The sequence below is a fragment of the Pituophis catenifer genome, unplaced genomic scaffold (genome assembly GCF_029215685.1).
Source record: "Pituophis catenifer annectens isolate HBS135680 unplaced genomic scaffold, rPitCat1.0.hap2 SCAF_11, whole genome shotgun sequence".
Classification (NCBI taxonomy): domain Eukaryota; kingdom Metazoa; phylum Chordata; class Lepidosauria; order Squamata; family Colubridae; genus Pituophis; species Pituophis catenifer.
In genome coordinates this window covers 9,547,353-9,657,561 of record NW_027256891.1, presented here as the reverse complement: position 1 = coordinate 9,657,561, position 110,209 = coordinate 9,547,353, and the positions used below count along the sequence as shown (strand labels likewise).

Below are 110,209 nucleotides of genomic sequence, written 5' to 3'. Positions count from 1 at the left end.
CCTCCCAATCAGCTGGGACTTGGGAGGCAGAGAATAGATGAGGGCCAGTCAGAATTTTTACTACCGGTTCTCTGAACTACTCAAAATTTCTGCTACTGGTTCTCCAGAACTGGTCAGAACTGCTGAAACCCACCTCTCACCAGAAGTAATAAGCAAGTTGTATTTGTATTTGCTAATGCAATAAGAGGAGGAAATAACAATAACAATAAGCAGGAAATTATACCAGGGGTGTCAAACTCGATTTCATTGAGGGCTGCATCAGGGTTGTTTGACCTCGGGTGGCTGGGTGGGCATGGCCAAGGTGGGCATGGCCAGCTCAACCTCATTCATGTGGGGGCGCCAGTGGTGGGTTCCTCCCGGTTTGGCCCGGTTCTCCCGAGCCGGTAGCGGTGATGACATGACGTCACCGAACCGATTCTGCCCCCCCGGCTCCCCGTCCCTGCGCCCCCCACCCCCTGCATTATTCTTATCTTTTATTTGGCCCCACCCCCAATCTATTGCTGCCTCCTGAGTCCCAGCTGATGGCTAGAGGGAAAAAAACTGTTTAAACTCTTGCTGCTGGGCTTCAAAGGGCCACCCTACAGCTGATCAGTGTTAAAAGAAAACAAATGAGTAGACCAGTGTCTGCAAAAATAAATGGGTAGATCGGTACAGTTCTGCAAGCAGTTAAAAGCCTGTTAGACCAGTACCTCTGCTGAATCCTAAAAAATTGTCACATGACCATCAAGCCATGCCAACAAAATAAGCCACGCCCACAGAACCGGTAGTAAAAAAATTTAGAACCCACCCCTGGGGGGCATGGCCAGCTCGACATCACTTGTGGTGGCCCAAGTGCTCTGCCAGCGAAATTGGGCTCCTGAGCTCTTTTTCGGCTGCAACAGCCTCCTGCAACCCTCTGCCAGCTAAAAAAGAGCTTTGGAATGGGGGGTGAGCTCCATTTTCACTGGCAGAGACACTACGGGTCAATCCTTCGCTGTTTCCAGGGCAGCCCTGTGGGCCAGATCTAAGCACCCCGTGGCCCACATCCAGCCCACGGGCCTTGAGTTTGACACCCCTGCACATTACAATTCTGGACAAATGGCTGTCCAGAAGTTGTGAAGCACCCACAACTTCTGGAGGCACGTTTCACTGGTTAATTGTTCTCACTCTGAGGAAATTCCTCCTTAGTCCTAGGTTGGTTTTCTCCTTGATTGCTAAATAAATAACAACAAGTTATGGTTTGGCATTATTGTGAAACCTGTCATTCTTTTATAAACCATGGTTTATATCTGAGTTTGTAGTGTGACTCCTACTAATTTTTGCACAACAGTCCCTGTTTTAATTACAGTTTAGTTCAATATGTGCACTAGGTTATATCTGGTTTCGGGGATTTCATGTATTTGTTTTTGGGATTTATCTATTGCTTCAGGCTTGGCTGTTCAAACTAAGCAATAATGTGGTTTCTTTGGTTTCATTTAGTGACTCTATGAGCCTAGCCACTGCGGATGGGATGGGTAAGTCCAGCCAGTTTTGCTTATTCAATAAACCACATAGCCATAAAGGGTGCTTCCTGATTGGACTTGGCCATGGCTCTTCCTAATCATTGTGAAACAACCCAACCACAACTTCACAATCAGATCAAAGGAAGTGTACAGAGAAAGCATGAAGGCAACGCCTTCCCTACCCGTTCTCTCCAGCATCGGCTTCAGAGAAAGCTCTTAATCCCTGTGATAAACACAATGTTCACATTGCCAACATTTTTTACATTTCAGAGTACCCATTTCTGGACATTTTTTTTTATTTTATTTTATTTCGAATTTATATACCGCACCTTCTCTCGAGAGACTCAGGGCGGTGTACAGCCAGATAAAAACATACAATGCAAACATTAAAAAAACAATTAAAAGGATATATATTAATTTGGCCCCAATTTAAGATAACAAACCAATAAAAAAATTAAAAATATGTTAAAAAATATGTTAAGCCAGCCCGGCTTGCTGAAAAAAGAAAGTTTTAAGGGCACATTAGTTATAAACTGGGCAAAGATTTTTTTTTTTTTTTGCCTTGTGTAACAGAATAACAGAGTTGAAAGGGACTTGGAGGTCTTCTAGTCTTCTAGTCCAACTCCCTGCTCGAGCAGGAGACCCTATACCATTCCAGTCAAGTGGCTCTCCAGTCTCTTCTTAAAAACCTTCAGTGATGGAGCATTCACAACTTCTGGAGACAAGCTGTTCCGCTGATCAATTCTTTTCTGTCAAGAAATGTCTCCTAGATCTAGGTTAGATCTCTCCTTAATAATTTTCCATCTGTTACTTCTTGTCCTGTCTCAGGTGCTTTGGAGAATAGGTGCCAATGTTCCAATGGACATCAAAGCAGGCACAGTTGAGACGAACCAATCTCTTAATGCAAAGCTTTATTGAGTACATCGTTTCAGCACTGATGAAGTCAAAACCAGATCTAGCTAATTCCCGCACAAACCCACATAATCAAAGTATAGGATTCTTCCTACCCCTCCCATTAGTGCAGAACACATTGTCCAATTAAGTCTCATTGTATTGTTATGAGAAAAGTGCTGAAGCGTCCTTGGTTCTCACGTCTGTCTTCTTGATGTCTGGAGCCTACATTCCATCTCCCCCTTCCCTCCCCCCTAGTTTGTTGGCAAGCTGAGAAGCAATAACGATTGCAACAACAAAAGTGTACTTCAAAACTTGTCAGTGGCCTGCTTGCTTAGCATCGTTGTTGACTCTCTGTCCGTCTGTGTAACAACCCTTCAAATATTGGAAGACTGCTTTCATGTCACCTCTAGTCCTACTTTTCATTAGATTGGACAAACCCACTTCCTGTAACCATTCATCATGTTCCCTAATAATCTTCATTAGTCTCCAGTTCCCTAATAATCTTTCTCACTTTTCTCTGCAAAAATGATTAAGGGGCTGGAGGCTAAAACATAAAACATCTAGGAGTGGCTAACCAAGAGGAAGTCACAATTTGATTCAGTGGTCAGTTAAGGTTACAACAAATGATTAGCACTTGACTTAGTACTCATATTTGTGCTTCATTATTTATAATACTTTGGTATTAGAATACTACATCCAGCTTTTGTCACCACAATGTAAAAAAAAAAATATTAGGTATGTCTAGCTTAATGAAAAGAGGACTAGGGGTGACATGATAGCAGTGTTCCAATATCTCTGGGGCTGCCACAAAGAAGAGGGAGTCAACCTATTCTCCAAAGCACCTGAAGTAGGACAAGAAGCAATGAATGGAAACTAATCAAGGAGAGAACCAACCTAAATTTAAGGAGAATTTTTTGACAGAACAATTAATCAGTTGAACAACTTGCCTTCAGAAGTTGTGAATGCTCCAACACTGAAAGTTTTTAAGAAGAGATTGGACAACCATTTATCTGAAATGATATAGGACTTCCTGCCTGAGCACGGGGTTAGACTAGACCTCGAGGGCCTTCCAACTTTGTTATTCTGTCTGAACTAACTTGAAGGATCAATGATGAACTAATAAAACAGTCAACATCTGTCAGACAACAACCGTTGTAGATAACAATCAGTAGCTATTTCGTACAATCTGAAGTAGCTGTAATGGGAGATAATTCAGAATATAATCTCAATTATCTAAAAAAAGATAGAAAAATCTATCTCGATGACAGATTTTGGAATCCTGAGAGATGGCATGGCGCGAGGAAGGGCTTGTGGGTTTTTTTTAGGAAAGTGTTTTAATAAGATTTTAAAGGGTTCGGGGAGGGGGTCTTTTAACATTTTTTAAGGGGAACTGGGAGGACGACCAAAGGGGATGGGGGGGGGAAATCCACTAAGGTCAGAGCCGAGCCTGGCACGGGGCAACAGTTTGGAGGGTGCAGGACGAGGGATTGGGGAGGGGATGGAGGGCTATACCAATGAGGGGTGTACCATCAGCACGGTGGATGGGAGGGGCAGATATGGCGGGAGCAGGAGACTATATCACATGTCGGGGGTGCGCACTCGCTGTTTGAGAGCTATTGCGCGCCCCGGTCTCCAAGGCTCCCCTCGGATACTAGGTGGCTCAGATACTCAGGACCTGGGCCTTCGGCTGATGCTGTGCAATGCCAGGTCCATGGTAAATAAGGCCCCCATCATTCACGATCTTATACAGGAGGGGGGAGCGGACCTGGCGGGTATTATGGAGACCTGGTTGGGCCAGGTGGGAGGAGTCCCTCTGGTTGAGATGTGCCCACCAGGCTTCAGAGCATTCCATCAGCTGAGGGCCCAGGGGAGGGGCGGGGGGTGGCGGTTATTATTAACGAAGGTCTTAGTCCGAGGGAGACCACTGTGCCACAGATTGCCGGATATGAATCCCTCTTTGTGAGATGGGGTCATGGGATTCAGATGGGCTTGTTGCTTGCGTACCTGGCTTCCTGCCACGCGGCAATGGCCCTGCCCGAGCTCCTCGACGTGATAGCCATGGTGGCAGTTGATACACCCAGGCTTATGGTCATGGGTGATTTCAACTTGCCGTCCATTGGTGAAACATCTGAGACGGCTTGGGAGTTCATGGCTTCCATGACAGCCATGGACCTGACCCAACTAGTTCATGGCCCCACCCACAGGGGGGGGGACACACTCTGGACTTGATTTTTGTCTCTGGCCAGTGGTTGAGTGATCTTATTATAGGGGATATAGACATGGAACCCTTGTCATGGTCAGATCACTCGCTCCTTCACCTGGACCTTCGAACCGCTACACCCCGCCGCAGGGAGGTGGAGCCAATAAGATGGGTCCACCCCAGGCGCCTGATGGATCCTGATAGGTTCCAGATGGAGCTTGGGCCATTTCCTGAGGATCTAGCACATGACTCGGCTGAGGACCTGGTAGCCGCCTGGGATCGGGCGGCTGGTGGGGCCTTGGACCGAGTCGTGCCTTTGCGGCCTCTGACCCGGTGCCGATCCTGCACAGCTCCTTGGTTTACTGAGGAGCTGAGGGAGATGAAGCGCCGGAAAAGACGCCTGGAGAGCGATTGGAGGGCCAATCTCGCTGAATCTGATCGAACACTGGTAAGGTCGCATATTAAGGCCTACCTAGTGGCGATAAAGACGGCAAAGTTTAATTACTTTTCCGCCTCTATTGCGTCATCAGGGAATCGTCCGGCCGCCCTGTTTAGGGTGACCCGCTCCCTGCTCCATCCGGGAGTGCGGGAGGATCCCCTGGAAGGCAGGGCGGAGGATTTTGGACAATACCTGTATGACAAAATCGCTCAGATCCGGGGGGATTTGGACTCTGACTGGGTAGATCAGGGCAGGGTGACGAGGAATAGTCTTGAGAATGTTATCTGGGAGGAGTTTGATGCTGTGACTCCCGATGATGTGGACAGGATTTTGGGGAGACTTAATACGGCCACATGTTTACTGGACCCATGTCCCTCCTGGTTGGTACTGGCTTCCCAGGAGGTTACACGAGGCTGGCTCCAGGGTGTTATCAACGCTTCGTTGAGTGAGGGTTACTTCCCCGCTGCCTTGAAAGAGGCGGTGGTGAGGCCTCTCCTCAAGAAGCCATCCCTGGATCCGGCAATATTGGCCAACTATCATCCTGTCTCCAACCTTCGCTTTATGGCGAAGGTTGTTGAGAGTGTGGTCGCGCGACAGTTTCCACAATTCCTGGAGGAAGCATCTTATCTAGATCCGTTCCAGTCGGGTTTCAGGTCTGGGCACAGCACGGAAACAGCATTGGTCGCGTTGGTTCATGATCTCTGGAGGGCTCGGGACAGGGGTTGCTCCTCTGTTCTGGTCCTGTTAGACCTCTCAGCGGCTTTTGATACCATCGACCATGGTATCATGCTGCACCGGCTGGAAGAGTTGGGGGTGGGAGGCACCGTATTGCGGTGGTTCTCCTCCTTTCTCTCTGACCGGTCGCAGTTTGTGTTGGCAGGGGGGCAGAGGTCGACCTCGAGGCCTCTCGTCTGTGGAGTGCCGCAGGGATCGGTCCTCTCGCCCCTTCTGTTCAATATTTATGTGAAGCCGCTGGGCGAGATCATCCGTGTCTTCGGGGTGAGATACCATCAGTACGCTGATGACACCCAGCTGTACATCTCCACCCCAGGCCACCCCAACAATGCCCTTGAAGTGATGTCTCAGTGCCTGGAGGCTGTGCGGATCTGGATGGGGAGGAACAGGCTCAAGCTCAACCCTTCCAAGACTGAGTGGCTGTGGCTCCCGGCATCCCGATATAGTCAGTTGACTCCATCACTGACTATTGGGGGTGAGTCCTTGGCCCCCACAGAAAGGGCTTGCAATCTGGGAGTCCTCCTGGATATGCAGCTGTCCTTGGAGGAACATCTGACGGCTGTAACCAGGGGAACCTTTTATCAGGTTCACCTGATTCGCCAGTTGTGGCCCTTTCTTGATCGGGATTCCCTGTGCACAGTCACTCATGCCCTCGTCACCTCTCGCCTTGACTACTGCAATGCTCTCTACATGGGGCTCCCCTTGAGGGGCACCCGGAGGCTCCAGCTGGTCCAGAACGCAGCAGCGCAGGTAGTGATGGGAGCAGCATGGCGCTCCCATGTAACACTGCTGCTGCGCGAGCTGCACTGGCTCCCGGTGGTCTTCCGGGTGCGCTTCAAGGTGTTGGTTATCACCTTTAAAGTGCTCCATGGCATAGGGCCTAGCTATCTGCAAGACCGCCTTCTGCCACCGACGACCTCCCATCGACCCGTGCGCTCCCACAGAGAGGGCCTCCTCAGGGTGCCATCAGCCAAACAATGTAGGCTGGTGACCCCCAGGGGGAGGGCCTTCTCTGTGGGGGCTCCTACCCTCTGGAATCAGCTGCCCCCAGAGATAAGGAGAATCCAAGACCTCAGTGCCTTCCGCCGTGCCCTTAAAACCCACTTTTTCCAGCAAGCCGGGCTGGCTTTGGAAGAAATTTTTTAAAATTTTTAAATGTTTAATTGGTTTGTGGTTTTTTAAATTTTGGGCCAAATTTATATAGATTTTAATTGTTTTTAATATTTGTATTTCATGTTTTTAATTCTGGCTGTGCACCGCCCTGAGTCCTCAGGGAGAAGGGCGGTATATAAATTGAAAATAAATAAAAAATAAAATAAAATAAATAATTAATAACCGAAAGGGGATGATACCAGAAATTCAGGTAGCCCAATGGGACCAGCAGGGTCAACCTGGAAGGCCTTTAGGTCCCTGTTAAGAACAACAAAGGCAAGAAAGTAATTTCAGTGATCATTGTATCCTGCTTAAATTTTCTCCCAAATGGGACGACTCTCTTCACATATTGCCTACTACCAGAGTTGTTCTCTTTACAAAATGTGCAGCCAGATCATTTCTCTTGTCCTCTTCCTTCCTCATTCCATATTATGCCAACGGTTCTACTTTCCTGATATACAAAGCAAAATGTACATCAGAAAAAAGAAAAAAAGAAAACTTGCTTGACTGGTTAAAATAAATACCCTGAGCCCATGCAGCTTTGTTCTCCTTTTTATGGCATGAATGTTAAAGGAAACATTAACACACACACACACAAAGCATATCATTGAAAGTTTTGCTAGCAGCCTCCGATTACTGAATAAAGCCAAATGTTTCACTGTTCTTTATTCTTGAGCTTTCAGAGATAGATTGAGATACGAGAACTCTCAAACTGCACCTGAAAATTTAAATACAGCACAGGTAGTCCTCGACTTACAACCACAATTGAGGCCAACATTTCTAAGCAAATGAGCCATGCTACATTTTAGGATCTTTTTGCCCCAGTTGTTAAGTGAATCACTGCAGTTATTATTATTTTTTTTTAATTTGATTTATATGCCGCCCTTCTCCGGAGACTCAGGGCGGCTTACAATGTGTTAAGCATATTAAGTGAGTCTAGGGGTTATGAATCCCACTCCAATATTTCTTTGCTTTGTTACATGTCCACCATAAGTGATAAAAGTTCCCCTCTTTACTTTTGCATTTCCAACATTCTTCTGAAATACTTTTATACATTCTTGACATCATCTTACAGAAATTTTCTTTTTAAATTGTAATTTAGTGTAAATTTTAAACCTTTCATCCTCATATTCTCCCATTGTTCAAGCACTTCATTATGCCCACCTATTCCGTGCCCACTGAGCCATGCGGTGCTTCATATAGTCACTCTAAATTCAAACTCAATAACAATTTATAGACCTCGGCAATAATAGGTTCATCACTACCACACGGTAGGATTCCCAATTCATTTTTCACAAAATCAAACCCGTAACTCTTTTTGATCTAAATAATTCTTTCAACTGCAAATATGTAAACCAATGGCAGACACGTCCTTCTGATTCTAACTCCTCTTTAGAACTTAAGGATGAGCCGCAAATGGTGATGCTGCAACCATGCCAGTTGTCAAGCACCTGTATTTTGATCATGTGACCATGGAGTTGCTGCAATGGTCCTAAGTATGAGAACCAGTCATTTACCTTTTTCTCAGATAGGCACAGATCCTTCTCTAGGATTGATTTTATTTTATTATCATCTGATTTACTTGCAAAAACAAAAAAAAAAACCAAAGATTTTCCCAAGGACTCTAACTGACCATAGCCCGGTATGGATAGAAAGGGAAAGATTGAGAGAAGATCATGGAGAGTAAATGAAAATTTGTTTAGATACGAAAAAAATGTAAATGAACTTAAAAAGCAAATGAAAGAATTTTTTGAAATGAATTTGAATAAGGGTACCCCTATTGAAATCGTGTGGGATGCGAGTAAGGCATATATGAGGGGGGTACTTATTCATATGAATTCTAAACATAGATTAAACCGACAAAAGAGAAGACTGGAAATGGAAGCAGAGATAAAGAAGAAAGAGCAGCTACTTATAAAGAACCCAACAGATGAAAGAACACGTGGAGCTATCAAACTTTTAAAAGATCAATTTCATATGCTTATGGCGGAGCAAACAGCAACTAATTTACAATTTGTGAAACATAATACATTTTGTAACGCTAATAAACCGGGCAGATGGCTGGCCTACACATTGAGGAAGCGTCAGAGTACACGGGTTATTGGCAGTATTGACATTGGAGGGAAGGAAATTTTTCAACAAAAACTGATTAAAGAAGCTTTTTTAGATTATTATACTAAATTATATGCTAAAGATGAAATAAAGACTGGATTTATAGATAAATACTTAGAAGAAAAAAGAGTTATACACCTCGCCTCTTAATGAATTTCTAACAATGGTTTGTGCAGTGCATTTCGATTGATGTCTTCAACTTATGACCATTATTGGGATCAGAATTATTGTTACTAAGCAAGGCAGTTTTTAGGTGAGCCGCACCAAATTTTACAACCTTTGTTGCCATGGTTGTTAAGCGAATCACTGCAGCTGTTAAATGACTTGGGTGGCTGTTTAGTGAATCCGGCTTCCCCCATTAACTTTGCTTGTGGGAAATCAGACGGGAAGGTTGCAAATGGCAAGGACTTTATTCTGATATGCTGCAACCATCATGTCTATAGAGATCCTCAGTTATCCAGGTCAAGGTTGCCCCACAGGTGCTTTTTCAAGAGGCAACTAGATTTTCTTGAAGGCAACTAGATTTTCTTCCATTTGCACCATTCAGGACTGCACCTATATCCTGAGGACATAGACAACTTCCTAGTGGCCTCAATGACTCCCTAAAAGAATGCAAATGACCAGCTGTCTGCAGGGAGTATAAATCCTTCCATTCCCCACCATCCAGTCTGTTGTGGCCTGTACGCGGCCTGTACGCGGCCTGTGCGGCTGATTCGGATAGCAAGGAGGCTGGTGTGGTGCTGAGCCAGCAGCCTGTGCAGCTGGCACTCAAGTCGGACAGTGAGGAGGCTGGAGAAGATGTGGTGCCAGAGGCGGGGATTCAGTCAGGGCCTTCAGAACCTCCAGAAGTTCCCTTAAGTGAAGAGGATGAAGAGGAGGAGCCTCTTCTCGATGCATGGGCACACAGAGCTGCCAAAAGGCAGGAGTGGCTCCTCAGGAGGAGGTCTCCTCGAGAGTAAGGCTTGGGGCTAATTGGCCACTCCCTTAGCCTATTTAAGGAAGTACAACGACTGAGTCAATTTGCAGGGAACAACTTCATTCACTCTCCTTCGTGCCTTGATCTTAGTTCTCTGCAAATTGCTTCTGGGCTTTCTGCCAACCATAGTAAGATTAAGATTATTTATTCTTTGGATTCTTGCAGGTTGTTAAGAAAGTTAATTAACAGCCTTTGTTTGAAAAAAAAACAACCTGATTTTATTTTAGTAAACTAAGGTTTGTACAGACTTCGTGTGTGCTGCGTTCTTTGGGGTCCGTAGCTGGGGCAGAACACAGTCAGAGCTGAAACCTTCCTGGCGAAGGTTGTTGAGAGTGTGGTTGCGCGACAGCTCCCGCAGTACCTGGATGAAACCGTCTATCTAGATCCGTTCCAGTCCGGCTTCAGGCCCGGGTACAGCACGGAAACGGCATTGGTCGCGTTGGTTGATGATCTCTGGAGGGCTCGGGACAGAGGTTGCTCCTCTGTTCTGGTCCTATTAGACCTCTCAGCGGCTTTTGATACCATCGACCATGGTATCATGCTGCGCCGGTTGGAGGGGTTGGGAGTGGGAGGCACTGTTTTACGGTGGTTCTCCTCCTATCTCTCCGACAGGTCGCAGTCTGTGTTGGCTGGAGGGCAGAGGTCGACCTCAAGGCACTTGGTTTGTGGGGTGCCACAACAGTGAAGGGACACAGGGCAGAAAACATCCTGCAGAAAGCACAACTCCACAACAGTCCTTTCAGCAGTTTCAAGAAGGCTCCACACCCATTTGCACCACTCAGGTGACTCTGAGGACACAGATAAATCTCCAAGTGGCCTCAAAGACTTTCTAATAGGATGCAAATGACCAGCTGTCTGCAAGGAGTATAAATCTTTCCATTCCCCACCATCCAGTCAGGGCTGAAGAAGCTTCTTGGATGAAAAGCGAAACATCTTCAAAGAAAAACAAGAAAGTCCAATTGCCTCTTGAAAAAGCAACTTTGGGACTACAACCATCATAAATACATGACAGTTGCCAAGCACCCAAATTTTGATCATGTGACTGAGGGATGCTGGGATGGTTGTAAGCATGAGGACCAATTGTGAGTCCTTTTTTTCAGTGCCATTGTTCCTTTAACAGTTGCTATATGATTGGTTGTGGTTCAAGGACTTGCCCCAATGTCTGACCAGCTAGTCCTCCATACCACATTGTTTCTGAAGTTGGAAGTTCAGACGTACATAGTAGTAAGAAGAGTGTGTTCTATTGGATGACACCAAGATCCATGTAAACCAGTGGTGAAATCCAAACTTTTTACTACCGGTTCTGTGGGCGTGGTGTAGCTTGGTAGGCATGGCTTGGTAGGTGTGGCAGGGGAAGGATACTGCAAAATCTCCATTCCCACCCCATTCCAGGTGAAGGATGCTGCAAAATCCCCATTCCCTCCCCACTCCTGGGGGAAGAATATTGCAAAATCTCCATTCCCACCCCACTCTGGGGCCAGCCAGAGGTAGTATTTGCCGGTTCTCTGAACTCTTCAAAATTTCCACTACCGGTTCTCTGGAACCTGTCAGAACCTGCTGGATTTCATCCCTGATGTAAACCATCCTATGTGGGGTGAACTCACCTTAGCACTTACCTCTTGAGGGCACAGAATAGATGTCAGTAGATCTAGTCTAGAACTAGGCAGACAGGTATCCCTAGTAGAACAATGCTTCCAAGAGTCTTCCCTTGGTGTCCACCAGCCTCCTTGTCACATTTTGGGAATAACCTGTTTTCCTGCAGCTTCTATTTTATGTCAGCCCTTTAAGGTCAGGAAGTGGGCTCCACAAATTCATTCAGAACTAACCTTCATTGATGTAGGCTATTGTAATGGGATCTTGTTTTGACTTAAGTTTTCCCTGCCCTTATATCTCAAAGAATTAGAGGGGAGGCAATCTCACACATTTGATTTCCTAAGCTTAATGCACACTTTTGTTTTCATAACTATTTCTGCATATTTTCTCTGAGGGTATCTTTGTGATATTCTGTAGGTTATATCACTAGCCATTATGGATTCAATAAATTCCAAATAATGACACTGAGTCCATTTTAATCTTGTGTATCTTAATCTAGTCCATTCATTCTGTAGCTCAATAAATAGGTTTTGCTTAATACCTGAAAAGAATCAATTGACTGAATTCTCATATTAAATGACTTAATTGGCAATGGCCATCTTTTCCACTCAAGTCCTTCCCCAGATGTGCCAGGTCTTGTCTGCCATTTCTGAAAATTGAAATCTAGCACATCTGGAGGGTGCCAGATTAAAGAGGCAGCAACACATGTCAATATGAATAATTTTTATGTATGTAATGATAAGACCAGCAGAAAAGGACAGCTTTCTCCTGAAGGAAGATGCAGATATTAGCAACATTTTCACTGTTTCATTTTCAGCCTGCAACACAACCATTGCAAGCAAAGGGAGAAAGAGAAGCCAAGAGAAAACAAGAAGTAGCAACCCAAATTTAGACTGTTGCATTAATAACTGCACATTGAAAAGTAAAAGTGACTGTTGAACCAGAACTCTGATTACACGAGAGAGGGGAAGGGAGAGGAGAGAAATTCAGCAAACTAGCTATTCCCAACAAAATATCAAAGAATTCATATTTTTGTTTATTTGATTAGGGGAACACTAAATCGGAAGCAAATATTTTAATGCTAAATGTTTCAGTCAGGTTCATTCCAAGAATTCTTAGCATTAGTGACACTCAACAAAGGAACAAAATCTCAAGTACTGATCCAGGAATATCTGCTGGGGGGGCCAAAAAAAAAAAATCAAGAGGGAGGTCGCAATGCACATTAAAAAGGGACAAGACTTTCTATACACAATCATAGCCCTCATCGTGCTTTTTTTGACCAAAGACTTCCCTGCAGAAATCCAGTAGGATTGCCAACTGGAATCCATAAACTGGCTGGCATTTTCTTCCCTGTAGCACAGACACAGCCTTTTGGTGGTCTCCAAACATGGTGGAGTTAGAAAAATAGCTTAACAGTTTCCCAAAGTTTCTCTTGAATGCAGCTTATGTTCAATTTAAGGCAATTCTGCCCTAGTGAGGAGACAATAGCAATAGTGCTTAGGCTTATATACCGCTTCATAGTGCTTTTTCACTGTCTTTAAGCGGTTTACAGAGTCAGCCTATTGCCCCCAACAATCTGGGTCCTCATTTTACCGACCTTGGACGGATGGAAGGCTGAGTCAACCTTGAGCCGGTCGGGACTGAACTCCACATAGCTGGCCGAGTTTGCCTGCAAAACTGCATTCCTAACCACTGCGCCACCAGGGCTCTTACAAACAAAGAGACAAACAAAGGGATGGATTTTACTCTCCGAAGATGAGTTCCACTGGCAAAAAGAATATATATTTACACTCTTGGATTTAGTCAAGAAAATGGCAAACATTTTATATCAAAAAACCTAAACCTTCCCCTCCCACCAAAGTTACTTTTCCTAACTTCTAATATTTAGCCCTTATTTTCCTAGCATCGATCAGTACCAGCTGCTATAATAGATCTAGCTTCTGTTAAGTAGCCAGGACGTTAAAAAAAAAAACAGTCACAAGTAACTACAGTGTTTTTATGTTGACACTGTGAGGCTTTTGTTCCTGTTAATGTCCAAAGAAGCCAAGTTCAGGTCTTAAAATGGGTACCATTCAGATCCTCACTGGCAGAAGCAATGAAGGAAATGACTAAAGGATGCCATTCCGATCAACCGCACCCCAGTCTTTTTATGGATAATCCACTTCTTCCATGACTCCATCCTCACAGCACGAGGAAAGCAGCTATCAGATGTCTTCTTCTGCTCTGCAGCAATTTCAGTCTCTGCTCCATCGTTCAAATGACCTGATTTCGGTGTGCAAAAATAAAAATGAAAAACCAAGCTAACCAAAGAACCAATCCATGCCTTCTCCTCTTCACACTTTGGATTGCCTCTCATCTGTCCATTCCTGTTTCGTATTTTGCAGAGCTTGAGTTCTTTGCTCGTCTACCTGAACGTAGTCCACACGTTGTTCTTCAGAGAGGAAAGGTTTCTGCAGAATGAAGGTAATAAAACATAAATACAAGGATCTAGGAAAATGCTAGGGTTACATCACTTATCCTCTTATCAGGCAGGAAAGCCTAGGTTCACATATGAAGGTCCAATTAAACTGATTTATTATTACTCATGCCTAAGTATAGTATAGGAATCTTCTCAACTAACAGTTAGCACCTGCTTGGAATTAGTTACCGGTCTAAGGTTTAAGTGAAGTTGGACTTGCGGCTACACAGGGATTCTAGGCTGATTCCTCTTTTAACTCCACCCCCAGGTTCTGCCATTCATTTTCCTACATCTCTCCTCTTTCACATCCTTAGTGGCTTCCCCCCACCCAGCTTGAAGATGAGGAGGACATCAATTGGAAAGAGGAACAATCACATTTCAACTTGTCCCGATTTGTCATCTTGTCCTTCAGTCCAGAACAAATCAAGGGAATCTGTGAACTGGAGATTCATGGAAAACATTTGGCTTTAGATGAAAGAAAATGTAATCCCCCACATATGTGCTTTGATGGGTCAAGGTCAGAACAAATTTCTACTCCAGAGAGTTTCATCTAAGATATGCTCCTTTCTGGGTGCATAAACCAAATAGAAAGATAGCTACTTCCTCCTGTGGAAATTGCTATTAGGATGGAGAAATTTATTCCTGCTTTCTATAATTTTTGCATTTTTTTTACAGACAACTTTATTTTTTTATCATTTCCCAACCCATTTTGAATTATTTCTGCTTAGAAGTCTGCATTTACATTTTCATATACTGTATGCATACATACACACACACAAAAATCATGCATATTTTGCATGCAATCTGTCCCAACATACATTCATGGATTTGGGAAGCACTTTGACCCAATATGTATTTTCTTTCTTTCACAAAATGCATTTAGGATAATTCTACTGCAACCTAACCAGTTCAAGAATTAGAGGAGGACCAGACAAAAGTTTTCCTTACTCCCTCCTGATGTCCTACCTTCTGTACAGGAGACGGAGAAGCAGAATTAAAATCCAGTGCTAAGTAGTCAAGGTTAAACTTCTTTGGCGATTGGAAATCTCCATTATATGGAGATGTTGCTTGCTGGTGCTCCTAATAATAACAACAATGACAACAACATCAAAAAAATTAAATTTATCTAAAAGAAGCAAAGATCATATAATGGATCTGACTAGATGGCTCAGTGGCTAAGACATTGAGCTTGTTGAGCAGAAACGTTGGCAGTTCAGCAATTCAAATCCCTAGAACAGGTCTTCTGCGTGAACAGGGGGTTGGACTAGATGACCTCCAAGGTCCCTTCCAACTCTGTTACTGTTATTTATAGAAACAGCAGTAAAGAATAAGAGTAGATAAGCAGGACCTCCTTTGTTGTCACAGTTCAGTCCATTCTTCAGAACTACATTACCTGAAGGAACATCTTCTCGGTATGTATCTAGCTAGCTTAAGATCTTTTAAAGAGCCCTCCTTCAGTTCTACACACCAAAGTTGAGTTGGGTCCTAGTAAGGGAAAGTGTCCCCCCCCCCTCACTCTGGTAACACCCCTTTATGGAATGCCTCTCCAAACTTACCTCTGCATCATTTTGGCACAGATGAAAACCTTGCCATTTTTCCAGGCATTTCAATTTCAATTTTTAATTGCATTTTAATTTTGGCTTCCAAATGTCCATCTTGCTACTTCCTGCCTAGTATGGGGTCCTTATCTTGCATTTCACTTGAAGGATATTTTTAGTGGGTTTCATTGTAAACTGCCCAGAGAACTTCAGGTGAGACCCTTTCTCAGCCCCCATCCCTTCTTCAGACTTCAGACTGCATTTCTCTGACTTTGGTTGCAGCTCTTCCTCCTGTCTTCCAAGGTCATTTTCACAGACTATGACAGAAACTGGGTTCTGTTGGGTGCAAGAACTCAGGAACCCGGGTTGTTCAAATGAGTACACTACTACTAACTACTAGAGAGCTAGCATGGAATAAACTACTAACAGGTTTATTCCATGCTAGCTCGCTACAAGAATACGAACTACTAACAAGAGTAGTTGGTAGAGCCTTGGTAGTACAGTGGTTTAATGCACCCTGTTATTAACACAGCTGCCTGCAATTACTGCAGGTTCGAATCTCACCAGGCTCAAGGTTGACTCAGCCTTCCATCCTTTCTAAGGTAGGTGAAATGAGGACCCAGTTTGTAGGGGCAATAAGCTGACTTTGTATAAATATACAAAAGTATGAAGGCTATTGCTTAACGCATTGTAAGCCGCCCTGAGTCTCCGGAGAAGGGCGGCATATAAATCAAATTAAAACAAAAAACAAAAACAAGCAAGGCAAATTGGGACCAGATAAGAGTCCACGGAATTCAAGGTAGGTTGGATTTAGATCTCTTTTGGGCATGGAGGGACTCAAGACTGATGATATGCTTGACCCCTCCCTCAGGCTCAGTCTGGTCATCGCCTACAGTTTCTTTGGAATATAAAAAGGCAGTCCTCAATTTACAACCATTTGTTTACTGACAATTCAAAGTTTCAACGGCACTGAAAAAAGTGACTTCTGACTGTTTTTCACACAATCGTAACATCCCCATAGCGACATGATAAAAATCCAGGCACTTGGCAACTGACTCATATTTATGATGGTTGCAGCATCCCGGGATCATAAGATCACTCTTTGTGACCTTCTGATGAGTAGAGTCAACGGGGGAGCCAGTTCGTTTAACGGTTGTTAACCTTGAACAACAACAGTAGAACACTGTACTACCAGAGCCTTGGTAGTACAGTGGTTTAAAGCACCCTGTTATTAAGACCAGCTGCCTGCAATTACTGCAGGTTCGAATCTCTCCAAGGCTCAAGGTTGACTCAGCCTTCCATCCTTTCTAAGGTAGGTTAAATGAGGACCCAGTGGTGGGGGCAATAAGCTGACTTTGTATAAATATACAAAAGAATGAAGGCTATTGCTTAACACATTGTAAGCCGCCCTGAGTCTCCGGAGAAGGGCAGCATATAAATCAAATTTAAAAAAAACAAACAAAAAACCGTGTGACTAATTTAACAATTGTAGTGATTCACTCATATAAAACTGAGGCAAGAAGAGTTATAAAATGGGGCAAAACTCACTTAACACCTGTCTGGCTTAGCAACTGAAAGGATGGGCTCAACTGTGGTTGTACGTTGAAGATTACCTGAGCACAAAGTTCACTCTCAATGTGTTGCTTCTTGGAGAGACAGACAGCAGATTAATAAATACATAAATAATATAGTGGGGCTCCCCTTGAGGAGCACCGGGAGGCTCCAGCTGGTCCAGAATGCAGCCGCACGGGTGGTTATGGGAGCGACGTGGCGCTCCCATGTGACTCCCCTCCTGAGTGAGCTGCACTGGCTCCTGGTGGTCTTCCGGGTGCGCTTCAAGGTTTTGGTCACCACCTTTAGAGCGCTCCATGGCTTAGGACCAGGATACTTACGAGACCGCCTTCTGCCACCAGTAGCCTCTCACCGACCAGTACGCTCCCATAGAGAGGGGCTCCTCAGGGTGCCGTTGGCCAAACAGTGTCGACTGGTGGCCCCCAGGGGGAGAGCCTTCTCTGTGGGGGCACCCGCCATCTGGAATGAGCTCCCCCCGGAGATACGGAGGATCCCAGATTTACGCACTTTCCGCCGCACCCTCAAAACGTTTTTATTCCAGCAGGTTGGGCTGGCTTGACTCTCCCTTTTAATTTGCTTTTAGTTTTATACAAATTGGGTGTTTTTAAATTCGTTTTTTGGGCCAAAATTATTTAATGTATTTTTAATTGGTTTTTTAATTTTTGTATGATGTATTTTTATCTTGTGCCTGTTCACCACCCTGAGTCCTTTGGGAATAGGGCGGTATATAAATTGAATAAAATAAAAAATAAAATAAAATAGTGTCCCGTGCTTCATTTTATGGCTGTTCATTTTGTGCCGGAAGGCCCCTGATCTGAAGCCTATCTCCACAAAGGCTGATGCTCTATGCAACAATTTTCTTAAGTTTTCACGTTGGATTTGAAGGGATAGATCTGATCTAAAAAAGAGTGCAGGATCTATCTTTGCACTCCTCAAATGCCCGGGTGCATCTCTGCCTGATCTTTGTGATCATTTGGATCAGGGCCAGCTACGCCTGTGTGCACAACAGAGGTCTGTAAAACAGGAAAAAGCTTCCCTTATCGCTGTGTCAATTAAGCCTTGTGTTTTTCCAGGGAATTTCTTCAGTAGGGTGAAGGGGCACCCTCACCACACATCCCTCTCTGAGCGGTTCCGTTCATGTCATTTGTCAAAAGGCGAGCAGAGAAGAGCTGCATGAAAATAATTACCATTTGAATGTAACTTCCTTCCTCTTCTCCGGAAACCGAAGCACCAAATACCCTGGCTGAATTAATGCAGTCTCTTTCTGGAGAGATAAAGCTTGTTCGATTGCTAGAAGGGGGGAAAAAGGGACATCACCGAAAAGCAAACAAAGAAAGACAAGAGGTCAGGGATGACTTTCCCCAGATGCCTTGAAATCCAGCCAAATCCTGACACTGTCCTGGCAGGGAATAAGCCGTCCAGAGCCCAGGAATTTGCATGAGCTACAAAAAGGGAACCATCTCATTAAGATGATCTCTATATATTATTTGTTCCTGCTATTCAATTTGACAATATGTAAAAATTGCCCAGCAGTATAGGAAACCATAATACAAGCATAGACTTGTCCACTAATGTCCAAGGGATAGTAGACATCTTGTTCACGGGCATCTGCAGGTGATGCTTGCCTTGCCTTGTAGAGCTAGTAATATTTTTGGGATGGAGATGAAGGCGAATATACGTGACCCAGGATAATGTTGCAGGATTCAATCTAGCTCAATCACTGGGACCAGAGATTTCGGACTCATGCTGGAGCCCATCTTCAGGGAGCTTCTGTCCAGCAGAGTGAAAATGGGCTCCAACACGAGTTCAAAAGCTCGGAAGATAAAACCTCTAGTCCTAGTGACCGACTCAGATTGAATCCTGCATAATTTAATTAGGTACAAGTAATCCTCAACTTACAACAGTTCACTTAGTGACCGTTCAAAGTTACAACAGCACTGAAAACCAGTGACTTATGACTGGTTTTCAAACTTACAACCGTCACAACGTCCCCATGATCACGTGATCAAAATTCAAATGCTTGGCAACTGGCTCATATTTATGACAGCTGCAGTGTCCAGGGGTCACGGGATCACCTTTTGTGACTTTCTGATAAGCAAAGTCAATGGGGAAGCCAGATTCACTTAGCGACTGTGTTACTAATTGAACAACTGCAGTGATTCATTTAACAACTATGGAAAGGAAGGTCGTAAAATGGGGCAAAACTCACTCAACACATGTCTCACTTAGATTCACATAAATTTTGGACTCAGGAGGGGTCCTTGCTGCTCTCTGAGCTTGTTCGTTTTCTTCCAGACGTTTCATTACCCAAACTGCGTAACATCACCAGTGCTAGTAAGGAGTGCTGTTTGCTGTCAGTTTATATGCTGGTGTCTTGCCTGTCAGTGTTGGTGGGGAGTGGTCTTAAGAGATTCTTTGGTTCTTTGAGACCCTAGTTTCAATTGGGATAATGTGATCATCCTAGACCCATGATGGCAAACCTATGGCACGTGTGCCACAGGTGGCACACAGAGCCATATCTGTGGGCACACGAGCATTGCCCTAGCTCAGCTCCAGCACGCATGCTGTGCTGGCCAGCTGATTTTCGGGCCTTCCGGGCCCACCAGAAGTTGGGAAACAGCCATTTCTGGCCTCTGGGAGGGTGGGGGAAGATATTTTCACCCTCCCCAGGCCCCAAGAAAGCCTCTGGACCCTGGGGAGGGCAAAAACTCCCAAAGTCCCTTGAGAGTTGTGCGGCATAGAAATGCAACAAAATAAATGAATGAATAAATAAATAAAAACGGGCCTACTGGGCCCACTGGTAACTTTTTTCCCGTTGCGTGCCAAAAGCGTGGGGAGCGTGGGGGGTGGGGTGTTGCACGTGCATGCGTGGGGGGCATTGAATTATGGGTATGGGAACGCACGAGCACAACACACACACCCCGCACTCCCCCCGCTTTTGGCATGCAACAGCAAAAAGGTTCACCATCACTGTCCTAGACCAAGCCAAGTCCAAAGATGCCAGGGCCTGGCATGCTAGAAACCTGGCTCTTTGACAAATCCACCATCAATAGACACATAGATATTAACAACTTCTATAGACTATGCAAAAGAGACTATCACCCAGCCCAAAAGAGAGCAAAAAGACTCCAGCACCTTTCCACCAGCAATCAGCACCCAGATCAGCATAGATGAACTCCAAGGTTAACATCAGATCAACAATCAAATAAACTGTATCCCAATCAAGAAACTGACCAAGAGCCATCAGGAAACAGCCCAACCAAAGAATCTCTAAGACCACCCCCACCAACAGTGGAAGGCAAGCCACGAGAATATAGAGACCGACAGCAAATGATGTTTGCGCTTTGAAGCAGCAATGCAGCAATTCATTCACAGTAATTCAAAATTAGGTTTTGTTCTTGCCCTGCTCACTTAATTAATCCAATTAATCATAATTAAACTTAAGTAAGAGTGAAAAACAGGACTGAAGCAAATCTCAAAACAGCATTCCCTGGACCTAGTAATCATGTTTTTTTGTTTAATCAAAAATCAATACCAATTTAAGAAATGAAACAGAAAATGGGTTTCTGTCTGCTCTTCTCATGCTCTTCAACCTGTTGACATTTTAGGTAAGGAAACTGAAATCTCATAAGAGTTCAGATTTTTTAAAGGCATTTTTAAAAATATCATTTGGGGGATTCTAGGCACCCTTCAAGATCCATTAACTGCGATGGTGGCTGACAACTTTGGGAGTTGCAGTCCTAGATACTGACAGGGCAAGCCGCTAGGATATAAAAATAAGAGCAAACTCCACTCCCTTGTAGTACTGATGATGTTACCTACTTTGGTAATGAAAAGTCTGCAAGAAAAGCACCAAGCTCAGACAAGGACTCCAAAGTTGTTGTCCTCTTCTTTCTCTTCTCCTTCCCCTTCTTTTCCTCCTCCTCTTCTACTCTGCAGACCCCACTCCCTTCTAGCACTGATGTCACTACCTAGTTGGGTAATGAAATGTCCACAAGAAAAGCACCAAGCTCAGAGAACACCAAGGACTCCACAGTGTTTCAGTCTGGAGTCATCTCCAACCAGATAACCCCCAGCAGGGTTTAGAATGTCCAAAATTGTCAGTCATATCCATTTCTTTAGCATATGGCTCCTTTTCCTTCCCAATATATACAGTAATAGCCCTGGTACTGTTTTATACATGGTGACAGTAGTTATTATCTTTTCTGCCTTTCTGGATGGTGTCTGGCCCAGCAGAAAAGCTGGAACTATAAGATAGTCGCATATCTGGCTTTCCAAGAAACTTCCCCACCCATCCAATCTTCCAAGATGTCAGAATGAAAAAGAGCATCAGGATCTCTGTCCAAGATACCAGAGGTGTCACCCTAATTTTTATATTACTTTGGGAAGGAGAGGCCCAACTTTTTAAAAGAAAACCACTTACAAAATAGCCTTTTAGTTATCATGCGCTTCTCAGGCATAGAAAATTCAAGATATATATTGTTTTGAATTGCTGATGTTTGGAAGCCAATTTGTTCCTGGAATGTTGGAATGTAGCAAATGCTTTCCTGTCTCTTATTTTTATGGCAGGGAGGAGTTCCCTAAAAGTGTAAGAATGTTTTTTGGGAGATATAATTTACCATACTCATAGCAAAAGAGTATGAAATACATTTCTCTTAGGAGTCCTAAACTTTAAACAGGCTGCCGTGATAACTCAAAACCTTTGGAATGAAAAAGGTGGGTGCATTTTGGAGGGCAGAAGGAGTTCATGGTTAAAACTGGATCTACTGTAGTTCAAACATTGTTAACATGGATGGAGGGGAGACCAACCTCTCTGTTTTTCACCCAGATTTGGTCACCACAATATAAAAAAGAGGTTGGGACGCTGCAAAGAGTACAGAGAAGAGCCACAAGGATGATTAGGGGGCTGAAGGTGAAAACATATGAAGAACAGATGCAGGAATTGGGTATGGCTTGTCTAGAGAAAAGAAGGACTAGGGGTGACCTGATAGCAGTGTTCCAGTATTTGAGGGGCTGCCAGAAAGATAAGGGGGGCAAACTATTTCCTAAAGCACCTGAAGGAAGGACAAGAAACAAATGATGGAACTAATCAAGGAGAGAAGCAGCCTAGAACTAAGGAGAAATTTCCTAACGGTGAGATCAACAATCAACCAGTGGAATGGCTTCCCTTCAGAAGTTGTGGAGGCTTTCAAGAAGAGACTGGATAGCCATTTGTCTGAAATGGTATAGATCAGTGATGGCTAACCTTTTTGCCATCGCGTGCCAGGAAGGGGGGGGGCAGGGGAGGTTCGCGCACGCATGTGCCCACACCCATAATTCTGTGAGTCCTACTCTGCGGATGTGAGCATGACCCCCCTCCCTCCTGCTCCTGGCATGCGATGGCCCAGTAGGCCCGTTTTTCTTTCTCACCTGGCTCCAGATCCTCTCTATGCATCTGGGGAGGGCGAAAACAGCCTTCCCCACCCCCTTGGAGGCCCTCCGGAGGCCCAAAATGGCCCATTTCCCAACATCCGGTTGGACAGGAAGTGACTTTTTTGCTGTCCCCAGCCTCCAGAGATTCCTTGTGCTGGAGCTGAGCTGGCGTGCCAGGAGACATGGCTCCGTGTGCCACCTGTGGCACGCGTGCCATAGGTTCGCCATCACGGGTATAGACTCTCCTGCTTGAGCAGGGAGTTGGACTAGATGACATCCAAGGTCCCTTCCAACTCTGTTATTCTATGTCTTTTGGATATTTGCAAGATGCCATCTAGTGCCATCGTCCTTGTCTCATTTTTGGAATGGAGGGATTTTAAAAATGTTGTCATGGCAGTGGGATCAAGGAAGTTTTCATCCTTGAGTTTCCTTCCTCTTGAAAATCCTGATGTTACTCTTTGAAAAAGCTGATTTGGGGATTTTTGAGTATGAGCCATTAAACCTCTAGGAAGAAGACTACTAAATATACTCATGGCACAGAGTACCAGAGTTGTGATTGGCACTGCAAAAATTGGTAATGGAAAAACAGCAGCTTTTATTTAGCCCATGTAAATCCATATCTTGGATCAGAAGGAGCCGATCCAGGTGATGGCCCCATGCTGTGATTGGCACTAGAGAATCATGCCAACTGATAGGCAAGATTGCATCTTCATTGAAAAAATATGGAAAAGTAAGAATTTCAGAATTTTTCTTAAAATCATGCTATATATATTGCATCTTTCTCTGACCTGGTTAAGATGGGGTGCAAATTCAATCAACAAGTGTGAATGCAACCCTTTGTGAGTTACTCAAACCAGAACCAAACAAACAGCAACTTGGCTTGATGTATCAACCCAATCTGTGACTTCAATGGGTGAAGCCACCTTACCAGAGGCCTCTGCATTGAGATTAACCATCTGCCCTTGCCATGAGTAAATTCTACGAAGTCCAACAGGTTCCAATTCCAACTTACTAAGGCACAGTCCATGTCCTGGTTAAGGCAGAATGTTCTCTGATGGTGGAAAGGTTTCGCAGGTCCAGCGGAGGCGGTCGGACTAAGGGTGAAAGAGAAAACATCTGATTCACCAGAAAACAGGAAGAACTTCAATATGAATAATTGGCTGTAGGTAGTCCTTGACTTACAACTGTTCAACAACCGTTTGAAGTTACGAAGGCCTTGGAAAAAGTGCCTTATGACTTGTATGACTTTTATAACCATTAAGTACCCTGTGGTCATATGAATTTTAGTATTTAATGACTATGGGCCTCACAATTTAAGGATTGACATTATAGTGTATAGTTAGGCCATGTAGATTGGATGCCAAATTGTGATTTTAATATAGATTTTATCTGTTATTTATTACCTTATTTTAGAATTTTTAACTGGATATTCCTTGAGTGTTTTTATTTGTTCTGGTTTTGATTTTGATTTGATTTAAATCTGGGCACTTGGCAACTCGCTCATATTTATGATCAGTTGAAGCATCCTGAAGTCATGTGCCCATTGGGGAAGCTGGATTTGCTTAACCACCACATATTTTGCTTATGGACTCCAGTGACTTGCTTTACGACCATCATAAAAATGGTAGTAAAATGGGCAGTTTCAGCCATGTGGTTGCTCAACTTATAACTGCACTGACTTATGACCAAAATTCTTGACTCAGTTGTGGTGGTAAATTGAGGACTACCTATTTTTACAAGAAAGAAGCAGTATTTGACCCTGTGGAACTTCAACCTGAAGCTAAACCAAAGGTTCAGACTATAACTTCCATGGGGAGTTGAAATGCAAACCATCTGAAGGACATCCAGCTGCCTACATCTTGCTTCTCTCTACACCAAGGCAAGTCAATGAGTAAACCAGCTTGGTTTTTCCTGAGTTGCAGCACCACCTTCATAAAGGCCAGAGAAGGTACTACAGTCCATCATTTGGGCAAGTCAAGTGACTCAAGGCACCAACATGGCCCAAAATGATCAAGTTGCTCCAGAGTTTTGTACTTACTCTGGAGAAGATGGTCTATGTGAGATGCTCATGTAGAAATTCTCAGTTAAGTGTTGCAAATTTGAAACATATTTCTAACAAGGTGAGTATATACCTTTAACGGGGGCTATGAATTGGGATGGGGGGGGAAGTGAGATCTTTGGCTTTCAGACTTGGAGACTCTGAAACACACATTTGAGCTCTATCATCAATATTGTTCGCTCTGTGTTGATGATTCAAAGAAAAGGGATGCAGTTATTTTAATGATCCTGCCTTTAAAGTCAGTAGGAGCTTTCATGTGCCAGACTACTTCTCAATTATGACTGTTGGGATGGCCAAGCTGTGAGCCCAAACTTAACCAAGAGGTTAACCTAAGTTGTTGGGCAAGCTGTTAGTTTGGAGATGGATTAGGGGTGTCCAAATGAAACAATTGCAAGATTACCTGACATTTTCTCTAAGAGCTGATGGTTTACCATATGGAAGCAATGGGATGCAGATGCTCCTTGACTTAGGGATAGTTGCTTAGCAACCATTCAAAATTATGATGGACCACCACAGGGATTCTTTAGGACCCAATTATGAAGTACCAATGGCTGCTCCCTCCAGTCACATGACTTGGCAACCAGCCCATATTTATAGCTGTTTGCAGCGTCCCACAATCACGTGACCACATTTTATGACATTTTTTCCCCCAAAGTGGCATTTGCTTCTGGTTTTCGGTAAAACTGGCCCAATTGGTTTGTGTAACAACCATGTCTTTCACTTAATGACTGCCACAAAAAAATGTCACAAAATTGGATTGATCATACAGCTGACCTGCTTTATAGCCATCACAACATATGGTAGTAGTGGAGCCTGCCCTAAGTTGAAGACTATCTGCATCAGAATGACACGAGGAATCAAGTAAGGTTTCTGAACACAGAATTACAGATTTTTTTAAATAAATCACTTCCGTTGATTCCCAGACCACGTAGTTCTTAAGGAGAATGAATAACTAGAACGTGCAGCTAAAGTGGCTCTGTCTGTAACAATAAGATGTGGATACTGCCCAGAGTTATCTTGTAGGGAAGACGGGCAGCATAAAAATTTAATAAATAAATTATTTATAAGATAAAAATATATAAATAAATACAAACAGTCCTCAATTTAAGGTCACAATTGAGGCTAAAATTTCTGTTTGCAAAATGAGACAGTTGTTAAGTTAAGATTTGCACCATTTTATGAGCTTTCTTGCCCCAGTTGTTAAGTTAGTAACACGGTTGTTAAGTGAATCTGGCTTCCCCATTGACTTTACGGTTGCAAAAGGGGACCCCGGGACATTGCAATCGTTATAAATATAAGTCAGTTGCCAAGTATCTGAATTTTGATCATGTTGACTGTAGGGATACAGCAATGGCTGTAAGTGTGAAAAATAATCACTTTTTTTCAGTACCGTTGTAACTTTGAACAGTAACTAAATGAACTGTTGTAAATCAAGGACTATTTATTTATTTTATTTATTTATTTATTTAGTTTGTCAAACATGTACAAGATAATAGGTACAAATAAATGGGGACAGTAGGACAGGGATGGTAGGCACGCTAGTGCGCTTATGCACGACCCCTTACAGACCTCTTAGGAATGGGGTGAGGTCCATGGTAGACAGGTTAAAGTTTTGGGGGTTTGAGGATGTAACAACAGTCAGGTAGTGCATTCACGGCATTGACCACTCTGTTGTTGAAGTCGTATTTTCTGCACTCGAGTTTGGAGCGGTTTACCTTGAGTTTGTAGCTATTGAAAAGAGCCATGGCGGCGCAATGGTTAGAGTGCAGTACTGCAGGCTTCTTCTGCTGATCACCGGCTGCCAGCAGTTTGGCAGATCAAATCTCACCAGGCTCAAGGTTGACTCAGCCTTCCATCCTTCTGAGGTCGTTAAATGAGAACCCAGATTGTTGGGGGCAATAGGCTGACTTTGTAAACCGCTTAGAGAGGGCTGTAAAGCACTATGAAGCAGTATATAAATCTAAGTGCTATTGCTATTGCTATTGTTTGCCTGTGTATTATTGTAGTTGAAGCTGAAGTAGTCACTGACAGATAGGACATTGTAGCAGACAATTTTGTGCACTACGCTTAGGTCAGACCGTAGGCGACTGTTGTTCTAGTGCTAGGTTGTCCAAGCCCAAAATTTCAAGCCTGGTGGCATAAGGTATTCTATTGTGAGCAGAGGAGTGGAGGACTCTTCTCGTGAAATACCTCTGGACTCGCTCAATTGAACTATCTGTATCCTATTGCCTCTATCTCTTTTGGAGATCAAATGGAAGCTTAAATAAGAGATTAGAAATGAATGCCGCAGACAGTGGAAACTAGGGCATATTAGAAGGAGAGTTTATTTTTTTCTACCCTGATTTGATTTTCCAGGATTTTAACCATCACGTGAAACAAGTTAGGAAAACAAGGAGCTTGTCCAGAGTCCTGCTGGGATTAATATGCATTACGAATCTCTTCACAACTAGAAGAGAATTAACAAAATGATGTGATGTTTGTGGAATAAGAGAAACAGCTTATCAGGAACGTTAGGAGGATAATTTCAGAGAAATACTGTTGCAAAGATTCTTTGTCTTGAATCTTCTCCAAATTGGTTGCCAGACAAGAGTTTCAACAGTTAGTTATGTCAACAACCAAGCTCAAACTTTCCCATTATCAAGGAAGAGATCCCACCTCTTTGCCAATTCAACAAAAGGCTGTTAGAAAAAGAATGTATCTTCCTTAAAGACACAGGGATAATTGGTTCTCAAGCACAAAGAATTCAGATGCTAGAATTCTTATAATCCTAATTCTTTCATCTCAACAAATCTTGTTAAAGGCAACTCTGTGAGAATTGTGATCAGGGGAAAAAAGAACTTCTAAGCTTTAGGCAACTCCAAAGAACTTGAAAAGTTTCTTTTTGAAGAATGAGGTTTAGTGACAAACCGATCTTAAAACCTGTTTGGCAGGTCTGGTGGAGATTTTTGCAGGACTCTGGGATTTTTACATTTGTGATTAACTGAAGGGCAGAGTTTCTTTCAATAGATGGCAATAACAGGGTTTTAAATCAGTCTGTTTGTCACTCTCCCAAGAAAAAAGATTTTTACTCTGATTGTCTATGGAGGTTTTCTGTCATCCAGGTCATGGTTGCCCCAAGGTGCTTTTTCAAGAGGCAACTGGACTTTGTTTTTCCTTGAAGACATTTCACTTCTCATCCTGGAACCTTCTTCAGAAGAAGTTTCTTGGATGAGAAGAAGGATGAGAAGCAAAAGTCCAGTTGCCCCTTGAAAAAGCACTTTTGAAAGTGCTTTTTGAAAAAGCATCTGATTTAATTGTGCAACTTTAATTGCACAAAGTTGTAGTGTGAATTTCTCTCTTTCACTATGGAATCTAGCCACCAACTAATCTGTGGCCATGACTCCTATCCTTGCCTGTGTGATCTGGACAAGCCTCAGATGTGCTACTGTCCATGTCATCTGTCTTTGGGACTTCATTGTACTTATCCTGAAATCAGTCCTCTGATTTCCTGAAAGTTTCCTTGCCTTCTTTCTGTTTTTCTGCCTTTTCCCAAGCATTTAGCCTTTCTTCTGAGGTTCTCTTCTAACAACTTCTCTTGGTGTTTACAAGTAGTCGTCACTTAACAAACTGTTGTTTAGCCACAGTTCAAAGTTACAAAGGACCTCCTAAGAGTTACCTATGGCCCGTTTTTGAAGTTCCACTGGCTGGAGGCACAGTGCCACATGATACCCACTGCCACATGATTGCATTTCACCAGTTCATGTTTATGGTTGTTTGCAGCATCCTACTGTTGGTGACCACAATTTTTGGCATTTTTTTGCCAGTTTCTAGCATTTATTTCCGGTTTCTGGCAAAAAATATTCCCCTTTAGGGAAAACAGGTTTGTTTAATGCTCATGGTGTTCATTTAATGAATGTGGCATTTACTTAACGATCACAAAAAAAAAAAGTTATAAAATTGGGCACAGGTGCATGGTGACCTGTTTAAGGACATATGACCATAATTCTGATCTCAATTGAAGTCGTAAGTCGAGGATTACCTATAATTGAAGAATGGGGAAAGCAGGAAAGCTGCTAGAAAGATGATTTCTCAATGGAAGATGAGAACCTCACACCCTGCTCCCTTACGGGCACGTTAGGAAATTAAAGTAAGGGTTCATCAGTGCTAATCCCGGATCTGGTCCCTTATCCTAGAACTGACATCTCTCTCAGCTCTTTTTGCTTAGTCTTTCCAATCTCTACTTCCTCTCCAGACCTGCTAGGAAGATCATTCGGGGGAAGATCAGTGGGAAGGAGTGCTTACATTTGGTCCGAGGCTTAAGATCCCGGTTCACTGGAGGCGGTTCCAAGTCAGAGGGGAGTTCAGGCAAGGGGCTGGTGAGCTTTTCTGTGCTAACTTCAGCAAGAGCAAAAGTAGCCGATCCTGGGTTCATGGGAATGTAGCCATCAGGGGTGCAATCAGTTCCTGCGGTAGGTGGGGAGGCGCTTGGATGCATGGGGACGTAACTGTCTTCAGAGTTGTTTGACGCGCAGGAGTAGAGAGGGCTCACTCGGCAAGGCTTCACAAAATGAGAAAGAAGAGGCACAGTGAGCATGATCAGCAAGACATCTCCAGATCAGAAGTTAATAACAGAATAACACAGTTGGAAGGGACCTTCTAGTCCAAACCCCTGCTCAGGCAGAAAAACCCTCTACTATTGGACAAATAGTTGTCCAATCTCTTCTTAAAAGCCTCCAGTAATGGAGATCTACATCTTCTGGAGGTAGGCCTTTCCACTGATGAATTGTTCTCACTGTCAGGAAATTTCTCCTTAGTTCTAGGTTGGTTCTCTCCTTGATTAATTTCCATCCATTGCTTCTTGTCCTGCCTTCTGATGCTTTGGCGAATAAGTTGTCTCCCTCTTCTTTCTGGCAGCCCCTCGGATATTGGAAATTGAACACTATTCAACAATGACAGGCATTCAGCAAACCCTGATTTTTTTTATTCTTTTTATATGGATTTTCTTATTGCCTATAAGCCCCCACAGTCATTGAGAATGAGTGGGCAGCCATATAAATCCTCTAAATAATAAACAAACAAACAAACAAACAAACAAACCTGTCCATCTTCTCTCACTTCGACTATGGGTTTTGCAGACCCCAGCTTCTTTCCTGGCTCAGAGCACAATGGAAAGATGACATCTGAGGTAGGCTCTTCAAACAGGCTAGATGTTTCTCTGGGCCAGGGGTCTCCAACCTTGGTAACTTTAAGACTTGTGGACTTCAACTCCCAGAGATCCTCAGCCAGCAAAGCAAAGCTGGCTGAGGATCTCTGGGAGTTGAAGTCCACAAGTCTTAAAGTTGCCAAGGTTGGAGACCCCTGCTCTGGGCACTATATATTGACAGCTGGCTATTTCTTTCTGCCTTGGCCCTACATGTAGACCAATCCAAGATCTAACTCTAGATTAAGAGTGTCTCCAGATTCCAATTTCTCCAGCACAACCAGGGCTGACAGGAAGGGGGTAATTATCACCCATGAAGGCCATTAACTCAGTTGAAGGTTGCCAGCAAACCCTACAAATCTTGTTTTCCCTGCTGTCAGTCCCTGTGTTCATTTCTGAATGAAGGGTGCAAGAGATGAAGCTGTAAACCTACAGCTCCAGGGAAAGAGGGCAAGTTAAAGGAGAGATGCTAGAGAGAAGGCATGAATAGTCCCTTGAGGGCTTCTTGGCCATGGATGGACATCTCATTTTAATCTTGTGTATTGCTTTAGGAGGTTGCTTTCTCCATAGCAAACTCAGCTCAAAATTACAGCACCAACGTAGTAATCTTGTGGTTCTTCAGAAGTTGCTGAACTGATGCACACAGTGTAGAAAGAATGGCATAACCTGGGGTCAAAGTTAAAAGAGGGATCAGCCTAGAATCCCTACCTAGCCACAAGTAGACCAAATTCAACCTCCCCCAGCCCCCTTGAATTCCATTAATTCCTAGCAAGTGCTAATCGTTAGTTGAGAAGATTCCGGTGCATAGACTCTTAGCAATAAATCAATTTAATTGGACCTTCACGTGTGGACCTGGTCTTTTGCGCCTGACACTCAGCATTCTTTCCTACTGGCATTGTTGGGAAACATAGTTCAGTATCAGCAAGAGGTAGAGAGACCACAAAGAGAAATGTTTTGGGCTAGACGATACAGGGGACTTTTCCCTGTGAGAACGGCCTGAGGATTCAACAGTTTACAGTATAGCAATGGAACAGGGGTGAAATCCGGCAGATTCTAACAGGTTCTGGAGAACCGGTAATGGAAATTTTGAGTAGTTTGGAGAACCGGCAAATACCATCTCTGGCTGGCCCCAGAGTGGGATGGGAATGGAGATTTTGCAATATCCTTCCCTTGCCATGCCCACCAAACCACACCCACAGAACCGGTAGGGAAAAAATTTGGATTTCACCCCTGCAATGGAAGCTTCACCAGCCTTCTGAATCTGCATTGTTCAGAATTGCCTTCTCAACTTGTGCAGTTCATTCTGTTTAAGGACAAGATGGCTATGAGTACCTTCCCTTTCCCGCCTTGCCTTTGCATTCTTCCCAGAATTGTACAGAGACTTCAATCCCACATTTTTGCATTAATACAAGCTAAGCTGAAAAAGAATTCAAAATCAGTATTTAATGCAGTCATATTTGATTTGTACACAGTTTTTTTCAAGCACAACATGTTGGATTGGTGAAGAGATTTCTGAAATGGTTAATCATAGTTTTTTTTTGGGGGGGGGGGGAATTACAACTGATGGATAAATCCGCCATTCAAGGACACAATTTGCTGATGAAGCATTTTACTTTGCAAAACTCAGCCTCTCCCATTTATACAGAAAATGACACAATATCATTTTGGGCTTTGCGGTACAATAAACTTCGCGCTCTCCAATTTTCACGCTATTCCTTTCCTCCAACCTCAGCTAGCTCTTGATGACATATGCTAACATTATTCCAGAAGCTTAGTTCACGCAAATCACTAAGCCCCAAAATGTGATTGTTTCTTTCTTACTGTAATGTATAATCTCAATCTTGAAAGAAGCTATAGATTATTGACAGTAAATTAGTTATAATTTAAAATCATGGTTTTACAAATCTTTGTTTGTTTTAACATCCAAATCCTGATCTGGCAGCCAAGTGAAACGTTTTTCTATCTTTTCCTCCCTCTGATGAATCTAGCATAGCCACGTTTAAAAAATAAGATGGTGGTCCAAATCAGGGTGGCCAAAGTAAATTTCTCCAAATCTCTGACCATTGGTATGTTGTCTAAGAGAGATAGCATTTGGTTCAACTGAATTGTTCCCATTAAATTGTTCCAATATTTGAGCGGCTGCCACAAAGATGAGTGGGGGGGTCAACCTATTTTCCAAAGCACCAGAAGGCAAGACAAGAAACGATGGATGGAAACTAATCAAGGAGAGAAGCAATTTGGGATTAAGGAGAAACTTCTTAACGGTGGGAACAATTAATTAGTGGAACAGCTTGCCTTCAGAAGTTGTGGGTGCTCCATCACTGGAGGTTTTCAAGAAGAGATTGGACAGCCACCTGTCTGAAATGGAATAGGGTCTCCTGCTTGAGCAGGGGGTTGGACTAGAAGTCCTCCAAGGTTCCTTCCAACTCTGTTATTCTGATATAAAAAGTCATGGGTTCTCCAGATGGTCTTTTAGTCTAATTGAACCCTAGAAAACCTATGACCTTTAGACCAGCCTTGTCAATATTTACGTACCTAAAGCGATAAATAGAATGACCACAAGTGGCCAAAATTGATGGGAATGGAAACAACTTCTGAATTCCCGCTGGTTTCCCCATTGACTTTGTTTGTGGAAAGCTGGCAGGAAGCACTGGAAATCATGATCACATGACCATAGCTGACCATGGTGCTATTGCAGTGGCCACAAGTTTGCAAATACAACTGTTTTGAAGATCCTTGAAATTTCAACTTCATTGCAGTAATGGCTGCTGAATTTTGTACCCATTCTTTAAGTGCCTCTGAGGCACCTTGATGCAAAAATTATTTGCCCTACTATTTTGGCTAACTGAAGGTGACAGATAGGAGAGTTTTAGTAATGTGTAGGTATTTATCAAAGTTTCTGTTTTTATAAGGTGAAGAGAGTTCCAATCTACAGGTAGGGCGACTAGGATGACAGATCATGTTGCTCATTTCCTCAAGATTCACAGGACTGAAAACCTTTCAGATAAAATTACAAGATGTTCCCCTGTCATCTCAGAGATTCTGGTCATCTGCCTGCCAACTTGGAGCAAATGAAAGAAATTGACATCAGTTTCTTCTTCCAGCCGATTTGTCAATCCTTGGGCTAAGAAGGACAAAACGATTAAGGGTTGTTCCACACAGATACTAAGCTAAAATGTGGCTTATTTACTTGTGGCATAGAATGGCCTGCAAACCTGACAGTGTCACTTGTGAGCTTGCACTTTATACAGTAACCATAATTAAGGAAACCATTATTTGGGGTAATTGGACTTCCTTGAACTGAAGAAGCTTCTTGGATGAGAAGTGAAATGTTTTCAAAGAAAAAAAAACAAAAAAAGTCCAGTTGTCTTTTGAGAAAAAAAGCACCTTTGGGACAATTTTGGTTATATATAGTATCTATATAGTATATAGTATATGCAAGTTTTGGTGTATTTGGGTCTTTTCCCATGTAAGATTGAGAGTATCTTGGCGACGTTTCGACGAGGTCCCAATTGTCATCTTCAGGTTGGTGCCTTAAGCTTTGTGGCATTGCTCGCACAGGCACGAAGCCGAAGGCACCAACCTGAAGATGATGAGTAGGACCTCGTCGAAACGTCACCAAGATACTCTCAATCTTACAAGGGAAAAGACCCAAATACACCAAAACTGAAATCCAAATTTTTTTACTACTGGTTCTGTGGGTGTGGCTTTGTGGGTGTGGCAGGGGAAGGATACTGCAAAATCTCTATTCCCAACCCACTCCAGTGGAAAGGATATTGCAAAATCTCCATTCCCACCCTACTCTGGGACCAAGTAGAGGTGGTATCTGCCAGTTCTCCGAACTGCTCAAAATTTCCGCTACCGGTTCTCCAGAACCTATCAGAACCTGCTGGATTTCACCACTGGTATATATACTATGTACTATAGTACATACCCTGTTTCAGGGGTGAAATTCAGCAGGTTCTGATAGGTTCTGGAGAACCAGTAGTGGAAATTATGAGCAGTTTGGAGAACTGGCAAATACCACCTCTGGCTGGCCCCAGAGTGGGATGGGAATGCAGATTTTGCAATATCTTTCCCCCTGGAGTGGGGTGGGAATGCAGATTTTGCAGTATCTTTCCCCTGCATGCCCACCAAGCCACACCATGCCCACCAAGCCATGCCCACAGAACCGGTAGTAAAAAAAAAATGGATTTCACCACTGCCCTGATTCCCCCAAAATAAGTCATCCCCTGATAATAAGCCCAATCGGGATTTTGAGCGCATGGCAATAAGGCCAAGCGCTTCATTCAGGGTTCAAAAAAATATAAGACAGGGTCCTATTTTCGGGGAAACACGGTATATAGTATCAGGGGCTGTTTCTTTCTTCTTTTACACTTATATGTCAACTGTGCAGATTTTTTAAAACCTCCCCTGTCAAAACCACTATGTAAAGTGTGTGTAGGAGAGAAAGCAACACTTACCAAGTTCAAGCTCAACCTCTTATCCCTGCGCCGTAAAGAATTTTCTTCCATGTCTGCTGCAAAACAAAGAGCAGAAGGCAATTCATCATGATTGAAGAAACTGCTAAATTAAGAAAAACATAATATTTTATGAAGCAGGAAAGAGACCTTATTCTAAGCAGTGGTACAATATGCAATTTGGAAGAAATTCGAATTCTATCCAATTAACCAGGTCTAAAATCCATTCTGACTTGAAGCCCTATTCAGTGCAGTTGAAGTTACTCCATGGTAAGTATTCTATAATACTACAACATGAATTTACCCCAGAATAAGCCCCTGAGATCAAATCAAATCAAATCAATTAATAGTGACAAGAGTCACAATTAATTAAGATAAAAGCAAAAATATAGTTATTCTATAATATCTAAAAAGGGTTGACGTTAATTAGAAGTGCTGTGCAGACTACAGAATGGTAATTGACTATGGTCAAGAAAACGAAATTGATTTGATTGAGATAAAATAAATCAGAATGACCAGGATAATGCATTTAGTAAATGAGCCATGGTGGTGCAGTGGTTAGAGTGCAGTACTGCAGGCTACTTCTGCTGACTGCCGGCTGCAGTTCGGCAGCTCGAATCTCACCAGGCTCAAGTTTGACTCAGCCTTCCATCCTCCCGAGGTGTGTAAAATGAGGAGCCAAATTATTGGGGGCAATATGCTGACCCTGTAAACCGCTTAGAGAGGCCTGTAAAGCACTGTGAAGCAGTGTATAAGTGTAGGTGCTATTGCTATTGCTAGCAAAGAGTGGAAATAATAATTCTTTGTGAGCACTTGCATAAAGAGGGCAATAGAGAATAACATCTTCCATTGATTCAATTAGTCCTCTATCGTATGGACATAGTCTCTGTTCGAGAAGCCCTTAGGTCCAAGTCTAAATGTGGCAGGAGTAAAGATCCACACATGAAGGTCCAATTAAATTATTTTATTGCTACTCATGCCTATACACAGAAATCTTAGCACCTGCTTTTAGTTAGTTAAGCTCAATGGAATTCAAGGAGGGTTTGAACTTAGATTGCTTGTGGCTACGTAGAGATTCTAGGCTGATCCCTCTTTTAACTCCGTCCCCAGGTTCTGCCACTTCTCCTACATCATATATGTTGCAATGGCAGCCTCTGCAGGTGGGGGAAAGTAAAATAAAGAACATGACATTGCAGTGTGTGGATGCAAGAACTCCATCTCCTTCGGTGTGTACACTGTGCTGTTGCACACACATATAACAAGGGCAGAGCTTTCCGAATGCTGCTGTTGTCATCACTCTGAAAAATGCAGCAACTTCATGAGGTTAATCATTCTTCGACCATTCTTCTTCCTTTATTGGATTTGGACACTTCAGACCTGAATGCATGCTGAGATCTCAACTTGAGGCTTTTGGAGTTCAGAACATGTGGTCAATGCAAGCACTGTGTCATTTACCACTTCTTTGTAATTCCAAATGCAGTTCAAGGAAAGATTTAACTGATTCCCATCTCTGGTTATCTTGACTTCACCCTCTTCCTTCTGTGCATTCTTCCCTAATTTCTAAATTTGGTCTCCATTAAAAGCTCCCATCCTATTCCTTAGCTAGCACATGGTCTCAAATGTATTTTTCAGATCAGGTACATTATTATTTTTCCTATGAATCCAGATGCTACTGGAAGCATAGAATTAGAAGTAGCAATCAAAACCACAGCTGGTACCAAAAAACAGAATAGAATATTCTTATTGGCCAAATGTGATTGGACATACAAGGAATTTGCCTCCGGTGCATAAGATCTCAGTGTATGTACATACAACAGAGTGATAAGTCATCAATCATAAAATACAAATAAATTATAAAATACCAAGAGGAGAAGGTAGTAGGAAAGATGAGAAGGATAATAGCAATACAGCCCTACTACATGGGAAATATCCTTAGGCATAAGATAAAGCTATGGAAATTAGGTGTTCAACAGAATGATGGCATGGGGGAAAAACTTTGTCTTTGTGTCTAGTTGTTTTGGCATGCAATGCCCTATAACGGCGTCCTGAGGGGAGAGGTTGAAACAGTTTATGTCCAGGATGTGAGAGGTCTGTAGATATTTTCTACAAGTATCAAAGGAGGATCATATGCCCATGATTTCTGCCCTAATACTATATCTCTACCATATTCATTGAATGCAGGAATAACCAAGCAAATTAAAGGCATCCACTGAGAACCATCTATTGGTCTATTTTCCATTTTCGGAGAGGTTTTTGGTGGGGTGAACTACTGCGGATGAGGCCTCTCAAGACCCCCTTCAGATCTTGGGGCTGCTCATTACTGATCTTTCTCATCCATGATGTATTAGAATATGATCTACCTGCATAAAGGACTGAATTATACAAAGACCTTGTCATTTACTCTTTAATGCAAGGTAACCATTATTGCTTGTTGAATCCTAGTTCGTTATATGTCAACCTTAACTAGAATCACAATATTTACTCAGCTAACCTGTTAAATTTCTAAGATGTTATCAAATATAACATATATGCTAATATCTCTTACAGGTAGTCCTCAACGTACAACCAAATTGAGCCCAAAATTTCTGTTGCTAAGCAAGATAGTCGTTAAGTGAATTTTGCCACATTTTATGACCTTCATGACCTCCACTGTTGTTAAGTGAGTCAGGCTACCCCATTGACTTTGCTTGTCAGAAGGTCACAAAAGGTGATCACATGACCCTGGGATACTGCAACCGTCATAAATATGAACCGGCTGCCAAGTGTCTGAATTTTGATCACATGACCATGGGGATGCTGCAAATGGTTGTAAGCGTGAAAAATGATCATAAGTGACTTTTTTCAGTTGTAATTTTGAATGGTCATTAAATGAACTGCTGTAAGTCGAGGACTACCTGCATATGATAAGGATGGAGAACATATTATGCGACTGAACTTAAGCTGGAGTTGAGTCTACTGTGAAAGAGTAAATTCTGGAAAAATTCATCAGTGTATGTGTGAACGTGTTTGTTTTAATGCTTTGACCAGCACACACCCTTTTAGCAAGCTGCTTTCCAACACAACTCGAGAGTCATGACTAAGAAGAATAACATTTCCAAGGATGGGTGTTGCTCTCAAAAGCTTCCAAGAATTGCTCAGGACACTGATAAGCAGGCTGGTTCTTTACTATACAAGGGTTAGAAACATGATCCAAATGCCCATGCAGAGACAACGTCTGTTCAAGGAAGGAAGGAAGGGGGAAAAGAGGAAAGAAAAGAAAGAAAAAGAAAATAGATGCAAAGTCCCTATAGACCTTTTAAAAGCCGGTCACTGTCTCACTTATTTCCTCAATGGCAGATTTCCTAATACAGGGGTGGATCTCCTCTGTGACTGATAATTGATGACCATGTTGGCTGTACTGTTATGAGATGGAATTTCATAGGCTCCGAGGACAGTTTGATGTTATGCTGCCTATAATTCAAGGTTAGCATGCAGCCATCAAGACTAATCGCCATTGCCTGCCTGTTCCTGTGTTAAATTGGCTGAGTTGCTGAGACATTTTGCATCACAAGTTAACCCATACATTTTGAGCAATGTTGCTTGACTCCATGATGGAATCTCCATTGAGGCTGAAGAGAGGCATTAACAGGGGGCTAACCTTGGAGTCCTTGCACTGCAGAAAGCCGACACAAGCCTGGCCTCCCCCAGAATCCCCGAAGCCTTATCTGACTGATGCCAAGGGAAAGCAGTCAGTCTGGGGAGATTCTTGTAACATTGGTGGCTAGCAATGAAGCTTCTGTTTGACATCATTCATGAATGGTTCTGTTTGCTTGCAACTAACAGAACCCAACCTATGTGATTAGTTTGTTATGCTGATTATAAAGCCTTTGTTTGGTCTCCCAATCAACCTACCTAAATTGGGGTCCATAAAAGATGAATGTGGAGAGAATATTACAGTTTGTATGTTGGAGGACCTTAAAAAAGTTGGGCCTTAAAAATGCAATACATGAAGAACATCAACTCATTTGAGCTGTGGTATTGGAGAAGGCTCCTGGGTATTCCTTGGACACAAAGGTGACCAAGAAGCAAATATAGAGCGCATGACAACCAGATATGACCCTGGAAGGCAAAATTGCAAAACTGTGTCTCACTTACTTTGGCCATTTCACACGGGAATTCACTGGAGAAACCAATGATGCTTGAAAGAGTTAGCAGTAAAAGGAAACAGGCCATCAAAGAACACGGTGGCTGGACACCATCAAAGCTGACACGAGCCAGAGCACAGAACAACTCAAAGAAGGAGTGCAAGATCAGAAAATGTGGAGGCCCATAGAATCGCCAAGAGTCGGACATGACTGAATGGATAAAATCACCATCGCTTTGGGGGACAGAGAAGACACGTATTTTAATAATCCAACTCTGGGATCTCCAAATTGGCCCTTACCTCTCCAACTCTTCATGCTGTCCAATCCAGAGAGGGAGATCCTCCTTGGAACAAAGGAGCCTGGAGAACTGGAGATCCTTGCATGTCCATTCTGAAGGACCCCACCAGCCTGATCTTCAGCTCTTCTGTCTGGCAAGTGTGATGGCTTTGGTGGCCTGGGAGGGGGAGTCTTAGCCAAAATCTCAAGTTCGGTAAAGCCATAGGGAAGAGTATTCTGGCTTTTTTCTGCTAAGATGGTTGGTGTTGCAGGAGGCCCTGACAAGGGTGAGGAAGAAGAGAAGTCACTAGAAGGAGGTCCGCTTGAATCTGTGTTTCTTGGAAGGATTCCATGAAGCGTTGGCTGGACCATCTCTTGGAGCAGGCCACCAGAAAGCTGTAAGCAGAGCGAGGACTGAGAGGCCACAAAGTCAAAGAAGACATCATCTGATAACGTCCTCTCCAGAGAGCGGTCAGAATTGGACCAACTGTGGCACCTGGAAGAGAAGCAGGTGTTACCAACTCAGAGACAGGTGTAATCCCTGGACCCCCTTTTTTTGAAGCCTCCTCCCACCACAATGGCTCAATAACATGTTCAATTCCTGTGGTGTTGACATGAGACAATGCAAAGAAATAGGTGTTTCTAATACTTACTGACAGGATGCCAAGGTTTTCCCTCAAATACAGGTAGTCCTTGACTTATGACCACAATTAAGCCCAAAATTTATGTTATTAAGTGAGACATTTGTTAAATGAGTTTTGCCCCATTTTATGATCTTTCATTGTTAAGTGAATCACTACAGTTGTTGAGTTAGTGTCACGGTTGTTAAGTGAATCTAATTTCCCTATTAATGACCTCAGGAGAATGCAACTGTCATAAATGTGAGTTCTGCCTTTTGTGACACCTAATTTTATATTTCTGTCTTCATCCATATCTTTCAGAGTATAAGATGCACCGGAGTATAAGACGCACCTTAGTTTTTGGGGAGGAAAATAAGAAAAAAGCTGATTGGCAGGTGGATCAGCCTCCCGGAATACCCCCAATCAGCTGTTCCCAGAGGTGAATTTTAGCAACAGGTTCCTTGGTTATGAGCTCTGTGCCTTGCTTTTTTTCTGCCTCTGAAACGTCTGAAAATCTGTTTCAGAAAAAACTTTTTTTCCTGCCTCTGAAAGCCTCCGAAACAGAGCTTCAGAAAAAAAAGCCTCTGAAGCTCTGTTTGGGGACTTCTTTTCTGAAGCTTCTTTTCTGAAGCTTTTTTCAGCCTCTGAAACCTCCGTTTGAGAAGCTGGGCAGGGCTACATTCGGAGTATAAAATGCACCCAGATTTTCAACCTCTTTTTTGGGAAAAAAGGTGCGTCTTATACCCCGAAAAATACGGTAGTTATTTTTTCAGCTCAACTCATTTCTGTCCATTGGTATCCACATGGGTGTCAAATCAGGCAAAATGGTGGTTTCTCAGCATAATTAAAGCAAGGTTTCTCTATCTAAGTAATTTTCAGTTCCCAGAATTCCCCAGCCAGTATGTTGAAATCCACATTTCTTAAAGCATGCTGGCTGTGGAATTCTGGGTATTGATATTTACACTCCTTAAAAGTGACCAAGTGACTCTATTGTCATTAAGCAAACCCATTATCTGGTATGGGGCATTTCTGCCGAAAACCAGAAACCAATGTCCAATGTCTTAGTCCAATGACTAAGTTGGTTTTAAATTTAATAACAGCAGCCAGGTTACTGGTGGCACAGTATTGGAAGAAGGAAGATCCACCTACTATTGAGGAATGGACATTAAAAGTCGCGCATCTGGCAGAGATGGCAAAAATTTCATCATATCTCAAAGATCACTCAAACGAAAGATATATATCGGAGTGGAAAAGATGGATTGACTATATTCAAAACAAGTATCAGACTAAGAAGTTTCATATAGCTTATGAATGAAACATTCTTAATTTTTTAGTTTATGTTTATAGTGTTTTGAGCTATAAGGAGTTAAAGACCTAGGGAGAATTTGAAGTCAACAAATTGTTAGCATATTTTAGTTTTATGTTTGTGAATGCTATACCCTGTGCTTGTTCTGGGAAGTCTAGGGAGAGGGGTGGGGGGGAAGGGGGAGGGGGAAAGGGTGGAGGGGTGGGGGGGGGGGGGAGAAAATGTTTGTATCTTTTATAAAACTTTTCAATAAAAAAAAAAAGTGACCAAGTGACTCTATTGTCATTAAGCAAACCCATTATCTGGTATGGGGCATTTCTGCCGAAAACCAGAAACTAACGTCCAGTATTCAGCAAAAAATAATTTCAGTCCTGTGATTGTACAAGGCTGTAAACAGCCGTAAATACGGGCCAGATGACAAAGGCCCCAAACGGACCCATGTGACTGCAGGAAGGGCAGCTGCTAGAACTTCAGAACTGGATTGTACCTTTTGGGGGAATCAGTCCTATCTTCGAAGGGTTATTGGTTTTTTATTTTTATTTTATTTTTATCTTTTTCTACCAGTATATTGTAATTTTATTGTTTGTAAGCTGCCTAGAGTCACTGTAAGCGAGTAGGAGGCTAAATAAATTTTCTAAATAAACAAATAAACTGGAGCCACATATTAGCAATTGCCAATTTGTTCCACCACCACCACCCAGGATTGATTATTGATTTATTTGTATCCTGCCTTTTATTATTTTACAAAAAATTCAAGGTGGCAAACATATCCAACACATCTTCCTCCTCCTCCTTTTTTCCTCCTAACAACAACTCTGTGAGTAGTTGAGCTGAGAGAGAGGGACTGGCTCGAAGACACCCAGCTGGTTTTCATGGGTAAGGCGGGACTAGAACTCACTGTCTCCTGCTGATTGGACCAAGGTCACCCAGCTGGCTTTCATGGGTAAGGCGGGACTAGAACTCACTGTCTCCTGCTGATTGGCCCAAAGTCACCCAGCTGGCTTTCATGCCTAAAATGGGACTAGAACTCACTGTCTCCTGCTGATTGGTCCAAAGTCACCCAGCTGGCTTTCATGCCTAAAGCGCAACTAGAACTCACTGTTTCCTGGTGTTTAGGGCAAAGTCACCCAGCTGGCTTTCATGTCTAAGGTAGCACTAGAACTCGCTGGTGATTGGCCCAAAGTAACCCAGCTGGCTTTCCTGCCTAAGGCAGGACTAGAACTCCCAGTCTCCCACTTTCTACTCTGGTGCCTTAACCATTAGATCAAATGCCTAAATCACCCCAAGTTCAAGAACTACTGTACTTAACTATAACTACCTGTGCTGCCAGTAAGCTTCAGATCAGGCTATGATACCAGCAAGAATAAATCTCTACTTTCGTGTAATTTCATCAGGATTAGAAACAAGAGACTGAGGAAAACCATTAACAAGGTGGGACCTTGCCAAGAAAACCCTTGCCGTGCTCCAAACCACAGTGAAATTAAAATCACATTTTACTCAGGACAGATGGATTCACACTGTGGTTAAACGACGAAACCCCAGTGGCTGAGTTGATAAATTTTGCTAAGCCACCAATCATGGTTTAAATCTCAGGGAGCTCATCAGTTCTACCCCAAAGGCAGCCCAGAGTTGTTTTGTTACAAGATGGGCGGCAAATACATTTAATAAATAAATAAGTAAATAAATAAATAAATTTGGCACCGAACAGCATAATGCTACCTAACATGGCTGAGTTTTCCAGTCTCACAGTTGGATAAAAAGAGATAGTCAGGCAGAAAGACAGATTCCGACTCGCTGGCCGTCTCCTCGGCTGCTGCAGCATCAGCGGTGGTGTGGTCGGAGGTAAGAGACGGGTTGGCACTCCTCAACGCGTGGGCAGAAATGGCCGGAGAAGGTTGTGGGGAAGACGTGGTGTGGGACAGGCTGTCTCCTGAATCTGCAGCAAAGAGAGCAAAATCTGGCTTAGGAGGGATCCTCAGAAATTGTACAGGATTTTCCCCCACAACAAAGCTTTGAGGGTTTGCAGCCTACATTCTTTATCCTTTATTGCCTGCTGTCGATGTATTGGAAGCTGTTGGGACAAACATGGAAAATGAGGTCAGGGTTTGGAAGACAGCCTATCCTTCCAGGCCAAATTGGGCTGAAACAATCAATGTGTTCCACGTTGTTTTCTTTGTCGCCCAAAGTTTCAGGGGGAAAAAAAGGCATTAATCATCTTGGCTAACTTGAAAAGAAGGCTTCTTAAAGACACACATTTCAGTATTTTGACACCGTCTGCCACCAACCCCACAGGGGTTTGCTGGCTCTCAGGGCTTTGAAATGTGGACCGAGGTCTCCACAAGGTAGGATTAAAACAAAATCAACAGGATGCAACTGAAGTATTGTATCTCCATTGTGTGTGCAACCTACGGAAGCATCATCCTGATTTCGTTGACTATTCCTGGTTGGGTGGGGGAATGGCTTCTAAGATTACAAAAAGGTTGCCAACCTTTCCACGAGATCTGGGTTTCTTAACCTTGGCAGCCTGAAGAGATGTTGGATTCAACTCCCAGAATTTCCCACCAAGCAAGTTGAAGTCTGCATATCTTAAAGCATGCTGGCCAGCAAATTCTGGGAGCTGAAGTCCACATACCTTAAAGCATGCTGGCTAAGGAATTCTGCTCTAGATGAAATTTCCTGATTGTGATACAAAAGAGCCTTGATGGTACAGTGGTTAATGCACCCTGTTATTAATACAGCTGCCTGCAATTTCTGCTGGTTCGAATCTCTCCAAGGCTCAAGGTTGACTCAGCCTTCCATCCTTTCTAAGGTAGGTGAAATGAGGACCCAGTTTGTGGGGGCAATAAGCTGACTTTGTATAAAATATACAAAAGAATGAAGGCTATTGCTTAACGCATTGTAAGCCGCCCTGAGTCTCCGGAGAAGGGCGGCATATAAATCAAATTAAAAAAAAAAAAAAAAAGTACCCCTGCAGATGAATTTATTAACAGTACAACAGTAAATAAAGGCCCTTTGGGGAACAGAAGGTCTTTCAATTTGGACTGGTGTGAAAGAATCCAATTTAAATCTGCAAAGCCAAAATATACAATTGCAGCAACCGTCTTGAAATACATATAGACTTGTTTGCCAAGGAGTTGTGTGTAGCACTTTGGAATATAGCATTTCAAGACCGTGTGTTTAAGTCTTGCTGGCAAACAGTCACAAACTGTACTTTTCTTTTGGCCTTTACAACTGGTGTCACTTAAATTCTTTCCACCAGTGGATATGCCAATGTATCAAAGGTGGTTAGGACATTGAAATTCTGACCCGGGCATATAAATATAAGTTCAGGAACAGGAGAGGTATAGAAAGTACATTTCAACTTTTTTGAGATCTACAGACTGACAGATGGTGGATCAAACCCTTAATGGTATGGGAAAGAAACACACACCAATACAGACACCTTGGCCACAGAAATATTATGTTCCAACACTCACATGTTCACACATTCGTCATAGGCAGTTTCCCCTTTACATTTTATGCAACGGTGAACCCTTCGTTTCAGGCTATTCAGATCAAGAAATGATGATGTCTTAAGACAGGGGTCCCCAACCCCTGGTCTGTGGACTGGTACCGGTCAGCAGCATGCCACAAACCAGGCAGTGCAAACAAGCGAAGCCCCACCCTCAGGATGCAGGCAGACATGAAATCAGGCTCCCTCCAGTTCGCAGAAAAACGTCTCTTCACAGAACTGGTCCCTGGTGCCCAAAAGGTTGGGGGCCACAGCCTTAAGAAACCTGCTACACCAGGATTGACAGTGGTCCCTCTTTTTATAGAGACAAGGATCTACATTGACACACATATGACAGCTGGTGAGATTTAGGGTTTAAAGCGCTGGACTAGGAGTAGGGAGAAAACTAAACATATGCTAAAACATATGAATAACAGTTGCAGGAATTAGGTATGTCTAGTCTAGTGAAATGAAGGACTAGGGGTGACATGACAGCAGTGTTCCAATAGCTAAGGGGTTGCCATAAAGAAGCGGGGGTCACCCTATTCTCCAACACACCAGAGGGCAGGATGAGAAGCAACGGATAGAAACTAATCAAGGAGAGAAGCAACCTAGAACTAAGGGAAAATTTCCTAAGAGTTAGAACAATCAACCAGTGGAACGACTTGCATTGAGAAGTGAATGCTCCATCACTGGAGGCTTTTAAGAATCATTTGCCCAGAATCGTATAAGGCAGGGGTGTTAAACTCAATTTCATTGAGGGCCACATCAGGGTTGTGTTTGACCTTGGGGGGCCAGGGTGGGCATCAGTGGTGGGTTCCTCCCAGTTCGGCCCGGTTCTCCCGAGCCGGTAGCGGTGATGATATGATGTCACCGAACCGGTTCTGCTTCCCCTGCGTCCCCCCCGCGTTATTCTTACCTTTTATTTGCCTCCCCCCAATCTATTGCTGCCTCCTGAGTCCCAGCTGATGGCTAGAGGGAAAAAAACTGTTTAAACTCTTGCCGCTGGGCTTCAAAGGGCCACCCTACAGCTGATCAGTGTTAAAAGAAAACAAATGAGTAGACCAGTGCCTGCAAAAATACATGGGTAGACCAGTGCCTGCCTGCAAAAATACATGAGTAGATCAGTGCCTGCAAAAATAAATGGGTATATTGGTACAGCTCTGCAAGCAGTTAAAAGCCTGGTAGACCAGTACCTCTGCTAAATCCTAAAGAATTGTCACATGACCATCAAGCCATGCCCACAAAATAAGCCATGCCCACAGAACTGGTAGTAAAAAATTTTAGAACCTACCCCTGGTGGGTATGGCCAACTCGACATCACTTGTGGTGGCCCGAGCACTCTGCCAGCAAAAACAGGCTCCTGAACTCCGTTTTTGGCTGCGACAACCTCCTGCAACCCTCTGTCAGTGAAAATGGAGCTCGAGGGGGCCCTGCCAAGCTCCATTTTTGAGCTCCGTTTTCGCTGGCTGGGGCACTGCGGGTCAGTCCTTTGCTGTTTCCAGGGTGACCCTGCGGGCCAGATCTAAATAGCCCGCGGGACACATCCAGCCTGTTGACACCCCGGTATGGGGTCTCCTGATTGAGAAGGGCTGGTCTAGAAGACCTCCAAGCTCCCTTCCAACTTTGTTATTCTGATACTAACCCATATTCTTGACCTTCATTTAGGCACAGAAGTCAGCTGGGTGACCCATTTCAGACCCCTTACAGGGTTGCAGTGGAGTGGTGGGTGGAGATATTTGCAGAAGGAGCAATCCTGTGATAGAATGTGGTCTGGATTCCCAGGAAGGAGGAGATACATTCCAGAGGAGCAAGAGATACTGCAGTTTAGATACTTTGTGCGAGAGAAAGAGGATGAAGACGACTCCTTCCTAATAGTTCCCAGAGTTATATTTTATGGTGCGAGTAGTCTGCTGTAGACAGATTTCTGTCTGTAGCTGAGGAAGGTGTCCAGCTATTGTAGCAAGACAAACCATCTTGAGACATAAACTTCAGCTTCAATTGTGTGATAACAGCTGGTCTATAGTCCTGAGCGATGACTTTTCTCTTCTCTCTTTTTCCCAACCATTTTTTTAAAGGAAAGTGGTCACAAAAAGAGCTCCCTCCCAACCTCCTCTGCAAGGGTGAGAAGGCCCTGTTTCTCACAGCAGTGTTCAACCGACGATTGAAAGATAAATAAATTTAAACGTTTGTTATGGAAAGCCACCAGGTGTTTACACTATGTAGAAATTCGACTTCCCTAATCTGTAAACATTATAGAGGAAAAGAGGCCAAGATATTAACTAAAGCAACATTTCCAAGAAGCAGAGTGTTTATATTGTGGGAAGACTGTTGAAAAATGTGCAGCCAAACACTTGCTCCAGGTGTTCGAGGCACTCTTTCAAAAAAACTTCAAAAATACAGAAGTGATTTAAGCCAAAACCCAGCAATTTTTTTGCAGCACCTGGGTGTCAATAGGTAAAAGTTTCCCCTGTCCAGTCATGTTCAATTGGACAGGGGAAAGCTTTACCTATTGACACCCAGGGCGTGCTCATCTCGGTTTCCTAACCGAGGGAGCCAGTGTTCTCTGAAGACATTTTCGTGGTCATATGGCCAGCATGACTATATGCCAAGGTGCACAGAACGCTGTCACATTCCCAACAGAGTGGTACCTATTGATCTACTTGCATTTGCATGCTCTCAAACTGCTGGGTGTGTGTGTGCAGGAGTTGGAGCGAGGATGGGAGCTCACCTCTTTGCATGGTGCTCCAGTCTCGAACCCAGGCTTCCAACTGACAAGCTCAGTGACTTTAACTGCTGAGCCACCATGCCCCTGGTGTCAATAGGTAACACCAATTCCCTCATATTGTTCTCAATCCCACGAGGCTACCAAAACTCATTACATTTCAACATTCTCATTACAGGAGGCTAGACAGTCAGTAATTTGAGTAATAGATTCCACGATTTTCGTACAGAAGCTTGGGAAATTTCAGCATTCTCACATTACACAATCTAGGTTTCAACTATGCACACATTTGAAGGGTAATTTGCTATGGCAGGCTGGAAGGACTGTTGGGGACGGGCAAAGTGACTTATGATCCAGACTTACAACCATTGCAGAACCCCCATGTTCACATAATCCAAAGTCAGATGCTTAGCAACGGACTCATACTTATGACGGTGGCAGTCTCCTGGGGTCACGTGATCCTCTTCTGCGACCTTCTGACAAGCAAAATCAATGGGGAAGCCAGATTCACTTTACAGCGGTGTTACTAACTTAACAACTGCAGTGATTCACTTAAGAAAGGTGGCAAGAAAGGTCATAAAATGGGGCAAAACTCACTTAACAACTGTCTCACTTAGCAACAAAAATTTTGGGCTCAATTGTGGTCGTAAGTCGAGGACCACCTGTATTCATGACAAGATTTCCAACTGAAAAACTGATCAGTCATTCTGACCAGCAGATGGCAATATTCATGTTTCATAGCAAGAGGAATGTTTGTCAAGACAGATGTCTTCTCCTGGTAACATTTTCATATGTTGCCATGTGAGATATTTTTCTAAACGTATCCATATGCCTTTCCCAATCTGATGTCCTCACCTAGGGATTTTCATTGGCCAGCATACCTGAAAGCATAATTTCTGCATCAACACCTACAGAAAAAGCTGCTCACTCGCATCTACAGGCTTAGCTGGTCAGAAGTCCAGGGATTTTCTGCCTGCTTTTTCAAAGTTGGCAAGATCAGCATTCAAGCCATCCGTGGTGCTGAAAAAGGCAGACGAGTCAGCCTTTCACTGGACTTTACTCCCACCCTCTAAACCAGGTGTATCCAACCTTGGGCAAATATAAAACTTGTGGACTTCAACTCCCAGAATTCCCCAGCCAACCACTGATGTGGATGGGTCTTAAAAGGTGCCAAGGTTGGCCAACCCTGATCTAAAAGTCCTTTCTGCACTTTAATCTGATGTGAAAGACAGTGGCAATAGCAATAACAATAGAACTTCAACTTATATGCTGCTTCATAGTGCTTTAAAGCCCTCTCTGCCAATTTACAGAGTCAGCCTATTGCCCCCAACAATCTGGGTTCTCATTTTACTGATCTCAGAAGGATGGAAGGCTGACTCAACCGTGAGCCAGTCAAGATCGAACTCCTGACAGTGGGCAGATAGCCTGCAATGCTGCACTCTAACCACTGCACCACCATGGCTATTTTGATAGGCTATCCTGAGTCAGTGAATTGGGCGGCCATATAAATTTTGTTAATGAGAAATTAATAAACCTGCAACTACCGGGAGCTGTCAAGATATTTTGGATTATAGTTCCCATTCTCCCCAGCCAGAAGAGACAGCAGTGGTGTGATGCAGCCATCAAAGAACTTGACCATGGTTTTTCTTTGCTTGACAGACTTTCAATCATCTCACATCACTACTGTCTATTCTGACTAGGGATAGATAGTAGCTGCAGGTTTATTAATTTATCATTAAGAAGATTTATATAGCCACCCAACTTACTTGCAGTGACTCCAGGCATGGGCAGCCTATCAAAATAAAACCACAATACAAAAGCCAATAAAAACCCACCCCTCTGGCAACAACGGTCAAACCAAGCACTTACTGGGCTCCATATCACCCAGGAGCCCCCATGTCTTCGAGGCCTTTTGAAAGAGTGTCAAAGGGGGGGGGTCTTATTTCCGAAGACTGCTGTACATGAAGCGAGTGACTCAGATCCAACTTTTTGAAATCAATGGGATATTCAACATGGTCATCTTGTTTCTCTAAAATAACGAAATCTGCATCCATTCTCTCTTGCAAACTCCATTGTCAAAGCTGCCATCATATGCTTGAGTTTCGAATTTGCTAGCTGTCAGTCTACCATGAACTATGGGGGAAGGGAGCCAGATGGAAGGGGGTAACTACTCACTGTATCTTCTAGACACACCACCTCAAGGTCAAAGCCCTGGGAATGGAATGCAATGGCCTTGAAGAGACTGTTCCCAAATATAAAATATAATTGGACAATAAGAGACCCAGGGGAGGAGAAGAACTGATCAGGGAACTTTTGGCGTGCGAACTTCTGTTCTGGCTTTGCTATACTGCAAACCACTTGGCTTTTAGTAGAAGTATACCTTTCACTGCCAATGGAGTCGAGGGTCTTTTTTGCCTAAAGAACCAACTCAGGTTCTTTAGTCATCCATCCATTATATCTGGCAGACGTGACTAATATGTTTCTATTCTCCATCAAGGTGTCAATCTAATCTAAACCTTCTCTGTTTCATTAAAACCAAAGCAATCATTCCAGTTTGCTGCACTTAGATTAAGCTCCAGAGTATTCTAGCTGCATAATCATTGGTCATTGATTACTGTTTTTTATGTATATGGAGCAGGCTGAGAAAAAAAAAACCTAGTCCATCAATTAAAATCTGTCTCATCTCTAGACTACTGTCTCCAGATGCTGGCTATCAAAGGACCCTGGGAGGCCATATGGATTTCACCCATCTGTCTTGGAGCTATCGTTAATGGGGGAAAGGGCCTAATGGCCTTCTGAAATACATGAAGAAAAGGCACAGTGTCATTCAGATGAATCTGGCAGAGCTGGGATTCAAATCTCCCGAGACATACAGGCTCGAGCAAATGATCAGCTGAGTCTCCGAAAGAAGAAACAATAAGCAAGGCATTAAATACTGACCTCCAAAGCTATTTGTTTGCATAATTTATGGTGAGACACTCAGAGTTCAAGCATTAATTCTGAGAACCTGTCAATCAGTACGTTAGGAACAGCACAGATTTGAACATGGCGACAGGATGATGCTTGAAAGCAGCTCAGGGACTGCGAGCGGTATTAGTTATCCACGTGCTTGTTTTGTTCAGATAGTCCTCAACTTACAACCCAATTGGGAGAAGAACTTGGTTTGCTAAGCAAGGTGGTGGATAAGTGAGTTGCACCTCATTTTTATGATCTTTTTTGCCATGGTGGTTAAACAAATCACTGTTTACGTTATTAACTGATCCATGTGGTCATTAAGTGAATCCAGCTTCCCCCATTGACTTTGCTTGTCAGAAGCCAGCTTGCAAATGGCGATCATGTGACCCTGGGACGTTGCAACCCATTGTAAAATTAATGCACCTAAATTTTGATCAAAAGACTATGACAATCCTTTGATGGAGATAAGTTTTGGAACTGGGTGCAAGACAACTTTTTTCTGTGTCCTATGCAAATGCAGATTCCGCTAAGCCAAGCAAGATTAGAATGTGAGAAAAGGAAACAAAGGATTGGAAAGGCAAGGATGGGACTGCATGACCCCTCCTCTATCTGGCCTTGCAGGCCTAGAAGAAAACATGAAGGAAGGTAGGAAACAGGCCATGAAGTTCGAACTTGGAGACAGATTAAGGCAAGAGAGGCAATTCATGGTCTCAAGACTGAAAAATCGCTTTTTGGAGTTCCCAGTGGGCCAAAATCAGTGTTGGCTCTCACTGCTTGAAGCAGGAAGCAGATGAATGAAAGAGTGAGCTAAGCTATTATGTAGGTTTAAGCGTTTGTTGAAAGTCCAGGAAAAATGAAGCATCCCAGCCCTGGCCATGTAACATTTAGCCTCATCCACTTTGTGCACTCCCAACTGCAATGGTCACCACACCCCAAATGTTGTGCAGCGGCCACAAAAAGAACAACTTTAAAGAACAGCTATATGATTATTACAAATCATTATTTGCTTCAGTCCAGAACAGGAGACAAAATTAGGTTCCTAGTTTCTCTCTCTTTCTTCTTTCGCCTTCCTTCCATCTTTCCTTCCTTCCTCCCTCCCTCCCCTTATTTTTATTTATAGTCAACTCAAAGTGATGTTCATACCAATTTTCCCCACAACAACAACCTCCTGTGAGGTGTGTTGCGCTGAGACAGGAGGATAGATCCACTGTCACCCAGCCAGCTTTTATGCTTAAGGTAGTACTAGAACTCCCAGTCTTTCTAGTACGTGCACGTGTGTGCATGTGGGCACTTTTGGATCAGTGTTGACGCTTGGCAACTGCCTGGACTAGTCCTTACAGTTTCCTTGGCAAGATTTCAGAAGTGCCTGCCTCCATTTCTGATTTCTAACCCAGCATTCTCCATTATTCCAACATGATGAACTTTCTATTTTTCCTTCTTTGAATTTCTCACCTGGGACAAAAGACAAGCAGCAAACATGCAAGAGCCTTGGTGGAGCAGCAGACTAAAGTGCTGTTAAGTAGCACCAGCTGCCTGCAATTACTGCAAATTCAAATCTCACCAGGCTCAAGGTTGACTCAGCCTTCCATTTTTTTGAGGTAGGTAAAATGAGGACCCGGATTGTGGAGGCAATAAGCTGACTTTGTATAAAATAGAACACCGCTTGGAGGGGGCGAAAGCCCTACTAGGCTATTGCTTAACGCATTGTAAGCTGCCCTGAGTCTCTGGAGAAGGGTGGCATATAAATCGAACCAATAAATAAATGAATAAATAAAGTCAAAACAGAAGAAAACTGCAGTCAGAAGTCCTGCAAAGTTACAGAAATTGGAGCAAGACTGCTATGGAGCAAGCCTTGTCCAGAAGCATCTTTGACACCAATTTGAACACCTATGCAGAAGGGCTGATCAAGGATTTGGGCATGACATGATAGCAGTATCTTCCAATATCTCAGGGGTTGCCACAAAGAAGGGGTGGTCAACGTATTTTCCAAAGCACCAGAAGGCAGGACAAGAAGCAATGGATGGAAACTAATCAAAGAGAGAAGCAACCTGGAACGAAGGAGAAATTTCCTGACAGGTGAGAACAATTAACCAGTGGAATGGCTTGCCTTCAGGGGTTGTGGGTGCTGGAGGTTTTTAAGAAGAGCCACTTGTCTGAAATCGTATAGGGCCGTGATGGCGAACCTATGGCACGCTAGCCGTCACCCCAGCCCAGCTCCACCGCGCATTCGTGTGTGCCTTCTGCCGGCCAGCTGGTCTTCGGGTCTCTGCCACGCATGTGCAGGGAACGGGGCGCATGCACGGGAGTGCAGGTTGGTGCAAGAGGCTTTCCAGGTCCAAAACAGGATGCAGGGGGGTGGGACGCATGCGCAGGTGGGCACTCGCATTGCATTTTGGGGGTTCGGGCATGCATGCGTGCATTCACACGCACGCACACGTGCTTTGGGCACTTGACACCAAAAAGGTTAACCATCACTGGTATAGGGTCTCTTGCTTGAACACGGGGTTGTACTAAAAGACCTCCAACGTCCCTTCCAGCTCAATTCTGAATTTGAAAATAAAATATCTGATCTTAGCACAGCCGCCTGTCAGGTCAAGCTCCTTGGCCTTCATTTGCCTCCTATTTCTAAAGAACGTTCTTCTTTGACCTGCTCTGGAGGATTTAAGGTGCCTCCACATTCATATTCATGCCTCATCCACAACATTTTACAATCTGACTTCAGTTAAGAGGGAGGCTCAGCAGAAGGTTGCTCAGAACAACGGAGCTGAGATGTATCCCAGCATCCCTCCAATTAGCACATGCTCATCACAAAAAACAAAACAAAACAAAATCCTCTCTGACTCTGCTCGTATCTGAAATTGGACGCCAAAGACAGAACTCAGGGTCCTGCTGCACATTTTCCCATGTGCCCGATAATATGACTGAAGCTCTTTAATGGCTGGTAGAGCAGCTGCAGGCAATGAATTATGTATGTCCATTTTCTAGGCAGCAGCATAAAAGGGCCATATTCCTTCTCTCTCTTGAGCAGAAGCACACTCAGCAAAAACTAGACATCACCCGTGTCACAGACAGTAAAGTTACAACAGAGAAGAGAGGAAAATAAAGAGGGTTGGGGGGAAACCCCCCCAGATTTTTCTATTATTTCTGAAAAACAGAGCAGAACAATTGGAAGGCTCAGTGTCTATGGAGATTCTCAATCATTCAGATCAGGGGTGGGCAACTGTGGCCCGTTTACAACCTGTAGACTTCAACTCCCAGAATTCCTGAGACAGCCAAGCTGGCTCAGGAATTCTGGGAGTTGAAGTCCACAGGTCATAAAGGGGCCATATTTGCTCACCCCGATCCAGATCATGGTTGTCCCAAAGGTATTTTACCAAAAGGTAACTGGACTTTCTTGTTTTTTCTTGCAAACATTTCGCTTCTCATCCAAGAAGCTTCTTCTGTTCTAATTGAAGATGAAGCCAAATGTTTTCAAGAAAAAAGCAAGAAAGTCCAGTTGTCTTTTGGAGAAGCACCTTCAGGACATAGAAAGGCTCCTTCAAGGTGTTGGTGACCACCTTTAGAGCGCTCCATGGTTTAGGACCTGGGTACCTACGGGACCGCCTTCTGCCACCGAGAGCCTCCCACCAGCCAGTAGGCTCCCACAGAGAGGGGCTCCTCAGGGTGCAGTCGGTCAAACAATGTCGACTGGCGGCCCCCAGGGGGAGAACTTTCTCTGTGGGAGCACCTGCCCTCTGGAACGAGCTCCCCCCAGAGATACGGAGGATTCCGGATTTACGTACTTTCCGCCGGGCCCTCAAGACTTTTTTATTTCAACAAGACGGGCTGGCCTAACTTCTCCAATTGCTTAATTTTAATTTGAATTTTAAAAGGGGCATTTTAATTGTTGGGCCAAAATTGTTTAATATGTTTTTTAAACTGTTCTTACATTTTTGTATTCTGTGTGTTTATCTTTGGCTGTTCACCACCCTGAGTCCTTCGGGAGAAGGGCGGTATATAAATTTAAATAAATAAATAAATAAATAAATAAATAAATAAATAAATAAATATTTAGCATAGTCCTTTTAATAGACTGTGAGCTCTGCTCAAGCTGCGGATACTTGAAGATAAAAAGCAGGTGGCTCACTAATAAATCCAGAGCAATAGTATTTGGATCTTCCAAAATAGGATGGTTCTGAAAATTGGTAGCCTCAAAGCTGTTGAGGCCTCCTTCTCCTCTGTCCCTAAAGCCTTAGTAAGACCACACGCATGTAGAACACTGGATCCAGTTTTGGTCACCACAAAGGATCATACACAAATGTATGAAAAATGGTTACAGGAACCCGGCGTGACTAATCTAGTGAAGAGAAGGACATGATAGCAGTCTTCCAATATTTGAAGGGCTGCCACAGAGAGGAGGGGGTCAACCTATTTTCCAAAGCACCTGAAGGCCAGACAAGGAATAATGGATGGAAACTGAACAAGGAGAGATTCAACTTGGAAATAAGGAGAAATTTTCTGACCGTGAGAACAATCAACCAATGGACCAGCTTGCATTCAGAAGTTGTGGGAGCTTCATCACTGGAAGCTTTCAAGAAGAGACTGGACTGTCAGAAATGGTGTAGGATCTCCTGCTTGGGTGGGGTGGGGGGGTTGGACTAGATAACCTACAAGGTCCCTTCCAACTCTGTTAATCTGTTAAAGTTGGCTCTGATGGCACCAAAAACATATGAAGCCTTGACATATGAATACACCCTATAACATCTTAGCATCATTATAAAACACAGAAGAAATCTTAGCCAAAATCTACAAAAGCAGCAAAACTCCCAGCCTTCCACATTCTGGATCATTACCCATTCGCCATTTTTTTCACCAAATGTTAAATTCTTTCCTCCCAGCCACCAAAGGCTGCCTCTTCCTGCATGGAGTTTTTTTGGTATCTATATTGTGGTCATAGGCCATAGGTCCTGAGCAGAGATTTACATTTCCTTCAACTATACATGTCTGAATTTATCATTGTAACCACCCACCAGCACAACTAGGAAATGTTAAGAAAATGTCTTGGGAACAGTCCATATTACATATTCTCTGAAGAAGGTTGTCTTCTACAGGATGACTTCTGAAGATTCGGAAAGACTGAAGTGATGTTCGCCTTATGGTTGAAAGAACTGGAGTAGATTAAAATTAAGTGCCTTAGATCTGAACTCTAAAGCAAATATCTTTCCTTTATACTTTAAGAAGATAACAGAATAACAGAGCTGGAAGTATTTCAGCCACACTTTAAATTCTTTCAGATCATAGCTGTTTCTGAACCATGAAGGTCTCCCAACGTGTGCAACTTAATATTTCTTTTTCGCTCCCAAACCAGGGCCATAATAGAGTTGAGCCTCCAATCCTAAAATAAATTAAGCTACTGGTTACATTCAACAGAGCAGGTCTCTATGGGTATCCGGTACCTACACACACAAGCCTCTTTCAAGGAGTAATGACAACATAGGAAGCTTAGAACATTATCTGAGTAAGGAGTAGCACTTGAAGGTGGCATCTGTATAAGGACATATTCCTGGTTTGGAATCTACATGAATCTCCCAATTAGCAGGATTCTCCATGACCACTAGATGACAGCAAAGACATAGAGATGTCTAACAATATCTCACTGCTGCCATCTAGTGGTCAGCTCAGACTGCACACAGTGAAGCGGGCTCTTCTTTGCTACTCACTTCCATCCAGTCTTTCATCTCCACCTACTGCACAATTCTAGACAAATCCCTATGTTCTTTGTGGGCATGCATCAGCCCCACAACAGACCTCAACCAGGTTTGATTTTTAAAGAAGAGAATGCTGTCCTTGACTGTACTGATACCATAGCCCAGCCCTCCGAAATCACCCAGTGATTGCATTAGCTATTTGAGCAAACCTATTTCTGCAAAACCCAGGAATATGCTGGACTAAATGCAGCTGACATTTGGCGATGTCCTCCAACTCAATAGGTTAAAGTGGACCTTAGATTTGATCGGCTTCAATAATAGCACCAGAAGATTAGCTTTCAGACTCTTTTCCCCCCATTAAAGACACTGAACTATTTCTTGTAACCATCAAGCCATCTGTATAATGATTCATTCCAAGCATATTTTAAACAGAGCGCAGAAACAAAAAGTACTTAGTGCTAATTTCTTTTGTTTTGTTTTGTTTTTAATTGGAGATCTTGTCTCCCTAAAACCACGTGGTCTGCTTAGCAAGGTTTAGGTTCTCCAGCTTGCAGACAGACAAAATAAGACATTGTCTCGAAAATTTTTCCAAGGGTACTTCAACAGACAGATGCCAAACTGTCCGCCCTCTCAAACATTCCCTCTGTTTTTAAACCTCTGGATTATCCTGCTCAGAGAAGAGGGAAAGAGGGATGTTAAATACTAAATTGCTAAGGGCTGGTTTTAAAATGTGACTTTTCACTAGAATGAGATAAGAATCAGATTCTTTGCTCCCATGGAAAATGCTGTCCACATTTTCTTTCCTACTAATACCACGGCTTTAAGGAGCCAAAAGTCAGGAAATTCCCACTGGAAAAAGAAAAGCTACATTTCTGGGTAAAAATAACAATAACAGAGTTGGAAGGGTCCTTGGAGGGCTTCTAGCTTAACCCCCTGCTCAAGCAGGAAATCCTATACCCGTGATGGCGAACCCATGGCACCTGTGCCAAAGGTGGCCCGCAGAGCCCTCTTTGTTTAGTTTAGTTTAGTTTATTTGATTTGTATACTGCCCTACTCCCGAAGGACTCAGGGCGGTGAACAGCCAAACAATAAAATACATAAATACAAAAAATTTAAAAACCAGATAAAATCAAATTAAATCATTTTGGCCCAGACAAATTAAAACACCCCAATAATTTAAAACAGATTTAAAATTTACATATTAAAAGAAGGAGGAGATTAGGCCAAGCCCGCTTGATGGAATAAAAAAGTCTTCACAGCGCGGTGGAAGGTGCGCAGATCCGGGATCCTCCATATCTCTGGGGGGAGCTCATTCCAGACAGTAGGTGCCCCCACAGAGAAGGCTCTCCTATTGGTGGTAGTACGCGGTCCCGTAGATAACCAGGTCCTAAGCCATGGAGCGCTTTAAAGGTGGTAACCCAAACCTTGAAGCGCACCCGGAAGACCACCGGGAGCCAGTGCAGCTCGCACAGGAGAGGTATCACATGGGAGCGCCATGTCGCTCCCATTACCACCCGCGCGGCCGCACTCTGCGCCAGTTGGAGCCTCCAGGTGCTCCTCAAGGGGAGCCCCATGTAGAGAGCATTACAATAGTCAAGGTGGGAGGTGATGAGGGCATGTGCGGCATCGCCAGCTGCTCTTCTGGTTTCCGGTGTGCATGTGGCTGGTCTCCAGCTGGTCTTCATGGGCACTGGAGCATCGGAAAACATCCTGAAAACATCCCAAAAAACGTCCTGAAAAGCGTCATGAAAAAGGCCCAAAAAACGTCCTGGAAACAGCCTGAAAAATGTCTTGAAAACAGCCCCAAAAAACTGCCTGAAAATAGCCCAAAAAGTGGCCCAAAACCAGGCATGTGCACTGGTCAGCTGGTCTTCGGGTTCCTGGCACTCCGGTGCTCCAGCGCTTGCACGCACGTTCCGGTTTGGGCACTCGGTGCTGAAAAGGTTCGCCATCACTGCCCTATACCATTCCAGACGAAACACTCGAGGTTTTTAAAAAGCGCTTGGACAACCACTTCAGACATATATATCTCCGACCGGTCGCAGTTCGTGTTGGCAGGGGGGCAGAGGTCGACCTCAAGGCCTCTTATATGTGGAGTGCCTCAGGGGTCGGTCCTCTCGCCCCTCCTGTTCAACATTTATGTGAAGCCGCTGGGCGAGATCATCCGTGGCTTTGGGGTGAGATACCACCAGTACGCTGATGACACCCATGTCCTGCATGTTTTTTAATTCTGGCTGTACACTGCCCTGAGTCCTCAGGGAGAAGGGCGGTATACAAATTCAAAATAAAATAAAAAAAATAAAAAAATAAATATTTTTAAAAACCTCCAGTGTTGGAGCATCTACAACTTCTGGAGGCAAGTTGTTCCACTGATTAGCAACATACATTTTGGGCTCAGTTGTGGTCATAAGTCAAGGACTACCTGTACTTATAATTGAATGTCAGTGTTTAACTATTACAAAGTGCAAGAAAATTTCTACACACTTCTTTTGGAAAAAATGTGTGCTCTCAGTTGATGTGTTTTTGTGCTGAGATTATCCATGGATCAGAGGTCTCCAACCTTCGTAACTTTAAGACTTGTGGACTTCAACTCCCAGAGCAAAGCTGGCTGAGGAACTCTGGGAGTTGAAGTCCACAAGTCTTAAAGTTGCCAAGGTTGGAGACCCCTGATCCATGGACATTTCTTCTGAGAGCATCCCACCTTTTTAGTGACCTAAGAACAGTTAGTTCCCTTGACTGTTGATATTGCATATAGAATCCAAAAAGTGCACAATAATATCACACAATTATTTTCCTTCCTATTGTTGCCGACTGGGGGAAAGGAAAAAAGGAGCCATGGAAAAGGGGGTAAAAATACCCCTCACCAGCTGCCAGCAAACAAGCAGGCTGGACTTATCAAATTGAGGCCCTCCATTTATGGAAGCTACCCCAACTGACATCCTATTTCTCTATTTCACCATACAGATTTTTAACTGCAGTATTTCCTCCCTCTAATAAACATGTCAAAATGTCAATTTCAGAAAGGACCAGATTAACTAATTCTGCCAATCGGCCCACTTGATGGATGAGGTTGCATAGAAGAGAGAGAGAGATTTCGGACAATTGTTTTGTGATGATTTGTTAGCTTGTAAATATTTCACTGTGCTGATTGTATAAAGTTCTCCAAGCATTCATTCATTCATGCATGCATCCATGCGTGCAGTTTATCCACCACCTCAATCCTAAATGGGATCTCAGAGGCTTACATTATTCATGAACCACTTTCACAAGATTTGAACAGGTCGTACTTACCTGTCCCGTCTTCCAAGTGTCCGAAGTTACAGATCTGAGTTATATGGTGGATCCACACGTGCATTTCCTCTTCTGATTTGGCCACCAGGTAGAAGGTGCGGTAGGTTGTTTTCACAACGAAAACAAAGTTATTCTGGAACTCCTTCTTGATCAGGTTGGAGCCTGAGTGCTTCACCACTTCACACTCGTTCAGATCGATCACCCGGATGGGCTTCTTAGAATGACTGTTCCGATAATATTCCAGCACATCAGGGTTGCCGCTCATCCGGCCTTGACGTAACACGAACCAGCGTTTCCGCCAAGCCTGAGGAATAAGGAAATAAGAAGAAGAATAAGAAAAATGATTGAGAAAACAAAGAGAAAGATACTCCTTTAGTCCTGACCATATTGTTTCTGTAGCTCTAAGCTCTTCCAGGATCTAGTCATATACAGGTAGTCCTTTTCTTAGTCTACAATTGAGCCCAACTCTTCTGTTACTAAGTAAGACAATTGTTAAGTGAGTTTTGTCCCATTTTATGACTTTTCTTGCCACATTTGTTAAGTGAATCACTGCAGTTGTTAAAATTAGCAATACAGTTGTTACGTGAATTTGGCTTCGCTATGGACTTTGTCAGAAAGTCATAAAAGGTGATCACTTGACCCCAGGATGCTGCAACCATCATAAATATGAGTTAATTGTCAAGCATCCTAATGTAAATCATCTGCCCATGGGGATGCTGGAAAGGCTGTAACTGTGAAAAACAGTCATAAGTCACTTTTTTCAGGGCTGTTGTAAATTGTAACTTCGAACAGTCACTAAACAAACTGATATAAGTCAAAGACTACTTGTACTACTAAAATTCTTACTGTTATAACCCTTAACTGGACAAAACAGTGCATCATAAGGCAACAATTTTTGGACCAGAGTATATCAAATGGGCTAACTTACAGAATGTGTCCAAAATCCAGGACCCATGACACCTGAGGGATTGAAATTTGGGGAAGCTATGGCTGCTTCGGTGAAGTCATATGACCTTCACTTTCAAAGTTCCATGACAGTTTTCCAGCCACTCTTGCAATCAATCCCCTCTCTTCCTCCCTTATCCAGCAGCAGCCACTTACCCAAAAGAAGGAGAGGGGAGGGAGATTTCTGACGCTTTTTGTCTGATTCCCTCAAGAAACCTCAAAGGGAAAACCAGCAGGAAGTCAGAAGTCTTCCACTGCTGCTTCCACTCCTTTTTTGCTTATCCTTGGTCATTCTGTTTCTCTGTTTAGGTTCATCTCTGAAATGGTGACCCAACAAGGCACAGGCTGTCTAATCTCTACTGAAATTCAATTGCTTGTGCAACAGAGAGTGGACAGTTAAATACATTAAGAATAACAGTGGGAGCTCTACTTAACTAATTTAAATTTAAAATAACTGAATTACAATTGTATGGTTGCCCTGGTCTCACCCCCTTGTGGAGGGTAGCCTTCCACAGGCCATTAAATGCCAAGCATGACCTCAAATCGAAAAGAGCTGTGCATATGTATTACTCAAGGTGTTTAACTAGAAAGTCCTGAAGCCTTTCAACAAACAACACATTTGTGTTTTTATTTACATATTCATTCCTGTATTTATAGTCTGCACTTAGCAATCTCTCTCAACCTCTTCCCACTGAAATAACAAGACGCCATCGAAAACACTGCATCATCAGTCAGAGAAACAATTTGCCAAGTGCAGTAAAAGAAGAGTAGAGAGAGAGAAAAGGAGGACGGGGGATCTAGAATCCAACAATTACTGAACAGAATGCACAATGAACACCTCAAAGAATCCCAAAGTTTGTGTAAGCCACTAAGTCTTAAGGAAGAGCAAAGATAAATTTATTACAATGCTGAAAATCTGAGATGAGACATCCTACAATGGGGTTCCACAACTAAGAAGGCCCTGAACATGTCATGTACCATCTTGGGGAGGAAGAGAGCATTCTGAGGCTTGGAATCTCAGAATTTCCTCAGACATCGAGTTGGGGAAGGCAGGTCTAATGCAGGAAAGCTCTGTTGAGCCTTTGGAATTACACACCAAAAAACCCCCCACAAGCACAAAACCAAAAGTCATTGAATTGAGGTGTGGGGGTTGCTTATTCTCCCACCTCTGTTGTTCAAGGCTAAATTCATACTGTACCCAAATAAGCATTTGGCATAAAAATTAGGAGCAAGAAAAAGCTATTACCACCTTTCTTCAATGCTTAGGAGCTGCGGTGGCACAGTGGTTAGAGTGCAGTACTATAGGCTACTTCTGCTGACTGCCGGCTGTCTGCAATTTGGCAGTTCAAATCTCACCAGGCTTGAGGTTGACTCAGCCTTCCATCCTTCTGAGATGGGTAAAATGAGGACCCAGATTGTTGGGGGCAATAGGCTGACTCTATAAACCGCTTAGAGAGCGTAAAGCACTTGAAGCAGTATATAAGTCTAAGTGCTATTGCTGTTGCTTTCCCAGTGGGCACAATGACCAAGTGGTTTAAGATGCTTAGCTTGTCAGCTGGAGGGCTGACAGTCCAGGTTCGAGACCTGAGTGCCGCCCAACAGTTGAGTTCCCATTCCTTGCCCCTGCCCACCTAGCAGTATGAAAGCATGCAAATGAGAGTAGATTAATAGGTACCATTTTGGTGGGAATTTAACAGTATTCTGTGCACCTCTGGCATATAGCCACATGATCTCTTCGGACAATTCTGGCTCCCTTGGCCAAGAAACGGAGATGAGCCCCATAGAGTCAGACACGACTAGAGAGAAAAACCTTGAGGACTGGAAACCTCAATGCTTCCCCAGAAATCCCACTCAGAAGAAACAGAATTTATGCAGATCCAGCTTTCTTGTTCCCATTACTGAATCTCTGAAGGATTTAAGTATCACAAAGTTTGCTTTAATGGCTTCCAGATCCCCCGGAAGCCCTGTCCATCCCATCAGCCATGTCTTTCAGCCAAGTCTCTTCTCAAGAGATCAATAAAGCTTCTTAACGTTTCCTCAAGGTCTTCTGAGACCTTAGGAACTGCTGTCCAACCTTCCAAGATTTCACATAAGACTGCCAGCATCTTTCACAGTTTCAGTGAAATCTTGTGAAATGTTGGCGTTCTTGCACAAGATATTGAAGGATCACTAAAACCTTCAACATCCTATCGCATTTTTAAGGGAGAAGTGAATCTACATGTAACTGGGAACTTGGTGAGGGCCTGTTCTTCAACAAACAGAGGTGCTTTTGCTATTAAGATTTTTGCCTGCTAACACTCATCCAAAATACAAAGCCAAAGTACAACAGGTGAAAATGTTTTAAGTTTCTCCCGCCTCGGGTTTTTCTTCCCAAGGTACTAAACATCTGCAGGACTTCAGTTGCATCTGACTGGACTTGGCAAGCCAAAATCCATTGGGGAAGAGTTACAGGCAGGGTGATAAGAATTTTGTCCTTAGCTGTCCTTGTCACTGTCAAAGTGGACTAAACAAAGCAGAAAGACAAGTAGCAATGGATGGAAACTGAACAAAGAGAGAAGCAACCTAGAACTAAGGAGAAATTTCCTGAATAAGAGCAATAAGAACAATAACAATAATAATAATAAGACAATAAGACGTGGTGCCTCAGCGGGTAAGACGCTGAGCTTGTCAATCAAGTTGTTCGAATCCCTAGGGCCGCGTAACGGGGTGAGCTCCCGTTACTTGTCCCAGCTTCTGCCGACCTAGCAGTTTGAAAGCATGTAAAAAAATGCAAGTAGAAAAATAGGGACCACCTTTGGTGGGAAGGTAATAGCGTTCTGTGAGCCTTTGGCGTTGAGTCATGCCGGCCACATGACCATGGAGACGTCTTCAGACAGCGCTGGCTCTTCGGCTTTGAAACGGAGATGAGCACTGCCCCCTAGTCGGGAACGACTAGCACATATGTGCGAGGGGAACCTTTACCTTTTTAAAGAACAATCAAGCAGTGGAACAACTTGCCTTGAGAATGTATGGGTGCTCCAACACTGGAGGCTTTTAAGAAGGGACTGGACAACCTTTTGTTGGAAATGGCATAGAGTCTCTTGCTTGAGCAGGTGGTTGGACTAGAAGACCTCCAAAGTCCCTTCCAACTCTGTTATTCTGTATTCTATAGATAGAAAGCAGTTTTCTCCCAGTGGCTGGGAGAAGATTCAGCACATCTATTTTGTGGTTTCTGGAAATGAGTATCTAATGGTTTCGTGGCTTTGATGCATATCTACGTTATGCATTTTCTGACCCTTCTTTTCCTAGCATAAGAACAGACTTCCAAGAATGATTTCAGTCAAACCACATAGAGAGCCAGTGTGACTCTGTATTAATTTACATTGACCCTTTGCAAATAGTTACAAAACCCCCACAGTGGTTAAAGAAAGGATTATAGAGTGAAACTTGCTATCTCACCGCTTGCTTGTCATCTCTATATTTTTGCTTGCTTATCTGCACCGCGTATTTGCCTCCAATAACCTGAACAGTTGCATTTACAAATTCTAATGCTAAACCTGAATCCATTTTAAGCAAGACAGAGTCTCCCTTGAAAGCAAAACAATGCAAATCTTACTTGATGGATTCTCGTCTTTTTTCCTTAAGCATCTCAAAAAACCTGGCAAGCGTGTAAGGACAAAATAGAACAAAAACCAGAAACAAGTTTGGGTTTGTGGCTTAATGTAACACAAGGTATGATTAAAAGAAGCCAATTAAAAACAACTTAGCATCAATCCATGATTAAAGTAATTGAAAGTGGGTTAAGATATTAAGACTATTCACAACTAGGCAGAACAAACCCTGATCTTACTTTTACATACAGCTAGCCCTCAACTTCACAAACATTTATTTAATGATTATAACATCACTGAAAAAAGCAATTTATCATCATTTTTCACTTACAACCGTTGCAGCATTCCCATGGTCACATGATCAATATTTAGATGCTTGGCAACTGGCTCATATTTATGACGGTTGCACTGTCCTGGGGTCATGGAATCACCTTTTATGACCTTCTGACAAGCAAAGTCAATGGGGAAGCCAGATTCACTTAACAACCATGTTAATAACTTCAACAACTGCAGTGATTCACTTAACAACTGTGGTAAGAAAGGACATAAAATGGGGCAAAACTTACTTAACAACTGTCTCTCACTTAGCAACAGAAATTTTGGGCTCAATTGTGGTCTGAAGGATTCTGTAAATCCAGTTTATGAGCTTGATTAAAGAAAGCATCTAATCCTATGAGATGCACTTTGCACCCACTAGAGTCTAGACCATAATCAGCCATGTGGAAACCCTTGTCTACGCTTTCCATGAATTCTGAACCATCTTGGAAAAGACTACAATAAAATGACTCGAAAAGTAAGATGAATTACTGCTGTGTTCACCAAAGCAAGCAACTTGAAAATGAACAAAGGCCACCATGTAGTCGAATCCTTATTGCTCTGTTGCTTTGTGCCCAGATTCTGTAGCGAATTAATCGCAGGGCACATAGTTTGCAATGTCTCTGGTTTGAACCCTTGCGCGTCTGAGTTGTAATCAGCTAACCATCCTCAGTGAGAAGATCTGGGAAAGGCCTTACCAATGAACTTGGGAAAGACTCGGTTTCTCCAGAAGGCGGCTGCAAGACCAGTTCCTGGGGGATGACCACATAACGCAATGACAAGATCGCATGAGACAAGAACGGTGGCACAATTGAAACTGAATGCAACCCTCCTAAGGAAGAAAACTCTGAGCCAATTCAACAGAAAGGAACAGACCAGTCATTCACCCAGCGGCAAACTAAACCCTGGTGGAACAAATTCTCCCTACCCAGAGACAATAGATTCACTGAAAAGATGAGTTTGAATGTGGCCACGTTGGTTTGGCATTTTTCTGTGTAAGCTGAAACCTTTCTGTTCAAACCATGACTTGGCTTACTAATTCTGAGAGGCAGCTCCATCCATCTCAAGCAGCCCTGAGTAATTTGTGGTTCACCAAATGTGGCACTTGTGTTGTCATCAAAAGCAGTACTTCTGATAAACACCCCCCTCGCCCACACACTTTGGGGTGTGTGTGTGTGCTACTGATGAGAAATATTTCTCCAAAATCTGCAGGGAAAAAGGAACAGCTGAGCCACGATTCTTTAGTCTGCAGTCTTCTCCCTGCTGCAGCTCGGCAGATAATTCCGATTTTAACAGCAGGAATTTATCGCTAAGGACAATCTTGGTGACCTCCTTGTCATCTATAAAAACAAGGTGGAAACCCTCCAATATAAGATAAAGGGTTTTCAAAGAATGAGTGCATGTAATACAGGTAGACTTGACTTACAACGGTTCATTTAGTGACCATTCAAAGTTACAATGGCATTAAAAAAAGTGACTTATGACTGTTTTCCACTTACAACAATTGCAGCATTCCCCTGATCACGTGATCAAAATTCAGACACTTGGCAACTGACTCACATTTATGATGGTTGCAGTGCTCTGGGGTCATATGACCACCTTTCGCGACCTTCTGACAGTTAATGAGGAGACTTGGTGGCGCAGTGGACTAAAGTGCTGTTAAGTAGCACTTAGCTGCCAGCTGCCTGCAATTACTGCGAGTTCAAATCTCACCAGGCTCAAGATTGACTCAGCCTTTCATCCTTCCAAGGTAGGTAAAATGAGGACCCGGATTGTGGGGGCAATAAGCTGACTTTGTATAAAAAGAACACCGCTTAGGGGGGCCAAAAGTCCTACTAAGCAGATATATACAAAAGTATGAAGGCTAGTGCTTAACGCATTGTAAGCCGCCCTGAGTCTCCGGAGAAGGGTGGCAAATAAATCGAACCAATAAATAAACAAATGAGGAAGCCTGATTCACTTAGCAACCGTGTTACTAACTTAACAACTGCAGTGATTCACTTAACAACTCTGGCAAGAAAGATCGAACACGTAAAGATCAGGCAACTTTACGTGTTCTGGCAAGCAAGTCCCCATTTTTAAAGTGGGGGTGGGTGCTGCAACACTGAAGGTTTTTAAGAAGAGACTGAACAACCATTTGACTGAAATGGCATGGGGTTTCCTGCTTGAGCAAGGGGTTAGTCTAGAAGACCTCTGAGGTCCCTTCCAACGTTATTTTGCAAAACTCACTTAATAACTGTCTCACTGAGCAACAGAAATTTTGGGCTCAGTTGTGGTTAGATGTTGAGGGCTACTTCTATGTTCTAAATTTTTGTGGCATTAGTGTCAGGGATTTCCCCCCCTTACTTTTGTGACTTAAAAGCCTCATCTTTTATGTCCCCCACTTCAGGATGGCTGAAAACTACAATGTCAACTTTCAGAGATCAGAGAAGATCTTTATGGACCTCTTTTAACCTCAGAATTGTTGAATGTTGTCATTCCCCTTGGAGTGTTCAGGAGGAGGAAAATGTCCCTGGCATATTCCAAGAACTTATAAATCATTTTTATGAGCCAGAAATAAAAAAAAAAAAAAACCCAGATCATTTAAAAAATATCAGTGATGAAATCACCTCCCCCATTTGATCTGATATACATCCACAGTTAAGAAAACAAGACCGAGCACAGACATTCTCCCATTTGTTATGCAATGAACGTTCAAAGAAAGGTAAGCAGAAGGGCTGTTATTTTGAAGATGAGCAAGGATGAGTCCATTCTTCATTGGCCAAATGAGACAAGATGTAGAATGCCAAGTAAAGGAGAGAGAAAGCTCAGAATAAAATCAGTACAACTTGAACTTTAAATTAAATCAGAATAAAACTGGAAGCAAAAGGAAAAGACCACATACTTGTCACACACTGCAGGCTCGTCTCTACCCCTTTGTATATTTTAAACACCAGGAAAGAAACAGCTGCGAAGGAGTTTAATAAACTTTCAAATTCCTTGTCTGGAGAACGGGCATACAATGGAGTGGAAAAACGATACAGTCTTTGTTGCATAATGATTTGTTTGGAAAAAGCTATACAGGATGCTGTGGGAAGGGAAGGCAACATACGTATTGAGCACATGAGCTGGTTTTATATAAATACACCAATAAAAAGTTTCGGCACCTGTGTTCATATGACAAATACCGTACGTTGAATGAATTGTTCCTGCTAACTTTGGAACTACTGTACTTCTTTTTAAAACCAGGGCAGAAGAGCCCAGTTAGTATATGGCTGTAAAAAACAAAAAACCAGAAGGAGTCTGGTAGAACATTTTGGGACCAACAAATGTTTATTGAAAGGCTAAAACTTTATGAGCTGCTGTTCCCTTCATCAAGGACACAAATGTGGGTCTTCCAGTTGGCGCCGTCGTCGTCACAAGACGGTCCTTTCAAGACCGCCAGCCCCGCCGCCCGTAAAGAGCCACCTCTACAGCTGAGAGAACTCCGCGATCCAGAGGAATCGGGAGGAGAGCCGGCGAGGCAAGGTAGAGCCCCCTACGAAGTCCCCAGACATTGCAGCATCCCCATGACTTATGTTATGATTGTTGCAGTGTCCCAATGGTTCACTGCAGTTAAGTTAGTAACATGGTTGTTAAGTGAATCTGGTTTCCTGGTTTCTTTGCTTGTCAGGAGTTTGCAAAAGGTGATCATACGATCCTGGGATATTGCAGCTGTCATAACTATGAGCCAGTTTCCAACTGTCTGAATTTTGATTATGTGACCATGGGGATGTTGCAACAGTTGTAAGTATGAGGGCTACCTGTCAAAAGTCTAAATGCTATGCTATATTTCAATTTTCTTCAAGACTGGCCCACAGGAACTCTTTTATCTACAGTGTTTGGGAAATACCAAGCTGCTAATCTTACTAAGTAATCATTATGAAAACAAGTAACCAGAATAAACCAGTGATATCATGTGATGGCATCAACTGGCCCCCTGCAAAATTTCCGAGGATGAGAAGAAGCATTCGGAAAATATGGTATCAGTTCCCAGCAGTGTGAATGGCTTTGCAAATTCTCCAGTGGAGGCTGCCATTGACTTGCCTGCAAAAAAACCTCCCCTCTGCAATTTTCTGTAGCTTATCGAAAAACAAAAACAAAATCTATTCAGTAATCAAAGGGTGTGTGTGTGGAGAAGCAAGAGCATAAAGAGTGCACATTTGGGAATAGATTTTCCTTTTTTTTTTTTTTTGGCAATAAATTTTATTTTGTTAAGAGCTGTGGTGACTCAATGGTTAGAATGCAGTATTGCAGGCTAATTCTGCTGACTGCCAGCAGTTCGATCCTGACCAGCTCAAGGTTGACTCAGCCTTCCATCCATCCGAGGTGGGAGCAAGATGCCAACTCTGTAAACTGCTTAGAGAGGGCTGTAAAGCACCTGAAGCGGTATATAAGTCTAAGTGGTATTGCTATTTATTCAGAAGTAGAGAAATAAAGTGATTGATCATAAGTTGAGGACTACCTATATTTCAAAATACTTCTGAAGCAGTGTCAGACAGATTGAAGTCATAACAATGAGAGAAAACCATCACAATTATCACTCCTATATAATTCTAAACTAAACTTTTAAATTAAATTGTTAAACATGCCATAAAGGTCAGTTTGTATGTATCACTCAGCTGCAATGCATAGAGTGGGCTGATCCAGGGGTGAAATCTAGCAGGTTCTGACAGGAGAACCAGTAGCGGAAATTTTGAGTAGTTTGGAGAACCGGCAAATACCACCTCTGGCTGGCCCGAGTGGGAATGGAGATTTTGCAATATCCTTCCCCCAGGAATGGGAAGGGAATGGAGATTTTGCAGTATCCTTCCCCTGCCACGCCCACCAAACACCATACCCACGAAGCCATGCCCACAGAACTGGTAGTAAAAATATTTGGATTTCACCACTGGGCTGATCTATCACGTTAAAACCAAATCACCCTATGATTTAGTGCATCCTGATTAAACAAGACAGGAAACACAACTAGTTGAGCTGAAACTAGCAATAGCAATTGCACTTAGATCTGGGGTGTCAAACTCGCGGTGTCACATTGTCATTATGTGATGTATCGTGACTCCCCCCCTTCCCTAAATCAGGGGTGGACGTTGCCAGCGCATGACCCATCCAGCCCACGGGCCGTGACACCCCTAACTTAGACTTATATACCACTTCATAATGCTTCACAGCCCTCTCTAAGCAGTTTACAGTCAGCATGCTGCCCCCAACAATCTGGATCCTCATTTTACTGACCTCAGAAGGATGGAAGGCTGAGTCAACCTTGAAATGAACTTGAAGATCGAACTTGTAGCAGTTGGCAGAATTAGCCTGCAACGCTGCATTCTAATCACTGCACCACCGCAGCTCATAATCTACTTCATTATAAGACTAAATTAACAGAATCTTGCAAGTCTGAAAGTACAAAACTTCCCACTGCCACTTCTGTTTGATCTCTTCAGGCTAGTCCTTCCTAAGTTTCTTCCTCTAAGCCAGGGGTCTCCAACCTCGGCAACTTTAAGACTTGTGGACTTCAACTCCCAGAGTTCCTCAGCCAGCAAAGCAAAGCTGGCCGAGGAACTCCGGGAGTTGAAGTCCACAAGTCTTAAAGTTCTCAAGGTTGGAGACCCCTGCTCTAAGCACTAAGCCACTGGGGGCTCCTGCCTCTCTTCTCTGATTGTTTCCTGGGCAGCATCTTTTCCCCTGGAACCCCAAGGTCATCCACGCATTCCATTACATCAGCCAACATGTCTCAAAGATGCTTTTTCAAGAAGGCAACTGGACTATGGGGTTTTTTTCCCCCTTGAGGAAGAAGTTTCTCTTCTCATCCAATTGCCTTTTTTTGAAAAAGCACCTTTGAGACAACCATGACATGGATGACTGAGAATCTCCATAGACCATCAGTCAGCATGTATCACAAAAGGCCCATTTTTTTCCTCCCAGGTGTAATTTTAGAAGGAAATAAGCCTATGTACAGCATCAAATCCCTTGTCCCATTATCTTGGTATGGTTTCCATACTTCAAGGGTTGGTTCAGAGTTTTTTTCCCAGAGTTTTCCGTCCCAGTGAGATCTTCTACTTGGGACGGAGGTGTCCTAATCTCAAGATACGGCTGTTTTCAAAGCATCCCGCCAGGGCTAATAAAACTAGAGTTATTCATCTGTGACCTTCGGAAGATCTGCAGGTGGATCACACCTATTGCAGAAACAGCACAGAGAGTCCAGAGTATAAAAAGTAAAAAAAAGAGAAAATGTAGCTTTCTCTTTTCATATCCAATGAACTCCTTGCTTCCTCTCTTCCCTGGCTTCTAGCAGAATGTAAAGGACATATGTGAACACTCAAAGGGCACGTTCAACAAAGACAATATAGTTTATAACTGCTGTAAAAAACATCCAAAGCTGCTTCTTTACACTCGCTTTATTTATTGATCAGATTTGTGTGGCTGCCCATATTACAGAAAGTGACTTTTGGTGGTATACCCTTTAGTACAGGAGTGTCAAACTTAAGGCCCGGGAGCTGGAGCCGGCCTGCGGGGCCGCCCGGGAAACAGTGAAACACTGGCCCACAGTGCCTCTGTCAGCGAAAAGGGAGCGGCCCTCCTGAGAAAATGTATGGCCTTCCTGAGCTCCGTTTTCAGGCCTCCTGCAGCGCTCTGGGACGCTGTCGCTGCAGGAGGCCATTGCAGCTGAAAACGGAACCTGGGAAGGGTGCCCCCAACATAAATGACGTTGAGCTGGCCACACCTACCCAGCCCCTGAGGTCAAACACAACCCTGATGCGGCCCTTAATGAAATCGAGTTTAACACCCCTGCTTTAGCACATGAATTGTCTTTCTTCTCCTGCAGTGATAGCGTCATTGATACAGACAGTCCTCAACTGATGACCAAAATTAGGACCAGAATTTCCATTACTAAACAAGGCAGTTGTTAACTGAGTTACACCCAATTTTACAACTTTTCTTGCCAGAGTTGTTGAGCGAATCTTTAAGTGAATCTGGCTTCTCCCGTTGACTTTGTCAGAAGCAGGCTGAGAAGTTCGTAAATGGAGATCAGAGGATGCCAGTGATAATTACATGCCACATGTCAAGCACCCAAATTTTAATCACGTAACCCTAAGGATGTTGCGATGGTCATGTTTTCAACGCTTTACACTTTGAATGGTTGCTAAACCCATGTTTGTAAGTTGAGGACTACCTGTGCAGGAAGCAGAAAGCTGGTGAGGAAGAACAGGCGAGAGATCTAGAAAGTTTAGCACATCAGCCCCTCGCCTGGACCTCTTTCTCTGCCCATGTTGCTATTGCTGGCAAAAGCTGCAGCCTGATGTTTTTTGACCTTTTGCTATTCTCGAGATAGAAACGGGAATTGTCTGGGAATTGGAATAACTTCCGCCTATTGTGTAGGGAGGGCTGGCCTGGCGTGATAGATAGCTGGCTCTATCAGGCTGGCTTCAGAAAGGAGAAAGGAATTACTGGGTGACTAATTGCAAAGAAACCCAGGGAACACACAGGAGGCAGCCTCAGCGTTCACAACTGTAGCCCTGAATACAGAACAGAATGCGGAATAACAGAGTTAGAAGGGACCTTAGAGGTCTTCTAGTCCAGAGTTCCCCAATGTTTCCGGCTTTTGTGGATTGACCCGGTGTGTGTGTGTGTGTGTGTGTGTGTGTTTCTTGCAAAAGGCCAGCAAGCACGCACATACAGCTCCATTTACACACACAGTTGTCATTTACATTATGACAACTGTCATAAAATGCAGCCACGTGACAATGGGATGCTATGTTGTCGTCTTCATCAGACGTTCAGTCATGTCCAACCCTCGGCCACTCTGGGGATCAGCACCCTGCATGCCCCTCTGTCTTGTACTGCCTCCGTCAGATCCACCATGGTCATCCCGGTGGCATCCTTTATAATGTCCAGCCAGCGGGTACTAGGATGGCTCCTTCTCCTTTTACTGCTGACCGCTCCCAGCATGCTTGATTTTTTGAGCGAATCTGTTCTCACCACATGTCCAAAGTATGGCAGCTTCTGTTTGGCGATCTTGGCTTCAAGCGGCGTTTTTGGTGAGGTTTGGTCTAGGACTTCTTTGTTGGTGCTGCAAATGTGGCTGGTTGCTGGGTAAGTGAAGCTATATTGTTCTTCTTGGAATTATAATGTTATATATCTCAGTAACCTCCACCACTCAGTGGAAACATGCAAGTTCACTCATACCAAACTAAATAAAGGGTAGTAATTGTTTTTAAAGAATGAGAACTAGCCACAAACAGTATAAGGCAGCATAAGTGCAATGAAATGACCACCCATCTTAAATGTTATGAAAACTCCACTATGACTCACAAACCTAGTGGCTGTCTTGCCAGACAGAACTTTTTCATGAACTCTTGAGACATGTTAGTCTTCTTCTTCCCCAAAGCTGAAGCCTCCAAGGTACAGTATGTATGGACAACACGTCCCAGAGTTCTGGGCCAACAGGTCCTCCTGCCTCTGGAAGGTGCCCTTGGGGGGCAGGCTGATGTAGGGGCATGGACAAGGTGTCACGTTGCAGGAGCAACCTCGTGCTGATGAACTGAGTCCACTGAACTCATGTTCTCCACAAATAAAGGAACTAGCAACCCTCCAAACGCACAGGAAAAGCCGTCTCCATGGAGGAACGAAAAAGATGGGCCACCTAAACAGCAGCAGAAAATCAAGAGCTGGTTGTCTGTAACTAAATCAACAGCAAAAAGAAAGTAAACAATGAAGTATTTTGAGTAAAGAATACAACGCAGGAGAGGTTTTGGATCATTAACCTTTACAACAGTTAAGGAGCACTTACGAAAGTCTAGCAGCAGCGCAGCTTTCAGCGCTTGGAATATGCACCTACACCCACACACAAAGAGAGAGGAAGTTGTATTGTTGTTAAATGCTTGCCTGCCTTTAGTGCTGGAGGGGAAGATTCCATAATAGCTAATAAATTCTCCTTTGGAGGCCAGCAATTTAACACATGAGTAAGTAGGCTTTTGTTAACCAGGATCCAGTTGAGCATTTGGAGGCAAAGATAGAAGAGAAAAATAATAGAGTCGGAAAGGACCTTGGAGGTCTTCTAGTCCAACCCTCTACTCAAGCAGGAGACCCTACACCATCTCACACAAATGGTTGTCCAATATTTTCTTGAAAATCTCCAGTGATGGAGCACCCACAATTTCTGAATGCAAGCCATCCCACTATAATACCAGATATGTTGGAATGGCCAAGATATTGTTTTATTTCCTTTGATCTTTTTGGAAGGAGTTACAGAATTGTATCTTGAGATAACTTTTTTGGATGTTACTCTATCTCAAATGAAAGGAAACTCTTTTATCTGTTCGACAATCATATTTGTTTGGTACCCTAGTTTTAATAAAAGTATCTCACCAAGCTTTGGGATAATCTAGGAACAATGGAAGAACGCAACATGTGATTCAGCTGGAATTGCATTCTAACATCCTATCATTTCTGTTTGGGAGCAGGAACCTGGTTATCAAGCTATTTTCAGGACCACCTTCTTCAACTAGAATTGACCCAGAAACCCCACAGGAAAAATGGTTAGTAGTTCCCTACCATGACAATGAGGGGTGGGATCAAGGCTAAGAGGAGAAACTTCTCAGTTGTGTTCCTTATTTGGAGAATAACTTTTCCTAAGAACTTCATTTTGTCCAGGTATTTTGACGCTCCAGAAACTAGCACAACTGATCTTTTTGCTACGATAGTGCCACGAGAATTCTTAGTGGTTATTCATACAGATAGTCCTCAACTGAACCCCAAATTTACACTGCTAAGCGAGAAATTTGCTCAGTGAGTTTTGCCCCATTTTATGACTTTTCTTGCCACATTTGTTAAGTAAATCACTGCAGCTGTTGGATTAATAACATGGACTGCCTGTATGTAAGTTTCTCCCCTTTGTGGAGACTGATCCAAACGTTTCAGGAATGATTCTTTAGGGACCCATCAGGATTGGATTGTCCATTTTGGAGGAAACTGGCAAGTTCTAAAAACTAGATCATCCCAGTTTCTACATCTCCCTCTGTAACTCCTTAACCTCTCCTTGTCCATATCTCACTTCCTACATGGCTCTTTCCCTTTCAAGCCATCTATTGAGCCCCAACAACACAATCACTGAAGTCTCCAGATGAAGAACGACCCTCAGAAGTCTTCCCTGACAGTCCTTCCGCTGTTCCCCCAATCGCCATACTTATGATTCATGTCTGCAGCCACCAGCTATTAACGCTGCCCTATCTAGCTATTTCTGGAAATGAGGGCCCCAAATATGTAAGGCAGCATATTAACTGCCAGTGTAACTATAGAAATGACATCAACAAACACAAGCATGCTGATCCTGAGGTCAAGGAAAGAGCAGGCTTGAAATAACTCATTTTTAAATCAACAACAACACAAACAGCCCATATCCTGTGCAGGAGAACACCAGCTATCGAAAACGCTCTTGTGTAGTGTTTTATACCAGCCTACTCGAATCCAGCATCTGCCCATCATCCCCAGCCAACTTTTCTTTTATGCAAATGTCTGGGCTCACTAACAGAGTTATTCTAGTTCGTGAGCTGTTGGTCCAGGTCTACAAAAGAACTTCCCCTCTCGCACGCGGTCATCTTTGAAAAAAGGAAAATCTATAATAATTAGTCCTTGATTTATGACCACAGTTGAGCCCAACATTTCCTGTGCTAAGCAAGACAATTGCTAAGTGAGTTTAGCCCCATTTTTACGACCTTTCTTGCCACAGTTATTAAGTGAATCACTGCAGTTGTTCAGCTAGCAACACGGTGGTTAAGTGAGTCTGGCTTCCCCATTGACTTTGCTAGTCAGAACGTGGCAAAAAGTGATCACATCACCCCGGGACACTGCGACCGTCATAAATATGAATCAGTTGCTAACATCCATGGGGATGCTGCAATGGACATAAGTGTGAAAAATGGTCATGTCACTTTTTTCAGTGCCTATGTAACTTTGAATAGGTTGTACGATGAGGGTTACCTGTATCCACAACAGCAAACTTCCTTGTCTCTTTTCTCCAAGCAATCGGCCCAAAAGTCCTACCCAACCTTGCAAATACTGAATGTTTATAATTCTGAGGCTTTCAGCATTAAGTATGTCACAAAAAAAACAGAGAAAGGTAGATTAGCTTCTTCTGCGTCACCCAAGCATTACCCCCAGGAGAACATGCATTTGCTCAGCAGGAGACAAACCCAACCCAACTGCGTCATAAAATCCCAGGAAGTTATTTTCCCAAAGATGTTTGCATGCCCAGCATGCAAAATACACAACTAAATAGATGCAAAGAGTCAAAACAAATCCTTACATTTAGTTGGAATCAACATAAACCTTAGTCATCTGGGTTTTTAAAAAAAGGAAAGCACCATCAAAGTTTATGGAGAAATGTGGATGCCAAATCATTTCCCGCTAAGATATGGCTTCTTCTTAAAGTTCACTATGATTTTAGTGATGATTTTATATTTAGGCATGTTTGTTAACAAAAATTCTACATGGTTAGACTGTGATAAATAGATAAAAAGGGATAAACCTCGTAGAAAGCTAGTCTTCCATATGTTTGGCAGTGTTTTTACCCAGCAAGTTTCTTTTAGTAGGAATTCTGGGAGTTGAAGTCCACCAGGCTTAAAGTTGCCAAGGTTGGAGACCCCTGATCTATACCATGCTGGCTGAGGAATTGTGGGAGTTGAAGTCCACAAGTCATTAAGGGGCCATAGTTCCCCACCTCTGATCTATGTGGTCACTAGAAGGTTGAAAACAACACATATTTCATGGAGCAACCACAAAATCATCCATGAAATAAATCCCTTTTAATTTCCCCTTTCCAGTTGCCAGAATAAAAAAACAGATCCTGAGCTTCTCCATCTGCAGAACGTGGCCCTACCCCTTTGCCTCATCACCCTGGAGACCCGTGGGCGTGGAACGTGGCCATCAAGGTTCTCTGCCTTTGCCAAGTCTCAAGCAAGTGGAGTTCTCCGGAGGGGGAAGGAATGGGAACCCGTCATCTACTTCTCATCAACGCCAGGATGTAGACAGACCAGCTTCAACTTCCCAGCAGGCCTTGTGCGAACAGACACAAACACGTCAACAAGATGTTTCTTGGAATTCTTAACCCCAATTTCCATGGAAGGGTTGTTGTTGCAAAACTGATAAACTGAAGCTTAAAAAATAAGAAGGGGGCGGGGCTGTTGTTTTTATCAAATTGCTCTTTCAAAAGGTTGCAACTTTAAAAAAAAAACAAAAGCAAAAAACCAGCCAGCTCAGTCCAGTTTGCCCTGATAGTCATTTAGTCATTGTCTAATACCTTCTCCGTTTCTCTCCGTCCCTCCCTTTCTCTCTCTCTCTCTTTCTCTGCATCAGCATATAACAGAATTAGGCCTCAGCAGAAATTCCCAGATGTTCTCTTCCAGGCAAAAAGCCTCTGGGTTCATAGTTCCCACTGCAGTTTTTTTGGTTAAATTAACTGGAAAACAAATTCCGTACAAAGTAAAAAATTGAAATATCGGAACAACTGCAAAAATCTGTAATTTGGTAAACTCTGTGAACCAGATTTGCATATGAATGTTTCTCTTACAGGTGGACCTCAATTTACAGCCATCATCTGGACCAGAATTTCTGCTGCTAAGCAACACAGTTGTTAAACGAGTCGCACGTGATTTATGACCTCTTTTTTGTCATGGTTGCCAAGCAAATCGCTGCAGTTGTTAAGTGAATCATGAGGTCGCTAACTGAATCTGGCTACCCCCACTGACTGCTTCTCAGAAGTCAGTTGGCAAGGTCACAAATGGTGATGATCACACAATCCTGGAATGTTACAACCATCACAAATACACACACCAGTTGCTAATCGCCCAAATTTTAATCACATGACCAAGGGGGATGCTATGATGGTCCTTAAGTGTAAAGAACTGTTGTAAGTTATTTTTTTCAGTGCCACTGTAGCTTTGAATGGTCACTAAATGAACAGATGTAAATCAAGAACTCACTTTATTTCATCCCTGTGTCTTTGTTTTGGGAAATTATAAATTTGGAAGGAAATCACCACTAAAGTTACCATTTGCATTTTCTGTTTCTAACTACAGTCTCTCTCACTTTGCAGGAACTGAGCGATGAACACTTATCTCTTATTTTCGTCTCTTGATCTGCGGGTGCTACTTCTAGTTGTCTGGGTGTTTCCCTTTTTCTTTTACTCAGCAAAACAAACAGCCACCATGTTCATTAGCAAAGCAACTTTAAAAAAAGAAAAGAAAACACCCACAACAAAGCCAAATATTTGCACCGACCACAAAGATCAAAGGGAAACAGCAGAAAGCTCACACCTGTGGCTGAAAAACAAGACAAAACAAAGCAGTTGGTCCCTGGGGGGGAGGGGACACAACAATTTGTAAGCATAAACAAGTGTGAAGAGATTGGCCTGAGATGGTTTAGGGTATGGAGGGCAGGCATGGGCTACTTGAGGGACCCTCTCACCCCACAGGGATTGGCCCCTGCCACTCGTGACGCAGAGGAGGCCTGTGGAAGGTCCCATCAGCTGGATTATTCCGTCTGGCGGGGTCTAGGAGAGCCTTCTCTGCTGCTGCTGCTCTCTGGAGCATCTTGACTCCCCCAATGTGAACATGGCCCCCAACCCTCCTATCTTTTCATAAGGACTTAAAGACATGGCCCTGATTGGGGCCCCAGTGAGGGATCAGCGCAATAGAGGTGGCGGATTGAGTAATAACAGATCCCAACTCCCCTTCCCCCACCCCATGTGTCCTTTAATGCCTGATTTTAACATTTTATGTTTTAGCTGCATATGTAAGTGTAAACCCCTCCCCCCGTTAACCCTGTGGTAAAATGGGCAGCCAATAAATAAAATAAAATAAAATAAATAAATAAATAAATAAATGTAATACATAAATAAATAAATGGAAGGAAGGAAGGAAGGAAAAGAAAAGAAGGAAGGAAGGAAAAGAAAGAAAAAGAGAGAGAGAAAGAAAAGGAAGGAAGGAAGGAAAAGAAAGAAAGAGAGAAAGAAAAGGAAGGAAGGAAAAGAAAGAGAGAGAGAGAGAAAAGGAAGGTAGGAAGGAAAGAGAGAGAAAAAGAAAGAAAGAAAGAAAGAAAGAAAGAAAGAAAGAAAGAAAGGAAGGAAGGAAGGAAGGAAGGAAGGAAGGAAGGAAGGAAGAAAGAAAGAAAGAAAGAAAGAAAGAAAGAAAGAAAGAAAGAAAGAAAGAAAGAAAGAAAGAAAGAAAGAAAGAAAATCCATCAAAGGGAGCATGGGCTTTTTTGCATAGTTGTGGGCCATCATCTGGATTTTTCTGGTACTCTCACCCCAGATGTCCTGGGGGCATGTGAGATGGGGTCCGTGTCTCAAGTAAAGCAACTGGGATGTAAACATTACTGGAAATAGCTTTAGTGGTTTTGAAGAAAGTGCGACAGAGAACAGAAAGCTTATGAAGCCGAAGCCCGTGCAGCTTCTTTCTTTTCTGCCAAAATAAAAACTGTGCTGCTAATTTCAGCTTCTGCAAAAAAAAATTGATTCGGAGCAAAGACCAAACCAACAGAGCAAGGTATCCATAACAGCTATCCATAACAAGCTGAAATTTCTTCCTGGTGATAATATGTGTGATGACATCACAACCCGACCTCCATCTCTTGCAAATGATGGAAGAACACATGAGCTTGCTTGAACCAGCAGTGTCAACCCAGGCCAGATGGCTGATCTGACCTTGCAAAGGAAGTTCCAATATTTTTTTTTCCTCTCTGACTATGACTGCACATCCCCCTATGTTTAAACATGGCTGGAATATGCCACAATTCGTTTGTATAGCAAGCTGAGCTGTAAACCATGATTTATAAACTGCATTCAGACTTATCATGTTCTATGAATCATGACTCAGCAGCTGAGGAAAACACTCCTCCTTATCTATTGCTTGCTGAGAAAGGAAATTTGAATAGCTCGCAAACAGCTTTTGAAATGCAGTCAAGGCTGCAGAGAGCTAGCATCTGCAAGTAAGTTATCCAATTTCACATCAATTGTATCACTTATGTCAACGATATTGCCTCTCGTTTAACAGGCACCAGTCTACAAACCATAAATATATAAAAATATGATCAAAACTTAATACATATACATCAAGAAGATGCATTAAAGATACATCAAGATACAAACCTGACATGTATGGAAAGCTACAACTAAGAGGGGGGGCCAATGTATTTACCAAAGCACCAGAAGGCAACACAAGAAACAATGGATGGAAATTAATGAAGGAGAGAAGCAACCTACCGTGTTTCCCTGAAAATAAGACCCTGTCTTATATTTTTTTGAACCCTGAAATAAGCGCTTGGCCTTATTGCCATGCACTCAAAAGCCCGATTGGGCTTATTATCAGGGAATGTCTTATTTTGGGGGAAACAGGGTAGAACTAAGGAAAAATTTCCTAACAAAATTCCACAGATCAACCAGTAGAGCAAATTGCCTTTGGAAGTTGTGGGTGCCCCATCACTGGAGGCTTTCAAGGAGAGACTGGGCAGCTGTTTGTCAGAAATAGTATAGATCTTTTGCACGAGCAGGGGGTTGGTCTTGATGACCTCCAACGTACCTTCCAACTTTGTTATTGTTACTGCTGCCTAATCAAAATAGCAGAATTGTCACAAAGTCTTCAAAGTCAACCCAACACATTTTTCAACCAATGCCTAACAATGGAGAAAGTATCTCTGTATGGTCACTGGGAACTGAAAACAACTTGATGGTGCATAATCAATCAATCAATTGTTCACATCACACTATGCCTCAACAGAAACACCATATATTGTATATGATGGCTTTGCATGGTAGCCAAATACACACAGTCTGTTAAAACCATAGCTTTTGATTGGTTGATTGATTGATTGATTAGCCCTTGGGCCATATCAAGGTACAAAGTTCCAGAAACAAATTATTATTAAAATTTGATAAAAGCAATTTAAAATGGAATTGGAATAAAATACAATTTAAAATGACATTGGAATCCAATACAGTCTAAAATGAAATTGGAATAGAATACAATAATTTAAGATAAAATATGATAAAATTATATTTCAGCGTCACTCCTGCAACCTATCCCAATCGGTCCCACATATGCAGATCTCAACTGAACCATTTTGCTTAAGTACTGTGCTGTATTAAATGTTATTTTTAGATTCTGGCCACACATAGAGTAAGTTGTTTTGATATGGGTATCCCAATGTCCCAATGGGACATTCGTTTGGTATATAGACTGAGGTACCTGTAAAACCATAGCTGATTTCCTATAACATGAGGAACAGGGCCATTTGGCCTTGTGTGTGTATGTGTGCTATGGTGTTTGCTTTTTTAAAAACCAAATCTGCTCAATCTATTCTAGGGATTAAACTACTCAATGTTGAGTTTCCCACCCCAAGTGGAACCTCCACACACAAACCCCAGTATCATTATTCAGAAATCACAAAACCCAAATCTGGTATCAAGATAGCAAACCAGGCTTTGGAGATGTAGGAGGAGTGGCAGAACCTGGGGTGGAGCCAAAAGAGGAATCAGCCTAGAGTCGCTACATAGCCACAAACAGACTAAGTGCAACTCCTCCATTGGCCTTCATCTAATGCCAAAATAGTGCTAGCTGTTAATTGAGTAATATAAAAATATAAAATAGTGTTCTGAATCAGAATTAGAATAGAGCTGGAAGGAACCTTGGAAGTCTTCTGGCCCAGCGCCCCGCTCAGCAGGAGATCCTATACCATTTCAATCAAATGACTGTCCAGTCTCTTCTTAAAAACCTCCAGTGATGAAGTACCCACAACTTTGAGTAGATTTCTGCGCATGAGCCCCAGAACTTCAAATGTGGGCAACAGGAGAAGAAAAAAAAAATTTTTTTTTCCTCATACATCTATCTCCTTTCCTAACCGTGTGATCAAAAAACCTATAAGGAAAATCAGCATAGTGGTTTCAAGTCCCCATTAGCATTTATCTACAGTTGTTTTGTTAACTATTCTTTCTTTTTCAAAATTCGTTTATCATACTTTCCTCTTCAAATTTCAATTCCTGGAGGAGAGAGAAGAATGAGAACCCTGTTCAGTGACTCTTATGCATGACACAACCGTTCTCTGCCTGTTAAGCAATTTGACATTGCACTCAAACTAAGCCTCAGATTAACTGGAAGGCTGGTTCAACCCTCAACCACACACGTGTGAAATTGTCTGATAAATAAGGACCGTTCCTTCTTGATATTTTGAGTAAGTGAAAATGCCTCTTTCGGCATTCAAATTAACGTTGGTCTAACCTGAGGTAGAACAAATTAAATTTACCCCAACTTTTTTTCAAATCAGGGCCTTGTTTTTTTCCATATACTTTACTTTGTCGATTTTAAACCAGGGTCATCCAACCTTGCCCACTTTTAAGACTTGTGGACTTCAACTCCCAAAATTTCCCAGGGAATTCTGCGAGTTGAAGTCCATAAATCTTAAAGGGGCCATGATGGGACATCCCTGTTTTAGATTTACATAGAAAAATTCTGAATCTGAGAAGCCAACATTATGCTTCCTTCTGTGGATGAGGGAAGATGTGAGCAGAATTGGGGGAATTCCAAAACGTATGGAAATTCCCCCCTGAAAAAAAAAACCTTTTTGGGGGGAAAGACCGCTTGTGGGATGGGGAAACACCTCACAAAGAGTCTAGTGAAGACTGGAGTGGCCAAAGACTGCTGATTAACAGCTAGAGGAAAAGATGAAGGACCAGAGGAAAGAATGAAGCAACCTGGAAAATTAGATGTGCTTTTTCACTGCAAATGAAAATAGTTTGTATACTGGTGACAGAATGACAGTAGTAACCAGGGGGAAAGTTGGCTATTTCTATCATGTGCGTGAAGCATCTGCTCTTTGGAGCTGCGTCTGGCAGACCATCTGGGAAGCAAAACCCATGTAAGAAACAAGAAAGGAACATCTCTTTCCTCACTTGTGTACTGCTTCTCTTCCTAGCATGCCATCCCTTAGTTAGTCTAACGTTTTGCCTGGGTCAAGTAGAGGCCATGCTTTTCCCAGGGACATTCTGGGGAAGCAAAAGTTGACTTTAAAGAAGTCAGATAGAAAGATGTTGATGCTTTTGAACTTTGGATTGGAGATGATTTCTAAGAATACAGTGAACAATAACAACAACAACAACAACAAAAACAATGGATCATCAAACAAATCAACCCAGAGAATGACCAAGCTCAAATTATCTTGCTTTGGGCCCATTATATGAAGACCCAGCTCTTTGGAGAAGGCTGTAAAATTGGGAAAGGTGGAAGGAAAGAGGATGCCCAGTAGCAAGGTGGAGGACTCAATTACAGCACCGTTTGAAGACCTGAAGGGACAGGTTAGGAACAGACCATCACATGGAGATTCCTAGGGATGACTAAGAGTCAACATCAATTTGATGGCATGTAATTAATCAAAAGTGGAGGGCACATCGTCCCACTCCAGAACAGAGAAGCATAACATGTTTCAAGCCAAGGTTCACACAGGTCGTTTGGGAGCCATTCAACATAAGACTGGAAGAGAACAATGTGTCTTCCAGTTAGTGGGTGAGACCAAGACAATTAAAAATTTAATTTGGTTTTATTTCATTCCATCTGAATTAAATGTAAACCCCTTTAAACAAGTTAAGGCTTCCTTTCCCCCTTTTGTTATAATAAAATTATGGTTTGCCTGCAGATTTTTGAGAGGCGGGAATGATCTGAGATCTGCCCACAAAGCTATGAACTACTATTCCAAAATTAGTAGTATGTTAAAATAATTTGCATTTATCTAGCAACTTCTCTTTAATTTCAGGAAAAAGAATTTGCTTTTGAATGTTTTGGTCAAATGGAAAGATAAATTTTAATAAGGGAAGGAAGGAAGGAAAGAAAAAAGAAAGAGAAAGAAGATGGAAGGGAAGGAAAGGAAGGAAGGAAAAAAGGAAAAAAGAGAAGAAAGAGGGGAGGGAGGGAGGAAGGAAGGAAGGAAAGAAAGAAAGAAAAAAAAAGAGAAGAAAGAGGGAAGGGAAGGGAGCCTTTCCATTTTGATGAATTGAAATAAGACCTATTCTGTTAAATGCAAGGGAACTACACACGGAAAGTGCTGCATACACCCTTTTATATTTTTGTTTTGTTTCAAAGAATGCCATTCATTCACACACAAATTTTAACATTACTGCTGCAATATTCATCAGTGGTTTTAATAAATACAAGACTGACACTTCTCCCAAGTTGTCTCTCTGCAGATAGCTTGAGATGACTATTCCTAGGACGCCTGGCTAGCCTGAAATCCAAATATAGCCCCCATAGATCTGGCGGTCACCATCTTGGGGACAGTGCGGATGTAATTGTAATTGTTATTTACAACTGGTGTTTCTGAAACTCAGCAGTTCTATGGAACAGGCTGTTCAACCTCAACGCAGCACCAAACGGAAAGCTCAACCAGATTGCCTTTGACTGATTGAGAAACATCCTACTAGTGAAAACAGAAATTGCTTCCATTGTGGTGTGTCTTTCCAGGAAACCCAAGAAGTTGTTAATCCCAACTTTGTGGTGACTAATGCCAACTTCATCTATTTTGAAGGCATATCTATGTATTTTGTAGGTAGCTCATTTGTTTACAATCAATTAATCAGAATAGAGCCGGAAGGGACCTTGAAGGTCTTCTAGTCCAGTGCTCTGCTCAAGCAGTAGACCCAAAAAGGACTATCTTTCTTTGTAACTAGGATAGCCCAACTGATGTAGTGGAAACTGAGGCCCACCTTAGCTTTTTCCAGCCAATTCTGTAAAGATTGCAATACTTCTTATACTATTAAATGTTGAACCACCAATAAACAGTCAAGCTATTCTCCAAATTACCTGAAGGCAGGACAAGAAGCAACAGGTGGAAACTAATGAAGGAGACAAGCAACCTAGAACTAAGAACAAATTTCCTGACAGTGAGAACAATTAATTAGTGGAATGACTTGCTTCCAGGAATTATGGGTGCTCCAACAATGGAGGTTTTTAAGAAGAGACTGGGCAACTATTTGTCTGAAATGATATAGGGTTTCCTGCCTGAGCAGGGGTCCCTTCCAACTCTGCTATTCTGTTCTGTTCTGTTCTGTTCTGTTCTGTTCTATTTGTCCAAACATTCAACATTTGTTGCAGATGAACCTCCAAAAAAACAAACAAGATGACATGTTACTGTAAATATGTAACAAATACTAATGAGAATACCCCCAACCACCAATAAATTCATGAGATTATCCCCCAACCATCAACAAACAATTCTACTCATAAAGCACAGCAGAAATCGAGTTGGAAAGATTCCTTACAATCACCTTCACTTGTCATTTGCTGTACCTCCTACAAATTAGGACTCTCATGGAAAATTCTTAAATACTTGGCTTATCCTGACAACCCACAGCAAGATTTGCAATACCGGTAGTCCTCGATTTATGACCCCAATTGAGCCCAGAATTTATGTTGCTAGGTGAGACATTGGTTAAGTGAGTTTTGTCCCATTTTATGACTTTTCTTGCCATGTTTGTTAAGTGAATCACTGTGGGTGTTGTTAAATTAGTAATATGGTTGTTAAGTGAATCTGGCTTCCCCAATGACTTTGCTTGTCAGAACATCGCAAAAGATGGTCACATGACCCCGGGACACTGCAACCGTCCGAAATATGAACCAGTTGTCAAGCATCTGAATTCTAATTATGTGGCCATGGGGATGCTGCAATGGTCATCAGTGTGAAAAATGGTCTTAAGTCACTTTTTCCAGTGTCATTGTAACTTCGAATGGTCACTAAATGAACTGTAGTAAGTCAAGGACTACCAGTAGTATCACTAGAATTATGAATCACAGAGATGCACAATCTGAACAAACCTACCACAAAGCTTCACTATGGCCCAATGCCATATTATAAGGCACAGGAACTTACAGAATCTTATAGAATCTGGAGTGGAGTGGAGTGGAATGGAATGGAATAGAAAACAGAACAGAAGGAATGGAATGGAAGGGAAGGGAAGGGAATTAAGAACCGAATAGAAAGAATGGAATGGAATGAAATGGAATGGAATACAGAACAGAACAGAACAGAACAGAACAGAACAGAACAGAAAGAAGGGAAGGGGAGGGGAGGGGAGGGGAGGGGAGGGGAGAGAAGAGAAGAGAAGAGAAGAGAAGAGAAGAGAAGAGAAGAGAAGAGAAGAGAAGAGAAGAGAAGAGAAGAGAAGAGAAGAGAATAGTTGGAAAAGACCTTGGAGGTCTTCTAGTCCAAATCCCCAGTTCACGCAGGAAACCCTACATACCAGAGGTGGGTTTCAGCAGGTTCTGACCAGTTCTGGAGAACCAGTAGCGGAAATTTTGAGTAGTTCGGAGAACCGGTAAATACCACCTCTGATTGGCCCCGCCCCCATCTATTCTGCTTCCCCAGTCCCAGCTGATTGGGAAGAAATGGAGATTTTGCAGTAACCTTCCCCTGGAGTGGGGAGGGAATGGAGATTTTACAGTATCCTTCCCCTGCCACGCCCACCAAGCCACGCCCACAGAACCGGTAGTAAAAAAAATTGAATCCCACCACTGCTACATACCACTTCAGACAAATGGCTATCCAATCTCTTCTTAAAAACTCCCAGTGTTGGAGCATTCACAACTTCTGGAGGCAAGTTGTTCCACTGATTAACTGTTGTAACTGTCAGGAATTTGGTTTATCTGCCTGACAGATTTATTGCTGAATGCAAAATCCTGGTCTTGGCTTCCCAGCCCCTTTGGTCTGGTGGGAAAGAGGAGTTGTGACCTCAAGGAATGTGGATTCCTTGCTAGTAGCCTTTGCCATTAATGTCATCCAGGCCGGTCAATAGATCTTCACCACTGTAAACCGTCTGCAAAGGGCAGAATTTGCATCTGCATGGAGCATACAAACAGCTGTTTCACGGGGTTGCATGGATTCTACAGTTTACACTAATGGTGATTCTAGACCGGGTTTGTTTATAATCCTTGGCTAATCCCAAGGAGTTTGTATAAGACGTGAGCTATGAAATATGGGTCATTCGCACAATTTATATTGTTTGCCACATGCAAAGTTTAGACAGGAAAGGCAATCACTTTGCGACTTAGTTCTCAACATTATTATTTTTTCTAAGCAAAGGGCTCAATGGGAGGGTTCCTCCCTCCCACCCTCCTCAAACAATCTTGTGTGGTCAGTTATTTCCATCTGTAACTCAGCAGATGGGCAACTGGCCTGAACAGACAAGTGGGGATTTGAATTCGTGGCTTCTCGGGAGCAGCTGAAAAAGAAACAGAAAGAGTTTCTAAAAAGGCTGAAGGCTCTGCAAAAGCAGAATTGCCCTGCTTTTTTATAATCCTATACACGTAGTCCTTGACTTACGACCACAGTTGGGACCAGAATGCTTGTTGCTAAGCAAGTCATTTGTTAAGTAAGTCATGCCCAATTTCACAACTGTATTTGCCAGTTGTTAAGCGACTCATTGCAGTGGCTAAGTGAATCATGCAGTTGTTAAATGAATCCAGCTTCCCCCATTGACTTTGCTTATCAGAGATTATCTGGGAAGGTCGCAAATGGCACGCACATGACACACCAGAACACCACAACAAGAGCCTTGGTAGTACAGTGGTCTAAGGCACCCTGTTATTAAGCTGGTTATTAAGACCAGCTGCCTGCAATTACTGCAGGTTCGAATCTCGCCAAGGCTCAAGGTTGACTCAGCCTTCCATCCTTTCTAAGGTAGATAAATTGAGGACCCAGTTGTGAGGGCAATAAGCTGACTTTGTATAAATATACAAAAGGATGAAGGCTATTGCTTAACGCATTGTAAGCCGCCCTGAGTCTCCGGAGAAGGGCGGCATATAAATCAAATTAAAAAAAAAACAACAAACCTAGGGGTGGGTTCTACTTACCTTTACATCGCGCACGCACACTTGCTTCTGCGCGCGCACGTGCTCTTCTGCACATGCGCAGAAGCTTCTGTGCATGTGCAGATCACCTATGATGACGTCCAGTTCAGTGGGCGGAGCCTCCCGCTGGTTTTACTACCAATTCTTGCGAACCGGTCTGAACTGGGGGCAACCCGCCATTGCCACAACCACTGTAAACACATGCTAGTTGCCAAGCGCTCAAATTTTAATCACATGACTGCAGGGATGTCAGGCCATACTTGTGAGGACTAGTCAGAAGCTATTTTTTTCAGTGCCCTTTGTAACTTCAAACGGTTGCTAAATGAATCGTTATAGGTCAAGGCCTACCTAACTTGCAATAAAAGTTGGGCACCAGGAATGAATTCAAGGAACCTTATCCTATTTCACCAGCCTCAGCTATCTCCACCCATAAATGCCACCCTTGTCTTTGTGTCAAATGTGGAAAGATCAGGTTTACACCTGAAGGTCCAATTAAACGGATTTATTGCTATTCATGCCTACGCACAGAAATTTTCTCAACTAGCAGTTAGCACTTGCTTAGAGTTAGATAAGGGCCAATGGAGCTCAAGGGGGGCGGTTAGACTTAGTTCGCTTGTGACTACGTAGAAATTCTAGGCTTATCCCCCTTTTCACTCTGCCTCCGGGTTCTGTCATAATTTGGGTAATGATTTTGGTGGTCAGAAGGCATATTTACAAGACCCAGCATGTAGAACAGGCAAGCAACGTGATATACATGAATGGGGAGGGGATTTCTTTTCCTTTTTTTCCACACAGGGAACACCGAGGAGCTGAGGGAGATGAAACGCCGGAAAAGACGCCTAGAGAGTGGTTGGAGGGCCAGTCTCGCTGAATCTGACCGAACACTGGTAAGGTCGCATATTAAGACCTACCTAGTGGCGATAAAGACGGCAAAGTTTAACTACTTTTCCGCCTCTATTGCGTCATCAGGGAATCGTCCGGCCGCCCTGTTCAGGGTAACCCGCTCCCTGCTCCATCCGGGAGCGCGGGAGGATCCCTTGGAAGGCAGGGCGGAGGATTTCGGACAATACCTGTATGACAAAATCGCTCAGATCCGGGGGGATTTGGACTCTGACTGGGTAGATCAGGGCAGGGTGACGAGGAATAGTCTTGAGAATGTTACCTGGGAGGAGTTTGATGCTGTGACTCCGGATGATGTGGGCAGGATTTTGGGGAGACTTAGTGCGGCCACATGTTTACTGGACCCGTGTCCCTCCTGGTTGGTACTGGCCTCCCGGGAGGTTACATGAGGCTGGCTCCAGGGTGTTATCAACGCTTCGTTGAGTGAGGGTCACTTCCCCGCCGCTTTGAAAGAAGCGGTGGTGAGGCCTCTCCTCAAGAAGCCGTCCCTGGATCCGGCAATATTGGCCAACTATCGTCCTGTCTCCAACCTTCGCTTCCTGGCGAAGGTTGTTGAGAGTGTGGTCGCGCGACAGTTTCCACAATTCTTGGAGGAAACATCCTATCTAGATCCGTTCCAGTCGGGTTTCAGGCCTGGACACAGCACGGAAACGGCATTGGTCGCGTTGGTTGATGATCTCTGGAGGGCTCGGGACAGGGGTTGTTCCTCTGTTCTGGTCCTGTTAGACCTCTCAGCGGCTTTTGATACCATCAACCATGGTATCATGCTGCACCGGCTGGAAGAGTTGGGGATGGGGGGCACCGTATTACGGTGGTTCTCCTCCTTTCTCTCCGACCGGTCGCAGTTCGTGTTGGCAGGTGGGCAGAGGTCGACCTCAAGGCCTCTTATATGTGGAGTGCCTCAGGGGTCGGTCCTCTCGCCCCTCCTGTTCAACATTTATGTGAAGCCGCTGGGCGAGATCATCCGTGGCTTTGGGGTGAGATACCACCAGTACGCTGATGACACCCAGCTGTACATCTCCACCCCAGGCCACCCCAACGATGCCCTTGAAGTGATGTCCCAGTGCCTGGAGGCTGTGCGGATCTGGATGGGGAGGAACAGGCTCAGGCTCAACCCTTCCAAGACTGAGTGGCTGTGGCTCCCGGCATCCCGATATAGTCAGTTGACTCCATCACTGACTATTGGGGGCGAGTCGTTGGCCCCCACAGAGAGGGCTCGCAATCTGGGAGTCCTCCTGGATAGGCAGCTATCCTTGGAGGAACATCTGACGGCTGTAACCAGGGGGACCTTTTGTCAGGTTCGCCTGATCCGCCAGTTGCGGCCCTTTCTTGATCGGGATTCCCTGTGCACAGTCACTCATGCCCTCGTCACCTCTCGCCTTGACTACTGCAACGCTCTCTACATGGGGCTCCCCTTGAGGAGCACCCGGAGGCTCCAACTGGTCCAGAATGCAGCAGCGCGGGTAGTGACGGGAGCAGCCTGGCGCTCCCATGTAACACCGCTCCTGCGCGAGCTGCACTGGCTCCCAGTGGTCTTCCGGGTGCGCTTCAAGGTGTTGGTTATCACCTTTAAAGCGCTCCATGGCATAGGGCCTAGCTATCTTCGAGACCGCCTGCTGCCACCGACAATCTCCCATCGACCCGTGCGCTCCCACAGAGAGGGCCTCCTCGGGGTGCCATCAGCCAAACAGTGCAGGCTGGTGACCCCCAGGGGGAGGGCCTTCTCTGTGGGGGCACCTACCCTCTGGAATCAATTGCCTCCAGAGATAAGGAGAATCCAAGACCTCGGTGCCTTTCTCCGTGCCCTTAAAACCTTCCTTTTCCAGCAAGCCGGGCTGGCCTAATTTTTTTTAAGTGTTTTTAAGTGTTTTGTTTATTGTTTTTAATTAATGGGGCCAAATTTATATATATATATTTTAACTGTATTTTAATATTTGTACTTGATGTTTTTACTTGGCTGTTCACCGCCCTGAGTCCTCAGGGAGAAGGGCGGTATACAAATTCAAAATAAAATAAAATAAAATAAAATAAACATTTTCTCTCATTTCTTTAGAGCACTTCTTTTTCTTTTCTTTTTTTGAAAACTATTTTCAGGGTTACATTACAGTTTGTGTGTGTGTTTCCTGCTTCAAAATGGCAGGAAACTGCACTGCCAATTTCTGGCAATCATGGTATGAGAAAGCAGAAAAAAAGGGGATCTGCAGGATCATAGGCAAATCTGCCGTTCGGGTGCCTCCCCAGGATGTAGCATCGTATGGTTCCTTCCCTTCAGCTTCTTCAAATCTATACATTACTGAAACTCCGATTCCTATAACCTCTAACTGAGTAAAACTGCGCCTAATAGGACAGTTTTCAACCAAGGTATCTCAAATGGGTTAACTTGCAGAATGCACCCCAAATGCACCCCAAACTTATGACTCCCATGAAATTGAAATTTGACCAACTTTATAAAACATTTTGTGACATTTTATTTATTTATCATATTTGTATACCACCATACTCCCGAAGGACTCAGGGCGGTGAACAGCCAAATAAAATACAGAGACATACAAAAGTTAAAAACTATTAAAAACAGATTAAATAATTTAGGCTCAAAAAATTAAAAGCATCCAATTTATCTAAAAAACATTTAAAACCCAATTTAAAAGCCTATTTAAAAGGGAGAGTTAGGCCAGACCAGCCTGTTGGAATAAAAACGTTTTTAGGGCGCAGTGGAAGATGCGTAAGTCTTGGATCCTCTGTATCTCTGGGGGGAGCTCATTCCAGATGGCAGGTGCCCCCACAGAGAAGGCTCTCCCCCTGGGGGCCACCAGTCGAAATTGTTTGGCCAACGGCACCCTGAAGAGCCCCTCTCTATGGGAGCGAACTGGTCGGTGAGAGGCTACTGGTGGCAGAATATTATTATTTATGACATAAATATTATTATAAAGCAACTGATCACATAATACAAAACGTCATAAAATATTTCCTGCATTATGGGCTATTTTCAAGACAGAACTATCTGAGTGTATCCCAATATCTATGGAGCTTCTCAATCATCCAGGTCACAGTTGTCCTAACAACTGTGCTTTTTTTCAAGAGGCCACTGGACCTTCTTGGTTTATTGAAGAACTGAAGAAGCTTCTTGGTTGAGAAGCTAAATGTTTTCAAAGGAAAAAAAAACCAAGAAAGTTGAATGGCTTTTTGAAAAACCCATCTTTGGGATGACTATAACAGAATAACAGAGTGGGAAGAGGTCTTCTAGTCCAACCTCCTGATTCCAGACAAGTGGCTGTCCCAACTGTATCCCAACTTTTCCAGTGAAGGCAACACTTTAGAATCTCTGTCATTCTTGAAGGCACTGGAGAATTTGGTAAGCAAATATCATTGAAACGAAGACTCGGTGGGACATGGGTTATCTAGTAGGAGCTACATCAAGATTCTTTGCAGATTTCCTCAACCAGATATTTGATGGGCTGGGTATGCTGAGAGTTGGAGTCCAAACATGTGGATCCAGCTGAGTGGCATCTCCTAATACTTCTTAGCCGATCAGGAAAATTAACCTGTACTGGATCTGGTTAATATTTGAATAGGAGACAATCAGATATTTCCAGATCAGAGTTTCTCAATTTTAGCAATTAATTAACAATTAATCAATGGAAGGACTCACCTCCAGAAGTTGTGGGTACTCCAACGCTGGAAGTTTTTAAGAAGAGATTGGACAACCATCGGTCTGAAATGGTATAGGGTTTCCTGCTTGAGCATGAGGTTGGACTAGAAGACCTTCAAGGTCCTTTCCAACTCTGTCATTCTGTTAAAATGTCTGGACTTCAATTCCGACAATTCCTCAGCCAACAAGTTGTCTGAGGAATTGTGGGAAATGAAGTCTTAGAGTTGTCCACATTGAGAAACCTGCTTCAGACTGTGAGCTAGACCAGAAAGTCAAAGAAACATCCTGAAAGGAAAGCAGTGCTCAGCTACCTCTGTATTGTTGCCAAGAAATCTACAGGGATTTGCCTTGGTCAATACAAATCAAGTAAAACTCAGGGGAGACTCTAACAATTTAATCCAACCACATTGTTGGGATGTCATAGTATTGTGCACAGCTAATTTAGACCTCTCTGTGTGGTTTAACATAAAAACCCCATTGCTGAAGTAGTTTCCTTTGAAAAGAGGTTGATAACATATCATTCTTGGATGCTGAAAACAGGTGATTGAATATTATACTTCTGGGTTCCTACTGGGTTCCTTCCCCTGGGTTTCCAAGGGAAATGACTCTGTTGATCCGCCAGCAGTGGTCTTTGCACAAATTTTTTTCCCATTTAAAGGGAGCAAAACCTCATCTCAGAAGAACAAACACCCAACACATTTATCACTACCTAAAACGATGTAGGTAGCATCTTCAGCTGCTTCCTTCAGCCAAAAGGCGTTCATAATCCCACGTTCCTTGAATGTTAGAGCTAAATGGCAGATGATGTCAGCAGGGACAGGATCCCAAGCCCACATGAGCTGATGAAGAAATGTACAAGAGGCTGAAATCTTTAACTCCTCCCAGGCTGACTGATCTCCAGGTTTTCTTGGAAGGAGAAGGAGAAAAATAAATGCTGACCAGCTATTCATCCTTTAGCAGGAAAAATGGATGATGCTGAGATCAGTGTCTCTCAACCTTAGCAACTTTAAGATGTATGGACTTTGACTCCCAGCATCCCCCAACTTAATGGGGAGAGTGCAATGTCCTCAACTTACAAGAGTTCGTCTAGTGGCCATTCGAAGTTACAGCAGCACTGAAAAAATTGACTTATGACTGTTTTTCACACTTACAATCAATTGCAGTATCCTGATGGTTACGTGATCAAAATTCAGATGCCTGGAAACCAACTCATATTTATGATAGTTGCAATGTCCTGGGATCACACAATCCCCTTTTGTGACCTTCTGACAAGCCAGATTCACTTAACAACCCTGTTACTAACTTAAGAACTACAGTGATTCACTTTAATAATTGTGTCAAGAAGGGTCATAAAATGGGGCAAAATTCAAAAGTCTCGCTTAGCAACAGTAATGTTGGGATCAATTGTAGTCGTTAAGTCAAGGACTACCTGTATTATTTTGGGGAGCAAGAACAAACATTGTGTAGTGGATAAGATGATAAACGAAGAACTCCAGATTCCAGTCCCAATTTATTCTATGAGTGTGGGGCAATCTTGACTCAATCTCCCAACTTCAGAGGGTTATTGTAAAAATTAAATGAGAGGAGACCCCTCCTTGCCCCTCATACACCCTTGTTGTAGTACAAGGGGGCATCTAAAATGGTAGTAAATAAACACGTTCTATAAGGGTGAGAGAAGATAAGAGCTGTGGTGGCGCAGTGGTCAGAATGCAGAATTGCAAGCTAATTCTGCTGTCAACCAGGGGTTTGACTCCTGCCTTCCATCCTTTCAAAGTCAGTAAAACGAGGATCGTTGGGGGCAAGATGCTGACTCTGTAAACTGCTTAGAGAGGGTTGTAAAGCACTGTGAAGCGGTATATAAGTCTAAGTGCTATTGCTACTTCTTGATCATAAAAACATCAACTGTTGAGTTGCTGGATGGGACGACTGGCCCGTCAACGCCAACAGTGTGTTCTCAACTGCACAATGAATCCCACTGGTTTCCCAGCTTTCAGAAGCAGCCTTGCTGCCATCAAGATGAATAGCCATCGATCCCATGACTTTCCTAATAATCATTGATCCAGCACTCCCTTGATCCTTTATCACTGGTATGAACATGGCAGTTGTGACCAGTTGAGCACTGTCTTCTCCCCCCTCCCCTCCTCCAAAAGTGCATGTTCTTTGTATTAGCACGGTTGAACCAACGCATATAAACCACATATAAAAATTGCACACTTTCAAGGTTTCTTTTAATGATTGTTAGGCTTGCAATGTCTTCAGTATCACTAGGAAAATATATAGCCCTCTTCCCTGTAAGATTTTCAAACAACCCTGTAAGGCATGTTGGCCCAAAGACACCCGGGAAGCTTCCCCGATGGTGAACTCAGAAATGGACTTGAACCAGGACCTTTCAGATCCTAGACCAACATCTTAACTTGACTCTTGTTCGCTATTTTCAGAACATGTTGAGGAGTTAGTTAAAGAGGCATCCTTTCCCACCACCAAGACAGAAGCCAGGATGGAGCATCATTTGAGACAAATAGATGAGGATCATGCTTCCTCCCACATTTGTTGAAAAGAGTTGATGTTGTCTTGACTGAAAAACCCAAGTTGTGACCTCAGCAAATTAAGATGAGCAAAAGTTCAGCAGGGTGAATTGCTCCTGAATTTCAAGGCCATCTGCTTCTGTTCCATCCAAGCATCTAACCCGGTGACCGTTTCAGGGCTGTTTTCATACTGAGGTTCTAATTTTGGTTTGAAGAGGAGGGCATTCATTCCTAGGAGATACTAAGAACCGGTTAACGTATTACCAACAGGCCCCCAAAAAGCAGAAGAAGGTCAAATGACTGAGACTTCTGCTTTTAGAATTGTTGCTGTAGAAAGGAAGAACTTGGAGAATCCAAAAACGTGGGCGGGGAAGATGGCCTAGTCTTGGTTCAATGTCGCACCACCCAAAAATCACACAGCGCAGAGCCTGTCAGATGTTTCTGTTCCATCAGAAACCTCCTCCACAAGCAAAAAAAATGGGCCAATTCATTTGTTTATGGCCAGGGGGATTTTCGCAAGGGAATGCTTTTAAATAAATCTTACCCGTGTGGATTTGAAGAAGGAGGCCTGTACCATTCAGCTCACAAATCTCCCTATAAGGAAATATTGGTTTTAATTACAACTGCCTCTTTGCTAATCTTAGATAACCAGCTCTGAGGCAATAACCATTTAATGGGGAAAACAATACTTTCTTCTCTCTATTCAGAAACATAATAGGGGCTGAAGGGACTTGCATAATATATTATATCTCTAAATATAATATAGAGAGGAAAGACCGTAAGATAGTAATTATCTCTCGAAAAGAGAGTTCTGAAGCCACTTATATACTTCTTAACTTTAGCCTCTTTCTTTTTTGCATTTCTTGCACTTTTTGGTTTCTTCTCCACTTTCTTTTCTTCTTTTTTCAATTTATTTTTTATTCTACGGAAACAATTCTTAATAAATATGAAAACATAAATAAAAGAAACATAGTAGTGTTTACTTTATAGTGAATTTAAAAAAAGAGATACAGGTAGTCCTTGACTTACAACAGTTCATTTACTGACCGAAGTTACAATGGCACTGAAAAAAACGACACGGCCATTTTTCACACTTACAACCGTTGTAGCATCCCCATGGTCATGTGTTCAAAATTCAGACTCTCAGCAACTGTCTCGTATTTATGACAGTTACGATCCCCTTTTGCGACCTCCTGATAAGTAAAAGTCAATGGGGAAGCCATGTTCACTTAAGAACCGGGTTACTTTTCTTCTGGGGATCGTTAAGGGAAAATATCCTAAAAAGATTAAATATTTGATCATTCATATTATTACATCAGCGAAAATTGTACTCGCACAAGCCTGGAAAATGTCCACTACACCGACAGATTATGTAATAATCCGGAAAATTTTTGAGTGTGCAGAAATGGACAAACTTACTATAGAATTAAATAACAAGGAAGATTCAGAATATTACTCAATATTACTGGGAAAACTGGTATCAATGGATAGAAAATAAAAATAGGAAATATATAGATCAAAATAAGGCATAAATTGTGTTTATATATATTTGATCAAGAAGGAGTATCTGAGAATATATGAATAGAGTTAAGATTTGTGTACTGTTGGAACAACGTTGAATTGTACAACCATCATGGATGTATTTTTGTTACAGATGTATTTGTATTAGTATTTTAATATTTTAAATTTTAATAAAAGTTTTTTGAAAAAAAAAAAAAGAACCGGGTTACTAACTTAACTACCGGGTTACTAACTACAATGATTCACTTAACAACTGTGGCAGGAAAGGTCATAAAATGGGGCAAATTTCAGTTAACAACTGTCTCACTTAGGAACAGATATTTGGGGCTCAGTTGTGGTTTTATGTCGAGGACTACTTGTATAAAGTTCCTATTTGGTCTCAATCCCCTATCAACCATCCCAATAATCTAAATTGATAACTACCAATCTGTAACACAGTAAATAATAGCACTATTTTTTTCAAGAAAGGAAAACACATTTGCAGATAATTGTGTCTTTGTTCCGTAGATCAGGGGCCTCCAACCTTGGCAACTTTAAGCCTGGTGGACTTCAACTCCCAGAATTCCCCAGCCAGCTTTGCCAAGGTTGGAGGCCCCTGCAGTAGATCATCATACGAAAGTAAATATGTTAGGGTACGCCAGAGGTTAAAATATACACATTGCAAGTCTTTGCATCATGAGGTCACACCAAGAAAGTAAAGGCCAAAGTTCTGGTTCTGGCATGTTTTAATAATTTTCCTCCCACTAGCTCTCTCCATGAAGACCTGTGAATTAAAAGAAGAGAGGTCACTTCCATTGTATGTCAGTTACCAGAAGAAGCCTCCAAAATTAGAATTAGTCCCTCGTGCTTCTGGAGTGAAACTGACACGTGGGTGGCAGAGCTCATGTCAGTTTCATTTACGCCTCCTCTCTTTCAACTTTTAAAGTATTACACTGCAAAGACACTCTGTGGAAGCCATTTTTTCTGAAAATAACCAAGGATGTGGTATACCTTGGAAAATCCACAAAACAAACCATAGGAGCAATCAATCCAGGGTTCTCATTGAAAGCAGAAATAGCCAAACGTCAAATTAATCGTACTCTGGATGCATGATATGAAGGGCCACCTTCCTTGAGAAGTCCATAAGGGTTGGAAAGTTGGTGTTCTGTCCCCGTCTCACACACGCACACAAACAGATAGCCAGGGGTTAAATAAAACTGGCAGACAACAAATTCTTTCGATAAGAGGATTGGCAGCAACCCAGTAGCTGCTTGCCAAGAACTTTACTCATAGAGGGAGGGGTTGTTCCTCCGACAGATAAACCCAAACAAGATACACACAGTTCAAGAATTGTCAAGTCCAGTCCGTATTAAATCCAAGGCAGATAACGTTTCAAAGATACAATGTGACTCGCTAGTAGTTAGTTTTGTCCGTCACAGAGTTTGAATGGCCACCTCACCCCCTTTTATCCCCTGTGGGGTGTGGTCCAGTAACTCAGCTTAATCTCTGGCATGCCTCCTTTTCTGCTGCGTGCGCCTGTCTCTCCGACGCTGGCGTGGATCCAGCCAAGACTTATCTCCATCACTGTCCGACTGCGAGGAGATACCTGGCTCCTGGCCAACCTCTTCTCCTTTGCGAGACACCTGAGGCATAGCCAGAGAGGAGGGTCCTGGAGAGGGAGGCCTGGCCAACTCCTCTCCTTCATGTTCGGAGCCTTCTCCCTCCGATAAGTCGGCCTCGGGGGTCGGAGTCACAACAGTTGGGAAGAAAGAGAAGGCAAAGAGGTGGCCAGAAGCAAGGTTAGGTGGATTCAGTTACACTGGTGATGGGTGCATCATTGGGAGACCTGAAGGACCAGGATGAAGACAGATCATATTGGAGATCTATCTATATTAGCAGTTCTTAAATTGTTTGACCCAATGTATAAGATGCACAATGCATCTTATACATTGCATAACAGCACCAATGCATAAGAGCACCAGGTGTCCTAATGTTCCCTTTAACTGTATTCATTTTATGTATTCAATTCATGCTTATACTTATATATATTATCTAATACGTACTCGACAAATAAATAAATAAAATAAATAAATAAAAATGTTACAGAGTGGGTCTCAATGATGCACTCTGGAACATTGTTGTGAGAGTCAGGTCTGTTAGTTTTTAAATCCATGTTCAAAAGTGGTCTGCGTCGATAGTCACTGATTTAACATTCCTCTTGGTGGGCCACCTGCCTTGAAGACAGTCATCCAAACAGCACAAATTCCTGGCTGACACTCAACCCATGGAACAGCTTGCCTTCAGAAGTTTGTGGGTGTTCCATCACTGGAGGCTTTCAAAAAGAGATTGGACAACCATATCTGAAATGATATATAGGATTTCCTGCTCAAGCAGGGAGTTGGACTAGAAGACTTCCAAGGTCCCTTCCAACTATATATATATATATATATATATATATATTAATTTGATTTATATGCCGCCCTTCTCCGGAGACTCAGGGCAGCTTACAATGCGCTCAGCAATAGCCTTCATCCTTTTGTATATTTATACAAAGTCAGCTTATTGCCCCCACAACTGGGTCCTCAATTTACCTACCTTAGAAAGGATGGAAGGCTGAGTCAACCTTGAGCGTTGGCGAGATTCGAACCTGCAGTAATTGCAAGCAGCTGGTCTTAATAACCAGCTTAATAACAGGGTGCCTTAGACCACTGTACTACCAAGGCTCTTCTTTTCCTAGTAATAAATAATGCCAGGAAATACTCTCGTTTCACGTAAGTCCCTAACTGGATCCTTGATTCACAAATTGTTTCATTACAAATTGCTCTGCTACTCCCAGGATATGTCCAAATTACCCCCAGTTTAAGAACCACTGATCTATGTAGTTGTTAAGAATTATCACCAGCTTGATGGCTTATAATCGTATCTACCTATTTCAAGGAACATCAAACAATTGCATAATATGGGGGGGGGAACCAAAGTTACTATATATTTGTTTGACAAGTAAAAATTTCCCCTATGCCCGCTAGAGTCTTTTTTTTAAAAGTTAAAAATTACCATTTATTTATCAGATTAGTATTATATACAAGGAAAAAAAGATTCTATATTGGTAGCAAACTCAGTCTTGCAATTGGTAATGCCAGCCGCTCAACTAATACAACCAGTTGGCAAATGTGCTGGAAGCTGTAGTTTAATAGTATTGAAAGTATGTTTCCTGCTTCTGGCTCAGTCCAATACCCCACTAATGCAGCAAATTCACTGTTATTTCAGATAGCCATCCATTCTCTGTTTCTTTTTTTACCGGATTGGGAAACATATTACAAAGCATCAGCACTAATCTGGATCAAGGAATGGATGGAACTCAAAAATAAAAGATTACTGAATTTGGAAGGATTCGACCTAGAACAAGGATGGCATGCATTTCTATGGGAGGGCAGCGATTAACGACATGGATATTTCCAGAGGCATATGGTCAGACACACACTATAATCAGACTTGGCAGGGCATTAAAAAAACACACTACAATAAAATTCCGGAATGGTTATCAACCATGGAAGCTCAGATCTACCCAAACCCCATGGATAACACCAAAATGAAAACCTACAAAGACTTGCTAAACAACCAGGGGGAACTAAGAACGAGACAAGAATTGAAGGAGATGGGTACAGACATTGACTGGTGGCCATACTTACAAATAAAATCAAGGTATAAGAAAGATTCGGCACAATTTGGATTCCAAAAAAGGCCAATACGAATTAGATAAATTTTTACAAGGACCACAGGACAAATTGATTAAAAAAGTTTATAATTATTTACAAGGATATAAATTAGAAGAAGAGGTGGTTAAAGAAAACATGATAATTTGGGCAAAGAATTTCGGCTACAATATTGAATTAGACAATTGGGAAAAATTATGGACAATAAATTATAAATTAACAATGTCTGTACCCTATAAAGAAAATCTATACAAAATGTTTTATAGGTGGCACCTCCCACCGGCCAGACTGGCAAGAATGTTCCCCAACACTCCCCCAACATGCTGGAAATGTAAACTCCATAAAGGAACCTATTATCACATGTGGTGGACCTGCCCAATGGCAAAACAATACTGGCTAACAATCAGAAAACAAATAGAATAAATAGCCCATCAAAGAATAGAAATGAGGCCAGAAACCTTTCTACTAGGCATAATAAATGGACAATATGAAAAGGCAATAAAATACTTAATCATTCATATAACAACAGCAACACGAATCATTTTTGCACAAAATTGGAAGAGTAGTGACATACCAATGGAAGATACAGTAATTAGCAAAATCATGGAATGTGCAGAAATGGACAGACTCACAAAGGAATTACAAAATAGAGAGGAGCACGATTACTATCTAGTATGGGAAAAGTGGTACACCTGGTTGGAAGATAGAAAAGGGAAAAAAGATTAGGAAGTAAGTGGAGTGACCTAATACAGAAATAGGAACATAAACTATGAATACAGGTTAACAATGAACCACAAAGATAGACATAAGAGAAAGACCAAACAATGAGGAGTCAAAAGCACAAATAAGAACATACAGTACAGTTGCGATAAACTTGATATATATTTAAATTTTTGTTTATATGTTTACAGGTTTTGTATGTTTTGTTGTTATTTGTTTTGTTTAATTTGTATTTTTAAATAAAAAATGAAAAAAAAAAAAGAAACAGAGAATGCCCTCTAGAGTCTTAGAGACTCTTACAAATCCTATAAATGTTCTAGCCAGGAACATCTATTAAAAGATGCACTTCCACAATATTTGGAAGACAGCCTGCTGGTTGGGGAATTCTGGGAGTTGAAGTCCCCACATCTTAAAGTTGCCACAATTGAGAAACTGCCCTAGTGCACAAGGGCTTCTTTTCTTTGTGTTACCTTACCTTCTATTATAGCAAAATGGACAGGAAAGTGTCTGCTTCTAAGTACAGGTTGTCCTCAACTTACAAGCACAACTGGGATCAGAATTTCTGTTGCTAAGCAAGGTGGTTGCTAAGTGAGTTGCACCCAATTTTACAACCTCCCCCCCATGGTTGTTAAGCAAATCACTGCAATTTTTAAGTGAATCACATAGTTGTTAAGCGAATCCAGCTTCCCCAATTAACTTTGCTTGTTGGAAGTTGGTTGGGGAGGTTGAAAATAGAACAGAATAGAATAGAATTCTTTATTGGCCAAGTGTGATTGGACACACAAGGAATTTGTCTTGGTGGATATATTCTTAGTGTACATAAAAGAAAAGATACATTCGTCAAGAATCATAAGGTACAACACTTAATGATAATCATAGGGAAACAGTCAATATAAATCTTAAGGATACCAGCAACAAGGTTACAGTCATACAGTCATAAGTGGGAGGAGATGGATGATAGGAACGATGAGAAGATTAATAGTAATGCATACTTAGTAAATAGTTTGACAGTATTGAGGGAATTGTATAGCAGAGTGATGGCGTTCGGGAAAAAACTGTTCTTGTCTAGTTGTTCTGGTGTGCAGTGCTCTATAGTGTCGTTTTGAGGATAAGAGTGGAAACAGTTTTATGTCCAGGATATGAGGGGTCTATAAATATTTTCACAGCCCTCTTTTTGACTCATGCAGTATACAGGGCCTCAATGGAAGACAGGTTGGTAGTCATTGTTTTTTCTGCAGTTCTAATGATCCTCTGAAGTCTGTGTCTGTCTTGTTGGGTTGCAGAACCAAACCAGGCAGTTATAGAGGTGCAGATGACAGACTAATAATTCCTCTGTAGAACTGGATCAGCAGCTCCTTGGGCAGTTTGGGTTTTCTGAGTTGGCGCAGAAAGAACATTCTTTGTTGTGCTTTTTTGATGACGTTTTTGATGTTGGGTGTCCATTTTAGGTCGTGAGATATGGTAGAACCTAAAAATTTGAAGGTCTCTACTATTGATACTGTGTTGTCTAGTATTGTAAGAGGTGGTAGTATGGGAGGGTTCCTCCTAAAGTCCACCACCATTTCTACAGTTTTGAGTGTGTTCAGTTCCAGATTGTTCTGGTCGCACCACGAGGCTAGTTGTTCAACCTCCCATCTGTATGCGGATTCATCATTGTCTTGAATGAGACTGATCACTGTTGTGTCATCTGCGAACTTCAGTAATGATAATGACGATAATGTCAAGATTACTTCATACACAAAAATGGAAGGTCACCTCGATCCCCACAATGGATGAATGGCTGTAAAAACTGATGAATTAGCAGAGGTGACTAAATTGACTTTTGAAAAAAATACGAATACTTTTATTTTTACTTGGAAACTGTTTTAGAAAAAATGAAACTTTGATTTTGGGTTTTACCAATTAGATAGGTTTGTTGTTAAAGAAACGGCTAGTTTATACTACTATGTAAAAGTAAAAAGTTGAGCTTTAATACTATTGCCTGATACTACTGCACCAAAGGGAGTCGGAAGTCACTGCCTTCTTTCTTTTTTTCCTTTTGCCCTACACTTTTCCCTTCCTTTTTCCCTCCCTTACTTTTCCATATTTTCTTTTGTATTTTATATTATAAACTAATAAAAAAATAAAAAAAAATAAAGAAAATGGCAATCATTTCACCCAGTGACATTGCACCTGTCATAATTCATGCCAGTTGCCAAGCACCTGAATTTTGATCACATGACCATGGGGATGTTGGGATGGTTGTAGGTGCAAGGACCCGTTGTGAATCACTTTTTGTAAGTGCCATTGTAACTTTGGTCACTAAATGAATGGTTGTAACTCAAGGACCACCCATAGTGACATTTAATGCCCTAATTGTCCTCATCTTCAGCATTTCCCCTTTTAAATTTACATTCACCATCTCACAGCACCAATAAACCATTGATCATGGTTTCTAGGGAGGAAATTGTGCTTTAAGACCCTTTAGCTTGTCCTTCTGCAAATTTCAACCTTGACATTTTGACAATTTCTACCTCATTCTTGGTGGGTTCCAATTCTCCCAGTCCAGAGATGGCTGCATTTGCTATTAAAAGGACTTTCTTCCTGAAAGTTTCAAGCTGTCCCAGTTCCACCAGCCTTGCAAAGGACACCATTATCCAAACCCTCGTTATACAAATCTGAATTCCAATAAAGTCACATCCAGGAGGGCAGTGTGAATGTTCTGAACTCTAATCCGCTTTATGCATTTTGAGACCAGCCTGTTTTTCTTACCCAGCAATCTTACAGAGTCATCCTTCATTTTGTAAGTTCTCTTTGTACAAAAGTGATAAGATTCTTAGAAAGCCAACCGCCATATGACTGTGACTTCATTGGATAAGCACATCCAAATAAACATCCCAGCATTGTAGCTCAGCTCCTACCGACTGCTATATGCAAATCTCACTCTAACAACCAAATGTTGAATCCATTTCTAGCTCACCACCATCTTCTGGGAGCCACATTTAGAGCAAACTGCAAGCTGGCAAGTAAGCCATTATTTCACAATCCTTCTCCTCATCTCTGATGTCTTCTTGGTCTGACAGAAGCCACCAAGAAGGTGATCCAGTGACCAACGTTGTTAAAATCTACCACCCGCACAAAGCGATCAGAAAAAAGTAACAACCTTCTGTTTCCATTCTGCAGGTCAATTGGTCCAGTCCGATTTCACGCCACTCAATGTGAATGACAAATGGCGCAAACAGCCACCCATCAAAAATAAAATATCACAAAGAATGGAAGGGCAGCCAACACAAGAGGCTTTTAAATCAAGAAGGTGGTGTCTAAAACAGGCAGTCCTCGACGTATGATCACAATTGAGCCCAAAATTTCTGTTGCTAAGCCACACAGTTGTTAAGTGAGTTTTGCAACCTTCCTTGCCACAGTTGTTAAGCGAATCACTGCAGTGGTTAAGGTAATCACACGATTGTTAAGTGAATCAGGTTTCCTCATTGACTTTGCTTGTCGGAAGGTCGCAAAAGGGGATCACACGATCCCTGGACACTGCAACCATTGTAAGTATGAATCAGTTGCCAACCGTCTGAATTTTGATCACAGATACAGACTAACAGAGTTGGAAGGGACCTTGTAGGTCATCTAGTCCAACCCCTCTCCCAAGCAGGAGACCCTACACCATTTCTGACAAATGGCAGTCCAGTCTCTTCTTGAAAGCTTCCAGTGATGAAGCTCCCACAACTTCTGAAGGCAACTTCTGTTCCACTGGTTGATTGTTCTCACTGTCAGAAAATTTCTCCTTATTTCCAGGTTAAGTCTCTCCTTGGTTAGTTTCCATCCATTATTCCTTGTCTGGCCTTCAGGTGCTTTGGAAAACAGCTTGACCCCTCCTCTCTGTAGCAGCCCCTCAAATATTGGAAGACTGCTACTATCATGTCTCCCCTGATCCTTCTCTTCACCAGACTAGCCATGCCCAGTTCCTCAACTGTCCATCGTATGTTTTAGCCTTCAGTCCCCTAATCATCCTGGTTGCTCTTCTCTGCACTTTTTCTAGAGTCTCAATATCTTTTTTATAGTGTGGTGACCAAAACTGGATGCAGTATTCTAGGTGTGGTCTTACTAAGGCTTTATAGAGTGGTATTAGTACCTCACTTGATCTTGATTGTATTCCTCTGTTACTGCAATTTAGGATTGTATTGGCTTTTTTGGCTGCACACTGCTGGCTCATATTTAACTGGTTGTCCACTAAGACTCACATGACCATGGGAATGCTGAAATGGTCATAAATATGAAAACAAGCCACAAGTCACCTTTTTCAGCGCCATTGTAACTTTGAACAGTCACTAAATGGACTGTTGTAAATTGAGGACTATCTATATGCAGCCGCTCAACCTCTCAGAGTCCGCATGGTCAAATTGAGAATGATGAATGGTGTTGCAAGCTCCTTGCAGGGAAGATTAAAAGATAAAAGGCCTAGGGTGTGTCTTCTGTGACTTATTTGTCTGTTAGAGGCATCTCATGCCTTCCCCTCAGGAGTTCATGGCAGCAAACAGTATTTCTTTCTCCAATTTTCCCCACAACACCAACTGAGGTGAGGCAGATTGAACTGACAATGTATAACTGTGCCCCTGTGAGTGAGGGGGAAAAAGAACCTGGGTCTCCCCATTCCTAGTTCAGGCTTATAACCACTACATGGCACTGCCTCTTGGTCCTCACACTTATGAATCGTTGCAGTGTATCTGCATTCATGCAAACAAAATTCAGGCACTTAGCAACCGGCCTGCGTTTGTGACAGTTGTGGCATCCCAGGGTCACATGATCACTATTTGTGACCTTCCCAGTCAGCGTCCGAAAGGCAAAGTGAATGGGGAAAGCTAGATTCACTCAAGGGCATGTGATTCACTTAATAACCACAGTGATTCACTTAACAACTGTAGCAAAAAGATTATAAAATCAAGTACAACTCATTTAATGTCCACTTTGCTTAGCGATGGAAGTTCTGATTCCAACTGGGGTAGTAAGTTGAGGACTGTCTATATCAACATGCAACATCATGAACATCCAAAATGGGCTTCTCCAGACATCGAAAGAGTGAGCCACTCTTCGTCAGGATTTCTGGCAGACAAATAATTTTCTCATCTTTTGCTTTGAGCTATCTTTGTGGAGATTCTCAACCATCCAGGTCATGGTTGCCCAAAGGTGCTTTTTCCAAATGGCAACTGGACTTTCTTGGAGTTTTTTTCCTTTGAAAATGTTTTGCTTCTCATCCAAGAAGCTTCTTCACTTCACTTCACTTCAGAACTGAAGAAGCTTCTTGGATGAGAAGCGAAATGTTTTCAAAGAAAATACTATGCTAGGCTGCATCAACAGAGGGATAGAATCAAGATCACGAGAAGTGATGCTACCGCTTTATAACGCCTTGATAAGACCACACTTGGAATACTGCAACCAATTTTGGTCACCACAATATAAAAAAGATGTTGAGACTCTGGAAAGAGTGCAAAGAAGAGCAACAAAGACGATTAGGGGGCTGGAGGCTAAAGCATATGAAGAACATCTGCAGGAATTGGATATGTCTAGTTTAATGAAAAGAAGGACTAAGGGAGATTATAACAATGTTCTAATATTTGAGGGGTTCCCACAAAGAAGGGGGGGGTTTCAACTCAGGAGGAGCCATTCAGGAGCCTGAGTGGTGCAGCAGACTAATGCTACTGTTAAAGGTAGTATTTAGCTTCCAGCTGCCTGCAATTACTGCAAGTTCAATTCTCACCAGGCTCAAGGTTGACTCAGCCTTCCATCCTTTCTAAGGTAGGTAAAATGAGGACCCGGTTTGTGGGGGCAATAAGCTGACTTTGTATAAAATATACAAAAGTATGAAGGCTATTGCTTAACGCCTTGTAAGCCACCCTGAGTCTCCAGAGAAGGGTGGCATATAAATAAATAAAAAAAACCCACCAAAAACCTATTTTCCAAAGCACCAGAAGGCACGACAAAAAACAAGGGATGGAAACTGAACAAAAAGAGAAGCAACCTAGAACTAAGGAAAAATTTCCTGACAATAAGAACAATCAACCAGTGGAACAACTTGACTTCAGAAGTTATGGATGCCCCAACACTGGAGATTTTTAAGAAGGGACTGGACAACATTGTCTAAAATGGTATAGAGCCTCCTGCTTGTGCAGGGGGTTGGATTAGAAGACCTCCAAGGTCCCTTCCAACTGGTTATTCTGCAAAAAAAACCCCAAAACACCCAGTTGCCTTTTGGGGGAAAGAAAACACTTTTTGGACATTGCTTGGAGCATTTCAATTTGCCAGGTGTTTTGCAGACATGGGATGTCCTCTGCAGCTCAGACATAGTTCCCCAGCCAGGCTCACCCCATTCCAGCATCTGCAACAGCCCTTGGATTGTCCTCTTCAAGCCACAACCCCAAGGGCACACCAGCCAGAAAGGAAGACTGGTCGGTGAGAAGGAAAATGATTTTATCCCCCCAAATGTTTCTTCCAATACAGCAACCGATCCTTGGGGCTAATTTGTCAACCGATCTGCTCTTTATGCATAAATCTGTTCATTGTGCACTGTTCCAAATGCAGCATTTCCAGCGTTTTTGTCCAAGAAAACAGGCCGAGGAGGGGGGGGGTGTCTCGCAGCAGAACACAATCCAAAGATACCAGAGATAGCTATTTATACGAGGCTCCCCAGAGACTGGCTGCAATAGTTATTTAAAGTTTGTTAAGGCGGGGCTGTGTTAAACAAGTCACTAATACACTACAACAGCGGTTTTCAACTTTGGAAGCTTGAAGATGGGTGGACCTTCAACTCCCAGAATCCCCCAGCCAGCGCTGCTGGCTGGGGGGTTCTGGGAGTTGAAGGTCCACCCATCTTCAAGCTACCCAGGTTGAGAAACACTGCACTACAAGCATCCAAAGGCATGGGGGGAGAGATGGGGGGGGCAGGGGAGCTGAAATCCTGATGCCTGGAGGGGGAGCATCACCGCCTCTCTTTTGCTTTCATTTCCCAGCTTTCAAAAAAGGGAGGGAGGAAGGGAGGGAAGGTGAAACGTAAAGCCGGAGGAAAGCTCCGGGCGGAGGCGATCTGCAGGATTGTAGCTCGGGGTGACCGCAGAGGGCCCCCCCCCCCAGGTGAGCTTTGCATCCTGCCCTCTGCAACCCACCCGGGCTCCTCCGGAGGATTTTCCACGGGGCTCCAGACGACGAAGCCCGGCCCGGAGCTGCCTCCGTCTGCTTTCCTTCTCTTCTTGCCGCTCCCCTCCCCGGGGCAAGCCTGCGAAAGGAGAACCAGCAGGACCCGCCTCGGTGCCGGCAGCAGCTGCAGAGTGGGAAGCTCCCGAGGGCTTCGAGCGGGGGGAAACTGGGCCGAAGGGCAGGCAAGAGGGCCCACGCGGCCCGCCCCACGGAGGGCAGGCGCCGGAAAGGCGTTTGCTCCGGTCCTCGGGCCCCGCTCGGCCTGTTGACGGACGGGCTGGTCCAGAAGCGGGCGGGACCCCCTGCCCAGCAACCGGGCGGGGGCAGAGGGCCGAGCCTGAGGAGGGGCATCGGTTCGGAAACGGGGGTCGGGAGGGCAGCTGCTGCAGCCCCGCCTGAGCAACAGGGCTAGCCCCCCCCCCTCCTCCCCGCAGCTCCGGCGGAGAAGCGCCCGTGGGGGGCTTTCCAGCCGCGAAGGGCGACTCAGCATCCTCGCTCGCTGCCGACTCATTCAGGATGGGGGGCTCTGTCAATCACACCCAGTTGAGGACCCAGTTGTGGGGGCAATAAGCTGACTTTGTATAAATATACAAAAAGGATGAAGGCTATTGCTGAGCACATTGTAAGCCGCCCTCAGTCTTCGGAGAAGGGCGACATATAAATCAAATTTTTTTAAAAAAAATATCACACGCCGCGATACATTTTGGGCACGGGGGTGGGTGGGTGGGTGTGTTGCAAAGCAGGTGGTTTGGTGGTGAAGGATTAAAGCGAGGCACTCTCCACGCGCAGCTGCTTCCAAACTCTTCTGCATCCTCCCAGTCTCCTTCTCTTTGCCACGTTCTGCTAAAAGGCAACGTCTGAATCGGGATCTGCCCCCGACCTCCGCTGCTCCACGGGGTCCGACAAACCCCCCCTCCCCATTGGTGCAACAACACGCATCTCTCTCCCACCCACCACCCGCCGCCAATCTACCATTCACCCCATTGACACGTTTGTCTGGGGATGTGCGGTGGGGCTCCGGTCTCGCACTCTTGCTTTCCTCTCCCATCATCATCATCATCATCATCATCATCATCATCATCATTTTATTTCTATACCGCCCTTCTCCCGAAGGACTCAGGGCGGTGTACAGCCCATTTAAAAACACAAGACAAAACATCAATTTAAAATTTAAAATTATGAAATAAATTGAGCTCCATTTAAAAGCCTGGATAGGCTTTTAGAGCCTTGATAGTACAGTGGTCTAAGCACCCTGTTATTAGCACAGCTGCTTGCAATTACTGCAGGTTCGAATCTCGCCAAGGCTCAAGGTTGACTCAGCCTTCCATCCTTTCTAAGGTAGGTAAATTGAGGACCCAGTTTGTGGGGGCAATAAGCTGACTTTGTATAAATATACAAAAAGATGAAGGCTATTGCTTAACGCCTTGTAAGCCGCCCTGAGTCTCCGGAGAAGGGCGGCATATAAATCAAATTAAAAAACAAACAAACAAACCAGAAGGACTGCAACCGCCCCATCCAACCACCTTCCGACGACCCGGTAAAGCCGCAAGTCCTTCTTACGATTTCATTCCCCCCCCCCATCGGTCCGGCTCGCCCACTCAGCCCCTCGCGGTCCTGCAACTTTTCCCAAGCCGGAGCACGTCGAGGGGAGGCCGCCGCATCACACCCACCCGTCCCCTCCCCAAGCGAAGCCAAAGGCGGCCGCCTCGCCTTGCAACACCGGCGGGGGCTGGAGGCGCGCGCGCTGGCCTCTCTTTCAAAAAAACAAAGCCGCCTTCGCTCCTCGCTCGCTCCGGATTGCGTAACGCGCAGAGGCGCTGGCAGCCCCGGGGCTGGGGGGACGAGGCCGGCTGGGCAGGGGCGCAAGCGGGCTCAGCTAAGCAGCCAAGAAGCCGCCTCCGCCTTTTCTCCCCGAGAAGCGCTGCTTTTCCCACGAGCGCAGCCAGCCGGCTCCTTCCCTCGCACAATCCCCGCTTGGAAGCCCCGGAGGAGCCGCAGCCGCCAGCCCTTCCTCGGGGAGGGGGGGGAGAGGGAGGGTCGCCCCCCCCGGACTCACGTAGCGCTTGAGCTTCTTCTCGGGGGGCGACTTGATCAGCCAGCCGGTGCAGACGACGTGCCCCGCGCTCATCTTCGGCCGCCTCCAGCGCCCCGGGGGGCGCGCCGCCCGACCCGCAGCGACCGAGGAGGCGGCGGCGCTCGCCCGCACCCAACGCGGACCGGAGCGCCGATCGCCGCCGCCGCCGCCGCCGCCGCCCTCCTCCTGCTGCCGCTGCTGCTGCAACCGCCGCTCTTTGCAGCCCAGGCAGGAAGTCGCGGCATGGAGCGGAGACCCGCGCAGCTGCGAGCCCGAGGCCGGCCGTCGGGGCACGTGATGCCGGGCCGGGCCCAGCCCTGTCAACAAAGGCAGGCACGTGTGAAAGGGCCGGGGCTCGCCTCGCCCTCCTGCCGCCGCTGCCGCTGCCGCTGCTGCTGCTTCCCCCGATGCCTCTCCGGGGAAAGGGCGACGGCCGGGGACGTGCAGGAAAAGCCCCCTCCCTGTGCTCTCCCCCTTATTTATTTATTTATTTATTTGTTATATTTCTATACCGCCTTTCTCCCGTAGGACTCAAGGCGGTGTACAGTCAAGAAAAATAGAGACACACAAACGTCATAGAATTGGTAATTAAAATTATTACTTAGTTTGGTCAATTTAAATAAAACCCAGAATTAGATAACATTAAAAAAAAAAATCATTCACATGTTTGTATGTTTAGCCCTGCCTGTTGGAACATCAGGGTCTTGAGGGCACGGTGGAAAGCACGGAGATCAGGGATATTCCGTATCTCCGGGGGCAGTTCATTCCAAAGGGTTGGAGCCCCCACAGAGAAGGCCCTCCCGCTGGGAGTCGCCAGTCGACATAATTTGACCGACAGTACCCTGAGTAGTCCCTCCCTGTGAGAACGAACTGGTCGGTGGGAGGCTATTGGTGGCAAAAGACGGTCTCGTAGGTACCCAGGTCCTAGGCCATGGAGCGCTTTAAAGGTGATAACTAACACCTTGACAGGTCCTTGACAGGTCCTGCCAGAAGCTGGAGACGACCGTTGCTTTCGACCAGGGTTGAGCGCCCCTTTATAAAGCTTTAGGAAGGCCACACCTGGAATCCTGCAGCCACACTCCAAAGCAGATGTGGAGACTTTGGAAAAAGGGCAGAGAAGAGCAACTGCAAGGGTTAAAAGACTTCCTAACAATCAACCAGTGGAACAGAAGTTGCCTTCTGAAGTTGTGGGGGCTTCATCACTGGGGTTTTTTAAGTAGTAAGCTTTATTGCGGTCAGAGACCAAATTAAAAGAGACAAGGAAAGGGAGCATATTTTACAAATATGGATAGATCGTGGGACAGTACACCATCTACTGCCTCAAATACAATCCGTACTGTCAATGCTGGTGATCCTCTGCCGTCGGGGTTACCCGTCTCTTTTCCTGTTTTTTTCCAGCCACAACTGTAGCAAAATTTTTTGCCACCTTTAGAGTTATATTGGGGTCTGCATCCTGGAATAGGAAATAAAGGC

General features: G+C 43.4%; 1 protein-coding gene and 1 long non-coding RNA gene across 3 annotated transcripts; both read right to left on the bottom strand.

Annotated features, from left to right (window-relative positions):
• Window positions 1-12,597: 12,597 nt before the first annotated feature.
• GAB3 (GRB2 associated binding protein 3) lies at window positions 12,598-108,902 on the bottom strand. Of its 2 annotated transcripts, none has more exons than XM_070951823.1 (10): window positions 108,719-108,902; window positions 58,735-59,038; window positions 42,306-42,522; window positions 38,684-39,156; window positions 34,264-34,319; window positions 28,903-29,158; window positions 23,575-23,656; window positions 18,338-18,440; window positions 15,007-15,120; window positions 12,598-14,032 (listed from the first exon to the last, which is right to left on the bottom strand). In XM_070951823.1, exons 1-10 carry the CDS (start codon window positions 108,788-108,790, stop codon window positions 13,916-13,918), a joined length of 1,794 nt encoding a protein of 597 aa, XP_070807924.1. In that variant the 5' UTR covers window positions 108,791-108,902; the 3' UTR covers window positions 12,598-13,915. The 2 variants fall into 2 exon arrangements, with proteins under 2 accessions (XP_070807924.1, XP_070807925.1); XM_070951824.1 differs by having other exon boundaries at window positions 34,264-34,316.
• Window positions 93,278-102,167, bottom strand: LOC139322655 (uncharacterized). The gene is made up of 3 exons (XR_011600866.1): window positions 102,003-102,167; window positions 94,101-94,150; window positions 93,278-93,797 (listed from the first exon to the last, which is right to left on the bottom strand). It is a non-coding gene; the product is annotated as an uncharacterized lncRNA (long non-coding RNA).
• Window positions 108,903-110,209: the final 1,307 nt, after the last annotated feature.

Excerpts from the sequence above, each read along its gene's own strand:
- GAB3 (XM_070951823.1), bottom strand. The coding sequence starts at position 108,790 with ATGAGCGCGGGGCACGTCGTCTGCACCGGCTGGCTGATCAAGTCGCCC. Across the intron at positions 18,441-23,574 it reads AGGACATGGACTGTGCCTTA|CAATCGAACAAGCTTTATCT; the intron begins GTAAGTTGGAAT and ends CCCCCCTTCTAG. Across the intron at positions 15,121-18,337 it reads AAGGAAGTTACATTCAAATG|GAGCACCAGCAAGCAACATC; the intron begins GTAATTATTTTC and ends TGTTATTATTAG.